General features: G+C 45.3%; 1 protein-coding gene across 4 annotated transcripts; it reads left to right on the forward strand.

Moving 5' to 3' along the window:
- Positions 1 to 16728: 16728 nt before the first annotated feature.
- Gcnt2 (glucosaminyl (N-acetyl) transferase 2 (I blood group)) lies at positions 16729 to 109665 on the forward strand. 4 transcript variants are annotated; one of them, XM_021647288.2, is made up of 4 exons: positions 16729 to 17016; positions 17155 to 17999; positions 106020 to 106112; positions 107026 to 109665. In XM_021647288.2, the coding sequence occupies exons 1-4, from the start codon at positions 16988 to 16990 to the stop codon at positions 107214 to 107216; spliced, it is 1158 nt and encodes a 385-aa protein (XP_021502963.1). In that variant the 5' UTR covers positions 16729 to 16987; the 3' UTR covers positions 107217 to 109665. The 4 variants fall into 4 exon arrangements, with proteins under 4 accessions (XP_021502963.1, XP_021502962.1, XP_060228963.1 ...); XM_021647287.2 differs by having other exon boundaries at positions 16729 to 17999; XM_060372980.1 differs by lacking the exons at positions 16729 to 17016; positions 17155 to 17999 and adding an exon at positions 51149 to 52067.
- Positions 109666 to 136584: the final 26919 nt, after the last annotated feature.

Here is a 136584-nt window from a genome sequence, read left to right on the forward strand (position 1 = left end):
CATAAACCAGGCATGGCGATGCGTGCCTGTAATTCCGGCACTCTGGAAATGGAGGCAGGCAGAAGGATGAGGAGTTCAAGGCTATCCTCAACTACAGAGTGAAGTTAAAGCCAGCCCTGGATACAAGACACCAACAAACAAAAAAAAAAAACGAAAACCCCTGACATCCGTGATTCGGGATGGAATGGGAAGGTCTCAGGCTTTGGGCATCAGTGTCAGGGATTAGAAAAGGATTTAGGATTAGATTTCCCTTTGGTGGTTCTCCATCAAAAGCTGGTCTTTCAGGACAACTAACTTGGCAGAAGTGGGAGGACATGTTAACTACGGAATGACAGACGGAAGACCCGAGATACCTAGTCAGTGCTTAGAAATAAGCCAGGGCCCTGGTCTAACTCTGGCATTTATAAGGAAAAAAAAAATCTATTCACCTGAGATAACTAAGGACGTAGAGGGCATGCATATATCAGGTGCCCTTCAAAGGGCGTCTAACTCCCGCCCGCTCTCCCAGGCTCCAGAATCAGTTTTCTGTTCCTTTGAACCTATTTTCCAAATCCTGATAAGATTAGGACCCAGTAAGGGTTATCAACTCTGCATTTCCAAGTACAAATATCACAAATATTTTACTGGTTTCTGAAAAGCACAAATATTGCCTTTTGTCTAAGGGTGGGTTGGGTGTGTGGGTACCGAGAGTGTGTGTAAGAGCAAACCTTGTGACGCTGAGATAATCACGTGCTCTGTTTAATTTGTCCTTTAGCCGAGTGTCGACTGTTGAATGTGTGACATTAGGCATGCCCATAGGATCTTGTGGAACAGATGGAAGCGACTTGTTCCATGGCTGCTCTGACTTCTGAGCATTTTCTTTCCCTATAAAATGTTGTGGCAGATGAGACAGACCTAAGTCAGCTCTCGTTTCTGTCAGCCGGCTGACCTTCTGGAGAGCATTTAGCTTCTCTGAACAACAGGAGAGTGAGAATTTAGAAGTTTGGTGTTCAAACACGAAGACAACTTAATTTTTATCCGAGTGTGTCTAGGACACTGTGTGGAGGGGTGAACATTATGCTTATTTGTTTCCTCTCTTTCTTTCTGTGGTACTGCAGCTGAAAACCAGAGCGTTAGGCCTGCTAGGCAAGAACACTGCCCTTGAGCTGTATTTCTAGCCAGGACTTTTGATGCATCTCTACACAAGCCTAACTGATGGTCCCTAGCCCCAAACGTACCATCGGTCCATCATCTCTCCTGGGTGTTCAGCCCGCCCTGCCAATACTCTGCAAAGAATCCTCACTGGCAGCCCGCACTTTAAACCTGGCTGCTTTTCTTTCTCATCCTCCTGTCACAGGTCCCATTGTTCTAGAGCTTCTATTGAGGGTCCTCAGCTTCTAATGGTTTAATAGAATATATAGAAGTTATCCTATGAGCGTGTGTTTCTTTTTCCCTTTTTTTTCCCCATTCCTTTTGTTTTGTTTGTTTATTTGCCATTTGTTTGTTTGGGGACAGAGTTTTTCTATGTTGCCTAGGTTGTCCTGGAACTTGATCTGTAGACCAGGCTGGCCTTAAAACCATAGAGATTTCCCTGCGTCTGCCTCCCAAGTGCTGAGATTAAAGAAGTGTACTACCACCACCCAGCTGCTACTATCGCTGCTTCCTCCTCCTCCTCCTCTTTTGATTGTGTTGCCGATCTTAGATAATAACTCAATTCACTATCACATGCCTTATGAAACCTCTCAGGCATCACGGTACATAGCTTTGCTGGAGGGCAGAGCTGACTGCACAGGCTCAGTGGGTACTCGGACCCTCCAAAGGTCACAGGGAGGCACCTCTTTCGGGTCTTCCGAACCTTGTTCTTCCCTTCCCACTGCTTACAGTGTGTTTGGGAACAAAATGCTAGGGCAGTATGAACAGTCACACTTTCTTCCAGGCACAAACTTTGAGCCCTCTCAAAAGAAAAGGGCGGGGGGGGTCTCGGGGAAGCGGGTGCAGAGGAGGATGGCACAGGCCTGTAATATTAACTCTGCATGAGTCTGAAGTTCAAGGCTGGTCTGAGCAAATTAGTGAATATCTCTCTCTCTTTCTCTCTCCCTCTCCCTCTCCCTCTCCCTCTCCCTCTCCCTCTCCCTCTCTCTCTCTCTCTCTCTCTCTCTCTCTCTCTCTCTCAGAGTAAAAGGGGACTGGGGCTCAGTGGTCGAATGCTTGTGGAGCACGCAAGGCCTTGGGTTTTATCTCAGTATTGCGAAGAAAGGCAGGGCCACACTGAGCTATTCTATACAGGGCCACGAGGTGACAGCACCACATCTAGACAAGGTCTGAGCCACAGCGGGGCCACCAAGATAATGTTAATTTTTTCCCAACCACTTAAAAGTATATTAAATCATTCTTAGTTTTAAAACTGTATAAGACTAGTCCGCAAGCCAGATTGGGCTCCCAGGCTTAGTTTTGTTGAGCCCTGTTGGCTTAATTAGGGTTTCTAATCCTAACTGTTGTGGGGTACCCAGTAGGGAAGGCATGGGTTTAAGCCAATAGAAAACTCTTTAACACGTGGTCTGTGACTACACTGAGTATTCGGGATCCCAGGGTAGCCCCGAGCCTTTCTCAGGGTGAGCCTTTAAACACAAAAACCATGTTTGGGGTTGACATAGTTCTGCTGTCAAGGACAATTAGCCAGAAGTGACACTACAGAAGCTGAAAGGCAAGGTAAGTACATTTCAAGACTCTCCCAGAACTATGGACTTTGACGGATTAGGCCTTTGTTTTAGTTTTGGCAAGCAGGGTTGCATACGTGTTGAACTTCATGCCCTCACTGGCCCTTCCATCATGGAGTCAGCAGTGCTAAGGTCGGGGGTCCTATTACCCGATAACCAAAAGTAACTTGGGTAGGAAAGGGTTTATTCAAGCTTACCACTCCATGGCTGAGGGAAGTCAGAACAGGAACTCAAGGCAGGAACGTGGAGGCAGGACCTGAAACAGAGGTCAGTGCTCTTCCTGGCTCGCTCATCTTACTCCGACTGTCTCCCCAGGGGTGGCATCACCCACGGCAAGCTAGGCACTCCCGCATTAGTCACTAACCAAGAAAATGCACTGCAGGCTTGCCCCCAGGTCAGTCTGGTAGAGATGTTTTTTCTCAACTGAGGTTCTCTCTTTTCAAATGATTCCAGATGTGTCAAGGTGACAAAAAACAAACAAAATAATAACTAACTAACCAGGACATCGGACACAGAGGTAAGAAAGAGACTCACGTTAACCCATTCCTTTGTGTCTCCCATGAGCAAGGTGTGAAAAATACAGTGATCAACAAACAGACACAGTGTTCCAGGAGCTTATTAAAGCAAACACACAATTATGGGGGGACAGGATCCCGTGAAGTGGAGGGGCTTCCAGCCCAGACTTTGGAAAGCAGAAAAGAATCAGCAGGGAGCCTGTATCCCAGCAGGACCTGAGAGGTAAATAGGAGTTCTTTAAGCCAAAGAAGAGACTGTTTCAACTTGGAGGCCCATGTAATCAGAACAGTCAGAATTCATTGCTGGGATAGGTGGTGTGTGTGTGTGTGTGTGTGTGTGTGTGTGTGTGTGTAGTCCCCACTACTATGGTGGATAATGGCTAGTGATTCATCCTCTCTGGGGGGCTGTTGGCCACCAGCCCATGAAGGCAGGAAGAGCACAGCTCAAAAGTCCGAGAAATGACCTCCAGGAAACCACTTCTGGGTACATACCCTTTAAGGAGTGAGTGGGGAGCTCCCAGGATAGTTATACATAATTGGTTGAAACTAGGCACTTCAAAGATGCTTGATATGCATTAAACTGCATGCTCCTACCATATGAACAGACACATAGTACCTAATTATCCTATAGGTACAGGGAGAGGAGAACTAGCAGGAAGCTGTGCCAAAGGCCATTTATCAGATGTGGTTAGAGGCATCTATGTCTAAAGACACTCTCCAGATGAGGTCAGGCAAAAACTAGGAGGCCCCACTGGGGAGAGGGGGTCCTCCATCTAGCATCTAGCTCAGAAAGGGTATCCAGTCTGGGAGGACTGCAACCCCAAACATCAGGGTCCTTCTAACAACAGATAAGACCCAGGAGTTTTAAAAAGCCTGACCAATACAGTTTGATACCATCCTAAAAGGGAAGGAAAGCACAGGACATTGTGGCCTATTTCTGTAATCTTAGCACTGGGGAAACTGAGGCAGGAGCGTCAGGAATTTAAGGCCAGCCTTAGGAATGTATTAAATTTGAGGCCAACATGTGGAAAGAAGAAATAGCTGGGGGAAGTGGCACATAGTTTTAATCCCTGCATTGGAGAAGCAGAGGCAGGAGGATTTCTGAGTTGGGGGCCAGCCTGATCTACAGAGCATGTTCCAGGATAGGGCTACACAGAGAAATCCTGCCTCAAAAAAGCAGGAGGAGGAGAGAAAAAGGAAGGAGATAAAAGAAGAAAGGAGGGATGTTGGGAGTGAGGGAGGGACAGAAGGAAGGAAGGGGCAGAAGAAATGATAGAGGAAAGGAAAATTCAAGTTTAAGACTCCACTGTGCCATCCACTCATTATTAAACAACAGGCCACTCTGCTTGTCTTAGTTTCAACTTTCCAGTTTCACTGGCTGTGGGTGAGGCCGTGGAAACAAACCTGCTATAGAATATTGGCCACCATTCACTTCCATATTTCTCCGTTTGTAAATTGAGTTGATGTGAGGAATTCTAACGTGTCCTCCAGCCTTGAAAAACAGGACTTCATGTTCTTTATTTTTTTTAGATCCAAGTATAGAGCAATTGTAGCTGAGGTATTGTCAATGGGACCAGCCTCAGGACCGCTTTGATGGCCTGACTTGAAGAAAATCAGCATCCCTTATACTAAACATTAGTATTTGTTGGTGCTTTCTATATTGGAAACATGCTCACAGAACAGCACACATTTGAGATATCAAAGAATTAAAAATTAGTGGGTATTGTTTTAAAGCACAAGCCTGAATGAAGGCCAGCCAGGTGGAGACATGTCCAGCCACCTGCAGAGAAGAACTAGCCTTAACTCCCTGAGGGGAAGAACTAGCCTTACTGCATTCTTTTCCTGCCTATCAGAGATACAGTTGCCAGGAAACCAGCCCCTCTCCTCTAGGGCAGCCAAACAAGGAAAGCCAGACTATTTATGATTTGGGGGCCTTCCTATAGCCAATCAGTTCAAAATTCAGCATCCCCTTTTGTGTTTCAACCAATAGATGCTTGCCAGGCAGGAATCCCCCTGCTTTGGGCACGCTGGGAGGGACCAGACTCTTTAAATCACCCAACTAACCTGAGCACGAGGTTCTCACCTCTCCCCACTTTGGCGGTTGAGGGTGTGTGAGCCCAAGCTGTATCTTGTAATAAAAAGATCCTCATGTATTTGCAGTGGAGTCGATTCCTGGTGGTCTTTAGGGATCTCATGAACTGGGCATAACATTATTCTCATTCCACATTATTTTCTACCCTGAACAGGCAGCTGAGCCCAATTTTCAGGGTCTTCACACAGCATTGACCAAACCGAGAAGTTAAAAGCAGATCTGTCCCCACCCTGTGTCTGTATGTAGACTTGAAGACTGGCATTGGTAGTGAAACAAAATCAGGCAAGTGACAAATCTAGATTTGAACATCATAGAAGAAAAAAAAAATATGAAGTTGTCTCTGGGAGAGGCATTCTGTTCCAGGGTGACTATCCTGAGCCCTGTATGTTTAGTGAGGAAGATGCTTGGGTTTGTCACAGGGCTGACTGCTCTGTCCACAATTCTTCCTTTATTCCTGTCTCTCAACAATTTAGTACCAAAAAAAAAAAAAAAAGTCCTGTAGACTGAGAAGCATCTCAAAGGTTTCAGTATTTGTAGAAGTCTGTGATATGATTGTGACAGAGGGGGAAAATGTCTTTGGTGAAAATAGACCCATGGCCCCAGTGAAGAATAGAACTTGCCAAGAATATCTGCATCAAAATCACCACATAATGAGTCCTCTGTCTGAAGAAGAGGCTGTGTTCCCTTTGGCTTATGTGATACTTGTTCACAAAGGCTTTGGTACATTTGAAAGACTTTTCAGGTTCATTTACACTCCCCAAGATGTCTGCTGTGTCCTTGTGGATAAGAAGGACACATCTGCCTTCACAGATTTGGTGAAAGGGCTTCTGGGCTGCTTCTCAAACATCTTTCTAGCCTCAGAGAGAGAGTCTGTGGTCTACGTAGGCCTCTGGCTCCAGGCTAAGCTGCACTGCATGGAAGACCTTGTGACCTCCAGAGTCACCTGGAAGTGTGTTCTCGACACCTGTAGGCAGGACTTCCTCCTGAGAACCAACAAGGAAATAATTCAGCACCTGGAAGGGTTTAAGGGGAAAAACATCACTCCAGGGGTGCTGCCTCCTCCTTATATCACCAGAAGTACTAATTATAAATACTTGGAAGAGAGGCATGGCGGGCTGTGTTACATTCCTGAAAAGAAAGAGGAAGAAAAATTAAAAAAAAAAAAAAGCTGCTTGCTTTAGAAGAACTACAATCAAGAGAAAGTGGCAGCTTCAAGATATATAACCTGTCTCCCAACTCCAAATTCTCAGCCCAGGATTTGCACCAAATCCTGTCAGAAATCCCAGGAGTTCCCATCCCCAGTGTGGACATACTTGAGTTGGATATCCATTAAAGGTCATTCGGGTCTGTGGTAGATCTCAAACCTGGGACAAATAGCTAACTGATGGAACTGGCTACCAAGTTCTCCCAGCATCCCTACCTGTTACAGGATATGGCTGGCATACACTACCCCCTATTCTAAATGTACCCATCCTTAGCCCTGGCCTGCCCTTCTCCCAGATGCCCTTCCCTATATAATCCAGCCATTTTGATTACCCAATCCTTTTTGTCTACCCTTTCCCCTCCTGGTTTCCTGGCTCTCCCCTCTCTCCTCTCCTCCTACTGCCTGACTCATGGTCATGTTCACTGGATACTCTTTCAGATGTCACTGCATCTGGCTATGCAATCCCTTGTATCTGCAGTAAAAATCTCTGTACTTTGGGAGTAGTCGTGTCCTCGTTTTTATTTCTTTCTTTCTTTCTTTTTTTTTTTCAGTCTGAAGCCATATAGGATACCTTACAGGAACTAAATCAAAGGGCACAACTTAAAGTATGAAGAAAAGGTCTGAACAAGGAATCCAGAATGTTGTCTCTGGAAGAGACAGGCTCTGAGTGGCAAAGGGGAAGGCTATCCCTAGGGTGAATGAGCCCTGTACCTTCGGTGAGGGTGCAGTTCCTTAGACCTTAGTAACTTCCCAGGCCTCTTCTCTTCTGGAGCTGGGAACCCTCTATGGTTGCAGAGGGAAGATCACACTGGGGCAGCCTTAGTTTGGAGAGTCGGAACCTCAGCTGGCTGTTCCCTGTGGCCAGTATTTTCAAGCCTCTGGGGTGTGACTGGAGACAAACACATCTTTCCATTTGCACATTCCAGCTTTTATTGTTCCACGTATAATCAATGCAGTGAACTGCCTTTGCCTCCCATGGCTAAGAGGATTCCCGAGCAATGCCTCTATGGAATGCTTCCAGGCAATTTTATCCCTTGGGGAGCCTGTTCTGCAGAGAAGAACTGGCTGGAAAAATACAAGAAGGAGGAAACGGAAAGGACCCGCTTTCCCACCATTACCTCTGTTTAATTTCCCTGTGGTATCTAAGACCCAGGAGGCTTAGACTCGTTTGAGCTACACTTATATTCTGTATTTCCAGAACTGCACAGCAATTGGCAGTCAGAGAAAAAAAGAAAGAAGGAAAGAAAGAAAGAAAGAAAGAAAGAAAGAAAGAAAGAAAGAGAGAGAAAGAAAGAAAAAGAAAGAGAGAGAGAGAGAGAGAAAGAAAGAAAGAAAGAAAGAAAGAAAGAAAGAAAGAAAGAAAGAAAGAAAGAAAGAAAGAAAGGAAAAGATAAATGAGTGAATGAATCCCATTTGACCATGGCACCTAAGAGTTCTGTTTCTAAAGACGTTTTTAATGAATAGCATGCTGCAGGGAGAAAGGGATGAAGATCCTGGAGATGCTGGAGGGGAAAGGGGGTACATATGTTCAAAATACATTGTATACATATATGAATAATAAAACAAAATAATAACACTGTAACAACAATAATTTGTTTCTTAAGATAGTTTTTCACTTTTACTCAGTGAATTCACATTTAGAATAAGACAAACTATCTTTATCAAATACATTTACTTAAATATGGGGAAAATGCAAAAATAAAAGCTTAAAAGTAAATGAGGACATGGGATGTGAAAAAATACTGGGTTTGTATTCATTTTTTTTTTAAAAAACAGCTTATGTGTATGAGGTTTTAAATTCTGACATATGCAAGCAGGGCATTCTTCCTTTTAAATATTCTTTCAATTTATTTATGTATATGAGTACATGCCAGAAAGGAAACCAGATCCCATTACATATGGTTGTGAGCCACCATGTGGTTGCTGGGAATTGAACTCAAGACCTCTGGAAGAGCAGCCAGGTCTCTTAACCACTGAGCCATCTCTCCAGCCCAACAGGGCACTATTTCTTATATTCTGTCTTGTTAAACCATTAGCATCCATTGATATTTTCAGTATAACATTTGACATTTTATGAAAAATAATGTTTAAACCATGTTCCACAGTCTCCTTTGTTGAAAATAAAAAAAAAAAACATTCAAGAGACTAGTAAAAAACAAAACAGTCCTTAATATAAAATTCTGTAGAAGGACACACTGGCACAAAGAAAGGCAAAAATGGCTTATCCCCTGGATGTGGCTTAAAGGGGTGGTTTTTAAAATCCTTGGACTGGGAGAAATTTCTGTCCTTTTCTCCACGGGTTGGAAAGTGCACTCCTGAACTCCAGCTTCTATCTCATTGGCAGAGGACACAAGCCTCACCCAGTGAAGAGTTTGGGGCTTGAGGCTGCCCTGTTCAATTAAAGGTTATTTCTACTCCTGCTCTAGCTTCCAAATAATAAGGCTGAGACATTTAAACTTTAAAGCACTATAGCTGGACAGATTCTCCTTTATTTTAACCCTGCTATGCTGGTCTGGACTACTGTCCAGCCACAGTCCCTGCTACCTGTCCTCTAGTCTCTCCCTGGCTTCTCCTGCTCCATCCTTGTCCCCATGGTGACTCCCTTATGGTGACCTCCTCCTCATTCTCCCTCTCTCTCTCTCTCTCTCTCTTTCTCTCTCTCCCTCTTCTTGGGACCCCTCCCCCCACCCCTGGAGGGATTTCAAGTCTGTCTTAACTCTCCTGCTCACTGTGGGTTGTTTAGCTCTTTACTGACCAATCAGAGATGATGGAGAACAATTTTGACACAACACCGAGACAGGCAATTCTTCAATCATAATGACAAGACCAGAATCTGTCAGCATTTAGCTCACTGCTGATTCAGCAATTAACAATCAAGGATACGGAGACACACACAGCTTAATACTATGTCAACAGAGATCACCTCTATACTGCCCCATCTCCACTGTGGTCTCTTAGTCTTCAGACAAGCTTTTGTTAGCTCTCATGGACTCTAAGTGCTTCTCATGTTGAGAATGGACTGCAACAGTCTGTTTCTTTCACATCCAGACAAGGGGATAAGTCACAGGACTTGGGAGACAACTGGCAGGTCTCTGGATTCTAAAATGCACATTAATAAATAAATGTACATTAATCTATTTCTCCCAGAATATTACCTGTGAAGTTTGAACTTCATAACAGGCTAAAATGAAAATGAACCCCTGAACTGGGGACTAGTGACATGGATTAGTGGGTAAAAGGGCCTACAGTTAACCCTGTAGACCTGAGTTCAATCCCCTAGGACTCATGTTGTGGAAGAAAAAAAAAATAACTTATTCTCTGCTCACCACACACACACATACTGCTATGTGAGAGTTTGCATGCACACAAAATACGCACAGGCACATAATAATAACGAGCAAATAATTTTTTTGATAAGGGAAAAAAGGAACCCTAGGCCCTGAAGATCTGCAAGTGTGTTAGGATGTTTCTTCTGATATTAAAGATCAAAAGCAAAGTTTCACCTACTTTTGAGAAAAACTCTCATTATGTAACTCATGCCAGCCTCAAGCTCCATCCTCCACTGTTGGTCTCCCAAGGGCTGAGATGACAGATATGTACCCTCACCTCTGGCCTTTGCTGAAACTTAGTGGAGCCTCTTTCCTGAGCTGGTGAGAGTAAAGCACCAACTGGTTCTTTGCAGATTGGTCTGTATGACACAGGGAGAGCGGGGTTCCCGGGCCCCGGCAGCAGGGTGGACTGTTCCCTTGAACTCTAGTCTGCTGAGCAGTCCACTGAACCTGGAAGAAGGGAGGTGATAGTCTTTCCTGGCACTCTTCTTAACCTCGTCTCAACCTAATACAGAATTCAACCCTGTTATGCCCAAGTCTCGAGGGCCCCAAAGAGCACCAATTCTGATGCAAACACAGTAGGGTCTTTATTACAAGCACGAGCTCGGGCCCACACCATCACCGACGCAGCCGTTCTTGAGTGTAGAGCTTCGAGCTCAGGGAGAGAGGGGTTTTTATTTAGGGTAACAGCACAGTTCAGGAAATTCCAGCTTAGCAGTTACAAGATTGGGTGACATTCAGCAAGGGCAAGCTTGTTACAAAGTGATTGGCTGACTAACAGAACTAACATCGACCTCAAGAATGTTAGATATTTCTGTGTCATAATATTCTACTACAAGGTCTGTGGGCTGCCCAGCACAGATGCCCCACCCTGAGATAAGACACCTTCCCACTCTTGTGGTTACCTCCATGCTATTCCTTGGGTAGGGGGATTTTATGGTCTTGTTTTTGGAATTGGTGACCTATGGCCTAGTTCCTGGGACTGGTGACTTTTGGGGGGTGAGAGGGTGAGGCCTGGTCTTCTCAAGTGCCACCATGGAAGCCATCTTTCATTTTTTTTAACTTCAAAATCAGACTGTGAACTTGATGAGGACCAGACCTGTGCCCCATAGTAATACCGGTGTATAAGCTGTATCTGACACATAAAATATATCCAGCCTTAAAACACTTTTGATTGCTAATCTTGGTCATTAACTTGAAATATATGGAACAAAAACACATCAGTTGAAGAATTGCTCCTATCAGATGGGCTGGTGGGTGTGGTTATGAGGCCTTTTCTTGATTGGTAATGATGTAAGAGGGTCCGAACTACTGTGGGGGTACTATTTCTAAGCGGGTGGTTATGAGCTATATAAGAAAGGTCACTAGGGCTGGACCTAGACTCGGTACATGTAGTAGCAGATGTGCAGCTTGGTCATCATGTGGGTCCCCTAACAATGGGAGTAAGGTCAAGCTCTGACTCTGTTGCCTGCCTTTGGATCCCTTTCCCCTGGCCAGATTGCCTTGTCTGGCCTCAGTGGGAGAGGATGTGCTTAGTCATACTGCAACTTGAGGTGCCAGGATGGACTGGTACCCTCTTGGAGGCCTCCCCTTCTCTGAGAAGAAGGAGACTGAGGAGTTGGGGGAAGAGGATGTGAGGGTGGGACTGGGAGGAGAGGAAGGAGGGGGCTGGGATCAGACTGTAAAGCAGTTAAATAAATAATTACATACATACATACTTAAATACATAATGGAGAAAAAAAGATAGGAAAAAATTTTCCTTGTGCAATATAAAAAGAAGAAAAGAAAAATGAAAGGTCACTAAACTCGGGAGCCTAGGAAGGAGCAAGGCATCAATGATCATTCCTCCATAATCTGTACTTCAGTTCCTGTCTCCAGCTTCCCTCCTGAGTTCCTGCCTTGCCTTCCTTTTCTGATAGCCTGTATGCTGTAAAATGAAATAAACCTTTTCCTCCCCAAGTTGCTTTTAATCATGGCCTTTATAAATAGCAACAGAAAGCAAGCTAGAACAGGACCCAACCTAACAATGTAAATACACTCAAGTCAAACCTGGTGATTTTCTGCAGCAACGTGGGGCTGTCAACGCTCCTGTGGCTTGGGGCTCACCACCTCCCTCAGTGCTTAGCACATGACGACGCCCGCAGTGGCTACGAACTCCCGCACCGAAGGGCTCAGAAGCTTTCAGCTCCAGCTCCAACCTTGCTTCACCTCAGCTACATTTCTTGGCTGTGCGTGACAAGACCAGGTTCACTTTCCCTTTCCTATTGCCCTGATTCCAGCCATTTTAAGTTAAACCACAGAACCTGATCATTCTCTACCCATTATCCTTTTCCTCAAGGCGGCTTGTCTTCAAGGTCTAAAATTAGCCTGGACATCACTGAGCGCCCATGAGCAGGGTAGAGCTGCATTGCCGACATGGTCTTCCCAGGAGCTGCAGGACACCATTGTTGTTGTTTTTAGAGCTAGAAAAACAAAAAACAACAAAAAACAAATTAAGATTCAAGGGTGGCCTAGCTACGAAGGGAAACCCAGATCCAGAGACTGTTTACCTGAGCCAGAGGGGTTGGGGCGGGGCTTGTCTTCTCAAATTGCGCCCGGACCGGGCCTGGAGCTTGAGAACACGTGACTGACTATTAGAGGCTCGGAGCCTGTGGAGAGCCGCCTTCCTTCACCCCGTTCAGGGAACTTTTTAACCAGGCTTCCTGGCTATTTTAAAACCCTGGTGCTTAGGGCTATTTCCTGTGGCTCCAAACATCCAGGATTGTAAGACAAGACAGGGCTCCGAATTCAACAATAGTAAAAATGTGAAAAGGAGGAGGAAGGGAAGGAAGCCAACAAGAAGCCTGGGAACTTCATTTAAAAAGAAATGAGTTTTTTATCCAGGCTCTTGTCTCTCTGAAACCTCACCAGGCTTTTCCAGATTCACAAAGTTCCCACCAACTTATTTGGTTTCTGTTTTGGGCTCAGAGATGATGTCATTATAAAATGAATTGTGGGAAATCTACCTTGGGTGTCCCGGTGAGCCTGAAGAAAACTCCTTCCCAAAGGCACTGCTTTAAATTCAGCCCTCCGTATAGCTGATGTAATAAAAACTGGTTAATGTCCTTCAGTGAGAGTTTTCCAGTATGCCCTAAGGACATAGCAACATGTTCCCCTGACCTCCGAAACAAATACACATCCTGAGATTTATTGAATGGTCAGCAGGTCTATACTGGTTCCTGGTTTCCTTATCCCACTGGATCACCTCCTGGTGGCTGCCTCTGGGGCGCTGAAGAGGTTCCAGAGATAATGAGGCTACAGAGATGGCTAAGGACACCTACTGCACCCGCAAAAGACTTGGGTGCCATGGCCAGCACCCACAGGGCAGTTCACAACTGTTTGCAACTCCAGTTTCAGGGAACCCAACAGCTTCTTCTGACTTTCTTTAGCCCCAAGCATGCACATGCATGAATTCAGATAAAACGCTTAAGCACATAAAGTAAAAATAAATTTAAAAAAAAGAGAGAGAAAATAAAAATCATGTTTGTCTCCTATTATTTTTTATGGGTGTGTGTGCACACCTGTGTATGTACCTCTGTACATGTGGAGGTCAAAGGACAACCTGTGGGAGTCTTCCCTCCTTCCTGTAGGAGTCTTCTCTCCGTCCATGACGTGGGTCTCAGATGCTCAGGCTTGTTGGCAAGGGCTGAGCCATCCCACTGGCCTGTACTCATTAAAATGACTAGTGTTATCCAAAACAATGCTGTAGATAGACACAGACATTTCGAGAGGGACCCTTTTGGCCTTTCAGATGAGGCACAATACTGTACCACAGCCAAGCACCTATGACCACATCCGTGCTTCATAACCAAAGCCTGAGGGCTGCAAAGTCCAGGAACAGCCAGCTTCCAGGTGCTTGCGCTCCCAGAGTATGGAGGGATAGAGTGAGGCCAAGACAGAGGTGGGAGCCAGAACAAAGCTGATGTCATCCAGATAAAGTAGGAGACAAGAGAGTGAGCGTGGCTGTACCGGTTGAGGCAGGCATAATTAGGTGACGATGTCTTCATTTACTCCTTCCCACAGTACAGTTCATTTGAAGTGTGCGCTGTCTACCTGGAGGGGTGTGAAAAATGAAGTACAAATTAGAGAAATTGCTTTCCTCTTAGGAAAGTTTTTTTTGTTTTGTTTTGTTTTTCTGTATTATGGAAGTGATGTGTTCCACAGGGTTCTGGATAGACGCCTTTGACAAGTCATTAAGAAATGCTATTTGGTTTGGAGTCATGCGGACGAAGCTATCTGCAGCTGAATCACACAGCACAACCAGTCCCTGGAGCAACTTGAGACTGTTAAGGGCCCTGAGGATTTGCCCCCAGGTCCTTTCTGGAGCTCTTTCCCCAAGCCTCTGATGCTTATGACCCAGAGCTGGGGAGCAGCTCTCAGCTGCTGTGGGAACCAAACCTTCGGTGACTCTGGCCTCGTCTCCTACAAGAGTGATTATGAACACAGTGACAAGAAACACGATGGAGGGCTGTGTAGTAACAGCCCTGGTTTAAACAACAGGACATAAACTTGCGTTTTCCTGTTTGTTTTGGAGTTTCCCTGGCTTTCATTTTAGTCTGATTTATTTGTTTGTGGTGTGAATGTGTGTGTGTGTGTGTGTGTGTGTGTGTGTGTGTGGTGCAAACATGCAAACATGCTGTAGCAAGTACATGCAGATGTAAGAACAACTTTCAGAAGTCTGTTTTCTCCTGCTGCCATGTAGGTCCCAGGGACCAAACCCCACCCATCAGGTTTTACAGCATGTACCTTTACCCACAGAGCTTTGGTGTTTTTTTGTTTTTAATGTTGGGAATTGAACCTGTGGCTTCTAGCATGCTAAGTCATGGTCTCCCGCTGAGCTCCACTGGGATTATTCTCCCTATGTCTTTAATCAAAACATGTATGTCTGTGAGGAGGGGTCAGATGAACATACAAAATATGAAGAGTGTCTGCTGCAATATTTGTATTGGCTCTATAATTAAGATACATTGGACAAACAGGTATGTTCAATGTGACCCATTTACAGATACAACTATCTGCCTCTTTAAATCGTCTTTGCCTGGAACCTCTCAGTAAGGTGAGCGGGGAAGCTGGGAAATAAAAGCGTAAGCATTCCGTGTCCATCGTGTTCCGAGTGCGGTGTACAAGTGATCCTGAGATGAGGACGCATGAGCACGAGTCACCAGGGACGCCCTTTCACACGGCATGCCGGCGGCTACCGGATGATACAGAACTCGTCAGCTGAGCTTGAGGAAGAGGGGTAGGGGAGGAGTAAGATCTCAAAGGAAAAGACGGTAAGGATTTCATTTTCTTGAAGTTGGGCTGTTAGGGGATCTCCCCCCTGCTCTCTGCCGTGTGTGTGTGTGTGTGTGTGTGTGTGTGGACTTCTTGTTTGTTCTGGCACTCTACCAATCCTTCTGACTCTGGTAAAGAACTTTTTATACACGATCTGAGGTTTATTCTTATGTTTGACCTATGGTGATGAAATCATTCTTATTCCTCACACATAGAGACACACCTTTTGAACTATTTACAAATCTGAACTGGATATATATATATATATATATATATATATATATATTGACCCATGCTTGTAGTCCCGGCTACTGGGGACAGAACAGGAATTAAGGCAAGCTCCATCAAGATGTGAAAAAAAGCCAGTTTTCAGAGGAAGTCCCTCCTTACTCCGGCTTCATCTTGTGAGCAGAAAGAAAACCCTCAAAATACAACTCACTGAGTCCAGGGCCTCTAAAATATTATGGGCTGCCTGGCAGGGTTTCCCTAGCTCCTTCCTCAGCTCCCTAGCCCACATCCATTCTTGGGCGCGCACTGCTCTTTCCTCTGTTCATTTCCAATTTCTAATTTAAAAGGCGAGATGACCCCCACTGTTCCTCTTGGCAGCTGCCGGGATTTTCACCTGTACAGTGTTCTTCTTCAAACACTAATGAAGTTGCCCTGCCTGGCTCTTTCTGAGTCCCCTTCTTTCTCTCTTTCTTTTTTCTTTCTTAAAGAGGAGGGGGGATTTACAAGACAGGGTTTCTCTTTGTAGCCCTGGTTTTCCTGGAACTCTACTTTCTCTCTAGGCCGGACTGGCTTTGAACTCACAGAGATCCACCTGCCTCTGCCTCCCAAGTGCTGGGACTAAAGGCGTGAACCGGGCAGCTCTGAGTCTATTTCTGAATTTTTGTATGAATGTCACTAAGAACCTCGAAGGGGAGCCTCAGTTTCCCCAGTAAAACTGAAGGGGCCAAAATGAATTGATGTCAGTTGTTAGAGGTCAACCCGGGGCAAAATGTAAGTAACTAAAGCTTCAGAATCTCCGAGTCTCTATGTCTGCAGGATTTAAAACCGATCTGGCTCCTCTTTCTTACTTCTCTGAGCACCAGGGCACCCTATCTGTGTCCTGAGTGGGGAAAACACAAAACAAACTTGACATTCAGGAACTTTAGCCTCCATGGAATTTGGGGGTAATGGGATGTTTTGGGGTGTTTTGTTTTAAACAATTAGCCTTTATTCAGATCCTCCCAGTCGCTTCAAGTGGGGAGTTCCACAGGGATGTCTGGGTAGCAGTTAATATGCCTTTTTAAGGACCTCTTCCCTAGCATCGCAGAAAATTAAGCCCTGGAAAGAATTTGGCTCAACAGTTAGTCATCCGCCTTGCCGGCGCAAAGGGGGGGGGGGGAAGCAAGGGTGGAAAAAGGCAGGGTTAAGCAATTTATTGTCAAGCACGACATTTTTTTATTGACAGCCTCTCTCCAGGCAGTGTTCACATGCTCCGAATTGAAGCTTTTAGCTGGGCAGAGCTGGTTAAGCAAACAAACCGAGTTATTTGAATGCAATGATTAACAGGAAGCCAGCCGGGTGGAGGGCTGAGCAGGCACTGTTCGCAGCCTTCCACTGGGAGAAGAGGCTTGGCTCTGAGTTCCCAGATGCCTTGCCCGGAAGGTCACTGATAGTGATTTCCCTGTGGGGACAGGTAGGGTCACTGGCTCCGGGAACCTCCCTGGGGCAGGGCTCTTTGTGAAGTAATTGGTTGTTAAGTTAGTTAGAGGCTGGGCAATGAGGCTGCTTCGGAATTAAAACTGAAAATATAAGCAATCTAGGAAGAGGGAAGGGAACCACCTCCGTGCGGGATGACGCCGGGACCTGGACAACATGTAAGGTAACGGAGGATCTGCTCCAATCCTGTCTCTAAAGACGTTTTGCTCGCTTCCTGCTTTGGGAAGATGGGCTCTTGGAAGTACTGTCTTTTTAGCCTGTCTCTTGTTGCCGCCTTGACCTTTGTATTTATTTACGACAGCAAATTGTGGGAGAACAGTCACTTCCCGAGGGCGATTCCCAACGCTTCGGTCTTAGCGGAGGTCTGTTTTCAGATGCTCAGTGGGGAGGGTTTTTACGCAGCAGACCTCGCGCTGAAAACCACCCTGGAAAACTTCACCTGCTCCGAGTACAGGGTTCAGAATCACTACATAACAGAAACTCTCTCCAAAGAAGAAGCCGGCTTCCCTTTGGCTTTCACGCTGACCATCCACAAAGATTTTGACACTTTCGAGAGACTCTTCAGGGCCATTTACATGCCCCAGAACGTCTACTGTGTGCATGTGGACAGGAGGGCGACGGAGACCTTCAAAGGGGCGGTGGAGCAGTTGGTGAGCTGTTTCCCCAATGCCTTCCTGGCCTCTAAGATGGAGCCGGTGGTCTACGGTGGCTTCTCCCGGCTCCAGGCTGACCTGAACTGCATCAAGGATCTGGTGGCCTCCGAGGTCCCCTGGAAATACGTTCTCAACACCTGCGGCCAGGACTTCCCCCTGAAAACCAACAAGGAAATAGTTCAGTACCTGAAAGGGTTTATTGGGAAGAATCTGACCCCAGGGGTGCTGCCTCCGGCTCACGCCATTGGAAGGACCAAGTATGTCCACCGGGAGCTGTTAGACCACAAAAACCCCTACGTACATAACACCGCAAAATTAAAAGCTCCCCCTCCTCACAACATGACCATTTACTTTGGCACTGCCTATGTGGCCCTCACACGTGAGTTTGCTAACTTCGTCCTCAAAGACCAGCGTTCTCTGGACTTACTCTCATGGTCCAAGGACACCTATAGTCCTGATGAGCATTTCTGGGTGACACTCAATAGGATTCCTGGTATGTATATTCCGTTTTTCTCTCTCTCACACTCTCATCTTCCTCTCAATAGCGTTATTTTTTTAAGAGACTTGATCTTGCTGTGTCCAGGGCAGGCTGTCCTGACTATCTGGGTTTACAGAGATTACAGATATGAGCCACTGAGCCTGTCTTCATTTTCTATATATTCATTAGATATATATGATGAATAGTTGAATATATATATATTCATTATATATATATATGACGAATAGGCTTCTCAAAAGATTTTTTTTTTCTTTCTGGTTTTTCAAGGTAGTTTTTCTGTGCCGCTCTGGCTGTTCCGTTCTGAAACTCACTCAGTAGACCAGGCTGGCCTCAAACTTGAAGATCCACCTGCTTCTGTCCCCTGAGCGCTGGGATTTAAAGGCATGCTCAGAGGTTAAAAAAAAAAAAAAGCATTGAGCCTAACAAATGTCTTGGCAATTTCAATTGTTAATTTTTGAGTGTGTAATATTTATTTGTTCATTTTGTTAATTAGCAAGTCGTGCTGTTATACACTGATGAGTACGAGGTGTTTTGATACGAGCAAGCGGTATGGGATGAATGACAAGCTACTTAACGTGCCTTGCTTGCCTATCGTTTTTGGGGGAGGATCTTGGAAAATGCTGTCTTAGTCGATGTACAGTCACTCTGCTGTCTGGGATGCTCCAACCCACTCCTCTGTCCGTCTGGGATTTTGGACCCTTTGGCCAGTAATTCTACTCCCTTGCCACAGCCACCTTTCTACTTTTCTACTCTCCTATCAATTCCTTTTCTTGTTGTTGCTGCTATGGTTTGGTTTGTATTTTTTTTTTTTTTAGGTTCCATGCATCTGTGAAATCATAGTGTTTTGTCTTTCATTGTGTGGCTTTGTTCAGTTTGCATAATATCTTCCTGATTCATCGATGTAGCTACAGATGACCAGATTTCCACCTATTTATAGGGCTGAGCACTATTCCATTTTGTATGTATGTATCACATTGCTGTTAAAGTAAAAAAACAAAAACAAAAAACAAAATCTTTACAGAAATCGTACTTACAGACTGGAAGATCTGACTCAAGCCTCTTTTATAGCTGATGGAAAAAAAATGGATTAGCAGAGTCAAGGTGAAAACTTGACTTTGTTTGGATCTGTAGACCCATCCTAGATTTGTGTTTTCTCTTGACACAAGGCAGGACACTGAGCAAACACTAGTTACTCAAAAGGAAAAAATATTAAGCCTAATACCTATTTTAAAGTGACACCATTATGAGTCAGGGAGAGACAAGACACATCATTAATCCCAGCATTTAAGAAACAACGGCTGCCAGAGCTCTTGAACTTCAAGGACAGCCTGGAATTATCTGGCTATCCAGGACTACATTAAGATTCTGTCACTACATACATAACACACACACACACACACACACAGAAGCCTTATGGTGCTGGAGGGATGGCTCAGCAATTAAGAGCTTATACTGCTTTGGCAAAGGACTCTGGTTCAGATCCCAGCACCCACATCAGGTGGCTCACAACTACCCATAACTGCAGCTGGGGGGTGGGGAGGAGATCTGATGCCCTTTTCTGGTACCCAAGGAAACCTCACTCACATGTGGATACCCACACACAGATAAAGCACACGTACATATAATTAAAGTTAAAAACTGAATGTTTATTGGAGAAGGGAATAAAATTAAAACTAAATGGCATAGATACAATTTGAGTGGTGACAAATATTTTTGTTCCCATCACCTCATGGCTAAATTCCCATCCTTTTAAATGAGAAGCAGGTTGGTCACCACAGCTCAAGCCTATAATCCCAGCACTGAGGAGATGGGAGAATGAGGTCTTGGTGTCATTCTGGATGATACCGAGAGTTCAAGGCCAGCCTAGGCTGTTCCTTTTTGGAGCTGAATTAGAAACACAGACAACCTCAAGAGTTTAAACAGACCAAATGTTCATCTCTCAGTAGTGAAGACAGAGTGATAAATAAGCGGGTCTTCCGAGCTTCGTCTTTTAAAGCTGATTTTCTATCTTGTATCAGCTGTTCCTGAACAAACTCTTCTTTCTTTGACACAAGTTCCAAATGATTTGAATAATCTCAATTTGTTTACAGTGAATTCAGCCAGTTGTATTTTAATTCAACACAAAGTAACAGTTGAGACGCACTTCAGGAAAAAAAAAACAAGAGCCGGGCTTGACAGTAGACACCTTTAATCCCAGCACTCAGGAAACAGAGGCAGTTGTATCTCTGAGGGTTCAAAGTCAGCCTGGTCTATATAGTAAATTATAGAGACCGGCCACAGCTATGTAGTGAGACACTTTCTCAAGGGGGAGAAAATGGAACTGCGATCAGTGTTCTAGTCAGATTAGAGTTTCTTTAGTTTGGAAATTCAACATATATGATTCATATTATCATCACCTGGCGCTCAAGGAAACTCCCGAAAGGCTGTCCCTCTGGGGCTGGAATGAGTGAGCAGCGCTCCAATGCTGGGGGGCGGGGGAAGGCTTGTTTTAGATCCTAGCACACAAAACTTCCTAGATACAGGTAGTGCTCAAAGTCTGATTTTCTCAGAACAGGAAGAGGACGATGTACTGAGTTAAAAGAAGCAGGCCTTAAAGACAGGTGGAAGACCCTAAACATGGTCCTCTGTTCCTCCTCCTCCTGTTCTGTCTCCTCTTCCTCCTTTCTCTTCCTCTTTTTTCCTCTCTTTCTATGGTTGGTTGAGACAGGGTTTTATTATACAGTCTAGGCTACCCTCAGATTTTCAGCAATAATCCTTCCTGTCTCAATGTCCTCAGTACTGGGATTACAGTTATGAACCATTGTCGCCAGCTTTCGCTACTAGCAGCGACCAAAATAGGAAAGGTGAAATCCCCACTTCTTCCTTCCATATTTCTTAGACTATGACATAGACCCAGGTCTGCCATCCAACTCTAAAGATTTGTTCCCTGAAGATCAGTCAAGATGAAAACAAACCAAAAACCAAAATAAACAAAAACCCATCTCACTTTTTTTTTTAATTTATTTATTTTAATAACTAAGCTAGGACTGGAGAGGTGGCTCAGAGGTTAAGACCACTGGCTGTTCTTCCAAAGGTGCTGAGTTCAATTCCCAGCAAGCACATGGTGGCTCATAACCATCTGTAGCGAGGTTTTGGTTTCCTTTTCTGGGCACAGGCAGAATGCTGTATAAATAAATAAATTAATAAATTAATAAATAATCAATCAAGCTAAACAAGAAGATATTCGGTCTGAAAAATTAATGAAAAACTTTGTCAATGATGAAAGAACAAACACCACAGTGGGCAAAACTGTCTGGGGTCAGCAGACAGGAGATGGCAGAAGCCGAGGCTCTGGAGACACACTGGGAAGTTGTGTGACACTAAGCAAAGCCAGCGAGGCAGAGGCTGAGGAGTGCTGTAAAGGAACCCATACGTTGGACGCATAGCTGACCCACAGTCTCTTCCCACCCTGACCAGGGCCCACAGTTGTTGCCAGTTTATTGAATAAAACTATGGACTACACCCTGCCTTCTCGCCATGATTCATTTATTGGACCTGGACTTTCATTTGTACCCTGGTGGGCAGTGGCATCAGCAAAGCACAGGAAACTAAAGGCACTGATTCATGGAGCTTGAACTCTTCCAAGAGCCAAACTCTGAAATAGCCCCTGGATTAAGCTGGTGGAGGTTCCCTCCTTGCTGCAGAATGGTGTCTTGCCAACTCTTTTCCAAGGAAGGCATGCTCATAAGCGAACCAGAGACCTAGCTGTTATTTTTAACAAAATCTCAGTCATTTGATTTTACCAATAAAGACTCGGGAGCCAGATGCTGGGGTGAAAGCCTGCTAGCTCAGAGGCAGAGAAAGCACCCAGCTGACCTTCCTGGCTGGCAACCCAAAAAGAAAAGAAAAGAAAAAAAAAGCTCCTTCCCCACGAAGTCTCAAAAAACCCTCAAACTGAATCTCCTTCCCTTCTCCCCCCGTGCATCTCTGTTATATTTTTGGTTTTGAGCCTAGCTTGTAATGACTTCGCCATCTCTCCAGCCCCGTGTGACCCTCTGTCTGTCCTGCTGACTCTTGCTCTCTTTGGTTTTTTTTCCCTATGTTCACTCCCGGTCAGCTAGTTGTTTACCCTGCCTCTTGGCCGATGGATGACTTCATTTAATCCTGTCTTGGATTAACGGTGCTTGCTAGGGCTGAGCCACAGCACACCTGGAAACGGGTTTTTCCAGTAAAGCAACACAATCTCGGGGTACACAGTGTGATCAAATATCCTGCAATACTTAGTTCTGTGTCTTGTTTGGTGGTCTGCCAGAGTGGAAACCCGTGGCACTTCTGTGGCAAAGGGCTCGTCTAGTGTGTGGGGCTTTGGGCAAGCGGATGAATTATTATGCTGGTCACAGTGATTGGAGCTTTATAAGGAAGGCTCTCCGAGATGGCAGAGGGACAGCGGGAAAGATTTTGCAACCGGAAAGGACCAAGGCAAGTGAGTCTGGAGCATAGCATCTCAGGGAAGCTAGGAGTGAGGCCCAACACATTCGTAGATGACAAGGTCATGTCATGGTATCAAAAGATTGCACATTCTTGGACAGAGTAAACAAAAGAAAATATTCAGTCTGAAAAAAAAAAAAAGGTTTGAAGAATCTTAGTTAAGAGATTTGGAAGGTGGAGACTAGAAGATCAAAAGTTCAAGGCCTGCACGAGACTCCAGTTCAGAAATAAAAATTTGGGGTCCGGGTATGGCTCAGTTTATAAAGGGCCTACCATACAAGCATGAGGACCCGAGTTCAACCCCTGTCAGCCATATGAAAGCATGGCATACGCTCCTGTATTCTCAGTGTTAGGGAGAATGATGGGATCCCCGGGGCTTGCTGGCTGGTTAGCCAACCCGCAGGAATTCCAAGTTAGTGAGAGACCCTCTCTCTCAAAAAAAAAAAAAAAAACACAGCATAATAAGGTTTAATGGGCTTTAGAGATGGCTCAGCAGTTAAGAGTATTGGATGCTCTTCCAAAGGACCCAGGTTCAATTCCCAGCACCTACTTGGCAGCTCACAACTGCCTGAAACTCCATTTCCAGGGGATCTGGATCCTCACACAGACATACATGGAGGCAAAACACCAATGCACATAAAAAATAAATAAATCTTAGGGGGGAAAAAAGGTCCAATTAGCAATTGAGGAAGACAACGTTGACTAACAGCCTCCAAATGGCATGTGCACACATGTGCATACAGGTAAACACGTATGCCTAGAAGCACAAGTTTTTTATTAAGATTAAAACAAATTAAGATTGTGTAACGAAAGAGAAATGGAACCAACCCTAATTTTGGAAGAAGAATCTAGGATAACGGGTTCTAGACTTTCACTTTCACGGAGAACCAGAACAACATTGCCCAGGGAAAATGTAATGCCGGCCACATGTCTGCTTGTAGAGTTCATAGGAGCCGCACTGAAACAAACGGTAGGAAACCGGTGAACTTAATATAGACAACATCAGAAGTGTGTTGGTAACACAAATGGGTGTGTTAGTCAAACTGTCACCTCTTCATGTGGCGGTGTGGCTGTCACACACGGAGCATGTTGAGGCAGCAGTCAGCATAACTGTCTCTGCCTGTTCGGATTCATCTGCTTCTTTTCCCTGAATTTCAGAGCTCCCACTTGTTGTGGGAGGCGGTGACCCGTGACTCGGACCTTCTTCACCTTCCCCCTAGTGTCTGAGTCTCTGTTCCGCCATCTCTAAACGTCAAAACTGCAGTGAGATGGGCATTAACCTCCATCCGTACAGATGCGGGGCATCTGCTATAACCACGTGGTCCTGTGGCTTAAAATGAAAAAGCAATGGCTTACCTACACCGACGACCTTTGAGACAGGTCTACGCAGGTTGGCAGAGAGAAGTGCTTAGCACACGGGGAGTTCAACCTGGCTTGGGGGTATTACCGGGTAAACTTCAGTCCTCATTGTGGAGTAAAAGTCCCTGAAACCCAAACAGGAGTTTGTGGTTAAGGGGCCACATTGTCATACACTGTTATTAAGTCTTCTGTTTCCTCCTGCAAACCATGGTTTGTTTGTTTTCAAACTATGCTGAACTTGTGACCCCATGACGTGTCTATCACCACCCCTTTGCCTTGCTAAACTACTGGAACTGCGATATATGATCGCCCTTTTGGGTATCTTCCCAACCCTGCTGACTCCGTTTTCACAGGACTTAGGCTTGGTCATGTCTACCCTGTAGGCAGCCTTGCGCCCTGAGTCCCCCCCCCTCCAGGTGCTAACAGCCAATTATCTAGCCAGCTGTTTTCTATCAACCCCTAACCCTTCCCCATAAAAGGAGCATCAAAAGCCAGTGAGGGGCTGCTCTCTAAAATCCCCGAGTAGGAAGAGGCAGCCCGCTGGCCTGTTCTGAATACAGCATGCTTTAAACTGACAGTTGTGGGATTGTTTTGTTTTGTTTTGTTTTGTTTTTCTCCTTAGGTCTAACACTCAGTTCTCACCTGCATTTCTTCCCATGTGACTAACTCCTATCCGGTCCTCTCTAACCCAGTCCACGACAAGATGAGAATTCACTTTTAGTCTGTCATGCTACTGGATTGTGAGTGAGTCCTTAATAGGGAAAAGAACTACTGGTAAACCAGAGTACTGAGCTCATTCACCTGCTGTTTTCCCTCTAGGCTACTGATCATGGGAGTTGGATTGATCCAGCCTTGATTAGAAAATAAGGGTGGGTTAGTTTCATTGCTCCTCTACCCCTTGCTATCATTAGCACCTTTAAAACAGACCAGTGGTTTCTACTTGTTTGCTCCAAAGTAGTATTTTAAATCAGAGCTTATTTCAAATATATATTAAACCAAGAATAAATGAGAGAAGAGCTTTTGGAGACTAACCTTTGTTAGTGGCAGGAGAAAAGGAAAGAAAGATGGCCAAACTGCTCATTTTAGTTGCCTTCCTGTTGCTGTGACAAAACATAGAACTTTATTTTCATTTATGTATTTATTTGTTTTTTTGTTTATCTTTTTTTGAGGGGGGTTCTTTATGTAGCTCTGACTGTCCTGGACTCACTTTGTAGACCAGGCTGGCCTCAAATTCACAGACATCCACTTTCCTCTGCCTTCCGGAGGGCTGGGATTACAGGCGTACACCACCTCACCCAGCTCTTTTCTTTTTATATTTACTATCTTATCATTGTTATTGTTTGGTTTGTGGGAGAGGGTCGAGCTATGCAGTGCTGAATTCAGAGCTATCCACCTGTCTCTGCTTCCCAAATGCTGGGATCAAAGAAGGGCATTACCGCGCGCAGCCAAAATAGACTTTGAAACGATGATTGTGCAGAATACTTATTCTCACGACGTCACCTTCACACGTGCATGGCTTGAACTTTGCTCACTTACCCCCATCACCCGTTCTTGTTCTATCCCCTACCTTCCCATTTGTCCTTGTTTGCCTTGTGTTGCTGGGATACAAACACTGACCAAAAACAGCCCTGGGAAGGAAAGGGTTTGTTCTGCTTTCAGATTACAGGGAATCATCAAGGGAATCAAGGCAGGAGACTGAAGGCAGAACCCAAAGCCGAGAACCCAGAAGAACCCTGCCCAGTGGCTTGCTCTCCCCAGCTTGCCACCAGCTTCCTTATACAATCTATGACCACCTGCCCCAGGGGTGGCACTGCCCCTACTGGGCTGGGCCCTCCCACATCAATCATTAATTATCAGTCAAGAAAATGCCCCGTAGACTTGTCCCTGGGCCAATCTGATAAAGACATTTTCTCAGCTGCTGTTCCCTCTTTCTTAACAATATATTTACTTATTTATTTTATATCCTGATCACAGTTACTCCTCCCTTTTCTCCTCCCAGCCCCTCCCTCTCACCTCTCCTCCCCGATATCATCCTATCCTCCCTGATATCATCCTATCCTCCCTTTCTCCTCAGAAAAAATGCTCAGAAAAGGGGGAGGCCTGCCCGGGATATCAACTCGCCTTAGCATATGAAGTTATAGTTGGACTAGGCACATCTTCTAATGCTTCTGGTTGGTGATTCAGTCTCTGGTTGGTGATTCAGTCTCTGTGAGCCCCTATGGGCCCAGGTTAGTCGATTCTGTAGGTTTTCCTGTGGTGTCGCATTTGGTGTCTTGATGACAGCCATTATGACCAGGGAGAGGTGGAACAGCCTTTGATTTTCCTTTCCCCAGGCCCATCTGTGTAAAGCAGTCAAGATTCACTTTAGCTTGCAGTTTCAGAGGTTTTAGCCCACGGTTGCTTGGCTCTGTCATTTCTAGGTCAATGTTAAGACATCGTGGTCAGAGGTGCACAGCGGAGCAGAGCTGTCTGGTTCACGGCTTCTGGGAAGCAAAGCAATAGAGAGAATGAGGCAGGGACAGAAGTACCCTTCAGTGACCTTTCTCCAGTACATTTCATCTCCTGATATTTCTACCATCTTCCAATCTCCCATTAATGTTGTAAGACCATTGATGAGGTCAGAGCGCCATGTTCTGATCGCTTCCCAAAGGCTCCACCTTACAAACACCACTGCCTCAGCGATGAAGCCTGAAACAAATGAGTTTTTGCAGAGTTGTTTCAAACTAGCACAGTGCCTAGAAGGGGAAGGAATAGAGGAAGGAACTGGAGGTGATCCTGGAAGGCAGACTCCACCTGTTTCCACATTCCATTGCTCTTGGAGCCAGACTCTGGACCAGCCTTGTCAAATCCCACAGCAAGCATCTCTTCTGGATCCTGGCAATGGCAGGCTTATTGCATTTTTCTTTTTAGTACTGTCCATGTTGTGATCAATGGAGACAGTTGGGTCTATTCCTTGAGCCCAGGTGCCAGGAGCTGAGATTTAAGTGATGGAAGCAGGAAGCACAGATCTGAACCAACGTGGTCTAGGGAATCAACTCATTCATGGTCTATCATGTGCCTGAGAGCTTATGTCCATAGGGGACTTATGCTCCCCAAACCAATCAGGCACATGAAATTTGTGACATCACTGGGTCTATGGCCAGAGCTATTTGGGGGAAAGTCAGGGCTGGAGGATAAATTTTACTATTAGTTATGCTTAAATGGTCTCCATATATCCCAGAGAAAGGAGACCAGTGAGTTAGAACACCTATGTGCTGGGGTGTTGGTTTTGTTTTATTTTGAGACAGGGTCTCAACTAGGTAGCTGGCTATTTTGGAACTCACTGTGTGAGCCAGGCTGGCCTCAAACTCACAGAGATTTGCCTACCTCTGCCTTCTGAGGGCTGGGACTAAAGGCACATGCCACGGAGTCTGGGCTTCACTTTTGAAGTTTTGTAGTTGTTTTATTTTAGGACACATAACTTCACCTGTTATGCAGGTGTGTCACCAAGGAAACAGGAGTGTCATCATTTCTTTAGGAATGTGCCTTGCCCTACTTTGTTCTCCCCTTAGGTGACCTCTGGCCTCTGGCTTGGTTCAGTGGTATTCTGGTTCTTATATCCTACAGCAAACTTCCTTCTTCCCCTTTCCTAGCTGAGGTACAGTGTTCTTTCCTGATTCTTTTCTTGCAAAAGGACAGTTTACACCTGTGTCATCTTGAAGTCAGATACTGACAGGACTCAAGGCACAGAGTTTCCTCACTATGTTTTAAGCTATGCTAATCAGGGCCTTAGCTGCAGAAAATTACAACACTATCAAAAGTGACCCAACAAGAATTGAAGACGACCAGAGATTTTGACATTTTAGTTTAGTCTTTGGAAAAAGATGTTATTTCCCTGTATCAGAAATTGATCCTGGCTGGAGGGATGGGCACAGTGACTAAGAGCACCGGAGTACCTGTTCTTGCAGAGGCAAGTTCAGTTTCCAGCAGTGCCTTTTTCTGGCCTCCACGGCACTGCATGCATGTGGTACTCAGCTATACATGTACACGAAACACTCATGCACAAAATAACAAAATTAAATTAAAAATTAAGAAAGAAATTGCCTTGGTGGTTAGTTGAATTGACTTGCATACACTACCATGGAAAATGGGCTGAGGTCAGCTCACAGACAGTCAGTAAAGTGCCAGGACCCGAGTTCGATCCTCAGAAACACGATTTTGTTTCTGTTGTTGTTTAAAGGCAATTGTGGCAGTGCCACTGGCAATCCCAGTCCTGGGAGGGAGCTCCCGGCAGATGACTGGGCAGCCCATCTGAACGCCTGGTGAATTTCAGGCCAACAAGAGACCTTGCCTTAAAAAGAAACAAGTAGCAGCGCCCGGGGAACAACACCCAGGGTTGTCTCTCGCCGCCACCGTCATGAGCACAAACACCCTCACCTACCCCCACACACATATACCCAGATGCATCTGTGTACTCTCACTCACATGGACACACAAAGAAAATGAAACAGGCTGAATAATAATGATCACCTTGCCCCTTTATCATCAAAAAGGATCAAACAGAGACATAAGCCAATTTTTATATTGGATTGTCCTTCTAAGCAGCAATTTCTTTCTTCTTTCTTTCTTTCTTTCTTTCTTTTTTAAAGGAAGCATTTCTTCCTGAGGTGACCTATCTTCATTTAATCATGAGGAGGTTAAAAGTAGATTGGAAGACCCAACAATATGATTCAGCGGGGAAAGGCACTTGCCGCCAAGCCTGCTGACCCTAGTTCAAGTCCCAGAACCCACACACAGACACATACCAAATGGATGGATTTTTTTAAAAATTTAACTTAAAAAACTCTGAGTGAAGAAAAGGAAAAAAAAAAAAACACTCAAGAGTTGGAGACAATGGGACCAGAGCCACCGCTGTCAATTGAAATGCATTTTAGCTTTGTGAAGACCATTCGATGGGTTCCACAGACAACCTCCACATCTGCTTACTCTGCAGCCAGGTGGTACTCACTGGCAGGATATCACCATCATCATCACCACCATCACCATCACCACCATCACCATTATCATCACCAGCATCACCATCATCAACACTATTGTGTTACTGAGGGTAGCACCTAGTCTGCAAACATGCTCAGGAAAATGCTCTACCATTGCTACACTATGGGAGTCAGCAGCCAGCAACCCTGGCTTAAAGCCTGGCTCTCCCACAGAGAGTCTGTTGATTTTCAGGCAAGATTCCTTATTTCTCTGAGCCTAATTTGCCTTTTAGATTCTGAGGATGAACTCTCTCTTTGTAAGGCTGATAGGAGCATTAAAAAGCATACAAACGGGACCTTGTAAGAACTTGCTTGATGCTAAAAGAGAGGGTGAAAACATGGGTTTCTTCCCTTTCACTCACTCACTCACTCATTTTTTAAAATTTTGTCTATTTATTTATTTATTTATTTATTTATTTATTTATTTTGGAGATAGGTTTCTCTGTGTAGCCCTGACTGTCCTGGAACTCGCTCTGTAGACTCTGTAGACCAGTCAGGCCTTGAACTCACAGATCTGCCTGCCTCTGCCTTCAGAGTGCTGGAATAAAAGCCATACACCGCCACCTCCAGGATGGATTTCTTCCTGTGGACTCTTGAGAAGATTTATTATTTATTATTTATTATGTATACAATGTTCTGCCTGCATGTACACCTGTGTGCCAGAAGAGGGCACCAGAGTTCACTGTAGATAGTTGTGAGCATGTGGTTTCTGGGAAATGGATACAGGACCTTTGGAAGAGCACTGGCTAGTGCTCTTAACCTCTAGCCCCATTCTAAAACTTCTTTATAAAATTAAGGAAAACAAGATAAAACAATGTCCATACACATTTAGTTTTGAAGGCATTAGGTAAAGATTGTGATTAGGATGGGGAATGTGGCTGGCCACAGGGGTTTTTCAGGTGTGTGGGTTTTGCATCACCTGGTCTGTCTGTCTGGTATTTTTTTTTTCTCCACGCGACGAACTCTGCGGGCTTTTAAAAGCTGCTCCTAGGAGCTTAGGTCACTTTACTTTGTTGCTCCCAAGACCAATGGTCTGCATGCCTTTGTTCTGTGCTCCCTTTGTTATGGAATACTCTTCACCTTTGCTGTTCATTCCAATAAGCTGACCTTGAGAGTCCATTCCTTTCTCCTCCCCCAGAACCAGACCTCACTATCTCAGCTCCTGCTAGGAGAGGTTTCTGTGTCCCCTGCCAATGGCAGATGTGAGGAAGTGAATTGAATGTCTGCAACCACCATCTATACTTCACCTAACCTCATCGACTAGAAGGTGTCAAAAGCTTGTGGAACGAGGAACATGATTAGGGTGGAAGAGATCCACCGTTCATCTGACAGGTTCTATTTGCATCCTAGGATTCAACTGATCTTAGGGGGAAAACAGGAAAAAACAGAAACGGCATACTGGCCTTTTTCTTATTATTATTATTCCCTAGAGTCTAGGCATAGACAATATGGTATAGTCATATAACCTCCTTACATGGGTTTTACACTGTGTTAGGTATTTAGCATCATCTGGAACTGGTTTAAAGTCTGCAAGTGATATGTAGGCTCTGTGCAGGTACTGTGCCACGGTACAGACGGGGCCTGAGCATTGCTGACTCTGGTATCTACAGAGGGGCCCAGAACTGAGAGCCCCACAAGCACTAGAGACGCTGTTCTGTTACTTTTGTCTTAGAAAGTATTGTCTACAAACATATTTCCCCCTTCTGTTGTTTTAAAAACAAAATCCCAGTTGTTCGATTTTACCAATAAACACTCAGGAGCCAGATGCTGGGGTGAAAACCCACTAGCTCAGAGAGGCAGAGAAAGCACCCAGCTGACTGACCTTCCTACTCAGCTCAAGTCCCAATGAAGAAAGCCAAAAGCTTGCTAGTTCAGCTGACAGCCAGGAGGAAAAAGCCAAAAGCTCTTCTTCTCCGCCCTGTCTTAAACACCCTTCAACTCAAAGTCCCTCCTTGCTGCTTAATCCCTGTCAGCTTGTTTCTTGATCCGCCTCTGGGCCTAGGGTTAACTTTATTAAATCCTGTGTACAGAAAGCTCCTGGATTAAAGGTGTGTTATTAGGGCTGAACCACACCAAACAAGAAATGGGTTTTTACAGTTCACGATCTGGATTCACAATGGGATCAAATATCCTACAACACCCTTCTCTTGCAGAAAGATAAATGATTTTTTTATTTTCAGTTCTGGCTCAAGTTTTTAATAGGGAGGAGTCTATCCTCTCATGTCCTCCCACACATCCTTTGCCACCTCTGTGACACCATTCAGAAAACACTCTGGAGACTGACTGTAGGTGACGTGTGGGACTTCTCAGACTGCTCAGTTTAAACAACCCTCTTCATGGATCTGAAGATTGAAGTTATGTGGTTTTGGTCCCCATCTAGAGAAGTAAAGAGGAAAGAAAAAAAAAAGCATTCATGGAATTTGCCTGAGTGATTTTGGCCCTGTGAGGCTTTGATTTAAAATATCCAGAAAATGTAGTCAAAGTGGGCTGTTTGGCTCTGACTTGAAATCCTGAGTAACTGCTGTTCCCAGATCGACCTCTATGCCAGCTTTACCCTTAGTCCCTCTGTGCTTAGGAAAAAACAAACAAACAAACAAACAAAAAAAAAACCAAAAAAACCCAAACCCAATTATTATTATTAATATTATTGTTATTATTATTAGAATGATTGCTAATTATTTTGCTCTGGGGCCTGAGCCCACTGAGCTCCTCCAGTGAGCCACTTCCTCCTTCCTGCCACCTCTGCACAGTCCCACTCAGGCAGCACAGCCTTGTTCCACTGCCTCTCTTCACTCTGCTCTGTCCTCCCAGCAGGGCGGTGGTTTAGGACTCTGTTAGATGGAGGGATTTTCTGTCTTTGATCTTTACGTTGCAAGAGAATCACCATGAATTCAGGGCAAGCCCTGTCTGCCTAGTGAGTTTCAAGCCAGCCAGGTCTATATAGTGTGACCCTCCCTGGGAACAAAATAACACCCCCTCCGAAGGAAACCTAGCCAGGTATGATGCTCCATGCTTGTAATGCCACCCACTGACAGCCGCTTCCCACACCGGCCCTCACACAGGATCACGTTTTCTGGGAGTTGTGTATGAATGGAAGCACACAGTTGGGGCTCCTTTTGTCGGGCATGGTTCTGAGTTCATCCGTGATGGAGCGCGACTCTGTCCCTCGCTCCTTACGTGTTCCGCAGTAGAGTTTCAAGCAGGGCTGCAGGGATGGGTGCATCCCTTAGTTTGCTGACAGATACTCGGGCTGTTCCTGTTATTGCCTCTGAAGAATGATACTGCTACGGACCGTGCGGAACATTGGTGGCACATGTTTTCACGCCTCCTTGATAGATAGACAGTAAGAAGTGGAACAGCTGACCCATATGGTGATATTCTGTTCAGCATTTTCGAAGCTTTGCAATGGAACCCAGGGCATACCTGGAATCCCAGATATTTTACAGACAGAAGCAGAAAGACAGAACTTAAGGCAAGCCTGGACAACTTGGAAAGAGGGGAGGAAGAGGGGGAGGGAGGAAGAGGAAAGAGATTAATTGTCCAACATATTAAAGGGTGGATTCAAGTTTCTGCCTAACCAGGCAATTAAATAAAAATAAATGAAATAAAAACCAAAGCAGGCTGTTTGATGCAGACAGAGCATGTGGCTACTGCAATTAGACCCCTTCTGTGGATTCATAGGAACCAAGTGGCCTGTTTCTTCTTTCCATATGAGTCTGTTTCCAGACTCCTCCTGTGTCCCTCTGTCCCAGCTCCCTGGCTTGGAGCTCTTCAGTCCTGTTCTGGGATTCTAGGCAGTGTTTGTGGCTTCTGGTATTTGCTTTCTTTCATCTCACAGCCTGTCCCCTGACTACAGTCTACTCTTTTCTGTGTGTTAATATTTGGTTTTATTGGCTGGTTAATTTTTTTGTTTTTTGAGACAGGTTCTCATATAGCCCAGGCTGGCCTCAAGCTCACTATGTAGTTAAGGTTGACCTTAATCTCCTGGTGTTTCCGGCACATGTCCTTTATGCTGGAATAACAGGTATGTGCCAACACCAGCTATTCTTTCTTATTGGTTCTTGCCGCCTCCACAATTCTTATATTACTTAGTTCATCAAATTTGGGACAATATTGATAGCTTTCCACATACAATTGCTTTATGCTGGATATTCACAAATGCATCCCTAGTTCTTCATTTCCTTCTTCTTAAAATCAACTTCAAGTTCTTGCGATGATTACAATCCTAACCTCCCTCTAGGGCTGGGAGCGGTGGCCCACACCTTTAGCTCCAGCAATCGAGAACTCGAGAGGCAGAGGCAGGCAGATCTCTGAGTTCAAGGCCAAAGTGGTGCTTTTTATTTTATTTTATATCATTATTTTTAGGCAGGGTCTCACCATTTAGCCCTGACTAGCCTGAAACTCCCTATGTAGAGATGGCTGACCTTGAACTCACAGATTGGCCTGACTTTTCCTTCCCAGTGCTGGGGTTACAGCTGAGCGCTCAGCTCTTACTGCTTTTTGTTTTTAAAGGTTATTTATTTCATGTCTATGAGTGTTTTGCCTGCATGTGTGGAGTTTTTGCATACCCTGGAATTGGGGTTTCAGATGATTTCATGCTACTATGTAGGTGCTGGAAACAGGTCCTCTACAAGAGCACTGCATTGGTTTGAATGAGAATGGCTCCCATAGGCTCAAACATTTGAATGCTTGGTCTCCAGTTAGTGGAACTGTTTGGGAAGGATTAGGAGGTGTGGCCTTGTAGAAGGAGATTGGGAAGTAATCCACTGGGAGTAGGCTTTGAGGTTTAAAAAGGCCATAGTAGGCCCAGCCTCTCTGCCTGCAGCTTATGGATCAGATGTGAACTAGAGCTGCTGCTCCAGCACCACGCTTTCCTGCCTGCTGCCATGATGTTCGTGGACTAACCTTCTGAAACTGTAAACAAGCCCCCAAATTAGTTCTTCCTTCTGTAAGTTGCCTTTGTCATGGTATCTCTCCACAGCGATAGAACAGTAACTGTCTAGGGAGCATGTGCTCTTGATCTCTGAACCACCTCTCTAGCACCTTCCTGTAAAAATAAAATTAAGGTTTTTAAAACACCCATTTTAGCTTCCAAATAATGACGTAGAGACCTATTACATTTGTCAAAAAGCTTTAAAGCACTAAGCTGGGCAGGAACTCGTTTGTTCTGACCCATCCGCGCTGATCTGTTACCCAGCCATGTGCCCCATTACCTGTCCTCTAGTTCTGCCCTGGCCACTCCTGCTCCATCTTTGTCCTCACGGTGACCTCCTATTGCCTCTTCCTACTTGGCACTTCCTAAATGAGATGGAAGTTCTGCCCTAACTCTCCTGCTCAGCTATTGGCTGATCAGCTTCTTTTTTAATCAATCAGAGATGATGGAAAACAGTTTTTACATGACAATGAGATAGGAAATGTCTTCATAGAAATGACAAGACCCACGGCCTGACTGCAGTCCTATCTCAGGCCCAGAAATCGGCATCTGAATATGCAGAGCAGGACACCATCTCCCAACACCTTCCATTGCTTCTTATCAGATAGTTGGTCACAGTAGCAAGAAGAGTAACCAGTAAGAGGAAGCTATTGCTATCTTCTGGTTGCAGATAAGGAAGCTCTGTCTGAAGTCAGGGCAGCATCGCTTAATCGAACAAGTAGCTGTCACTCAGAGTTCCCTGTAGCTCAAGCAAAGCATTCAGTGAACATACTAATATTTTGAATGGGCAGAAAGTGTCTAAAGAGTTTAATAAGTTTCAACTTTTAGTATTCAAATTTATTACACTTGAAAGAATTACACAAAGTTCTCCTAGGTGCCACCTGTAACAGCCAACCTGTCCCATCACAGTCAGCTCTCTCTCTCTCTCTCTCTCTCTCTCTCTCTCTCTCTCTCTCTCTCTCTCTCTCTGTCTCATTCTCCCTCCTGTTCCATCTCTTCCTCTCCCTCCCTTTGTCATTCTCCAGTTACATGAACATTTCCAAATCTGTCCTAGCAAGGGCTCCCCTATATAATCAATAGGTACTCATTATTTAGCCCACAAACCCAATTCCAGAACCACAGGCTGTGAACAATACCCATAATGGCCTACACATTCTGTGAGCTGATCAAGTGTCTTGAGCTGTGTGCTTAACCGTCACCTGGAACCATTGCCGTCTTTCTTTGGTGACCTTCTCACCTTTGAAGAATACAGGTCCAAGATCCTCCTACCTAAGTGGATTCTGTTTATCTTTTGGGCAGCGAGCCTAAAGAAACAATGTTGCCCAGGCCTGCGCTGTTTACTCCTCTCCATGGTGACGAGGTTACTTTTTATCGTTTTGATTTAGACAGTGCCTGCCAAGTTTTTCCTCTGTAAAGTGTTTGTAATGAGGTAGTGAAGCTGGTATTTTAGACAGATAATTCTAGACTTTTTAGATACCCTGTTTGACAAATGTTCAGTCTTGCTTCATTCTCCTGCAGATATGTTTCCAATCACTCAATCATTGCCCTTACAGCTGCTAAATCCTGTTTTTCCTTAAATTCTTCATTCTCTGTTTAGTAGCTGGCATTCAGCAGTAAGGTAGAGCCGGGCATCCCCATGTTTGTTTTGTATTCCTAAGGATTTGGATTCCTGGTTCAGTCTGTGAGTTACAATATGTTACTTATTTCTACTTACTCGGACGCTCTTATTGTCAGTGGTTGGAGCCCCTTCAGCTGGTTCTTATATCCTTTCAGCAAATTTCTGTTGCTTTTCTTGTCCTAGCACCACATATAAAGGCAGAATTCGCATGTGGCCAGTGTAGAAAAGCATTATAAGAATATTGTAATGCCCAGCATTAGTAATGCTAGAATTTTACTCATTCTCTCTCTCTCTCTCTCTCTCTCTCTGATCTTTTTTTTTTTTTTTGAGGCGTGGCTGGCCTAGAACTCACAGTGATCCACTTGCCTCTGCCTCCCACATATTGGGATTAAAGGTGTGCACCACCACTGCCTTTCCTGAGGTTCTTAAAAAAAAATAAAAGAATGCAGAAAAATAAAAATAATAATAAAAAAAGAAAACACTCTGTGAACAGAACTCTTAAGGAACAGGTTCTCTGAGACTTCAGTCAAAGATTATAGCTATGCTTAATGTGACCAGTAAAGGCTGGGCTAAAACCACTTCCTAATCCCAACACTCAAGAGTCTGAAGCAAGTGGATCCCTAAGAGTCTCTGGCCAGTCTAGTCTACATAGTGACAGGCTGACTCAAAGAGAAAAAGGAAAATCTAAAAGAAAGGAAGAGGTGAGAAGAGGAGAGTGGGGAAAGAGAGGGAGGGCGGAAGTGAAGGAAGAAAGGAGGAAGGGAGAAAAGAAGGAGGGAAGGAAGGAAGGAGAGAAGGACTTTGTTGGGCTGGACTGACAAGCAGAATGGGTGTGACAACAGGGAATCAGCTAGTGCTAGCAACAAAGCTGTTTTTCTAGCACTGGGTGCTCTTAAGACCTCCTCCTTCTCTGATGAGGAAACTGAGGCTTAAGCTCCTTTCACCTCCTCACTGGCGTACCCATCCAGAGCCAGAGCTCACCAACATTCTTTGTTTCCATCAGCCCTCTCTTAGTGTGGCTAAAAGCAGGGAGGGGACTAGAAAGGGCCCCGTGGACTCTAATCAGTGCAATGATGTAACCTGTTAAAATGGCAACTGATTCTGATGAAATTCTATTATAGCATGTCAATATGCTTCTCATCCAGGGGTCCCAAACATGCTCTTCATAAGGTTACAAACTAACACGTTTATCAGAAGTAATCCTGGAGCTGATGGGTGAGGATGATGGAGTGTAACCGGATGCATGAGGGTAGGAGCAGAGTGTCCACTGTGTCCCCGCAATGACTTTAATGTAGTGGAGCATCACCTGCAGAAAAGAAAAGAACGGTGCGTGTTGGCTGCTTTTCTTGGTTTTGTGACAGAATGTCTGGTGACAGCAGCATGAGAACGGGCAGATTTATTCTGGCTCTCAGCGTAAGGAGGTATAAATCAGTCCATCCCAGCAGGGAAGGCCTAGCAGCCGGAGAACGAGAGAGCTGGTCAGGTGCTTCCAAAGTCAAGACAGATGAATGTTGGTACTCGACTGTCTTTCTCCTTTTCCCCTTTTTTATTCAGTCTGAAACCCCAGCCCACAAGATTATGAAAATGGTCCTCTGACCTCCACACCCGTGTGTGTGTGTGTGTCTGTCTGTGTGTCTGTGTTTATGTATGTCTCTGTCAGTTTCTTTGGCTATCATGTGCCAGGTAGTCCCAATTTCAGGTGTTAGCTGGCCACAGGCAAATAGGTTCTTAATTCTTCATCTTAATTACTGATATTATCAGCTCACACATTCTATATCATTCAGTAATTATATTTACATATGTGGACACATAGAGATTACACAATGGGTAGAAGAGGGTTAAAGAGCCCTGAAGACAAGTTTAAGGGGTTGTAAGAGGCCTCCCTGGAGGCAGAGGCAGCTAACACAGGCTCAAAGGCGAGTCACTGTATGTGATCAGACAATGTGTAGATGAACCCGCCTTAACAGCTGCCAGAGTTGAACAGAGCTGAGCTGCTGGGTCAAAAGTCCAGCCATGCCTCAGGCTTGAGCTCAGCTGCAGAGGTGAGGCACAGGACTGTGGGCACCATAACTGGCTCTGGACCAGGTCCAGTTGGACAGACAGATGGATGGACAAATGGCAACTCACGTAGGCTGCATCAGTGCTGGGGACCATGCTGACCTGAAGCCACGAGGACAGTCCGGGGTTCTCTGGAGGCTCTTTGGCACACACCATGTGGCCGGATTCAGAATGACCGAAAGACAGGGATGACTGTGGGGGCCTGAGGAGGCATGCCTGAACTGCTGACAGAGTCAGGAGTCATCAGGCCAAATTTGCCCGCAAAACAGTTTGTGTTTTCCAAAAGACGCTTTATCAAGGACAGTAGCTAGCCAGGATTTAGACTCTGTTAGGGTTGTGCGCCAGTTTCACAAATCACGCCACACGACTGGTTCCACGTGGGAGGTTTATTAAGGGAAGGGGGAAGACCTCTGGGAAGGGCAGGAAAGAAGACGGGGCTTCGAGTTCTCTTATGAGGTGACCCAGAACATGTGCAGGTGGTTTCAGGAGGTCCATAGGTGGCCCCACCGACGCCCAGTAACCTGTTCGTCAGGTCCCTTGGGGCTGGCCATAGAGATGCCGGCTTACAGATCCCAACATTCCCCCCTTGTTGTTTTATTAAAAAGTGAGTAGATAGGAAGGGGTGATAGTGAGGAGGGCATAGAGGCGACCTTTGCTCTTCAAGCTACTTCCTGATGATTAGGGGTGTTATCATTCTCAGGGTATAGCTGGTCCCCACCATCAGGGTCAATTGGAGGTTCATCTGGTTTTCTGTGGCAAAGGTTCATAATCCTGTAAGAGTAACTGATTAATGGTTCAGTCAGAGAATTTTTGCATTTGTTGTTGGAGGAATGTAGAAAGGAAGTTAATTAAGCAGGGTGCAAAAAGCAAAAGCAGAAAAACAGCAGAAGAGGTGTGAGAAAGGGCAGAATCCACTTCCATATGGGGTTCTCGAAGGCCCCAGAGCAGGAGGCCTCGAGCTGTTCCCTTTGCTTTTGTAGATCTGTCTGGAGTTGTTGGATTTTATCTTTTACTATATCCGATTGGTTGACATAGAAACAGCATTCCTCCTGGAGGAAGAGGCAGAGGCCACCTTCTTCAGCTGTGAGGAGATCCAATCCACGTCGGTTTTGAAGTACTATTGCTGCCAGCGAGTCGATTTGTCCTTGGGGGTTTAGCATTGTCTGAGCCACTTGGTGGAGGTCCTGAATGAACTGGGAAGAAAACTGATAATACAAGGTTAGTGAAGTGGCTAGTCCTGCTGTCCCAGTCCTGACAGCTGCCGTGATTCCTGCAACAGCCAAGAGGGGCAAGATTTGAATTGCCATCTTATCCTGCTGGGCAGCTATCAAGTCCACGACCGGGATTGGTAGGGGCTCCTTTTCATTTGTCACCCTCACCTCCAGAAAAGAGGAGCACCTGCATGCAAACTCCTGACCAACCAGCGGGCAGATGATGGTAGACATGAGTGCCACAAAGAATCGAGGTATTATTAGCAGTAGGGCATTGGGGTTGAGATGAGGTATCAAGGATATAGTTTTATTACACTCTAAGGAACTTAGCATTCCTACAGAGTGTATCCCAGATGCCTTAAAACAGCTTGCCACACTGAAAAGGGTGATGTGAAAAAGGTAGAGGGTTGTAGCAGCATCAGAGTCAGGGCAGTTAGTGAATGGTGAAGTAAGATTACTTGACAGAGTCATTGGAGAAGCTGTCAGCGGTAGTTCTGAGTTGGTCCCAGGTGGGATACACAGCCAGAAAGTGTTAAAATGGCCCGGTTGGGTCACATTCAGGAGCTTGTAGACTGAGGTCAGAGTCTGAAGTAGGAGACAAAATGACAGGTTTGTATTATTTAGGTGGGGGGCTGTCAGAGAGGCAAAGACCTTAGATGCCAGAACCCCATTGACAGAGTCAAACAGTTCCTGAGTGGGGAGTGAGGATTGAAATAATTAAAGCAAGTCACATCAATACATGAAAGAAGTTTGTGGAACTGCCAAACTTGTTTTCTAAAACTACTTCCCTATAGCAGACAAGGTCCAAGTTCAAACAAACAAGTTTTAAGGAACTTGGCGAAACTTCCTCTTTTCTCAGTCTCAAAGTGAAGGCCAGGGTGAAAACATGTTTTTTGATAAATAACAAAGAAGCTTGACAAACAAGCAGCTTTTCACACTTACAGGAGTGTTTAATTACCTTCTTCACTTCTCTCATCCCCAGGGATTGGGTAATATACCAGGTAAGATCCTGTAGCTGAATGACCACAGGGGAATGGTACCTATTGACAGAGGGGTTTGGACCTCCCAAACACGGAGGTCCACTTGAGAGGCTGGTAAAGGAAGCGACATGTCACAACTGGTAGGTAGGGTAGCTAGGAAAAGGAGAGAGAACACTGGTGAGATTGTGGTTGGGCAAATGGGTGGAGTAAAGGAGATAGAGGCTCCTACTTTGGCTAAAAGGTCCCTTCCCAGTAAGGGAACTGGACAGGTTGGCATCACTAAAAAGGAATGAGTCAAGTGAACACCCCTGAAAATAGAATTAAGTGGTGGAATCCAGCAAGGCTGGCAAGGCTGTGCCCCTACCCCGACAATAGGGGAACTAGGAGAGGTTGGTCCCCAACACTCTGTAAGACTGAGTATGTGGCTCCGGTGTCCACAAGGAAGGAGATGGGCTGCCCCGATACCATGATAATTATCCGTGGCTCCCTGCTAGTGATGGCAGTGGTCAGGACAAGGGAACTCTGGCACCTTCAGTCATCTGTAGCCAGGCCTAGGATATTAGCCAGAGGGTAATCTGGGAGTGATACCCCCATGTCACGGGAGAAACAGTTGCAGTCAACACCCCAATGTCCCTCTTAGTAGCATTTTGGACATGGCCCCGGTGCCTTGTGGGGGTTAGGACAAAACTGGGCCCAGTGACCTTCTTGACCACATTTGAAACAGGGACCTGTCATCCTTGTTGCTGAGGCTGGTCGAATGGCCTTGGCCAGCATTTGGTATTTTTGCTTGTCAGCTTTCTCATCTCTCCCATGGTACACCACAAAAGCCAACACTAAGACTTCTGCCTGTGTAGTCAGAGGTCCTCTCTCCAAGTATTTAAGCTTAGCCCTGATGCCGGGGTAGCTCTGTGAGAAAAAGTAGGTCATCAGAAGTTGCCTACCCTCTGTACTTTCGGGGTCTAGATTAATATGTTCTAAGAGGGCCTTTGTAAGGTGCTCTAGGAATTGAGACTGGTTTTCATTCCTGTCCTGAATGACCTCCTGGAGCTTTTCATAATTAACTGGCTTAAGAGAAGCCTTGTGGAGACCAGCCAGGAGGCAGGTCATGAACTGATCTCTGGCTAAAATGCCTTCTGCAGTATTATAAGCCCATTGTGGATCCTGGTCAAGCACCGCTCCAGCCCCAACTAGGTGTACTGCAAGTTTGTTTGGTAAACCTCATCTGCATGCATTCTAGCTTGTTCTCAAACTCGCTTGTGTTCCTCAGGTAATAGGTTATTGGTAAGAATCATATATATATCATGCATGGTGAGACTATAAGATTGAGTGAGATACTGAAATTCTTTAATGAAAGTAGGTTTAGAGGTATAGGATCCTAGTCTCTTTTCTACTTGAGAAAGTTCAGTTAATGAGAAGGGAACATAGCACCCTAATTAAGCCATCTACCTCCTGCAAGAGAAGAGTTGAGGCTGGTTTATGCTGAGTAGAAGGGGGCTTTGCTATAGAGTGAGAGTGGGTAGCAGGGAGGCTAATAGCTGTTGGCGGGGTGAAAGTGTGTGCCAAAGTAGGACGACTAGGACAGCCTGTTGCTGGGGTGGGGGGTGAGGGTTCTGGAGAAGCCAAAGAGAAAGAGGAGGAAGTAGAGGAGGAGGGGCAAGATGCCAGAGGTTGGGAAGAAGCTGGGGGTTGACAATGATGAGGTGGAGGTTCATCTGCAGGGTCAAAGGTAGAGAACTCTTGAGGTTGAGACTTTATAGCTAGAAGAAGTTGGGTAGGAGAACAGGAAGAGCAGAGAGAAGGTTTAGAGCTGAGAAGAGAGAAAGCTTGAACATAAGATACCTGCTTCCATTTATCAGATCGCTGACAGTAATTAAAACAATCCCATAAAATATTGGGATTTAATGTGCCATTAATCAGCCAATTTGAACCATTATCTAAGGAATATGTAGGCCAAGTTTTATTACAGAGGTATATGAGCTAAGAGGCTTTTAACTCAGGTTTTAAAATTTTCCAGAAGACATCTCAGTGGGGATGCTGGAGGAACAGACAAATGGGTAGTTCCCATTGGGAGAGTAGGAGTCAGTGACCTGTCAAGGTGTTGCAAGAGCAAGGTTTGACCCAGTAGAAATGGTCCTACCTCATTCAACAGTTCATCAGCTGTGGCCAGTGACCAAGGGCACAGCTGCCCCTAGGAGACACAGTTTACCTAGCTAGGATTTTCATAGGTGAGCATGAGTGGGAGGAACTGTCACGTAGAGGAAAAAAAAAATCTTTCCCAAGGGAAAGAAGAAGCCCTAAATGGAAGTCAGCAAAAAGGGCCAACTGTAGCCAGTGAAGACTATGGTTGGGGGTACCTCTGCTTCAAAGGGTAGTGGGAAGTTGCCAGAGGCTTGACAGTCAATTTTCTCTTACCCAGAGAAACGTTGATGCCGACCGACGAGGAAAACTCACCAATCCAGCTGGTGTTGAATGCAGCAGATAGTTATCTAGTTGCTGGAAAGTGGGTCTTGGGTGGATTTGGATGAAATAGGTTTCCAGCAGCTTCAGTCGGGTGCCAGCAAACACCATGCGGCCTGGCCGCTGGAGGCACCTATTCCTGGCCAATGCACCAATGTTAGGATTATGCAACAGTTACACAGTGGGTTCACAAATCACACCACATGACTTGTTCCACGTGGGATGTTTATTAAGGGGAAGGGTTAAGGGAAAGGGAAAAGGAAAGGGGAAGGGGTCACAGAGACCCCGGGGCAGAGCAGGAGAGAGAGGGGGAGGGGACGACCCAGAGCATGCTCAGGTGATCTGTAGGTGGCCTCACAGATGCTCAATATCTGTTCGTCAGGTCCCTTGGGGCTGGCCGTAAAGATGCCTGCTTAGGGATCCCAACAGACTCCCCCTTATGAAGCCCACACCACAGGTGGGCATTTGTGTTCTCTCCTTCAGCATCTCTCTATTAACTTTTGTACTTAAGATCTATGTTAAAATATCATTTAATAAACTCCAACACTGTTTCATACTGACTCATCCTGGAAGTTTTTTCAGTAGTAAAACCATGAATCTTGGTTTTGCTTAGTGGAAGTCCCTAGTGGGGAAATGGGAATGCTTCAGAAGCTTTTATGGAGGAAAGTAGCTATGCCTCTGTCCCTGTCTCCCAGCAATCTGTCCATCAGTGGGAGCTGTTGCAGTCCAAGTATCAGGTGTCTTCCTCATTATGGGATCTAGGTAGGAGTGGTTACAGCCTTCTTCAAGCTAGTGTTTTGCGGAGGTTCTTAGGCCTGTCTGTCGGTATGGTTGGTTGGTTTCTATGCACCCAATGTACTTTACTAACTTAGAGTGGACCTCCAGGAGCATCATTTATTGATGGTGCCTTCGGGAGGTGCCGGGCAGGTGTGGTGTCTATGCATACAGTGAAATACAGTCATCCTAGCTCTGTGTTTGTGCTCAAAATGGAGACAAGGAATGGTGCAGAGTGATGCAGAGCCTGCAGGCTATTCCTTTCCACACCATGGAGTAACTCTGTGCAGGGCTCAACTGTTCCACAAGCTGCTGACTGTGAGCTAAGAGCCCATTCTCCATGACTGTCAGGCTTGCTAATATCAGAGTGACTTAGCTTTCCAATTTTCAGTTTTCTCATCAGGAAAGTGGGGACTATAATTGCATCTAAGGTCAGTGATCAGCTCTCATCCCTCATATTTCCTGGTTCCTGTTCCACTATCAATATGGCTGTCAGATCCCTCCTCCTCCCAGTAGAATCTAGACTCCAGCTGTCTTAAAGGGGCATTGCCTTTTTCTGTTTGAAGTCAGGGTGTCCTTTAGGATCAAGTGTTAACCTGCTGATTTCTCCTGTTTTTCTGCTTCACATTGCAGAACCTTCGGCTCCAGGGTACAGCCTTGTCATGGTGGACAGATGTCCTCGGCTGGGGTGGAGGGGTCTGTTTCTGCTATTATTCGGGGAGGGCAAGGTGACTCAGGAGGAACAGTACAGACAATGATTTACATCTTTGGCTTTCAGCCAAAGTAGAGGAGACAGACTTGGAATGAAAGCAGAGACTGTCAGGCTTTCATCCTGTGCTAAGCCTCCTGTAGGCTGGTGTTTTCAGCAAAAGCTGTTCTAAGCATCTCTTTCAGAAGGAGGATCAATCATTCATTCATGTTGGATAACCGCACGCATGTTCAGTCTGATGCGCTTTCATAGGCCACACACTCCTGTGACCGGTACGGCAATGGCTACTCTCATGTTCAGCAGCACAGGTGACACTTACCTGTTTGTGTCCCTATAGAAATAGACACATACAACATGGCAGGCACCTTGGGCTCAACATTAGGTTCAGGAAACTTCGTTTTTCTTATGACAAGCAGTTGCATTTCATTCAAGAATTCTCATGGCCAAATACAGAGACGGAGAAGGGTCTGGAGACATTCGTGCACAGCTGAATGTAGGAGGCAGAGGATGCTGCCGGAATCTAGAGAATGGAGGACAGGACTTCCCCGAGACATCCTGCATTGCACAGACAGGCCTTTAGAAGGCATTTCAAGACTTGGTATCAATAGTGCCAAGGCTGAGCAATGCACGGTGAAATAACCTTTAACAGGCAATTGTTTTTACTTTGGGTAAAGTTTATGAGTCACAAGTTTGTAGAAATTATTGAATTTTATGTCCTTTGATTCAATAAGTATCTTTCTTCTGAGCAAGTTTCTGGGAGGGAAACTGCTGGATTATTGTCAATTTTTCTAAGTTGTACTAATTACATTTCCCCAGCAGGCTCTCACTGTCTCAGATCTTCATTAATACTGGCATTTTTCTATCTTTTTCTTTGTTTTTTGTTTGTTTGTTGGTTGGTTGGTGTTTTTTTTTTTCTTCTTCTTTTTTGTTTGTTTGATTTTGTTTTTCTGAGACAGGGTTTCTCTGTGTAGCCCTGGCTCTCCTGGAACTCACTCTGTAGACCAGGCTGGCCTCAAACTCACAGAGATCCACCTGCCTCTGCCTCCCAAGCACTGAAACTAAAGGTGTAAGCCACCACCACCCAGCTGGGCTTTTTGTTTGTTTGTTTGTTTGTTTGTTTGTTTGTTTGTTTGTAAGAGCATATGTTTGTGGTGCTCAGGCGTGTATTATGCATGTTCACATGTGTGTGGGTACATGTACGGGCCAGAGGTTGACATTAAAGCTTGACATCTTTCACCCTCCACTTCATTTGCTCGGGCAGGTTCTTCCTGAACCTGTAGGTTGAAGACGCAGCCAGTCCAGTGAGCCAGTTCACTCCTAAGGTTCCTCACGCTGGCAGCAAAGACAGGCTGCCATGCCTGCCAGGTTTTTTCATGCCAGCGCTGGGGAGCGGAACCCTTGTCCTCACCCTTGTGTGGTGAGCACCGTATCCACGGAGTCACATCCTTAGGCTCTCAGGCTCTCCTAGAGGACAGCCTCAGACTTATGACCCTTTGGCCTCCGTGGCCTCAGTGCTAGGATTTGGGAAATGCATTACCAGTACTTGGTGGAGGCACAGCTGAGGATCCAACCAACCCCAGACTTCCTGCAAGTGCTCCAGCACCAATCCTCTTTCTGTTTTCATTTTTTTAAATCCTTTTCCTAGACACTTCTCCTCCCCTGCCGCCCTGGTTCAGAATGTCCAGACACTCCACACAGCGATACTTGTTACGTTATCCTTCCCAGTGGCTGGTGAAGGACGGATCACACACAAGGGTAGCCACTCATACACAGTAATCAGAGACGAGTCGGGTGGGGGTGGCTTGTGACTAGGGTTTCTCTCGTTTCACGCCATACATCCGCATCCTCAGGTTCTCATGTTCTTCTTTGTATGGTTGGTCTGTCAGTCACATCACGGCTCTGAAACCCACGGATTCAACAGACCTCAGATAGAAATGATTCTCTCAAAAGAATATTGCACCTGGCAGTTGGGTGTGCTGGTGTGCACCTGTAATCCTAGTACTTGGGAAGTGGAGGCAGGAAGACCAGGGGGATCAAGGTCAACCTCAGCTACATAGTGAGTTCGAGGGCGACCTTGTCTTAAAAGCAATTGCACCTATACTGTAATTTACAGATTTTTCTCTTGTCATTATTCATGTTCTATACATAACAAAGCATGCCAGCTCTTTGTAGGATAATTACATTGCACTAGGAATTTGAAGTCGTCTAGAGGTGATTTAAAAATATACATGAGGCTGTGCATGGGGTATTTGCAAATACTAAGTCATTTTGCACAAGTGATTTGAGCATCCAAAACTAGTGAGGAGCAGAGGATGCCCCAGAACCAGTATCTTACATCACCGGAACAACCATTCCACCCATTCACTTTCCGTAATAAACTGTGCTGTAACGAACAGGTTATCCATCATTTCAGTTCATGCTAATTTTTTTCTACGTTGTGTGTATGCTTAAATCACAAAACACCCCTCCCCCCATGATAAAGGAAATCCAGTGGAGAGAGAGGGAATCAAATAATGTTGGTCTCTGGTCCGTGCTTTCTCAGAAGTTGCTCCAGGCACCTGCACCACCTTCATGATCTAGGGCTGAAAGGCATGTCATCTGACTCCCCTGGCACCTACTGCACACCTGCAGTGAGAATCCTGATCTTGTATGTTAGCACTCCCATCCCAATGCCCGGCAGTGAGATGGTAAACTAAATTTTGGCAAACCAAAAGATTTGTTCTGTCCTTACTCAGGAGCTACAGACACACCCAACTTGGCAGCACCTTTGTTTTGGTGACATAGTTAAGGAGTCTGTTACCCTTCCATGGTTAAACAGTTACACCTCTACAAACAAATGTAAGTCACATCTTGAAATATGGTTTGAGCCACAAGCGGTTCCCGAGTCTAGCACTGAGGTCGAGGCAGGAGAATGAAATCAAGACCAGCCTGGGCTTCATTGTGAATTCCAGGTCAGCCAACTTGGACTACAGACTGAGACCCTGCCATTCTCTTAGTCCCCGAAGCCAAGATCTTCTTGTTTCTGATTGCTAAAGGCAATGCTGTCATGGCATGCACCTCATGCACCTTAACAACCGCTTTTCTGGAAGCACTGCAGCTGTGTTTTCCAAGTATTTGCATGAAACCAACCTGTAGCCAGGAAGATCTTTGTAGTCAGCCATGGCTTCAATGATAACGACATGAGGTGCAGCATCTCTAGCTCTTGTACGTTGCCATGGACTGGTGACCTATTGGGCTTATCGTCGGAGTCTTTAAAGTTCTGCATGTTAGATAAGCCCCCGCCAGCCAGGTTCACTACCGTAGGCCTGTAATCCCAGCACTCAGGGAAAAAGAGGCAGGCAGATCGCCATGAGTTCAAGGCCAGCCTGGTCTACAAAGTGAGTTCAGCCAGGGCTACACAGAGAAACCCTGACTCGAGAAACAAAACAATAACAACAACAACAAAAGATAAGCTCCCATCCACACTGAGGCAAGAATTTAAAGTAATGTTCTGGGCTCTGCAGACTAGGTAACAACTTGTTCTGTTGTTAATTAGGTAAAAGGAATAGAGAGTAAAATGATTGGCCCCCAGAGGAAGTTTTTCTCTAGAGGACCCCATTGGAAGATGTCTGAGTTGTGGGAGAATTGTTGTTTTAGCTAAAGACAAGCTTTGAAAATGTCTTCTTTTTCTCCCCCCTCCCCTGCCACCTTGCAACATGACTATCACTATTGAAACGTAAACTAAAAGCATCATTTCTGAACCATCAGTCAGTCAGCCTGGGATGAAGTCACGCAGAGAAAACGGGGATGTCAAGGTTCTATACTTTCTCCATCTAGTTCAAAGTGAAAAGCAAATCCCTAAATTAAGGAGGAATCCCTGAGTCACTTGACTTACTTCCATAACAAAACAAACTGCAGAACCAATCCTGGTGGGACATGCCTACCATCCCAGTAGCACTCAGGAGGCAAGAGTATCAAGAGTTCTAGGCTGGCCTGGGCCACTCATGAAGAAAGACGTGGCCACAAAGTGAAACCAAACCTCAAAGCAAACTATCTAAAAAAATGTCCTTGCAAAGAGAAGCCCTAGAATTCATCCAAGTTTACCTGGTTCTCTCAGCCCTTTCAGCCTGGATAACTTGACCCCCTCCTCGATGTAACGCTGTTAAGATTTCAGTCAATACTCTCCCCGCCGCGAGCTGCTGGTACCCTTTTTGCTATTACTTAACTGTGCTAATCTGATGTTTCTGTATGAACCAAGTTCTTCCCTGAGTAAAGAATAATGATTAATTGGGGATGAAAAACAAGTCCCAGAACAATTATGAAAGCATAATGAAGAGTACCTGCAGCCCAGCAGAGGGAAGGAGATATGTTGGAAGCCAGAAATCTTCCACCAGTTGCCCTGTCTTGCCTGGAGGTGCTCCTGCGCTTGATCTCTTTGTGTGCTTCTGGGTAACAGGATTAAGCCCAAACTGTTTGTTTTGCTTTTGCACAACACCCAGGTTTTCCAGGTGACTGGGTGGGGCAGGCAGCAGCTCTCCGAGTCCCGCGCTTTCTACATTGCTTCTTTTTTTTTTTTTCCTCTGGATTTTGCAGGGTCAGGTGAACTCTATCTTGTCCTTCCTCTAAGGAAAGGCCAGAGGTGCAGCTGACAGGCCTTCCTGGTCTCCGTTGAGAGACCATTTTCATTTCTTTCCTTCCTTTTTTTTTTTTTTTTTTGCAGTGCTGGGGATTGAAGTGAAGGCCTCCGAGTACAAGGCATGTGCTAGACTAATGCTCTGCCATTGAGCTGTATCTCCAACCCCAGTTTAGAAACCTTTAAACTACGTTTTATTATGCTCTAATTTTTCCAACTCTCTTTTTTTAAAGAGAGTTTATTTTTATTTCTATTTTGAGATAAGTTCTCATTAAGTCGCCCAGGCTGGCCTTGAGAACATGACATCTTCCCCGCTTTAGTCTCCAAAGTGCTGAGATAACAAGACCTTATTAGACTCTAAGTCTTCTGTTGTTTCAAATTAACAGTAATAAACAATGATCTCCATATTTGGGGGCTGTGTTCTGTGTAGTTTAATAACTGTATGTGTGTGTGTGCACGTGTGTTGTACTAAGCAGTGAACCCATGGCCTTATGAGTAGGTCTTGGCGTGCCTTTTCAACTGAGCTATATGTCCAGGCTTCATAAAGAAGCCTGAGTATTGCTCGCCACATAAGGGTGGTTCTGTATGCAGCAGAGAAAATGTCTTTAAGACAGCCCCAGGGAAGGGTAGACTTGTCTAGCCTGATTAATTGGCTAGTTCAAGAGTAATTGCTTCCAAAGTGAGGACTGAGGGCACGGTTGCTAAGGCCTCGAGTATCAACTTTGTCCTTGGCTGTAGGAAAAGGCAGGTAGGGAAGGCCGAGGCACCCAGTCTCAACAGCAGAATGTTCACAGTGCCCAGGCTGGACAGGCAGGCTAGCCTGCAGCCTGTTCAGTCGACAGAACTGGGAACAGACATCCTCTAATCTGATAGCCGGCTCTGTGAAACATTCTCCAGTAGGGACTTGTAATCTGGGACCCCAGAGCTGTTGTTTTGAATGTGTAAACAACACCCCTGGCAGAAATGGACTGAATTCAGAAGCATTATGAGAATTCTTATTTTGGTCAGTCTCTGTACTTCTTAGTACAGTAATGTCATTAATGTCTATCCCCCCAATCTGTGTAAATCTGAACCTCCACGTTACTGGCCATTTGGAAAGGCTAATGTAAACAGTTTCAGCTGTCCTAATTAAGTTATGTATCTGCATACTGAATGCATTGTCAGGCCGCAACTATTTCAGTATTCATTCTAAGCCACAAGGCTTTGCCAAAATGAAATTACTGATGCCAAAATTACTCTGTTGTTTAGACACAGCAGACGTAATAACCTAATATTTAACAGTGTTATTTTTAGAAAAAGGATGAAGCCAGAGATTGAACTGTCCTTTGCCCTACGCCAAAGAAGATACTGGGCAGAGGGTGAGCTCCCTTACAGGATGGCTGCGCTTTCTTTCACTACTGACCTAAAGACCCAGGGGAGGGTTCCTCAGAACATTGGTTTGAGGCAGGTGCAGGGAGAGTTTAGTAAGGAGGAAAGAAAAATAACGTATAAGCAGGAAAAAACAAAACATGTAAATAATAGAAGCTGGAGGAATGAAACTCCAGTTCAGGACAAGGCACGGCATTGGGCTGGAGTCTGGGTGCTTTGATCCTCAAGTTCCTTTGTAGAAAGGGTGCTAGTGTATCAGTGGAGACCTTCCAGAAGGGAGACTGAAGGACATTCTTTCTTCACAGGCTGGAATGAAAGCTCATTTCTCACTGCGAGTCAATACACAGGGTACAGACTCTCACTTGTGAAGGGCAGATTGAATAGTGAAGGAAAACGAAAAGGCAATCAGCAAACAAGAGGGTGCTTAAAGCCGCATGTAATGTAGTTTGTGGCAAGTTGGGTGTGGATATGCACATCCTCTTGGGAGGTAGAGGCAGGAGGGTCAGGAGTTCAAAGCTAGCTTCAGCTACCTAGTGAGTTCCAGGCCAGTCTGGATTGCTTGAGATCCTGTTTCATTTTGTGTTGAATATAAGGTCTTGGAAAAGTGGAAGGATGGAGATTCGGGAGCATTTGAGTGGTCTCAGGATGGTTAAGCCCTTAATGCTCTTTAGAAGCTGGTTGGAATGTCGTTTGCGGCCAGGATTCAAGCCTTTCTGTGAAGCCTCCGGTCTCATCCAAATCAGAGAATTAGAGGGTACAGCCCTCTACCTGCTGATTACATCCCAACATTCTCCAACACCAGAGCAGACGCCTCCTGAGTAAGAGGAGAGGGGTTCTTGTCAACCCCCCCCCCGCCCCCCGCCCCCCGCCGTGTCAGATCCCCTAGGACCGGAACTCCTCCCCCTGGGAGCTCTTGTTTTGGAAACTGGTGGGGTGGGGCCAGAAAACATTACAATGGAGCTGGGAAGGAGGAGGTGTGCTTTTATTTCAGATTGTGTCATCCGAGTAGAGTCGAGTAGAGTCTCCCGAAGCAGCACTTCACAGAATTGAGGCTGTTGTTAGATCCCCTGGGCTGTTGACCTGGCACGCGGGGGAGAGTAGGCTGCTGAGCAGGCGACAGACAGTAGAGGAGGGCAGGAAACGGCACGCCGAGACCGGCTCATCCCTCCAACTTTGGCTTTTGCTGTGCCGACTGTAACAGGAGGGAGAAAGAGCTAGGAGGGGAAGGGACGAAAGGAGAGGTGAGAAACTCAACTGGAAAACGGGGCTAGCAGCAGCGCGGAGTACAAAAGCCAGCAGATGCGAACCGGGAGGCCAGAGGAGGAGGAAGGAGGAAAAGGCAGGGCTTGAGCAACCTGCTGCTGGGATTTAGACAAAGGAGGTCTGAGAGGCGCGGGATCAGATTCTAATATCTGCTGCGGGAGAGAGAGAGCCTTGCTGCTGGAGGGCTCGGGGAGATGAAGCGGCCGGAACTCGCCGTGCCTGGAGCCTGTACCGCAGCGAGAGCTCCCAGGAAAAAGTGAGTGTGGGGCGCGATTTGCAGGGCTTGATGGACTCTTGATTTCTCGCCCCTCTTGGAGGCATGCCGCCGTCCGTGCGTTACCTCTTCATAGTCTCTGCGACTACTGTCATCGTTTTTATTGTGCTGTACGTGTTAAGTTTTGGGGGAGACCAAAGCTACCAGAAGCTGAACGTCTCAGACTCCGTGATGCTGACTCAGGTGTGCACGTCCTTTATCAACGGGAAAACCCCTTTCCTGTGGAGAAAAAAACTAATGATTCATGAGGAGCCTTCTTGCACAGAATATGTGACCCAAAGCCACTATATCACCGCCCCTTTATCTCAGGAAGAGGTCGAATTTCCTTTGGCGTATGTCATGGTCATCCATCATAATTTTGACACCTTCGCGAGGCTCTTCAGGGCTATCTTCATGCCCCAGAATATCTACTGTGTTCACGTGGACGAAAAGGCGACAGCTGAATTCAAAGGGGCGGTGGAGCAGTTGGTGAGCTGTTTCCCCAATGCCTTCCTGGCCTCTAAGATGGAGCCGGTGGTCTACGGTGGAATCTCCCGGCTCCAGGCTGACCTGAACTGCATCAAGGATCTGGTGGCCTCCGAGGTCCCCTGGAAATACGTTCTCAACACCTGCGGCCAGGACTTCCCCCTGAAAACCAACAAGGAGATAGTTCAGTACCTGAAAGGCCTTAAGGGGAAGAATCTGACCCCAGGGGTGCTGCCTCCGGCTCACGCCATTGGAAGGACCAAGTATGTCCACCGAGAGCACCTGAGCAAAGAGCTTTCCTACGTGATCAGAACGGCCGTGCTGAAGCCTCCCCCTCCCCACAATCTCACCATTTATTTTGGCTCTGCCTACGTGGCTCTGTCGAGAGAGTTTGCCGACTTTGTCCTTCAGGACCCGCGGGCGGTTGATTTGCTCCATTGGTCCAAAGATACTTTCAGTCCCGATGAGCATTTCTGGGTGACGCTCAATAGGATTCCAGGTATGTGAGAGTCCACGCTTTATGCAAAGGAGATGCCCGAAGGCCTCTTTACCCACAGGTGCCACATTTCAGGCCTCAACCCATTTTAGATGGAAAAATATTCACGGCGGGGGGGGGGGGGGGGAGGGGTTTAGCAACAATGTGCCTGTGTTGAGCGTGTGTAAAGTAAACGTTCTTGTTATGAATCCTTAAACAAATGCAGTTTAACAGTTATCACCGGCATGTACACTGATAATTAGATGTTACAAGTCATGCGGAGAAATACACAGGAGGGTGTGTATAGGTTATGTGAAAACGTTGCCCCCATTTGATATAAAGAAAGGACTTATTCATCTACAGGCTTTCATCACCCAAAGGGAGCCTGGAACCAATCCCCTAAGGATGCTGAAGGGACTGTGTTTAAAGGACTTGTGGAGTGTCCGTGATGCCCTTTGTGGGACCACTCCCATGCAGTGCCTTCCCATGTACCACCGGCAGCTTACGGCTGTCACAGTCATCTCTCAGAACTGGGTTTCGTTCATTCTAGAAGTTTTTCTTCCATGTAGCCCAAGGTCCTTGCCTGGGCCACCCTCCTGCCCACGCCTAGAAGCACGCAGCTTCCTTCTCACCTGCCAGACCTCAGCTCTCAGAGGAGGGCCACTCTGACGAACCCCTCTCCACTGCCTGACCCTTCCCCACCCACAGCCACGTGCCAGCACGCTGCCCCGTTTCCCGTGCAAAGAGTCACCGTGTAGAATGATCATGTGCACCGATCTGTGTGGATTTGACGTTGGTCTTTTCTGTGGGAGCGCAGAAAAGATCTACGGGAGATTTCACCGTAGACCACCGGCTCCACAGAAGTTGAGGCTGCCATATCCTCTGGATGGCCGCTACATCCTCAGTGGGCAGATAACTTACTAGATGTTCAGTAGGTTTGTGTTAGATGAAAGAGGGTGAAAGAGCAAATGAACAAATGGCCAAACATGGGGCTTTGCTATGTATGGGGCCAAACATATATCATATATATATATATATATATATATATACACACACACACACACACACACATACAAACACATATATGTATATATACATGTATATATATGTATATATGTATGTGTATACACACACATTTTAGGGCTGGAGAGGTGGCTCAGCAGTTAAGACCACATACAGCTGAGATACAGACACACACACACACACGTACACACATTTTTGGGGCTGGAGAGATGGCTCAGGGGTTAAGAGTACTGGCTGCTCTTCCAAAGGTCCTGAGTTCAATTCCCCGCAACCACATGGTGGCTCACAACCGTATATAATGAGATCTGGTACCCTCTTCTGGCATGCAGACATACATGCTAGCAAAATACTTTAAAAATCTTAAAAAATAAAACAAAAACCACACACACTGTTCTTCCAGAGGACCAGAGTTCAATTCTCAGCACCCACATAGGCTCTCTTAAACTATCTGCAACTCCGATTTCAGACTCAGACTCTGCCCTCCACAGCCTCCTGCACTCACTTGCAAAAACTTGTACAACAGACATAAGCACATACACATAATGTAAAATGCAAATTTTATAAAACACCTTTACTTCATACAAATAATGATATTCTAAGACAAATCCCTTCTTCCTCATCAAAATGTCTTTGCCTTTAAAGACTTATTTATTTATTTATTTATTATTTATACAGCATCCTGCCTGCACGTATGCCTGTAGGCCAGAAGAGAGCACCAGATCTCATTACAGATGGTTGTGAGCCACCATGTGGTTGCTGGGAATTGATCTCAGGACCTTTGGAAGAGCAGCCAGTGCTCTTAACCTCTGAGCCATCTTTCTAGTCCACGTCTTTGCCTTTAATAATGGACTAGAGGAGTTATTTTTATCATAGTTTTACTGATTTTGTGTAGGGAGATACAGAGTGTGCCATTGCAGAGATGTGGATGTCAAGACTGTCATGTCTATACCCCAGGAAACCAAGTCTGGTCACTTGTCCTCAAGCCAGCTCGCATTAACAGTTAAGGAAAAAGACTTACCCACCGTGGCCACAGTGGGAAGAGGAACCCTGGGCATCACCAGTTCTTTTTAACTTCTTAGGGTCACGTATTGTGACCAGGGTTTGGTACAGTTTTCGGAAGTTGGTTTCCTTCTTTCACCATGTGGGTTCTGGGAATCAAACTTTAGTCCGTGTTGGCATCAGGTGCCTTGACCTGCTGAGCCATCCCACTGGCCTTGAATCATGCTCCTTAAAACATACATAAAATGCGATAGCATTTCTTTGGAAGGCAGCAGCACGCTTTGGGCTCAGTGAAAAAGACAAAATGGATTGCTAATGAACTAGACAGCACTATTACAGAGAGAGAAAAGCAATCATTGTTCTGCCATTGGGGGAATGCCAAGTTGGGAATGCTGGTAAGTGCTTCGGGGCAGCAGGGCAGGGCTTGCTGGGCAGTAAACATACTCATGTTCTGGAAAATACCAGGGAGTTTGGACTCCGAATCCCCAAGGGAGCTAGCAGAGCCATCTAGCTTAAATACAGCACACCCTCTCATCTTTTCACCCCTCATTTGCTGTTTCTATTATTGACATGTGATTTGGGGACATTAAGCACTTAGAGGCTGATTTTAATATTTAAATATTTATTCTTTTTCTAGTGTTCTCTTAAAATTCATGAGAGTTGGGAGTCTGGTCATGTGCACCTTGGGTTTGGTACCGAGTGAGATAAGGTCATTATGTAACTCTGCCGAAGTATGGCTTCTGACGTGTTTGGGGTTTTTTTTTTTTTGTTGTTGTTGTTATTTTGTTTTTTGTTTTTTTTAGACATAAAGAAAGAGACAATACATGCCTGTAACCTGTAATCCCAGCATTCAGGAGATCAAGGATGTGAATCCAAGAACAGCTGGCTTAGCCGTCAGGTTCCTGCCTCATAAGCTAGGGAGGGAGAGAGAGGCAGGCAGGCAGGCAGATACAGGATTTGGTTAATAGTTCATGGTAAATATATCTGATTATCTCAGCTAGTTTCGTCCTTGTCAAACCAGTGACAAAAAAAATCAAGAACAGGAGAACCCGCTTTTCCCCTCAGCCTCCTTCCTCTTTTCTACCAGTCAACAGACAAGATGATAGATGAAGAATGGACAGTATCACCAGGATGGTGACATCATCCCAGGGCATGGATCCTAGAGCAAGAGGCAGGCTCCCTTGAGCCTAAAAATTTGAGGCTAATCTGGGCATCATAACAAGACCCCAACTTAAATAACTAACTTAGTCCAAGAAAGAAAACTTTCTTTGCCTGGGGACCTGGAGTGTGGCCTGCTAGCTTCTGTCTTCTCGAAGCAACAATGTAGCCTCCAGTAAAGTTTGGAAATCCATTCCAACTACGAAAGGAGAGGCTCAGGCAGGAGGAGTTCACTTGTTCTTACATGCGCCATTCTTTGCAGAAGACACGGTGCGCGGAGTACGGTCAAATCTCCCCCACAGCGTAGGTGGCGGTGCTCGGAGCATGGGGTCCATCCTCCCCGTTAGCTTCATTGATAGTGCCCTATCTCCCTGCAGGAGCTGAGGGAGACAGCCTCTCAGCCGAGCAGCTAGCTCCTGGTGGAGGAAGGTGAGGGCAGCCCATGCCAGTGTCTTGTCTGCTCCCGACTCCCGACTCTGCGTGAGACACACTTCAGGATAATAGGAAACTCCCTGGGTTCTGCCTTCTTCCTTTCTTGGACAGTTCGGAGCATCCTGGTTTAGAGAGAAAGGAAATCCTGTTTGCTAGGTGGAGCCTTCCCAAATTACAAGTGAACTCGAGAACAAACCACTAAAAAGCACTCTTCAGCCTTCAGATCAATTTAAAATGTAGTCATGTGCTTGGCTAACTCCAACATTTGACTACGGGGCCGTCTCTGTGGTGTAGAATTTGGGGTGTGTATCCTGATTCACTACTCCCAGATGGCTTCTAATCACACCAACAAAGTGTTCAGCACTGTCACCTTTTAAAGGGAAAAGCTCTCCAGTGCCAACACTATGTGCATGTCCAAATAGTGTTTCTTCCTTCAGAGCCACCACCTGATTGTCTGCTGAAAACTGTAAAGTGCTCCCGTTGGAGAGACAGCTGGCCACTTGTGTCCTTTCCCCAAAACATTCCCAGGAGAAATATGACTGAGAGGCTTAGTTGCAGCTGATAGTGGTGTCGGAAGAGAAAGTATGAATCATTTAAGAGGCCGAGAAGAAAAGCTCCTCGTAGAGGCAAGCCCTGTCACGTGACATTAATGCCGCTCTTTTTCTCTTTCCCCCGAGTTGTTTTTTCTATGGAGAGAATTGCATGTCTTAGCTTTTATCTCTGCAGTAGGAACGGTGTCTGGGTGGGGATGTAGCTCGGTGGCGTGGCATTTGTCTAGCGCTTGTGATACCCTGGGTTCCGTCTCTAGCACAGAAATACAAACCAGCATGAGGGGTTGCCAAAAGTTAGGCACACTGTGATCTCACCTTCTTAAGAAATTGAGGTGTTTATCTCAGCACCAAGGAGGCAGAGGCACGTGGGTCTCTGTGAGTTCGAGGTTAACCCGGTCTACAAAACTGAGTTGCAGGACAGCCAGGGCTACAAAGAGAAACTTTCTCTCGAGAAACAAAACAAAACAAAATTGAGAAACCTGGATTCATATAAAAATGAACCAGTAGAAAACATACGTAGGTTAATTCCTGTACAAAACAGCTATGAGAAAAACGAACAAACAAACAAACAAAACCCACAAGTACCAGAATAACATCTCTAAAGACAGTGACAACATCCCAGCATGGTGATGTCCTCTTTCCAATACTCTAAAAGACATTAAGAAAGGGGGCAGGAAATTGAGATGCTACTTTAAGGTAAGAGGGCTGGAAGTGTAGCTTAGTGGTGGGACACTTGCCTGGTAGGTAAAGCCTTGAGAAAAAGACAGGGGGAAGAGAAAGGAGAGAGAGGGAATGGGGTTGAGGAGGAGAGGGATGGAGAGAAGGGACAGAAGAGGAGGAAGAGAAGGAGGGGAATAGAGAGAAGGGGGAGAGGAGAGGGAGGGTAATAGAAAGGAGGGCGTAAAAGGAGGAGAGGTGAAAGTATAGGACAGGCTGGGGAGGAGAGCGTAGGAGAAGGAGGAAGAGAGGAGAGAGAAGAAAAATATAGGAAGGAAGGGAGAGAGAGAAAGAAAAGATAAAGGTGCCCAGAAAGAACACAAAGAGGTTCCGAGGGGCCCCAGTCTCAGGCCTCCTTCAGAAAGCCAGGAAGCATGGCTGCCATCCTGAGGTGGCTCCTGTGCAGGAGGGACAGCCAGCCCTCCCTTCTGGCAGCATTCTCAGAGTAGGCCCAGTGGGAGGGAGCGCAGGTTGGTGACACTAGGGAACATCAGTTGTTGAGGCTGCCTTGACGCGCACCTCTTGCTGTGTTCCCTAATTCCTGGGGTCTCACTGTTGCAGGCCACCTTGAAGAAAGAGTCTTTTTTTTTTTTTTTTTTTTTGCCAGCTCTTCCTCTTCTGTCCTCTTTTTGTTTTGCCCAAGAAAGATCTCTACAGGCCATGTAGCACTGTATGACCATGAAGTGTTGTATTGTGTGTTTTGTTATATTTTGGGGGGTAGAGTTGGGGACTAGAAATGAAACCAGTCAAGGTCTCATGCATGCTTCAAGAGATCTCTCCCATTGAAGTGTTCTCCCAGCCCTCCTGAAGGTTTCAGGCTTGTGGATGCTTCGCCATCTATGGAAGTGTCAGATTGGTCTGCATTTTTCACAGCCTGGGATAGCTAAGTTATCTTTTCTCCTTTCAGGGCAACCTGATTCTAAGAGAAGGGTGAAGTTATTTTGGCTTCTGCACGCTGCCACCCCCCAAAAATGCCGGGTTTGTTCTTTTTGTTTTGTTTTTTCCAGACAGGGTTTCTCTGTGTAGCCTTGGCTGTCCTGGACTTAGTTTGTAGACCAGGCTGGCCTGGGACTCAAAGAGATATGTCTGCCTCTGCCTCCCTGAGTGCTGGGATTACAGGCGTGCATAACTGCTCCCGGCTGGCTGCCTTGTTTGTTCTTAGGAGACTTTGCTCATTTGCAATCTGACCTTTCTCTGTATGATTGTCTCCGTCCATAACAATGTTTTCATTTGAGTCTTTTCCTTCCCCCCCATTTGTGTGTGTGTGTGTGTGTGTGTGTGTATGTATATGTATATTTCAATGCTTCTTTGTCAAACAAATGATCTCCACCTTAGAAGAGATCACATGATCCCATTTCCTCCTCGTAATTTTAATTCTAAAAATAACGTAGTTCCTACTTTGATTGATTTTGCTTTTTTAACTGAGACACATTCTTTGGGAGAGTGTGTTAACATTTCAGGTTGCAAGAGTCAGGAACTCAACTCGAGGTAGCTTAAACAAATCTCAGGGCTTACTCATGAAAAGCGCACGCCAAGGATCTGGCCTCCAAACCAAACCAAGGACTGAAACAAAGCGTTCGATTCCTTTCTTGACCAGCCCTCCGTATCTGCCCAAATCTGAGGGCCAAGCTACAGGGCCTGGCCCTTCAATGGCTAGGATCAGACATGTCCCGGGCATCCTGTCTCTGTCTTGATCTGGCCGAGCTTCCCTTGGGCAGATTCTCCACACAATGTCAGACAGGCTAGAAATAGCCCCAGCTTTACTTGGTTTGGGCGGCTGGCTTTCCTGGGAGGAAGGGAAGACGATTTCCTGTCCTAGGAGTGGGTCAAGGGAGACCTCACTGTGGTCTTGCTTTGTCCATGTTCCTGTCAGCGACAAGGCCAGGGGCTGAAGAGTGCTGACATGTCTTTCCTTGGGTCACTTTCTCACCCTGAAACCAAAGGCAAAGAGCCAGCCCTGGTTCAGGGTGGCACTGTGGCAGGGTGCAGGACAGACAGAAACACATGCCTGTGGCAGATGTCCCCTTGTACCTGCACCAGAAAGCTGTTCATACTGTCTTCACGTGGTTTTAGAGTGGGAACCACCTCCGTGGCTTTAACCACCTGAGAAATTGTAACTTGGAAGTTATCTTTGTGGAAAAGACACGACCTTGTCGCTGTATCTTTTTTTTTCAGAAAATATTTATTTCTAATATATATTACTTCAGTTATTTCTTTGAGAATTTTATACTTGCAGTTTGATCATAAGTATCCCTACTCTTCCTCCTAACTGCCCTCAGACCCATTTCTTACTTCGCTAACTGCTCCCAATTGTATGCCTTGTATGCCAAATGCTCCTGGTTCTAAGGCAATCCACTGGAACATGGTCAACCTAACAGGAAGCACATTCTTAAAGAAAATTGACGCTTCCTCTCCCAGAAGCCAACACGGGTCAATAGCTCCTCTGTGAGGGGTGGGGCCTGCTGAGGCCCTCCCCCGTCCATGCTGGATTGCTGACCGGGTTGATCTTGTGCTGGTCATGTTCAGTCAGTCACAGCCTCTGTGAGCTCATGGGTATGACTGTCGTGTCCCAGAGACACTGTGTCCTTGAAGCCCCCCTCCCCCTCCCCGTCCCCAACCTCTGACTCTTTGATAACTTTTCCACCCTTTCTTCCACAATAGTCGCCGAGAGTTGGTGAGTAGGAGAATGAGAGCAGTGTCTCATGGGTGGCTGAGCACCCCGAAGATGTTTATTCTGTGCTCTTCCACCAGTTCAAAGTTTCTGCAGTGACCACCATCTACTGCACAAAGAAACTTCTCTGATGAAGTCTGAGAGCTAAATACATCAGTAAGAAGAGAAATGCAGGTTTAGGGAGTAGTTTGATGCTGTGTCAGTTTAGCAGAGTAACAGCGGATTTATCCCATGGGCTTGTGAGGTCCTCAGCCATTGGTTCTTAGCCAGATTCACGGTCCCAGGCATGTGTTTCTTCGTGTGGAATAGGCCTTAAGTCCAATCAGAAAATGGTTGGTTTACCTCCATAACATCTGTGCCACTATTGTATCCATGGACATGTTTTGCCGTGTACGCCAGTCATTGTAGTTCATAGGGGTCGCAGCTGGGTGAGACTGATGAACCCCTCGCCCTCCCCATCTCTTCAGGAGCCTACGCAGAACCTTCTAATATTATAAAAGCTAGCCAGGAGAGCTGGAGAGATGGCTCAGAGGTTAAGAACACTGGCTGTTCTTCCAAAGGTCCTGGGTTCAATTCCCAGCAACCACATGGTACCTCATAACCTATCTATAGTGAGATCTGGTGCCCTCTTCTGGGGCGTATGCACACATGCAGGCAGAGTATAAATAATACAAAGGAAGGAAGGAAGGAAGAAAGGAAGAAAGAAAGACAGGCACTGGCTACTCTCCCAGAGGACCAGGGTTTAATTCCCAGCGCCCACATGGCAGCTTATAAATGTCTGTAAGTCCAGTTCCAGTGGATCTGACACCCTCCCACAGACACAAAATACAAATAAATAATTTTTTTTAAATACTAGCCAGAAGGAAGTTTCTTAGTCAGTATCAACATGATCTCTCCATGTCCTGTGACAAAATGTGTCTTTTGCAATAGGATCTTATCCTTAAACTCTGTAGGCAACCAAAAGCAATGACAATAACCTGTATGTTTTAAGGCTCACTAGGACATCCCTGACCAACAATCAGAGGGATGAATCCCATACACGGGGCTTCTTATTTGGCACCTTAAGTGGGAAGGGAAGTTTAAGTAGGGAGAGGGAGTTTTAAAGTTGTGGCAGAGATGAAGGAAGGAAGAGGGGTAACTAACACTGGGTGTGTTGGATAAAGCCACATGGAAACTTACTTTACAAGCTTCCTAAATATATACAATATATATGTATGCCCCTAATTGTAAAACATATATGTACATATTTGCACGCACCTATATACACATATGCAAAAGTTTAGCTGCAGTTAGCCTACACAGGGAATAATCCACTTCCCAGAAGCCATAGAAATATCATAATCACAATGTGTATGGACATAGTTAGTTTGCAAGACGATTTGTTTTACTTGGTCTCCTTCCATGCTTAGAACAATCCTGTAAGAGAGAGGGGCTGCTGTTCCCAATGTATAGATGAGGACATTTAACAGGACAGTGTATGGCTGGGGAGGAGTGGGAAAGCACCAAGTGCATGGGCCTGGGGCGAGTGACATGGTGGTGGAGGGCTTGCCTAGGATGCTCAAGGTTGTCTGTTTGATACTCAGAAACACACACACACACACACACACACACGCACACACTCACACATGATACATGCATGTGAAACATCACAGTGACACCCATTTCTTTCTTTGCTAACCAAAATTTAATTTAAAAACAAAAATAAAAAGGATGTCGTGTGCATGCCTCTAATCAGGAGGCAGAGACAGGAGGATCCCTGTGAGTTCGAGGCCACCCTGGTCTACAAAGCGAGTCCAGGACAGCCAGGGCTACAGAGAGAAACTCTGTCTTGAACATCCCCCCTCAAAACAAAACAAAGAAAATAACTTGTGTGAGGACAAATATTAAGTACACCTGGTAAGAACAGCAAACAACCATATAATAAACGGGAAGCGAAGTGACACGTTTTGTAATAACTTAAAATTGAATCTAGTTTTATTAAGCCTTCATGTAATTAATATAATAACTGCTAGAGTCCAGATACGAAAGGGCAGATGCGTATTTTATTAAGCTGTGGAATGTTTTTTCCCCTTTCCTCCTAATGGTCCATTTTCTCAGAAATCTTGGCTTTTTCATGTGAGCAGAGATACAAGACAGGGGAAGGGAATTCACATTTCCCAAACATCAGCCTATGGAACTGCATCCTTTCTGTCACAGGAGTCCTGTTGGGTGCCTGGCAAATGGGAAGATGGCATCTGGGCAGGCAGCTGAGTAACAGAGAGACTGTGCTCCAAACCCTGGAAGCCTGGAGTGCGTACACAGCAGGTGCTGGGCTCTCCACGCTCACAGCTCATAGATAAATCTGTAGGTCCCTGACTTCTACCCCCGGGATCTCTCCCACGGCCTCTCACCCTTACTGGGAGTGATTTGGCATTGTCTGGGACTCAGGATCCCAAGTCAGAGAATACCAAGTCGGAGTCCTGGGTCTCCCAGACGCAGCCACACAACATGCCATTTGTCAAGTTTGATCTCAGCGAGCGGAGTTAGCCCATGTGCTAAAAGCGTATACTCGACAGCCCAGAGTTTGAGTCTGGGTTCTACTGTGTACAAGCTGTGTGGCCTTGGATAGTTCATCCAGCTTTTGTATTTCAGTTTCTTTGTCTATAAGATGAGGAAAACGGTGTATGCCAAATACTTGGTGAGGCCTCTGTCAGTTCGACCAGGACTCTGAATAAGGGTCGATGTGATGCTGTTTGTGGCAACAGCAGTCTAGGTTGCATATCCTCCATCTGAAATGTCTGGATTCAGAACAGATATTTTTAAATCCTTGAACGTACATAATGTAAGATCGTAAAGATGGGATCCGAGTCCAAACATGAAATTCACCTATATTTCACATACCTAATTGTAAGGCAGTTTTGTATGGTATCTTTAATAATTCGGTGTACAAATTTCCATGGTGGAATTTTCCACCTGTGCTGTCATGCCAGTATGGAGAGTACTTCAGATTTCATATTTTGGGGTTAGGGATGCTTAATGGAAATTGTAGGTTCATCTGTAAAGTAGTGATTGGGTCAGTAGATATGTATAGAGCCTTTGTTACCTGACCCCAGTGAGGATGTGTAAACTGCTTTAACAATTCAGTTCACCGAATACATAGAGCAGCCAGCAGTTACCAAAGCCGGAGGGGGGGAGGATCATTGTCTTTTCCATACAATTCAGTGCATTGTCCACAATGCAATAGGCAGAATTGTTCTATAGTTGTTGCCTTTTTAACCCCGTAGAAGCTGTTTGAACTTAGGCTGGCAGACGGGATAAAAGTGCCAGGGAGAGACGGCCTAGCAGTTAAAACGCATTGGCTGCTCTTCCAGAGGACCCAGGTTCCATTTCCAGCACCTATAGGGCAGCTCAGAACTGTCTGTGACTCCAGAGGATCTAGTGGCATCTGCTTGCTTCTGTATTGCTAAGCATGTGGATGGTACACAAACACACCTGCAAGCAAAGCATCTGTAACATAAAATGAAATTTAAGAAAGAAGTAAGTAGAAAGAAATGATCAGAGAGAAAGATGGAAGCTAGCTGTCTTTGAATTACAAATTTGATGTGAAACTGAGCTCCAGCTTCAAGATCGTGACAGGCATGGCTGTCATGCTGCCAAATGTGTCAGAGTTCACAGTTTTTCTAATCCCTCCTTGGGAAATTTCCACTGAAATGGATAATTCTGTCCTTTGTGTATTGTTGGTCACCAGTTTTTGAAAGGACCCTGGGATACCAGTTGACTGTAGCCCAGCTGGTCTCGGGGAAAATGGAATGAAGGAAATTGAGGTTTGAACACATTCCTCAGTCCTGTTCTCGGTTTCCCTTTGGATCTCACTGTTCCTTAGATCTTGGTGATCTTGACACTGGCAGCACATCCCTAAAACCATGAAGAGTTCACCTGCCCCTCCCCCACATTTCTGTTTGCTTTTTGGGTCCTTGTTTTCAGTTCCCTACTGGACAGATCCTCCCATCTGCTTCCACCTCACAAACTCAATTTTTTTTTCTTTTTCTTTTTGTTTTTTGTTTTTTTGTTTGTTTGTTTTTGTTTTTGTTTGTTTGTTTTTTTGTTTTTTTTTGAGACGAGGTTTCTCTGTGTAGCCTTGGCTGTCCTGGACTTTGTAGACTAGGCTGGCCTCTAACAAACAGCGATCTGCCTGTCTCTGCCTTCCAGAGTGCTGGAGTTACAGGTGTGGACCACCAGGCCCGTCTACAAACTCATTTCTTTAGTCACCACCTTTGTTCCAACTTCTCTCTGGCCAGCACTCACTGCTCCCTTCCTGCCAGCTAACCGACACATTCTGTGCATTTGCCCCTGAGGGCTATCTAGTGAGATCTAGGTTGTTATATACTGCCCTTACCTCAGGCCCTTCAGACCTCAGAAAGCATACTGCCTTCAGACATGTGCCCCTTCAGAATAGTCTAACACCCTGGATACTCTTTCATCCGGGCACAGCCCTGAGAAACACATCTGTTGATTCTCAAAGTTTCTGTAAGCAGTCACAACTTACCGAGTCCTGTGGGTGGTCTGGGCTTGTGGAGAGAAAAGCTCTAGCACCCAAGAAACTCTGTTTATTGTATGCAGCTGAACAGGGAGGTGGGGTAATTGCACACAACCAAGAGACATGGTTATTCACTGAGATAAGCAAGGAGGTAAAGGTCATTACAGTCAGTCGAACGAGGAGGGAGGTTTAGCCACTCTTGGAAGCAGCATCACGTGAGCAGTCTCTGTACATGAGCAGCCTTGGAACCCCAAACATCTGAGGAGAGAAATGTGCGGTGGACGCTTTCTGCACACGCTGTCAACATTTTTGCTCTTGGACCTGTGGAAGGCATTGCCATCGCTCTGAGCCTCATCCGGGGAAGGCTTTGCCATTCGTGTGGAGCTGAGGCATTGGTACCTGCATGGTGGTGTCCATGTAGAACAGGACACATTCGCTCAGGACTTTCTGTACTCCACCCACCAGTTGTGATGGGAATGGACTCCTATCCCTCTGGAGTTGTGAACTCGAAATAAACTCTTCCTTATGCCTTGGTCATGGTGTTTCATCACAGCATTAGAGAAGTAGCTAATGCAGTGTGCTTATCTACTAAACTACATCGTACCCTGAAGAAGCGAACCTGAGCAGGGAACAGCAAAGCAAAGGCCAGGGCTTCCAAGAACACATCTAAGTTAGAAAGCCACTTTTTCTTTTTTTCCCATGGAGTTAAACTGTCATGAGGACGGGGCTGTGGTGGTACGCATCTATAATCCCAGCACTGGGGAAGCAGAGGCAGGTGGATCTCTGTGAGGCTAACCTGCTCTACAGAGTGATTCCAGGACAGCCAAGGTTACCAAACCAAAAAAAAAAAAAAAAACACAAAAAACCCTATCGTGAGGTGTAGGAGATGACCTTGCTGAAAGGGTTTTTCATGGAAAAAGAATTTCAGATACAGGGGTAGGAGGTGGTATTTTTTTTTTCATATAGTAGCATGTTTATTCATAGATAGAAGGACCGATTTGGTGGCTGAGAACCTGAGACAAAATAGACCATGGATCTCAGGGAAAACAAATACTACTGTTGTGCTAAAGGTATATAATATATCTTAATGACATTCTTCTAAACTCAAAAATCATCAAATATTTGCAAGAGGTGGGAAAACATACAGAGACCTGTGGATAGACAATGTGCAGGTCCCAGATAATACTGGGACCTAGGGTGCCATTAGGCAGCCATTTTGATTGGTTATCTGCCCTTGAAGCTGTCCGGCCTGCTGTGCACCATGCTGCTTGGGCCGGTGGAACCCTGCCTGGGGCCAGTGAGACAGTGAAGAAAGGACTTGTGCATAGAGCTGGGATCAGGTGTGGTTCTCTAAGCCCTGAAATGGGGTTATTAAGTTCATTAAATATGGCGGTGTGGGGGGATGGGGCACAGTCTGTCTTCACAGGAGGTCTCTGTGGGAGAACATTCTCAAGCTGTAACATCCCAGAGGAGGAAGCTGCCAGTTGATAGTCTTTGCGAACACGCTGACATACAGTTGCCCAGACTACCAAGGGAAGCTTTACCATTCCTTTTGAGCCTGGCCCATACGGGAAATGGCTTTGCCAACTTACCCACAGGCCAGTTGGTCTCGGAGTCCTCCACAGGCCAATGCTCATGTCAAAATACATGCGCACTCATGACTTCACTTACTCAGGGATTCCTCTGCCTGCTACACTGGTCTCCTGTCTGTCCCCCTTCTCCATCCAAGCAGCACTGGGAATAGATGGAGCACACACTACATCTGCTTTACACGTGGGTCCAGGAGTGGAACTGAGGTCAAAGTCAGGTCAGGCTCTTACCTGCTGAGCCATTACCCTAGCCATACAAGCTAACCTTCAATGCTATTCTCCATGACAGAACTATTCAGAGACCTCCCTTGCCTTCTGGCCCACACAGTGTGCTATTCTTTCTTAAGCTGCTTCTGGACAAAGCCATGAGTGGCAGAAAGTGGCTTCCAAACATGCTTGTCTTGTGCGTCTCTTCAGTGTCTTGGTTCTAGGAAAGAGTAGGGTGGGGTTTGCAAGAGCAGCCTGCATCCCTGAACCTTGAGCTTCCTCAGTCTCCATCCCGTGTGGTCTTTCTCTTCCACCAGATTGAAAAGATCAAAATTTAGCTGTTAGGATACAGGAGGAGACAACATGGCTCTTTCCCAAAGGAGCTGGAGGCTCAGGTCGAATTAATGGTTTTAGCTTTGTGGGAAGGGCTTCTTCCTGCTTGACCTCCTCTGTAGCCATCTCTGTTCTGTACCCCAGTTTGCATAACTCCTCCCTCATTGAGCTGTATGGCATCCAAGTCTGAATTCCATCTCTAACTTGGGGTTCTGTAGAAGGAAGAGCCCTGCCTCAAACTCCAGCTCTTCTCTGGTTTCCCATATAGAACCTGCCTTCCTCAGACCCCACAATGCCAGGAAAAGGCTAACCACTCTCTTTTTGGCTTTTCTTCTCCCAAACAGTTGGTGCCTGAGCCAGCTGCCCTGTACCCCACTTCACAGCTTTTTTTGGGGGGGTATCTTTATTTTATTATCTTACTACTTTTTGGACTTCCCCCGGCAGTCCCTCAATCTGAACCAAGCTTCCCATTACAACTTCCCTGTAAAACAGCCTCCTCTTTGTGCTGGAAGCAGGGCTACTGGTTGCATTTCAAGCCAAAGGGAGCATTTCGTTCCAAATCTAGTGCATAAATTTGCAAATTATGAGCCAGAGAGACAAAATGACCAGTTGATTGGCCTGTCCTTTAAAATGATTCTCCGGCCTCTTAGCACTTTCTGACTACCTTATAAACATTCCCATTCATAAAATCATCCCCCCTTTTAAAATTAATGCCATACAACATAAGACCTCCAACTCACATGTACTGGGGAAAAAAGGGGATGAATGTGGTTTCATTTATAATAATTGTCATCTTTTTAGGTTTCCTCATCATTTGTGACTAAAACCCCATGTCCACAAGGGGAAGAATTTGTACTTGGCTTGCTATACGTCCATCTTCTGGGTTCACTGAGGACCCATCCCATGAATATTAATCACTCTGTTCCCTCACCTCACTGGTTTGGGAAAATGTGAAGAAGGGTCATGTGGGCTTTCTGTGGGCTTCAGACTCCATGCTGGCTTGGCTCTTTTGCCAGCCTTGCCAACGACTTGAGTTTTTCTTTCCCTTTCGTGCTGATCAGTTTAGTTGCTATTCAATAATTAGTAATACCTTTCACTAATGACTCTCCATCTGGGAGTGGATGGGGCCAGTGGTACACAGAGCGACCGTTTCTTTTTGTTCAGGACTTAACAGGTTTTTGGCAGCGACCACCACAGGCTCTGGAAACTCCCTCAGTCCAGGGCAAACAGGGCTACCTGGTGACCCTGAGACTCCTTGACCTCATTTCTGCTCACTCTTCTCTTTCCAAGGCATATCAGAATCAAGAATTAGACTGAAGACACAGCTCAGCTGCTAACATGCAACTGGATTAGATCTCCAGTACTGTATCAGCCAGTATGATGGCAGACACCTGTAATCTCAGCGCTCAGCAGGTGGAGACTGGAGGATCGGAAATTCAAGGTCATCCTCTGCTACACAGTCTCAGGCCAGAATCAGCACTTTATATATCTCTGTTCTCATCAGTTGTGCCGCTTTCGATAACTGCTCAGCATTCCACTGGTTGTTCAGAAAGGATTTCTCCGGCAGCTCAGCAACTCGCATCAGTGGATAGGCAAGCCTCCAGATTCTTGCAGGACAAACTGACAGAACGAGCAAATGGTACTAGTACACAGTTTGACTGTCTTAGGCAAAGCAAGGTTACTACCTAGTTAAGTTCATTTTAAACATTAGTGATTTCAAGTGTATCAACTTTAAAACTGGAGTGGCTTTTTTTATTATTTAAGAAAAAAGGAATGTAACAACAACAACAAAGAGATTAAAATATCTCTGTTCCCAGTACCAGCACCTTGAAACTAAAGCCAGTTCCCACCAGAGGGAGAATCAAGATTACAGAACTGTGGTACTAGTGCAGGACAGATCTTGCAGGCAGGTTTGTGTCCGCTGTAATTTCCAAGGGAGCAAAAGAAACACCTGAATTTGGTGATTTGCCCCAAAGCTTCGTCCTAATGAACTATCTAAACTCAAGCAAATGACAGACTCCATTGAGAAAAAGTAGATTGGGTAAACTAAAAAAAACAAACAAACAAAACAAACAAAAAACAAAGTAAAAAGTATCATAAGGTTATCGAAATTAGAAACTGGGGCAAACGGCTGCCTTGTTTTGTGTCCATTTATTTGAAAATGTCCAGACAACGGGATCTTGGAGATACAGGCGTCTGGCAGCAGTGATGACATAAAATGTCTCTCATCTCCCCGTCTGGTTGGTGCTTGATGGAGACTACATGCTTAGCTTGTGGGAGGCAGAGATTCAGTTCCCAGCACTAGTACTGTAAGACGGACACACCCAATTAACCAAAATCCCTGTGGGTCTGAGAGCCAGTTGGTAGGAGTTGGTGTAAGAATAGACCCCAAGAACATGCAGAATTAGGCCTGCAGTAGGAAAAACATTGTCTCATTAATTTGCAACTTTTTTTTTTTCCTCCCAAAGGAGACATTGGAGACAATTGTTTCGAAAGACGAATAGTTACTTTGGCCGTTCTTTGAAATGGAACCAAGTAGCCACATATAAAATGTAGGGTTGAGGTTTCCTGTTCTCTTCTGGGCTTGCTTTTTGCTTAGGTGGAGTTACAGCTGTCAGAGTGAGCAAACACTGCTACCCCCAGGGCTACCTTACCTAAGGAAGCAGAACAGTGGGCCTGGAACAATGAGCGAGGCAGGTGGAGTTATAGAGGGAGAAGACACAGGTGGCTTTTTAGATAGATGCCATTACTGTTCTCCGAGACTTTTTCCTTTTTGAATTGGAAGACTTAGCTGAGCACAGAGGAAGACACCACTTGTAATCCCAGCCCTTGGTAGGAGGAGGGGCCAGGTGGCAAGAGGATCAGGAGTTCAAGGCCAGCCTCAACAACATAGTGAGCTGGAGTCCAGCCTCTCAAATAAATTTATTAATTTAATAACACTCCCCCAGTTAAATTTAATAATAGAGAAACCAAGACACATTGAAGGCAGCAAATGTTCTCACAGTGCACAATTGTGCCACCACACTGTAATAGGCCTATAAAAGGTTAATTGTGTTTTGTTGTTGTTCTGTTTTTTTTAATAATGCATGTATGTGTGTGTGTTTTGCTTGCATATGTGCCTCTGTACCATATACGCGTCTGGTATCTGCAGAGGCCAGAAGAGGGTGTTGGATCCCATGGTTCTGGAGTTACAAGTAATTGTGGGTTGCCATGTGGGCACTGGGAATAAAACCTGGGTCCTCTGGGAGAGCATCAAGTTCTCTTAACCATGGAGCCCCCACTCCATCCCCATGCAACTTTGCTTTTAGTATCACCATTTTATAGAAGAAGAAAGAAGGAAACAGACATGCGTGAGCATCCGCCATAACGGCAGCATCAGACTGCCCTGACATGTCTAGGGCTCGCCAAGCAAATGTATCCACCCCTGGTCCTTTTGTCACCGTCTTAGAAACTAGGAACCAGTGGCACCACAGTATGGGTGTGCAAGTCTTTTGTGTACCCTAGTGCCATGTTTAATGCCCACAACAAGTAGCTTCTGCTATCTGCATCCTACAAATGAGGAACTTGAGGTTAAAAGTGTCGGTTACTTGTCAAAACTCTATTTAAATCCAGCATTGTGACTTCTCAAACAGATAGTGTAGGTAAATGGGCTCCCTATGCTTATATGAAGATGATCGAGGTTTTCAACACTTCATGCTTCGTCCTGGAGAAAGATGCAGATGTTACAGTGGATTTCAACCACACTTAAGACGCAGCCTGGGGGAGTAGAAAAAAAAAAAAAGAAAGAAAATCTAGGGCAGTGATCAATAAGCCCAAGATAGCCTGGGGTCTTCCTGTGGCCTGTGTTGGTATTGTCGACTCTTTTCTCCTCCATTTCTGATTCCTGTTTACTTATTTGTTTATTTGTTTATTGGTTTTGTTTATTTGTTTTTTTTTTCAAGGCAACATTTCCCTATGTAGCCCTTGCTGTCCTGGAACTCACTGTGTAGACCAGGCTGACCTTAAACTCATAGAGAACTGTGTGTCTTTTCCTATCAGTGCTGGGACTAAAGGTGTGCACCACCATCCCCAGCTTCAGTTTTTTGTTTGTTTGTTTGTTTGTTTTTTCTTTCTTTCTTTAAGAAATTTTTAAAAGCTGTTTTATGTGTCTGAGTGTTTGGCCTGCATGTATGTCTGTGTACCACGCATATGCTTGATGCTTGTGGAGGCCAGAGAGGGCATTAGATCTCCCAGGACTTGGTTTGTCCATCTTACAGTACTAGTGCTGGGAACTGAATCTCTGCCTCCCACAAGCTAAGCATGTAGTCTCCACCAAGCACCAACCAGACGGGAAGATGAGAGACATTTTACGTCATCACTGCTGCCAGACGCCTGTATCTCCAAGATCCCGTTGTCTGGACATTTTCAAATAAATGGACACAAAACAAGGTTGTGAGCTGTGACATGGATGCTGTGAATAGATTCCAGATATTATACAGGAGCAGTCCATGTGCCCTTAATCACTGAGTCATCTCTCCAGCCCTGGGTTGATTTTCAGCGAGTTGAGAATAGCATCAAAAGATCAGATCTGCCTCATGACAGGAAGCGTTATGTTACTTACGGATTTCAGTGTCCACACACTCGAGCTTTGCTGCAAAACAGTCACAGGGCGATTTAGTCATGTTTGTGGTAGGACAGCGGTATGGAATGGGCAGCAAGAGAATGAGTGAATGAGCTAACCGCAAGCTTAGGATATTTACTATTGGACATATTTCTGTGGGGGCTTTGTTGTTGTTTAAAAATCAGGCTTAACTCACTTGATTTTTCTTGGGTAAAACTCTATAAGGGTGCTGGGGAAATAGCTCAGTTGGTAGATTGCTTGCCCAGGCAGGGTTGGCTCATGCCTGTAATCCTAGCCCTTAGAAGATACAGACAAATGGATCAGAAATAGAAGCTCATCCTTGGTAACATAGGGAATTCAAGGCCAGTCTGGGATACAGGAGACTCCCGTCTTGAAAAACAAAGAGCAACAAAATGTATGTGGGTCCTAAGTCCTGTGGAACATGAAATGGTCTATGAATAGAGATTTCAGAAAATGGTCTAGGACAGATTTGATGAACAGGGTAACGGTCTTTCCAGAGGTCGGTGGTCAGGTTGGGGGCTCTATGTCTTGGAGATAGCATCAAAAGTGGCCTTGGTGAAGTCCGCCAGGTGTCAGTCACCGTCTGCTGACGTGGAACAGTCCTTAAAACCAGCCATCGGCATCAGCTTCTTGGACACAGAAGGGGTGGATGGGAGTCAGCCCAGGCTTCTGTCACCTGTCATAGGATTGTGTGGGGTTTAGGACTTTGTCATCTTAGCAGCCTGCCTGCACAGGATTAGTTGATCTTGGCCACAGTAGAGTATTTAACATTCAGGCCATCTTGACCGTTTTATTCTCTGATGGTGACAAAATCTTGAACCTAGTCTGATGGCCAAAATGAGTTTGCTTCGACTCTAGCCTCATCTACAAAGCCTTATGCTTGAGGGATGCCCATAGGAAAAAAGCCAATAATCTTAAACACTTGATGGGCAGCGGGAAAAGACTGCTCTTCTCCAGGGACTTAAAAAAAAAACATTTATTTATTCATTTGTTTATTTATTTTTATGTGCATTGGTATTTTGCCTGCGAGCATGTCTGTGCGAAGGTGTCAGATCACCAAGTTACAGATGAGTGAGAGCTGCCATGAGGGTGCTGGGATTTGAACCCAGGGCCTCTGAAAGAGGACTCAGTGCGCTTAACTGCTGAGCCATCTCTCCAGCCCCAGGGACTTACTTGTTCTTTATATCCTTGACTAAGCATCCAGCTTGGCGATGGAAATCCAACCCTTGTCTTCATCCTTGCCTTCAGGATGCTGTGGCCTGGCCCCAGGCTTCTTCTACCACAGTCCCCTGAGGCCACTGCTGAAGCCTGTGTGACCTTTCAAGAGTAGGTCCCTGGAGCATCTGCCAGTTGTTGTTTTCTCAGGAAAGAACAGAGCGGTTTTCAAGCAGGACACAGAAATTATGTGTGTTAGTTTGTATTTCTATTTTAGCCTTTCTACTCTGATTATTTTCAGAGGAACATCTGCCATTGATCTAGACTCAGTGGCATTGAGCTTCACGGTTTGCGAGTCCTTTCACAGAGAGTAATTTACCTGTAAGGACTTGAGGTGTTGGTCTTAGAAAATAACAAGATGGCCACTGTAAGGAGACAAGGTACTGGCATATGATTCTAATCTCCGGTCTCAGGAGGCTGAGACGGGGATTGCTGAGACTATGAAGGCAGCCTGGTTATGTAAGTGAATTCAAACCCAGTGTTGGCTTACATAAGCAGAGCTTAAGTAAAAAGATGGATTCTGAGCTGTACTGTGATGGCTAGTTGGAATCCAAATGATCTCAAGTGAGTTTGAACTTGAACCTGCTTCATTCTTGGGCTATCGCCTGTGGCTCCCAGTAGGATGACTCTGTCTGCCAGTCACACATCCTGGCTTGGCTTTGAGAAAGTTCGTTACAGTGGTATATTAGAGTTAAGAAGGCCGGCTTCCAAAGAGACTAATGCTGCCTGAGTTTTGATGCGGAAATAGAAAGTGGTAAAAATGTCCTCTCAAGGATCAGCTACAGGTGTGTGTGTGGGGGGGTGCATGTATGAACTTTGATTTTAAGGAACATTGGAAGAGCCGGCAGCATTGGTTCCCCAGTTCAGTGCAGTGTTGGTTACTGGCACGGCAAGTGAGCTGCTTGTTTTGGGAGAGCGGGGGTACAGGTCTCCTTCCCTCTGCACCATCCCCTCCCTTTTCTGATGGCCTTGTACCTTGGCCAGGCAGTAGCCACACCCACTAGCACCGTGGGGGAGCACAGGGCTTACCCACAGTTTGTGATTACTGTTTTGGTTGCGGGGGGGGGGGGGGGAGTTTCCTGCTTACTTTTTGACTTCCTTCTTCGAAGTTGCTGGATAGACACAACTGAAGCCTTCCACACGAGAACAGGATGGAGTGGTCTCGAACAAGGGCGTGCAGGGTCCAACCTGTGGCTGGGTAGAGTCCGTCTGGGAAGCCTGCTTGTGTTGTGTGGCACAGTAGGGCAGCCATGATTGAAACCAATGAATTCTGCCTTTCCAAGTCCCCAGCACAAGGAGAGAGAGGGCTCCTAACGGAGAATTGGTGGTGATTGAGCAATGAAAATGTGAAATACACTGATATGCTATGAGAGTGTACTGAGTGACAATACTATGCTATGCGTATGCCAATATTATGTCACTTAATAAATAAATAAACAAACATCATCTCGGTTCTATAGCCAAAATCACACCCAGAGTCCCAATCCTGTTCTTTATTAAGTGGAAGTAAAAGTCAAGGTTAATGAGAAGTCCCTTTGCTCCTACCCCAGCCTCCTCTCATTGCTCGGTTCTTTGCTGGTATGTGGGCCCAACTATGTTTGCTGTTAGCCTTCTTCTGTCTCTTTGTGACCATAAAGGTTACCCCGAGCCGCCGAGAGGAAAGATCACTCGAGGACAGTTTTCAGCAGTTATATGCAACTAGAGTGAGCAGAGCAGAAATAATGTCCTTGTCAGAAGGTACTAGCTCAGCCCTCGCAATCATTTGCTGGAAGGAAAAAAAAAAAAAAACGCCTGCTCGGTTACCACAGAGACCGGGCAACACAAACCCACTGCTGAGGCCAGCCAATAAAAAGACATCACAGATTCCTCTCAGTCCATTCATCGGAGCTAGGGCGGACGTGCCAGGGCAAATTGTAGAAGTGGTTGCTGAAGTATACCATTGGTTTAAGGGAGGCCTCTACACCATGGCTTTAAACCATAAATCATGTGGCAACTCCTCAGCCTCCCACTTTACTTCCATCCCTCCTGTTCAGTCAGCTTGATGTGAATTGGTGAGTTCACTTTATTTTGGCATCCACCACAAGTACTCCCTTTGTGAGATCAGGTTGAGTCAAAGGGAAGGAGCAAAACTGAAATCTCTTAACTTCCCCTTAGCCACAGCCCAACCAAGGATATATTTTGCACAAAGGAATGAAGCTATGAGAACGGTTTATTCAAGTATTCTCTTTATATAGCTAGCTCTCTCTTTCTCCCTCTGTCTCTCTCTCTGTGTTATTTTTCTCCTGGGCCAAACTGGGGAGGTCAATGATAAAGGAAGAAAAGGGTTTTGTTTAGTTGTGTGTGTGTGTTTGCTTGCTTGCTTGCGACAAGCTTTCTCTGTGTAACCCCAACTGTCCTGGAACTTTCTTTGTAAACCAGGTTGGCCTCAAACTCACAGCGATCTTCCTGCCTCTGTAGTGCTGGGATTAAAGGTGTCTGACAGCCTGTCCTGCTTGATTGGTTTTCTAAGACAGGGTCTCATCTGTAGTCTAGACTAGCCAAGAGTTTGGAATTTGCAATTTTCCTATCTCAGCCTTGCAAGGGCTGAAGGCCACAGGCATGTACTGCCACCCTGTGTTAAGAGTAAGGTGTGAGTTTGGGGGATTAATTAGCTCACCTAGAAGCCTTAGCATGAACTGGGTGTGGTGGCGCAGGCCTTTAGTCCCAGCACTCAGGGAAGCAGAGGCAGGTGGTGAGTTCAAAGCCAGCCCAGTCTACAGAGTGGCTTCCAGGGCAGCTAACGCTAGCTACACAGAAAAATTCTATCTGGAAACAAACGAACGAACAGAAATCAAAGTATCAGTTCATTAACAGGATCAGAAATGTAGGCCGTTTTTCAGAAGAGTAACACAGGGAACACTTGTCAATCCACCCTCGGCAAAGCCAGCTTCCTTGTAAAGCCAGCTTCCTTGTAAGGCACGAGCAGAAGGGATCTCATTTAATTTCACGGACAACCTTGTGAAACAAAAGCTACAGCTAGGCATTTTTACTTGCCATTTCATAGAGGGAGGGCCCGGTGACTGAAGAGGCAGGGGACTTCTCCCTGGTCCATGTGATAACGTAGGAGTTTAGCGAGGAGGCTGGCCTCCCCATCTGGAGGTGAGCACGGTCGATGGTTCCGTGGCTGTGGGAAGACCGTTTCTATCCTCCTAGGTCTCCTCACCTGTAAATCAAAGAAATTGTGTTTGGCCATGTCAGAGGTCCCTGTTTGGCAGCTTTCCAAGTGTATGGAGACCATTCCTAATCGGTCTTGATGGCTCCTCCCTGGCTGCTGCTCCGTCAGAACAGTGAATGGTGGGAAGTGGGCAGAGTGGGACAGGGAGAGAGGGGGCAGGGTGTTCAACCTGGAAATAGCCGTAGGACCTGCCTTGGTTTCCCCCAAAGCATTCCACTTTCTCTGTAAGCTGGTGCACAGGTAAGCTAAGAGAATCCCGAGCCTGGTAACCAGACCTGCTCTTCCTGGTTTCCCTGAGTCACAGTGACAGATACTTCCAGGAATTTTACAACGGCCCAGGAACATTTGTTCTTTCTTCAGAGGCCAGGAAGTGGGAGAGCACAGTGGGTGGTGGAGGGTGGGAAAGAGACAAGAGAGAATCCCAGGAGTGTTACAGAATGACCACCAACGTGATGGCACCCTGCTGTAGAGAGACGCTTAGTAGCTAGGTCCTCGAATATTGCAAATAATACTTGTGTTGGCAGTTCTAGGCATCGGAAGCTCTGTGTGAAACAGAAACCAGTGGCTATCGCATTTCGACGTAGCACGCAGGCAAAGGTGCGTTTGCTCGGACCCTCTGCGTGTGAAGTCGGCTTTAGCGGGTGTCCCACGGCTTGATTCTTATTTCCTCTTCTCGTAAGTCTGAGTAAGCAGAACACATCGGAATGATTTAATCCTGCACACCTCACCGCAAAGTTTGTGTTCTCTCTCTCTCTGCTGATTATCTATTGAGGGTGTTGCAATGCCCTTTTTCCGTGCCTCTGTCTCTGCCCAGGGCCGGAGATAACACTGAAATGAAAAACATAAATAAACAAACAAACAAACAGCGACTAGAAAGAAGAGAAACAGAGAAACAGCGAGTTGCGGTCGCCCTACACACTCCCCAAATAGAGCTCCCTCTTCTGGAACGCGACCGAAGGGAGCCGCTCAGATGGAAGGAGGGAAGGTGGGTGGGGTTGATGCTTTGAGAAAGTCGGTTCCACAACGCCGCTGGCTGGCTCCGAGGCACCTCTTTGCTTTTCGTGTGCAAACGAGGAGATTTCCCTGGCTGGGCGGGGCTGAGCTCCTGCCAGCGGGGACTCGGCTCCGAGGGGGTTCAGGATTCGGATGCCAGCGTGCGGCGGGGAAGCCGAGCATCTCCAGCCGGTCCGGGAGGATGGAGCAGAATCGGAAGCACGGGAGACCCGCGGTTTGAGAGCTGGGCAGCGCGAGCCCGCACCTCTGCGGGAGAAGCCGGCGGATCTGGAGGAGGCTCTCGCGCCTGGGCTCGATCACTTCTCAGTCTCCGGTGAGAATTCGTCTCGCCCGGAACTGAAAATAATGAACCTACGGCTGAGTTGCGTCTTCTTCTTGACTGCGCTCAGCGTGGTGATTTTTGTGGTCTTTTATCAAAGCCAGTTGAGCCCTGCCAACCTCTACCAGCGGCTCAACAGCTCCCGCGAAAGGACGTCTGTCATCGCCTGCGATTACGGCTCGCAAAATCAGACGTTCTCCGTGTCGGGGAACACATCGCCACATCCTTTGGGAGGTATCTCTTGCCAGCGGTACCGGACCCAGAGCCACTATATCACCAGCCCCCTGTCCGAAGAGGAGGCTGCCTTCCCCCTGGCCTACGCCATGGTGATCCACAAAGACTTCGGCACGTTTGAAAGGCTCTTCAGGGCCATCTACGCGCCCCAGAATGTCTACTGCATGCACGTGGACGAAAAGGCCAGCAGGGAGTTTAAAGGGGCGGTGCGGCAGTTACTCCAGTGCTTCCCCAACGCTTTCCTGGCTTCCGAGACCGAAAGGGTGGTCTACGGTGGCTTCTCCCGGCTCCAGGCTGACCTGAACTGCATGAAAGATCTGGTGGCCTCCGAGGTCCCCTGGAAATATGTCATCAACACCTGCGGCCAGGACTTCCCTCTGAAAACCAACAAGGAAATCGTTAGCTACCTGAAGAGATTTAAGGGGAAAAACATCACCCCAGGGGTTCTGCCCCCTCAGCACGCCGTTGAGCGGACTAAGTACGTCCATCAAGAACGCACAGGCAAAGGTGGATTTTTTATGAAGAAAACAAATATTTTGAAAGCTCCCCCTCCACACCAGCTGACCATCTACTTTGGCACGGCGTATGTGGCCCTCACCAGAGACTTCGTCAACTTAATCATGAGCGACAAGAGGGCCATTGATCTCTTGGAGTGGTCTAAAGATACCTATAGCCCTGACGAACACTTTTGGGTGACACTCAATAGGATCCCAGGTCAGTGCCAAATAGTCATTGACAACTCTTTCCTAAGTTGCGTGTTTACCCTTTATTTTTAGATTGCAAATCAGGCAAGTGCCTTTATCTGCCCATCCATCTCAGTGGCCCTATTGCTACCTCTTACTGGGTTCCGAGTGGATCTCAGAGTGGATCACTCAGGGTGAAATCTCACTGAGTGGATCTCATGGGAGGCTGTGGGTGGGCCCGTTTCTAGCACCTTGGGAATCTCACTGGAAGTTCACAGATGCAGCCCTGACATTTTGTTGCCTAGAGGAGTGGGTGACTGGCACACAGGCTGTGCTCTCAGCTGGAGGCGGCCCAACAGAATCCTCAACTTTCAGTAGCTGTTGTTTTCTTAATAGCAGTTCCTGTTTACAGCCTTGTGCTTTCACCGAGGGGAAAGTCTTCTTGATGGTTTGTGTTGACTTGGAAATGAGGCCAAGGGATGGCAGCCGGCTGTAAACAGACTAACACACTTCCCCTTTGATTCAAACCTGGGCTGCTTTCCCGTAAGTTATGTGAGCCTCAGTGGGAATGTCCCCATAGCACCAGGTGGCTTGTGGGTGTTGGTTCTAGGTAAGGATGGCCCTATGTCTGCCATTCTTGGAATAGTTCCTGGCTCTTTCTGAGTGGCAGCCTTTATGCCTGGCACACTTTTGAGTGTTGTTGGAAGCTACCTTCATATCTGAAAGTGGACTCAGGGCACTTAGACATATTTAGCTCCCTGATAACTCAGCTCTCCAAAAAGCTGAACTAGGTGAATAGTCACAAATTCCAACAAGCTTGGTGGCTGGGAACAGACATGGTCTGTCTAATGAGAGTTTAATCTCAGAGATGCCAAAATTTCAGGGCACAAAGGTTCACTCACAGGAGGAGGAATGAGTGACATTCATTATGGCTCCTTAGTGACTCTGTTTTGCCCATTTAAAAAAAAATTGTTTTATTTTGTTATTGTGTGTATGCTTATGACGTATGTGTGTGGGCCCACTTGTGGAGGTCAGAGGACAGCCTTATGGAGTTTTTTTGTTCTGCTCGGATCCTTAGGGTTTGGGTCATCAGGCAGCAAGCACCTACACTTGATGAGCCGTCTTGCCAGTCTGACCAATTTCTCTTTGAAAGACATGTAAACATTCTGCCTGTGGCATCTGGTATTGTTTTTGTTGGCACGGCTTGTACCAGGTGTGAGGTTTATCTTTGTTATCTCCGTGTGCCGGTGGCTGGAGCTTTAGCTTGAAGTAGTGCTTGCTCTTGAGTCACGCAGTTGGTCCCAGGGCAAGCTGGGATCTGGCTCTAGATCCAAGTAGCCTGAAGCTTCAGTTATTCCTGTTGCACCGGGAAAAGGAGGAATAATCCTTTTTATCTTTCCTGCCAAAAGGACCTACCAGAAAGGACAAAGGATTAGGGAAAGTGAAGATTGTGGAAGTAAGCCGTCCGACCTGGAAATAGTTAGCAAGGTGTGCGTGTGTGTGTTTGTGTGTGTGTTGGAAAGCAGCAAGCACATGAGGCTGTGTTTGTGTGTGTGATGGAAGACAGCAAATATGCGAAGCTTGCCGGGGTCCCTGTTAACCAGAGGGTGATAAAGCATCCTTTCTGGAACTAAGTATCGCCACCCCCTGCAGGCTGCTGTGCCCGTTTCCCTGTGTCCCTGCTCAAAGCAGGGCTTTAGTCTGGCTCCTCTTCTCATCGCCAGCCAGTGGGCATGGGGATGGCCCATCAGTGAACGTTCTCAGGGACTGGAAGTGGGTCCAGCACCTAGCCAAGACACTGTACATGATCACTGTGACAATAAGAGAAATAAGCTCCCCTTGCCGTGCCTTCTCCCCGCCCCTCCCCCATCACTGTGGCGTGTGCTCCTGACTTCACGCCTCGCTGCATCCTTTTACTAGACTTTCAGGATCAAGAAGCAGGAACAGAGCTGACCGGGCCCTCACCTGATTCTCAGCCTCTGTCTCTCTTCCTCCCGAGAGTACACCCCTTATCGCTACCCCAGTCCCCACAGTGGATTCTGATAAAAATGTAATCAAACCGATATGATTCTGAGATACTGGGATCCAGGAAGTGGGTCTGTGAGGAATTTCACAGGTGACTAACACTCTCATTTAAGCTGTCACCGAAAAACACCAAGCTAGCAGCGTCACTGCTGTACCCACAGCGAACAGTACTTAAGGTGACGCAATTTTTTTCTATGCTCTGCATTAGTAGGTTGCTTCAGTAATAAATATGGGACTCTCTTCCTTCTTTCCTTCCTTTCCTCCTTCCTATTTGTATTTAGAGATGGTTTTATGTAGTGCAAACCTCGGCAGTTAGGTCGGCTGAGGATAACCTTGGACTTATTATTCTCCTTCCTTCACATCAGAGGCTGGGACTGCAAGCTTCAGATACTGTGCCTGATCAGGAGGTGCTGGGGATTGAGCCCAGGGCTTGGTGCATGTTTTAGGCAGGCACTCTGACCAACTGGCTGCACCCCGAACCCCAGGAAGTCTTTGTAAAGAAGAAAGAAAATGAAGTGTATTGAGGATGTCACTCTAATACAGAACGGGAAAGAAGGCTTTGCGAGTAATGAGCTATCTTCCTTTATCTTTTTTAATGTGTTCCAGCACACTTGCCACAGCGTGTCTGTAAAATGTGTGGTTTTTCTATGCTTGCCCTTGCTCTGAATAATGAATGACACAGAGACGTGTTTATTTGTAGCTTTAGGCCTTAAGCTAGGCTATGGGTCCCTGCTAGCTTACCCATTTAACTTAATCTGTAATCTGTATTTAATTTATGTTCCGCCACTGGTTCTTTACCTCTCTTCGACACATCCGCTCTTCTCAGGTGAATCCTCAGGTGGAATACCCACCTGAGACCCTCTCAGGGTCCAGAAGTCCCGCCTTCCTCCCCCCTACTGCCCCGTTACTGGCTGTTCATGTCTTTATTTAACCAATCAGAAGGTGATGGGATTACAATGTTTACGAAATACTAAGACCTGAGACGCTTCATAACAATAAGGCGGAAGCCCACTATAATCGGATCTGTATCAGCACAGGAATCAGCATTTGAATGCACAGTGCACAGAAATGTCACTCCAACGTGAGACACAGGAGGTGGGGGTGGGGCCGGGGTAGATAGGGTGTAAGCTGTCTGGCTTAGCCACAAGCGCCTTTACCCTGAGCAGTTTTGCTGGCTTAAGTCTACTGACACTACTTTCTCAGACATCTTAAGTTTCTTAGTTCTTCATCATCCCAAGTGTTCTGCGTGCTGAGGGTGCAGACAGAAGACACAACTCCATGGTGTCAAAGTTGGCAGAGTTGAATGGTTGAACATTAAGGGTCTGTGGTGGCTTTGCTTTGGAGCTAATTTTCTCCCACGTCAACCCCTCAAATTTCTTTGGGGAGAGGGCCTTGGGAGTAGTTGTTTGGGGTTTTGTTTGTTGTTATTTTCTTTAAATAGATGTGTTTATTTTTAAAGCGTTGAGCTGGAGAGATGACTCTGCAGTTGGAAGCACCAGTTGCTCTTTCAGAGGTTCTGAGTTAAATTCCCAGCATCCATGTGGTGGCTCACAACCATCTATAACTGTGGTTTCGTAGGGTCAGATGACTGACGTCTTTTGGTGTCTTTTGATGTACATGTAGACAAAACATTCATATACATAAAATAAGTAAGTCGTTAAAAAATATATTCTTACAGTTGGCTTTAAAAATTGGAGGGACCCAATGGTGAGGCTCAGGAACCTAAGGACATGCTCAGCATACACAAGGGCCTGGGTTCAATTCTCAACAACAAAAAAAATTTTGAAAGAAAAAAAAAAGCATTCAAAGGTTGAGAGTCACGAAGATGTGTTCCATCAGCTACTGAACTTATTTTTTCCGTGCATTTCCTTCCATGGGAATTTTATTTATTTATTTATTTATTTATTTTTAATAATACCACTAACAAAATACCATGTGGGAGGGGCTGGAGAGATGGCTCAGAGGTTAAGAGGACTGACTACTGTTCTTCCAAAGGTCCTGAGTTCAACTCCCAGCAACCACATGGTGGCTCACAACCATCTGTAATGATATCTGGTGTCCTCTTGTGTCATGCAGGTGTACATGTAAGCAGAACTCTGTATACATAATAAATACATACATACATACCATGTGGGAAACACTACAAGTAAATATTTTATAATCTCACTATAGATACATCCAGGTTTTTTTTTTTTTTTAAATAGGTCCTTCTCTTAGGCCTCGTGCTGTCTGATAGGAAAACAATTCTCATAAGATATTCATTATTTAAATAGGTGACAGGCAGGCGTGTGGGGAGCTATTTTTAATTCAGAAGCCAACCACTTATTTTAAATCACTTTAAAACCTAGGCCTTAAAGAGTTCTGTGAGGCTTGGTGACGGGGGGTGGGGGGGACGGTTACCCGAGTGTGCAGTGATGGTGAGTGCACAGTGTGGTTGGGTGGGCATGAGGACACCTTCCATCCCGCCTTAAGGCTTTGCAGCAGTTTCCCGTTATCTCCAGCGTCACGACCTCCTGAACCCCACCCTTCTCCCTACCTCCTCCCTTTTTATAAAATGACTCACACTTCATACTCCCACAACTACTTGACCCAACTTCTCTTCTCTGACCTTTCTGATACCCTCCTCTTTCCATATCCGGCTCTCCTTTGCGAGGGCTGCACCAACAGTTAGTCACCTGTTAGTAAACATCTCCTCAGCATTTGATCCCCTAAGAACAAGAATCATGACCTCCATCTCCGTGTTTCCTGACCCTGTTGCAACAGCGCATGCTGCTTTTTGGCATCATACCTCTGTATGATGCTGGAGTCTAGAGTTTGGGGGAGGTCAGAGAATTGCTGAACAGTTAAAGATGGGAATGGCATAAAAGCATGTCCTGTACCGGAGGTGGAGATAAGTGATGATAATGAATTGATGATAATGAGTAGGTAAAACATCGCTTGGTGATGTGTTCCAGGCCGGCAGACAAATGGCATCTATCTGTGAGGGAGGCAGATTTGGTAAACTCCAAAATTCCAGATGGAATGCAAAGGGGATCGAGTGCTTAGTTAGAAAACTTGGTTCTTGGTAGCCACCCCATGTTGTCTGATGTCAAGACAGGGCACCCGCAGGCAAGGCCTGCTGAAGCCTCTGTATTACCCACAGCTGCTTTGATTTCTCCGGTAACTGGCACTGGGTCAGCTCCGCTGTTAGCATCACCAAGCACTGCTCCATGGCTCATGCAGCAGCTGCTCTTGGCTTAATATAAAAATACTTCTTTGGCTTAGGAAAGAAACTGAGAAGATGAAAGATTAAGAAAAGACGGTGCCCAAACATAAGGAAGGTTAAAATATCCCTCCAGCAGTACAAGTTGTAGACACCAGACTGTGTTCTCAAACCAGAAGGTTACTTGGGGCCTTAAGCAGGGTGTGGCTGGATCAGTAGAAAGTCCTTTCCAGAGCATGCATTGTGTTCTGTCTGCGCCAGCCCACATGGAGAAAGCAGTCTCTAGGATAACACAGTTTGCAGTGTTCATGGCCACTGTCCTCATGGCTGAGAATTGTAACGCCCATGGTCCAGGAGAGTCAGACTTGAATCAGCAACCCCAAACACTCAGGGCTGTTTTTGTGGGTGCAAGATTATTGTTTTGTCAATATGGAAATAAAGCCAATATAGTTAAAGGAGATGGTTCGTAAAATGTGCTTCCCTGAGTTTCTATCTACTGAACACTTTCAAAATACCGGCTTTTGCGTAGCTAGATGATATCAAACTCATTCGATAAAAGGAGAACATGATTTCAAAATTCTGCATTGGTGATGAGGACCCGTTTGGCTTGCTCTTCTTCTTTGGTAAGAGGCTGTAGGCTCTTCTCTGGCCTGAAATCCAGGTAGGCTCATGAGGCTTACGGGGGAAGATTTATATCTGCAATGGTCTCAGGTCTTCAGTAATCCGGCATGAGTCTAAGGCCATTAAAATGCTGAGTACTTAGTGGAAAAGACATAGGTAGATCACAGCACCTTTGGGTAATCAAACTGTGTTGACATCAAGTCTGTTTTGAGAATAGTAATCCATCCAGCCCTGGGCTCCAGTAAAACAATGCGAGTGCCACTCTTTTAGTGGAGAGCCTGTGCCCACCCTGAAGGAAATGGCTTCTCATAGTTTTAATTTCAAATTAGTTTTAATTTCAGATCTCTAGAACATTTTACAAGATAACATTTGGAAATTGGGCATAATTCTGCATGCCTGTAATCTTAGCAGGCCATCTTGGCTTTCATAGATCTTGTCTACAAAGTGGATTAAAAAGTATATATGAATATTTAATTTGGCTATAATTGGCAAACATCTGCTAAACTGAATTTAACAGGAATTGAATCCAAGTAGAAAAGGCTGACACAGTTGCTACCTTAGAACTGGCAACATTGTTTTATTTCCAACTCAGCCAGTCATCCATCGTTCTCTAACAATTGTACAACACAGACATTTTCTGGAAGCAGAAGGGAGTTTTTTGTTTTGTTTTGTTTTCCATAATAAACAAAAACTGTAAGTACATTTCAATGGCTCCTTAGAATAATATGATTTTAATTGTGTACCAAAGCCACATATAGTTGATACAGGTACATTTCAGTGTGTGCAGATTGATATCTGAATTATCTCTGTAACAGAAATATCCACACTCTGTTTCTATAGAAACAAACTGAACATCACAGCATGTCTTTCCACTCTTCTTTGCATTCAAGTGATATTACAAAAAAAATTTTGGTGTGTTTTTCTGTCAGATGCAGAATCTATATTTAAATTTGTATGTGCGCATGTTTGTATAGATATGCATGTAGGATATTCTAAGAGGCCTAAGTGAGAGAAGAGGGGAGAGAGCATGATTAACACATCCTTAATCTTGAGATTCGGGAGGAAGAGGATCAAGAATTCAAGGTGAGTATTAACATCTGGTCTCAAACATAAATTGGAGGCAATCCATTTTGGGGAACCCCTCCCTCCTTGCCATAGGAACAATTTTCAGGAGTCGCTTCTCTCCATTGCTACTTCTTAGTAAAACCTAGCTTGCCCTTCAAAAACTGGATTAAAATATATCTATTTTATTAAGTACAGTTACATTATTATTGGACAAGAGAGGGTAATAGAGTACATGTGACATGAAAATAAGAGGAGGGACAATTTGAGGGAAGGCAAGGGACCACCAAGGGTAGAGTGAAGGGGTAGGGAGCAAAGTAAGAAAAAGCATAAAGACATTTCCATATTTATTTATTTGGCATTCTACTATTTGTCTTTATTCTGTTATCTGTTCTTTGGCATTGTAACTAAAAATAAAAATGTTAAAAATATGTAAATATATAGAAAAAACTTTGGAAGTTCTGTGGCAGATTTATAAAGATATGGGTAAAAATATATGTGTTAAATTAATAATTAAGGGTCCAGCGAGATGGTTCACAGGGTAAAGGCACTTGCTGCCAAGACTGTTGACCTGAATACCATCCCCAGGACACATGACGTGAGAACCTCAATGCCATCCTCTGTCCTCCATGTGGGAACTGTGACATGTTTGCACATGTGCGCTCATGCCCACACACACATAATAAATAAATGCAATAAAAATAGTTCGTGACCTATTAACATATGTTGTGTAACTTACCTCAGGATTTCTTTGAATTGTGACACTAGAGAAAACATTTTTTTTTTCTTCCAGCAAAGTAGGGAAAAGAGGATGTTGGAACCAGAAAAACATGTTATAAATCCTTCTTCCCAATGTTTGCTAAAAGGGTGACACCAGCCTAAGACTGTGTTGAGCCTTAGGGCCATTCCTCTGTGGTGATGGGGTCACAACCCTCAGTTACCAAGAAGTGCATACAGTCCAGTGGTTGCCAGAGCTCAGCCCGCCTCTGAACCCCCACAGAGCCAGTACAACAGATTCTGGGTTCCTGCTTCGGCAGTCTCCGGATATGTACATTTCCAGTTGAGTGCCGTGGAATTCTTCTTCTGGGACACGTTGAGAGTGGTTGGGCTAGACCATCCTTCGCAGATACTGGTACATTTAGATTTGCAGCAGATTTCATTTGCCCCCCAAGAGATTAGTCGGCTAAGGAAAAGGTAGGTAAGACTGCATGTAGCTAGTTCTGTGACAGGCATGTACAAGTGGCTGATGTCTGGAAAGTACCAATCTTGAGGAAATACCGGGGTGGTTTATGAATAGGATGGTGAGTTTTAGTCTTGCCTCCGTCAGCAGCGGGACCTTGCCTGACTTCCTGAGTTCGATCCTGGGAGCCACACCGTTAAGGAGAGAACCAGCTCCTGAAAACTGTCGTCTGACTGCCTATGCCCTCAATAGCCAGAGAGCAGCAACCACACACATACCCACTCGCAACAGAAATAAATGAGTGTCTTAAAAAAAACCTTTTTAAAGAACTACCAGTGGGCGTAAAGTATCTACTGAGTAGCATGAAGATAAAGAAAGCCTGAAAATGGTCTTAGATCCCTATATTGTGAAGACCCTGAAGATGTTTTTTTTTTTTTAAAAAAAATCATCAATTTTAGTCTGTTTTCACTACCAAAGGATGTATATTCCATGGCTGGCTTACCCATGTAAAACTAGCTGTAGTTATCTCCAAAGAGAAACAGACCAAAGATTCAAGCAAATTCTTTCGATTGTTTTGACTTCCTTGAATGTTACTGATGTGAACTTCTAAGACTCCTGAAAGCCCTGCTGAGTCCAAACCACACAGCCTCTGTTAAGTCACCAGAACAGTGTGTCCACAACAGCACAAAGATCGGCAACAGTATCTTGGGGTCCCTTCAGCGATGGTACCAGCTAAAAGGAGCAGGAACTGGGGTTAACTGGTGGCTTTATTTTCTTTTGTCTCAGCGAGAACTTGTTTGCTTAGAGCGTGACAGTTACGTGCAGGAGGGCACAGCCTGGTCTTGGAAGCATCCCCGAGCCCATTTCGGCTCACAGTTGGAGGCTCTGGTCCTCCACGGTGGGAAAACCACAGTAGTGGAAACAGGCAGGCAGCTGACATTGCTCCACAGTCAGGGAGCAGAGAGCAAAGGAAGGCTTCTGCTCAGCTCACCTTGCGTTTATTTACTTTGAGTTTTGAGGCTGTAATATAACAACATTTCTTCTTTCTGTTTCCCTTCTCTGCGTCCCTCCCTGTATTCCTACTGTCAAATTCATGGCCTCTTTTTTTCACTGTTATTTCTTGGGCATTTGTATGTGTGTGCATGCGTGTGCACATGCGTGTGCACCCATATATAGTCCGTGTAATGTTATGGGTGTGTTTTCAGGGCTGACCTTTGGCACTGAGCAATCAGTTGGTGTGCTCTTTCCTGGAGAGGACCACCTCTTCAGCTCTCAGCTTTACTCAGTTGCCTGTAGTCCTTTGTGTATGGTTAAGTCCTCAGGGGCTCCCCACCTCCATGCAGTTTGGCATGTCCATTCGTATCACCCTTGTTTGGGTAGTCATGCTGGGGAGACTTCACGCGTGTAGGAGACATAATCTCAAAGCAAACTTTCTGATCCTCTGACTCATACAGTCTTTGTTCCCTCATTCACAGCGCCCCATCCCCACCCCCACCCCCCCAAGCCTTTGGCAAGTATTATAGGTGTATGCATTGGGACTGGGGTCCCAACTCTGTACTTTGATTGGTTGTGGGTTTCTGTATTGTTTTTTTTTGTTTGTTTGTTTGCTTGTTTTCTGTAGTTTTCTGTCTGTTGCACGCACACACAAAAAAAATGTTTCCTTGTTGAGGCTTGGAGAATGCACTTTTCTGTGTGTGTAAGGACAAATGTTTATAGATTGCTGTGAGGGATTATTCTGGATTAATAGATTAGTGAAGGCTGTAGATTCTTCTCCTCTAACACTGAGTAGTTGGCTGGGATCCCGGGTGCTAGGCCTGGCTTCTTCCTTTTGTTGACTAGGTCTTAAGTCCAATTAGAGAGCTGCTGGTTTCCGCCAAGTCCTTCTGCACTCTTTGGCTCATCTTGTCACGCTAGTCATTGATGAGCCTCAGAGGTGTGAGAGCTGAGCAGAACTCTTGGTTGCCTCCTTCCTTTGAAGGTTTGCTCTGTGCCTTCTGGAGACCGTGAAAGCTAGTCCTCAGGGAAGAGGCATTCAGGTCAGTTCAAGCTCTGGGGCCTTCGGGCTCTGCATCGGAAGTGCACAGTGTCTTCAGCAGTAGGGTCTTATCTTCCACCTCAAGGCAGCAGCAATAGGGCCTATGTTTGGGGAGTCTCTTGCCCAGCCCTGGTCAACAGCTCAAAAGAGAGAGCCTCTTGTCTTGTATTGGATTTTTTTTGTCTGTGGTCTTTGTCTTTTGGAGGGAACACTTTGGTTTGTTTGGGGTTGGTTGGTTTGTTTGTTTTTGTTATTGCTATTTGTAAATAATTAATAGTGTGATTCCCTTGTGGTCCTTCCGGATATCCTTATTTTTATTACCTCCCTCCCTCCTTGTCTCCTAAAGAGACCTCCTATTTTCCCCATCAGATCACTTGTATCCCGAGATTGCCCTTTACCCTCGTCCCACCTTCTTCTGTGTTTATCTCCCTCCTTCTCCCTAAGGAACCTTCCTTTTCCACTTCCCTGATCAGGCTGCTTGTACCCTGCTGTCCCCCTCTCTCTTGTTCCCCAATTCCCCTACCCCAGCAGTGTTCTACCTTTTACTTTCCACAGGCCACGTGTACTCACACCTGAAGATTTGAAGCTAAGAGCTTCTGGGGAGAGAGAACTTTCAATATTTGTCTTTCTGGGTCACTCAATATGTTGTCACTTTCTCCTTTTTATATAGTTCAGGATCCCAGCCCAGTGGGGCCGTCTCCCAGGTCATTATAGATCCCATTAAGTGGACAGCTGAGGAGCAGTGATTCTGTGTGTGTTTCATGGCTGTAAGCTTACCAGTTATATTTTTTAGTAGAAGTACAATATTCAATATAAAGAAGCGTAAAACATGCCCCTACACACCACGATGGCCTTTAGCCCCACCCTTTTTCCAAACACCAGGATAAGAAGGTAGCTGCCGAGAGACTGGGAATCTTAATCAGAATTCTGGTACTCCTGATTCATAAAAAGCTGTGCCTGCAGATTCAAATTTAAAAAAAGAAAAAAGACAAGATTCAGTCTGATCGATATATTCCCTAAATATTTAAGTTGGCGAAAATATTTGTACTTTTTGACCAGTTGTTATGATGGAATTAAAAAAAAAAAAAACCTGTGGAATACTTCCTTAAAAAGAGAATGTTACTCATTTGTGAAAATCATAGTCAACTCACAGATTCGTCATATATGTTACGTTTTCTTATAAATTGTCGCATGTACTATGACACGCATATATTTTCACAATAAGGTCAGGTGACGTTCATGTTAATTTTGGGGACTCAGAACACTCAAAATGGGCAGGATGTGGCTGGCACAAACCCGTATGGAATGATTATGGAAAGTGTTCTGTGAGTGAGAGGCCCTGTTACCAAGATTCAGTGTTTTTCGTGAGGTCTCTCAGTCCTCCAGTGGGTGTGGAGGAAAGAATACGGACTTTGGAGTAGGGAAAGCCTTTGGAGTCCCAGCCTTGCCACTTCAAACAGCTTGCCTGACACTGGACAAATTATGCAACTGGTGCAGACATAAGAAACAGTTTGGAACCAGGAATGGTGCCCGAGGCTACCATCTCAACGCTCAGGAGGCCAGAAGAGGCTCGTGAGCTAAAGACCACCCTGGGGTGGAGGAGGAAGGAAAAGGAAGCTTAGAGGGTATTTTAGATTTTGTTAAAGGATGGGAATTGTTTGAATCCATCTTCACCTCTATAAAGTGTATCTGGGATGCTGAGAAAGCACCGGAGGTGTGTAGTCCTATATCTTTTTACAGATACTTGTAGAAAGACTGGGAGGATTGCCAGCTGGCTGTAAGAGACCCCCAAAGAAAGTCAGGATTGGAGCAGCAGCTTGACCGACCCACCTTCCCTCTCTACCCCGCAACCCATGTCTCTGTCTCTCTCTGTGTCTCACCCTCCCTCCCTTCGTTCCTTTTCTTTGTCTGTTTTTCTTATTTTGCAGGGCTGGCAGTTGAACCACCAGCCTGTGCATGTGATCACTCAGCTACATCTCTTACCCAGCATGTCTTTGACGTGTGTGGATATGTGCGTGCACATGTTTCTCTGTGTGCACTGGTGTGGTTCCACATGTGTGTACGTATGTGTGAAAACCATGTCGATATTGAGTGTCTGGTGCCTTACTCTGTCTCTTTCACTGTACTTTTAAAAATAATATTTTTATTTATTCTTTGCAAATTTCATTCAGGTATATACAATATACTTTGATCTAATGCACTACACTTCCTCCTTCCAACTCAGTATCACTCTCCACTTCAGGTCCTTTTCATCATCACCATTAGCATCATCATCACTGTCATCTTCTGTCTTAGTGTTTCTATTGCTGTGATGAAACACCATGACCAAAAGCGACTTGAGGAGGAAAGCGTTTGCTTGGCAGGTTTTGGTGCATCGGCAGGGGAAGCCAAACCAGGAACATGGAGGCAGAAGATCAAGCAGAGATCGTGAAGGAATGGTTCTTACTGGCTTGCTCCCCACGGCTTGCTCAGCCCTCTTTCTTCGGCACCCCAGGACTACCTGCCCAGGAGTAGCATTACCCCTGGTGAGCTGGGCCCTCCCACATCAATCATTAATCAAGAAAATGCCCTACAGACTGTCCTACAGGTACCCTGACAGAGGAGGCGTTTTCTCTATTGAGGTTCCTCTTCATGGACAACAGTAGCTTGTATGAAGTTGATCAAAAAAAGAAAAAACAGCTAGTGTACCCACTGAGTCCAGTTAGTGCTGAACACATGTGAATGGGTATGAGGGCGTCCACTGGAGCATGGGAAACCCAGCAGAGAAAACTGACTTTCTCTCAGCAGCCAGCAATTGCAAACAGCTGGAGGCGTGGGACCTGGGGAGTCCTACCCTCAGCCATGTTGGAATTTTGACTGGTTTGATCTGTGCAGGCGACCACAGGTACTCTTGAGTTGATATTCCACCTTTAAGTTTTGTTTTGTTTTTTTCCAGACAAGGTTTTTCTGTGTAGCCTTGGCTGTCCAGTACTCACTCTGTAGACCAAGGTGGCCTCGAACTAACAGAGATCCACCTCCCTCTGCCTCCCAACTGCTGGGGCTAAAGGTGTGCGCCACCACTCCTGGCTCCACCTTGTTTTTTCAGGCAGGGATTTCCACGGAACCTGGAGCTAACCAAGACTAAGTGGCCCGGGAGCTCCAGGGATCCTCCGAGCTTCTTGTCAGCATAAGGCAACCATCATTGTAGGCAACCGCCATTGCAGGCGGCCGCCATGGTGCCCGAGTTTTTGCATGGATGCCGGGGACCTGAATGTTGCTTCTGCAGTGAGCAACCAACTCAGCCAGCCCTGTAGCCTCCATCTTTGACCGCTTATAAACCATGAGTGTTGCGACTTAAAAAATATGTTTACATGAATTGAATTTTAAAAAACATATGTTTTCAAAGGCCAGACACTATACGGTGAAAAAGGAGCTAATGAGAGCTGGGGATGTTGTTCTCATGGTAGAGTTCTTGTCAGGCATGCTCAAGGCCCAGGGCTCCGTCCCCAGCACCATAAAAAGTAGAGGCAGGTCAGTAACCTCGTTACTCATGCTATAAATTTATGGTTCAAGACCTAACCTCTTTGCTTACTGTTTGCTCCTGGGTATTTCACGGAACCTTCTTGGGATTCAGTTTCCTGCTTTATAAAGGAACAGATTGGACTGGGTGATCTCAAAAGAGGTTCAGGCCTAACAATTAACCCATCCCACGTGGCCTTCTGTTTACTCATACAGTACTGATTTCCTAAGACTGTTGGAAGTTCCAGGGCAGTGGGAACCTGACTCGAGCTGTCATTAAGGCTTTTATCATCTCAGACCTTCCCAGCTGCCCCTTTTTTTTTTATTTTTTGTAAGAGTTATGTTTATTAAATTATACGCGCATATAGATATGTGCACACGTACAGGCACCCTCGGAGACTAGACTGCTTGGATCCCTTAGATCCCTTGAACACTGTGAGCTTCAGATATGGGTGCCGGGAACCAAATCAGGTCCTGTGGAAGATACAGCAATGGTTTTACCCTTTCCGGAATGTTGTAGAACAGGAAATCAAAGAGGTCGGTCTTGCGGTTACACATCTGTACTTCTTGCGCTTGCCACGCAGAAACAGGAAGTTTGTGGACTCCTTCAAGGCCAGCCACGTAGTGAGACATTGTCTCAAGGAAACAAACAGCGGTAACAACCACAGGAAATGTAGCCAACCTGGAAAAACAGCTTCTTACTCATCACTTTTCGGTTTTTGTTTCATTTCCTTTAGTTTTGTTTCATTTTGTTTATTTGATTGTCTTGAGACCAGGTTTTTTTCTGTGTAGCCCTTGCTGTCCTGGAGCTCATTCTGTAGATCAGGCTGACCTTAACTCCAGGATCTGCCTGTCTCTGCCTCCCTAGTGCTGGGATTGAAGACGTGTGCCATCACCGCTAGGCTCACTTCTCCTTGAAAAGAAAAAAAAAAGTTCCCTTTGAATATTTGTTGGCGAGTATGATTTCCAGCAGCCTCTCTGGCAGCTTTAATATCTGCTAAGTATTTGTTTCATTTGGGCTACTTCCTCCATGTCTTCTCTATAAATGATGGAGCGGTTTGGTATCTCGTTTGAAAATGTGAAGGCTGAGGATGTAGCCCAGTGGTGGAATGCCTGCAGGCCGTGGAAGACCTTGGTTTAACCATTTAGGGTAATTAGGTAAAACAGTTTATCCAGTTGTTAAGGCTGGTGTGCTTTTTTTTTTTTTTTTTTAGTGCCGGCACTTCATAATCAATAGGAAGCCCGTGAAATTAAGGAAGAATAACAAAAATTGTGTCCTACACTGATTCCAGACACATGGCTATTCTAAAATCCCCCATCGTGCAATTTTTTCAACCAACCAGACCACTCAAGATACACCGGTATGGTAATCAGCACCTCAGTATGGATTCTTATCAAAACTTAGAGGTGGCTTTGAGTTTTGTTATTGTTGTTCTTTTCCTATAAGTTGAATGTCTTAGTGGTTGCTCTTGAGTTGGCGATAGCTGTTGCTCAGAGCTGGAGTAACTGCAGCCCAAACCTCCAGCATGATAAGTATGATGTAAGGCCGCATAAGGCCCTGGCCAGTAGAGAAGGGAGCAAAGAGAAGGACCAAGTGAACATTTCTGTGAAGGCTCACAGTTTATTTTATAAACTTATATAATGACGGTTAGATTCCTGACCCTCAGCAGCTTCTTACTGTAGTGTTGTTGTGGTGTATCCACCACAGAAGACTGCTCAGTGAGTTCAAGCGCAATGACAGTCTTTATTAGCCTGTGAAAGACCAGTTAACCAGAAGCAGAACTACAGGAGCCAAAGCAAGGTTAGTACCTTAGGGACTTTCCCAGAACTGTGGTCTTCAATGGATTAGGTCTTTGGTTTTGTTTGGGCAGGTGAGGCTGTCTACATGCTGACTTTTATGGCCTGAATGGTACTTCCATCATGGAGTCAGTTGTGCTAAGGCCTGGGGTCCTGTTAAAGTCTTACATGTAGAAGCTGTACACATCAGAGTTGAACAGATCGCTACATTTTCTGTTTCTGGGTTTGAGGCTGCGTCTCACAGCTCTGGCTGGTTGGGTAGCCAAGGATAGTCTTGAACTACAGAGCCACCTACCACAGAAGTGCTGGACAGGCATGACTGCTGAACTGCCTGCCACACCCGCTTTAATGCAATGCTGGGGGCAGCACCTAGGGCTTCATGCACACTAAGCTTGCAAGCTCTCAACTGAGCTACACCCCCAACCTCAGCTCACTGAGGTTTCACGCTGCTCCTTATCTGTGTAGCCCACACGCCCGAGCACATTCTCAGTACTTCCGGTGCCCTTGAGGGTTCCCTTCCAGTCGCTCCCCACTGTAATGACTTTCGGACCCCAAATATTACATGTCTGGTCTTAGGTTGCTGTATGACTTCTCTTAAAATTCACTCATTTTTGTTTTGTGTAAGATTTCTTTGTACCATGGTGCAGAGCCCTCAGAGGCTAGAGTTGGGCTTGGGGTCCCCCAGGGCTGGAGTCACAGGTGATTGTAAGTCATCGTGTGGGTGCTGGGAACTGAACCCTGCTCTTTGAACTGCTGAGCCATCTCTCCGGCCTCCTTGTTGTATAGCTTCTAATTGAAGCCTAGTGCTTTCCATCCAAATGTTTGGGCTGAATGGATGTTGGGGGGCGGGGGAGCTACCGGCATACATTTCTTCATTGCTGCATGCTTCCTGCAGACTGGACATAGGGAAGGACACCCACATAGCCAGGCCTGGGGCAAGACCTCGATCTCATGTTTCTTCTCTTTTTAAGTTAGTGCAGAGAACACTACAAATAGAACTGTACTGCTGTTTTGCAGAAAAGGCTAGGCTTGTTATAGACGGAGATTTAGTTCCCAGAACTAAAGATCTATATATAAATCCCAGTTTGTGCAGCAACAAACGAAGTTCGCCGCTGACCTTCAACAACTTTTGACCGGGGCTGGACCGAAAATCAGGGTTAAAATTAGACGGCCCTCCTGTGTGTGCGAGTTCTTGTTTGACTGTCTGTACATGGATTCAGGGGCAGTGGTTGTAAGTCGTAGCTGAATTCTTGAATGGCAGCCAACCAAGTGTTGCCTGGTGTCTTGCTTTGAAGGTGAAAATGGCACTGTGTGTAGAGCAAAATAAAAATCTGCTAACAGGCATGGGGCCGGCGGCGGGGGGAGAGGGGTTGCTGGAGAGATGGCCCAGCGGGCAAGAACACTCTCTGCTCTTCCAGAGGATCCGGGTTCAGTTCCCAGCACCCACATGGCAGGTCATAAACTGTCTGCAGCTCCAGTTCCGGAGGACCCAACACCCTCACAACAGACAGACATGCAGACAAAACACCAGTGCAAATGAAATTTAAAAAAAAAAAAATTTTTTTTTTTAAGTTAAAGAAAATCTGGCAATGTCACTAAGAGCTTTACCCCAGGCAGTGACACAAACAGCGCCAGGCAGGCTGTCCTGGTGACTTCAGGAAAGCAGAACCCTGCTGAATGAGGTAAATCAACACTGCGCTTTTAAAACCGACTAACTACCACAGGGACTGAAAAACACCAGACCCAAGCTCTATATAAACACTCAAACTGTAGCCAAAGACAAGAGCTGCAGGCTGGAGAGATGGCTCAGAGGTTAAGAGCTTGAGGGGTAAATTTCTATTCTGGTCACCCAGTCTGTGGAACTTGTCATAGGGGCTGAAGACTAAGACGGGAGACGATGACTTCCCGAAAGTGCCTGTTGATTTTCCAGGAAAGAAACTTGGACTCAGGACTCAGAATTCCCCAGGAAGTGTCCCACCTTTCATTTTAAGTTTTGACCCTATTTCTAGCAGTAGTAATTTTCCTTCCTACCTAAATATTTGTATTGATTCTCACTTATGCATATTTTGTCTGTTGTTGTTTTTTTTATTTTTTAATTATTTAAAATAAAAATTAACTATAGATATATTTTGATCATATTCTTTCTCTTCCCCAAGTTCTTCCACATCCTCTCTCTTCCCTAACCCACCCAACTTTAACTTTTTCTCAAAAAAGAAAAACTCAATACAACAAGAAGAGCCCCCCAAACCAAGAAAACAAAATAAAACAACTTTTCCTCCCCCCCCCAAACTGCCAAGCTGTAACCAAATAAAAGCATATTAAAAAAAAAAAAAACCTGTAAAGTCTATTACATATTGATCAGCTACTCATGAACCTGAGGCCTGTCCTCATATTGATGTAACCAGTGTCATTCATTGGATAAAACTGGTTTTCCTTCTCCCAGCAGTCTAGGTGACAATTCAGTTGTTAGCCTTTACTCTAGTGGCTAGGTTTTCATTCATTCATTTTTTTTAAAAATATAATAAGATAAAAAAAAAAGATCACATAGAAGTTGGACAAGACAAACCAATGGAAGAAAAAGAGCCCAAGAAAATCAGAGACACAAGAATCAGAGACCCACTCATTCAGCCACTCAGAAATCCCATGAAAACACTAAACTGGGAGGCATAGCATATGTCCAGAGGACCTGGTGTAGACCAGTGCAGGCACTGTGCTAGCTTCTGCAGTCTCTGTGAGTCCATACGAACTTTGCTCATGCTGATTTAGAAGACCTTGTTTTCTTGGGTTCGCCGTCCCCTTTGGCTCTTACACTCTTCTCACTTCTGTAGGATTTCTGAGCTCTAAGGGGAGGGATTTGACGGAGACGTCCAGTTTAGGGCCCAGTGTTCCACGGACTCTCATTTTCTCCGTAGTGTCTGGCTGTGGGTCTCTGTATTTACTCCCGTCTGCTGCAGAAAGAAGCTTCTCTGATGAGGACTGAATACACAGATCTATGAGAATAACAGAATGTCATTGGAGGTCATTTTATCACTACATTTTCTTTTTTTAAACCAATATTATTTTTGTTTCACCTTAGGTCCCTGGGGTAACCAGTCTCAGGTTCTTCGTTACATAAGAAGTATTCCATCTCATGGAACAAGTCTTAAGTGAAATCAAGTATTTTTTGGTTGCTCCCACAAGCTTTGCCACCATTGCCTTACCATATCTGGCAGGCAGAACACCATTGTAGAAGGTTTTGTGCTTGGCTTGGTGTTTACATTTCTCTTTTGGTGGCATGCAGAGCATCTTCCTGTACCAAGACCCCGAAACATAGAGGTAAAGGCTCTATGTAGGCACTGGCTCAACATCTCCGTCTTCAAAGCAGTTGAGCCTTGCTGCCAGTTTGTGGAGAGGAACCAGTAGTCTTGGCAACACCCTGGGTTGTTTGGAGAGTTCCATGGGACAGCTTTACACAGCAACTCAACTGAAACCCAGTCTCAGTACTAGAAGCTTTATTTGTTGACAAGAGATGGCCAGTTGGGACTCTGTCTCACCCTTTATTTGGCTATTTCATTTAAACCACCTTATGTACATCATATATATTAGGAGGTTTCTACCAGATTAGGTTTCCCATATTACCTCTCAAATGTTCTTTAATTTTGGGTCTTTCTCCATATTCCTGCCAGCATCCCCCTCTCCCCTCCTGATTCCCATTTGATCCTCCCATTCCATATCTAGTCTATTTCCCTTTCCTAAGGAGATCTGTCTGTTCCCTCTAGTCCTTTACTCTAAACCTACCCTCTGTGGCTTTACTGATTGTAGTTTAGTTATCACTGACTTAATAGATAATATCCACATATAAATGTATAGATATCATATTTCTCTTTCTGAGGGTGGGATATTTTCTGAGGATGGGATACCTCTAGCCTGTGGAGGGACATCAAGGTTGTTTCCAATTTCAAGCTATTATGAGTAGAGCAACAATGAACATGGTTGAGCAAGTGTCTCTCTGATAGAATGAAGCATCCTTTGGTTTTATGCCCAAATCGGGTAAAGCAGGGTTTTGTAGATCAATTCCCAACTTTCTGAGGAACCGCCACACTGATTTCCATAGTGGCTGTACAAGTTTGCACTCCCACCAGCAATGGAGGAGTGTTCCCCTTGCTCCACATCCTCACCAGCATGAGCTGTCACTTGTGTTTTTTATTTTAGCCATTCTAGCAGGTCTAAGAAGAAATCTCAGAGTCATTTTGATTTGCATTTCCCTGATGGCTAAGGATGTTAAACATTTCAAGTGTGTGTTTCTCAGCCATTTGATTTTTCTCACTTGAGAATTCTGTTTGGATCTGTATCCCATTTTTAATTGGGTTTTTTCTAGATACCTACTTTCTTGAGTTCTTGGATTTGGATATTAGCCCTCTATCAAATGCTGGTCAGACTCTTGTCCCATTCTGTAGGCTGCCACATTGTCAGAATGACAGTGTTCTTTGCCATGCAGAAGCTCTTTAGTTTCACGAAGTCCCATTATTAATTGTTGCTCTTAGTGTCTGTGCTAATATTGTTCAGAAAATCTCTTCCTGTGCCAGTGAGTTCAAAGCCATTCCTCACTTTCTCTATCAGGTTTAGTGTATCTGGTTTTATGTTGACGTCTTTGATTCATTTGGGGTTGAGTTTTGTGCAGGGTGGTAAGTATGGATCTGTTTGCATTCTTCTCTATATAGACTTCCTATATGACCAGCACAGTTTGTTGGAGATGCTGTCTTTTTTGCCACTGTGTATTTCTGGCTTCTTTATCAAAGATCAGGAGTCTAAAGGTGTCTAGATTGACATCTGGGTCTTCAATTTTATTCTGCTAATGAACATGTCTGTTTTTCTACCAAGACAATGCTGTTGTTATTACTATAGCTTTGTAGTACAACTTGAAATTGGGGATGGTGATACCTCCAGCAGTTCTGATTGTTTGAGCTGTCCTGTGTTTTTTGTGCTTCCGTATTAGCTGAAAATTGTCCTTTCAAGGTTGTGAAGAATTGTGTTGGAATTTTGATAAAGATTGCATTGACTTGTATGGATTGCTTTTGGTACAATGGTCATTTTTACTCTGTTAATCTATGAGCATGGGGGATCTTTGTATCTTCTATTATCTTATTCCAGTTTCTGTTGGTGACTTGAAGGGCTTTTTTTGTTTGTTTGTTTGTTTGCTTGCTTGTTGGGGGGGGGGGGTTGGTTTAAGATGCCTGGACTTACTTTGTACACCAGGCTGACCTGGAACTGACAAAGATCCGCCTGCCTCTGCCTCCCTGAGTGCTGGGATTACAGGAATGTGCCCCTACTACTGATGACTTGAAATTTTTATCATTCAAGTCTTTTACTTGCTTAGTTAAAGTTACTCCAAGATAGATTATTTGAGGATGATGTGAAAGGTGTTGTTTCTGATTTATCTCAGTCTGTTTGTCACTTGTACATAGGAGGGTTACTGATTTTTACGAGTTAATTTTGTATCCAGCTACTTTGCTCAATGTGCATATCAGCTGTAAGGGTTTCCCAGTGGAATTTTCAGGGTCGCTTATGTACAATTTCATATCATCTGCAAAAAAAAAAGATACTTTGGCTTTTTTCCTTTACAATTTGTATCCCCCTGATCTCCTTCAGTTGTCTTAATGCTCTGGCTAAAAACGGTATTGACGAGATATGGAGTACTTATAATGTTGAGGTATGTACTTGTACCTCTAATCTCTCCAGGACCTTTATCACAAAGGGGTACTGGATGTTGTCAAGGGCCTTTCCTGCATCTAATGAGATGATCATGTGTTTTGTTTTTTTTTTTTTTTTTTCAGTTTGGTAATATGGTGGATTATATTTATCAATTTATTACTTATAGGCTATTAGGTTTTGCAGTGTGTGTGTGTATTTTCATCCTGATCTGTTTAAACTTTTATGCATTATTTAAATCCACCCTTGATATCAGAGTTCTATTTTTCACAAGCCATGGAATAATCACTTTAAGAGGAAAAAAAAGATTCACAAAGCAAATGTGAAAGTTAGGGGTAGCAAATGGATGTAAACTGAAAAACAGCTGCTTTTTGAACTTTACTTTTTAAATCCCTAAAGATTTATTTATTTGAAAATAAATCTAAAGTTTGATTAAAAATGAAAATGCTCAGTGTGGTGTCGCACACCTTTAATCCCAGCACTCAGGGAGGCAGAGGCAGGCAAATCTCTGTGAGTGCGAGGCCAGCCTGGTCTACAAAGTGAGTCTAGAACAGCCAAGGCTACACAGAGAAACCCTGTCTCGGAAACACCAAACCGTAACTAAACAGAACAAAAATGTCTCTTCCCTCTGAGGCTGGGTGCTTGGTGCTGTGGAGGACTGAGCAGATGATACTGCAGGGTGTCTATCTGTCCTGTGAAGGCAGGGTACGAGGGTCATGAAGAACTCGCAGTCGGTCAGGTGACATGGCAAATGCCTGTGATCCCAGGGCTCGGAAGGCTGGAGCAAGAGTGTCCTTCCAATGTTGAGGCCAGATTGGTTTTCATGGTGAGACTTGGATCAGTGATTAGACGGGGTTTGACCCTGTGTAATCACATCCCCTCTCAAAAAATAAAACAAACAAACAAAGCACCCTGGGGATGTGGCTGGAGATACTAGCAAGTGGAAGGTCTGAGTTGATTCTCCAGCACCTCAGGGGGAAACCACATAGCAGAGCTCTGTGCAGGCTACACCTTCTGACCATTTTGGCATTTAGAAAAGAGGGGTAGAGGAGGGATGGGAAGGGATGGCTCAGCGGGCAAAGTGCAAGGAGGCCCTGACCTTATTCCTTAGAACTGACATTAAAAACAAAAACAAAACAAAACAAAATCCAACATGGGAGCCACACCTTGGTATATTGGCAGACACCCTCAATCCCAGCACTCGGGAGGCAGAGGCAAGGGGATCTCTGAGTTTGACATAGTAAATTCCAAGACAACCCAGGCCACACAGACCCTGTCTTTTAAAACAAAAAACAAACAAACAAATCTATCACTTCATCCAAAGTGGGACCTGCTTTTAATCTCAGCACTGGGGTGGCAGAGACCAGAGGACACTGGTCTCTCCAGCCAGGCAGACTTCCTCATATATCTGGTGAGCCCTAGACCTATGGGAGACCTTATTTGAGAGGAAGTGGTGATAGTCCTGAGGGTGGTACATCAGGATGTCCACTGGCTGCCATGGGCACACACGCACACAAATAAAACAACTAAAAAATAGTAGTGACTGAATGAAGAAGGAAGGAAAAGGAAACTTAAGCACTCCTAGGAATAGTGGAAGAGAAGATTTATTATCACTATGTGGAAGAGGATGGCCGGTTTCGGATCTCTAGGAGTTCGAGAACAGCCTGTTTTACAGAGTGAGTTCCAGGACAGCCAGGGCTGCATAGTGAGACCCTGCCTGAAAAAACAAAACAAACAAACAAGCAAAAAGACAAACCTGACTGCCCTCCTTCTTCGGAGGCCAGTTTTATGGGAAGATCCTACACCATTTTCTTTTGGACTTTAGTATCCAAACAAGTAGGGGGGAGATAGATCCCCAGGTAGAGATGGTTGCGCTGACAAAATCCTGCCAGGATTTGTTACACCTTGCCTTCGAGGGAGCAGCTAATTGTTTAAAATCACACAACGATTAATAGCAGACGGACTTGAAGCCCTGACTTCAGAATTGTGTGACAGCCAGTATGCGTGACAATGTCACAGTCAGCAGCTTCATATATATATACATCTGTATCTTTCAAAAATTATTTTCTTGTCTTATTTTGAAGGAATTTGTTTGAATGGCCAAAAGCAGGGGTATCCACGGTAGCTTTTCCTACTTTGCTAGCTGATCTCATTCTAGGACCTCTTATTGTCCAGCACCATCATTAAACTGTGAGGAATCTCTTTCAATATTTGAGGTTTAAATTTCCTGTGTGTCTGATAAGTGAGTGAAAGAGGGTGTATCTGAGCTTGAATCCAGCAGCTCCAGATGAAGAGACTGGGGAGATAATGAGGAATGAAGTTCATATAAGTAGAGCTTGCATTTCCAAGAACCCTATTCATTTATTTAAAAAACACAGCTATTTGATCGGGAAAGGCCGGGACCCAAGAACAGCATTCCAGGTTAGCCTACAAACTTTATCTCAAATGTTCTGTTTGCAGAAGCCTATGAAGAGCAGATGAGGGAATTGGATTTTTGGTGAAAATGTTTTCTCTGATAACACTGACAATCTTCTTTTTGCCTTATCCTGGAAATGATGAGAAAAGTGAGCCTTTGTTGAGATTCCCTTTGAGTGGAAGATAAACTCGCACCCAAAGGCACTGTGACTGCCCTCCTAGCCCCCGACCAATGAGCACAGTAATGATCACAGTGGTAGCAACTACAGACAGAACTGAAGCTATTTTAAAAGTAGCAGTTATTTCCCATTGGAGTATTCAGAAGATACTTTAGTAATTTCTATTTTCATTTATTTGTTTGTTTTTAAGGAAACTAGGTGGCAGTGTAAACAAATGTCACGCGTGCAAGAAGCCCGAGTATTGTTATATGAAACTTCTGTTTGTATTATATGAATGTGAGCGGGAGACAGATGATGTAAATCCTCTCCCCTCCCCCCACCGTGGGCAGCTTACAGTCTAAACTAAGAAGCCACTGATTTCATTTACTCACTTCATTGGTGAGGAAACTCTCCGTCACTAAAAAATGCCTGATAGTAGCAAGCAGAGGGCTTGGGTTTGGTTCCTGTCTCTATGTGGCAGCTAACAACTCCAGGAGCTCCAGTAGGGGTTCCAATGTCCTCTTCCAGCTTCTAGGACACCAAACACACATACACATAAAACGAAAATTTAAAGATTTAAAAACGTGTGGTCTCGGTGGCGCATTCCTGTAATTCCGGCAGAGGCGGGTGGAGCTCTGTGAGTTTGAGGCCAGCCTGGTCTTCAAGAGCGAGTCCAGGACAGCCAAGGCTACACAGAGAAACCCTGTCTCGAAAAATCAACCAAAAATTTAAAAGCAAACAGATATGTCCCAGCAACGGAGACACATTAATTAAACCAAACAAAGGATATCAGAGGAGCAGTTTGACCGTTGGAACAAAATTGAGTGAGATAGGATAGGAAGAACAGGAGTGAGCATGCAGAGAGATAAGGAAGTATTTCACAGGGCGGTGTGCTCTTGTGGCCTCCTGACAGTGCCTCTCAGCTTTTCTCACACTTACTTGATCTTGCAGAGGATCCTGTGATCCTCGGGAGGTGCTGGTCCTGTTTCAGGAAGTCTGGGTGGGGCCCAAGAGTCTACAGTCTCCAGGTTGTGCCAATGTTCCAGTCCAAGAACCACATTGGAACGTCTAGTAATAGGCTAGGAGCTGTGCGCATTTTTCCCAGACCTCTCTGTGCCCCAGGAGTCTATGGGAGACCCTTGTTAATGTCATATTTTATGCACAGATATGAACCATAGATAATGTTTAAGCAAACATGTTTGAGGCCTGTCTTCAGACAGGAAGTATAGGAGTTTGGAATCCATTAGCCAGAGATTAATGGGTGTGTGTATCTATTCAAAAGGTAGGGACTCATTAATTGTAAATGTGCTAATCTTATCTCTGGAATGTGTTTCTCAGTTTTGTGTAATCAATATTGATGAGCAGGAAAGAAAAATGTCTTCTCAGAAATGTACTTGCTTAAAGGTTAAGAGCTGTATTGTCAGGAAGATGTTTAATTCAGTTGTCTGGTGTAGTTATTCAAACTAAATAGACTCATAAACATCACACACAGATTAGCTTGACAGGGTACAATAAATTGAATCCCCTCCCTGCTGGCTTTTCACACTCCCCAGGCAAGGTTTATTATAAATTATTTTCCTTTTTAATCCAAGTTATTTAAGAGTACATGTCAAGAGCAAAACAAGGACGCTTCTTTTTGGGTAGGCAAACACTCTAATAAATAACCTTCACAGTATTTAAACACAAAGCAGTGGGAGATGGAACCACTGAAGTTTTTTCTGTTGGGAGACAGAAAAGAAAGAAAGAGACATAGAGAAAGAAAGAAAGGAGGGAGGGAGGAAAGGAAGGTTGGTTTTCACATGTTACAGCCCCAAGGGATGAAGATCCAGCTATTTATAGGAAAGGTTGTGCCAACATTTTATTTTAGTTGGAAGATTTGTTACAATTCTAGGTTTAAATTGGCTCATAATTATGTGGCTACAGGTCAAAAGAACAAGACTGTTTTCTTCTGAAATATACACTTTTATTAATCGTTTTTTTTTAATGTGTTTTGTTTTACGATGAGATAAATTAGTTTTAAATGCTCAATCCTATTACATTTCTTTCAAAGTTTGTGTCCAGAGTTTCACCTTCCACCCTTATTGGTACATGCCATCTTCTTCAGTAGTCAGTTTTCCATTGGAGGTTATAATAAATTACATTCTGACTGTCCTGGCAGGGAAAAGACCCTCACTTCAGCCACCAGACTGTAAATCAGTGATTTCCACAGAATTAAAAATCCCCCAGGACATCCCCGAAGATGAAGGCGAAGGCTGAGGATCTGGTACCGTGGAGGAGGGTATTGCCTCCCAGAAAGGGATTTCCCACAGTTCTGATCACCACACAGAACAGGGCAGGAAGCCAGTGGTAGGTGGGACCACACCATAACCAAGGCTGATGGATTATGTACATCTCTTGCCTTCTGTTCAAAACTAAACCTCACATCAGGACCCTGAAGATGGGCTTGGAGGTTGGGTCGGGGACCCCATGATTTGTTCTTCCCAAGGTTGGCCACCCTGAATAAGTGCTTTCCATTACTGCTTTTGCCCAGCCATTGGTTGGCATACTTGGGACAGGTAGACAGGCCTAGCTTGTTGGAGCTGCCAGAGCCCAAGCCTTTGCCCGGAAACATCCAGTAAGATTACCACAGAACCAAGAGTATAAACAACATAGAGACTGTCTTATTGCTCTGAGTGTGGAAGTAACGCTAGAATCAAGGCACCGTGTAGCGAGAATTTTGGTTTCTATAGGAAAGAAACACAGCAATATGGTAATAATATGTTTTCAAGTTTAATCCCAGGTGTAGGGGGACTACACCATAGCAACTGACTATGGTTTAACTCGTGCTCTAACAGAGGCATGATTTTGCCAGTTAAAGGTAGTTTCTGTGATCGTATGATGTTTGGAAATCTGGGGACTTTTCAGAAGATATATAAATGCAATAGGGTGTTTGCTGGTTGGTGTTTAGCTGCTGTTGGTCATGGTTTGTTAAGCAGTCGTGCACAAAGAAACTAGAAGTAATTAGATATTCTGATGGTGAAGATCAAACTTGACACCCTTAATCAGCAAGGTCTAACGATAACATCGCCCCTCCCCCATCCTTTTTTTTTTCTCCTGTCTAGTATTAGAGGGTTGGAAGGGTGGAAGAAAGGGATGGAGAAGGGTGGAAGAGAAAAGAACTCTCAGAGGAGCACATGCTGGCTACAGCACTGTCTGGGCCACGTTCCCATCTGCTTCTAAGCACCCTTCATTTTCTTGCCTTTGCACCTGAATTCCTCCCTGGGGTTCCTTCCCCTACCTTCAAACTGCTATGGCTAATCAACTTTTTTGCCTCCTCATTCCACTGTTACTGTACACTGGTTTGCTGAGAATCCCTGACTCCCCTCACAGGGTAACTAAGTAACTAAGTAGGCTTGCTTCTTTGTCCGCCTTCATTTTTCATCTGCCTCTTCAACTTTGCTTACTACTGCACTTAAGGAGGGTGTTTAAATTCCAAGGATACTAAAACTATCTCACCGGAGGCTGAAAGGCCTAAAGAGAAAAGTAAAAGGCACCTCGTTGTCAGCTTTTACAGCATCTGCTCCAGGGCCCCGCCCCATTCCCCCACCCAAAGTGGCTGGAAGTCTGTAGCGACTGTCCAGAATCTGCACTGAGTTCTAGGAACAGCAGAGATCTGTTCATCACGTGGTTGAAATCACACCCAAGCAGAAGCAATCATTTCTTTCAGCCACCTTGCACAACGAAAAGAGAGATAATGATCAACCAAAGCAGGCTTTGGCAAAGACTAGCTTAATCTGTATGGCTCTCACCAACATCCCATTCTAGTTCTCCCTCTTTTGAAACTTAAAGCTCGTGTCGGTACTCCAAAGGTTCTTGGCCCCATTTCTCTGTACTTTCCAATACATAGGAACTCTGTGTTCTCTGCCGTTGACCACTAATCGTACCTTTATTTGGTACACTAGAGTGAAAGGCTGAGTCTAGTCTATCCAGGACTCCCGCTGCTGGGCCCTTGGTCCTCAAGCTGGTAACATTACTGCCTCCTATGAGTAGATTGTGCCAATGAAAATAATTCAGGATAACCTGTTTGAAGCCCAGCTGAAGTTGCTACTGCCGTTCTTCTTTGACATGCAACATGGCATATCCACATGTTCCAGGGTTTAGAATGTAGAGGAGCGTGTCTGTGTGTGTGTCTGTGTTTGTGTGTGTAAAAGGACCATTATCCTTCTTATCAAAGTATGTTTTATCATCTTGCAATTTCCTAAAAGAGGGCTGTTACATTTTGGGTGCAGGTATTTGCATAACATCATTTCCTCTCAGTTACATTCTATATAAATTAAATTATAGATTGTACTTGTCATGGCAAAAAAAAAATACTACCGTTCTCACAAAGCTGAGTATGGCTCTTTCATATTTGTATTGATTCCTACATATTCTCTCTCTCTCTCTTTGAAATGTCTTGGAGGTTTTGATTGTAAAACCCACCACCGTTTCCAGTCATGAGTTTTGTATTATTTGAAGGTATAACTGCCCAGTAGAGCTAAGTGGGCGCTTTCGTGATGTAAGTTACTGAGGTGAATGAAGGCTGTTGACTTGGCTTGCCACCATGTTCCTCAAATAGGCCAGTGCTGCTTCCCCATAGGACATGAGGCAATGTCTGCAGGCATGTCTCTCGGTTGTCACATTTGGGAGGAGAATGCTGTTGCTGTCGGGGGGAACAACTGTCCTGTGGTATACAACAGCCTGAAGAACAAAGGAGAGACGGGGAGACAGAGCGGTGGGTTGAGCTTGCGGTTCTTACTGCCATTTTATCATCGTTGCAGGAGTCCCTGGCGCCATGCCAAATGCATCCTGGATGGGTAACCTCAGGGCTGTGAAGTGGATGGATATGAAAGACAAGCACGGAGGATGCCATGGTAAGGTGTCCCCGCTCTGAGGCCACACTGCCCAATGCTGTTGGCATGAGGACCGTTAAAATCTTAGTAAAGTGGGTTCTTGTGCAGAGAAAACAGGAGTAGCCAGACTGATCTGCTCCTTATTAGAGAAGCCTGAAGCTACATACAGAAGCTCGGTCTGAGTCATGGTGACATATCACATATCACATTAGTGAGGCTTAGTGAGTGACACATCAAAGATGGAGGTCATGCACACATGGACTTCTGCAAGAAATCAGAGAAGAGGCAACACAAAATGGAAGGACCTCTCACCCCTGCGCTTCCAGAACTTATCTATAACTCTCATCTGCTCGGGCATGGATGGCTTCAGGGCACCGTTTTCTTTTGTTGTTGTTGCTGTTTGTTTCTTGGTTTATTTTAGATTTATTTATTTATTATTACTTACACTGCCTGCATGTATGCGTACACATCGGAAGAGGGCAACAGATTTTATTATAGATGGTTATGAGCCACCATGTGGTTGCTGGGAATTGAACTCAGGACCTTTGGAAGAGCGGATGGCGCTCTTAACCTCTGAGCCATCTCTTCAGCCCATTCCTTTTTGTGCTTTTTTGTTTGCAAGACAGGGTTTCTTGGCTGTCCTGGACTCACTTTGTAGACCAGGCTGGCCTTGAACTCATAGGGATCAGCCTGCCTCTGCCTCCCAGAGTGCTGGGATCACAGGTGTGTGCCACCGAGCCCGGCTGTGGCACTGTTTTCCTGTGTTGTTAATGCTCCTCCTTTTCAAGTGCATGTTTGTCCTAAACAGTTTAAGCCTCTGTGAGACTAGGGAAGCCCAGTCATGTTTCACTGGTGTCTCATCACACTTGGCTTGGCTTCCTTGTCTCCTGTTCACCACGCCTGACGTTCTGTTCCTCTGCCCTCTCCCCGACAGGTCACTATGTCCATGGCATCTGCATCTATGGAAACGGAGACTTAAAGTGGCTGATTAACTCGCAAAGCCTATTTGCTAACAAATTTGAACTCAACACATACCCTCTGACTGTGGAATGCCTGGAGCTGAGGCATCGAGAAAGAACACTCAATCAGAGCGAAACTGCCATACAGCCCAGCTGGTATTTTTGATCCGAAGCAGCACTGGCCTGAAGGGAAATTGAAGGCATTAAGAAGAGCCTTCTTCTCCAAGGACTCTTGCCTTAGCCATGCTAAAGGCTTCAAAAAACTGGTTTTAGGATGTGGCTACCCAGCTATGCTTAAAATATGGCTGGGTACAGCTGTCCTGGCATTTTACATTTTAGCCAGTCCGGCCATTTCTTTTGAATGTCGTTTCTTTTCGTCTCCCTCCCCTCTTTTCCTCTTCTTCTCTCTCTCTCTCTCTCTCTCTCTCTCTCTCTCTCTCTCTCTCTCTAAGGTAGGTAGGGTCTTGCTATGTATATCTGACCTGGTTCTTCTCAGGTGGCCCAGGATGGCCTTGAACTCTCATTACTTTGACCACCCCCCCCCGAGTACTGTTATTACAAGTGTGTACGGCCACACCTGGCTCCGATGCCTGGCAGCCACTCGATGCTCATCTTCTTCCTAGTCCACTCCAGTGGTTAATTACACAGTTAAATGCACCTGTTAGGAGAAGGTGGGAAACACCATTTAAGAAAATCAGAACTTGGTTTATTTGAGAAGGAAGCTTTCATGCCATCTCCCTAGCAACTATGTACTCAGCCACACACGGGCATAGAGACAGACTTCTAGGAACTCACCAATCTATTTAATCACGAACTGACCTTGGAGAGCTGAGGAACTGTATAGTTAGGTCATTGTCCGTGCATTTGACTGACATTTGTGCAGACTTGGTCTCCATCTCCAGCATCATAAACGGGTCTTGTGAACACTGACATTTTCAGTTTACTCGTGTCTGAAGCGCTGCGCACGGTACAGAGCCAGTAACCAGAGATCGACAGCGTGCGCCCTAAGACAGGAAGTGGCTGCAGGAAGAGGACCTCAGGGATGCCAGGCATTTCCGTGTCCTGTTGCAGAACGTTCTCGCTCCCACCGAGAACGCTGAAACGTCCTTACAGGAATGAAGGAATTCTTTCTTTCCCACGGGAAAGGTGCTATTGTGTGGGTCTGGAACCTGCGAATGACTCGCTTCTGGGGTTCCGTTTCCATAGGAGAGATGGGGACCCACTTCTGTTGCACATGGCTTCAAGCACACCGGGACGCAGCGATCGGTGCCCACGAGAGCCCCGAGTGGTAGGTGGACACCCGTGTCCCTTTCCACTCGTTCTCTCGGTCATTCGTTCAGCCTGCATTCAGCAAAGGCCTCTGGGATGTCTGTGATCCTCCAGACACATGCTCACCGGCACACAAGGGCAACAAGACAGATGCTTTCTCCACGGTGGAACTCTTGGGGAGTGGAATCAGCTTTTGAAATCCTGCTCTGGGGTCTTACAGAATGGCTACACCTCACACATACCCCAGCCTGGCTATATATTACATCAGGCCATAGTGATCAGTAATTTATTAATAGATTCATCCGGGGACGGGGGGGTGGGGGACACGACAAAAAGCTAAAGCCTGCTGTGCCCCCTCCAGCTCCTCCTTATCTCATTTTATTCAGAACTTGGTTCCCACTCCCCCTTTTCCCACCCCTGGTTACTTCATCACTCAGATGATGTAACAAGCCTTAGGACGGTTCATGATTGCTAGGAAGCAAATTCTATGGATTTGGGTTGCCTTTCAGCTCCTTTCAGCTCATTTCCTTAGAGTTGTGGAGAGAAGGTGGAGTTTAAGAATGGTCTTAGTGTTAATATTGAGAAAAAGTTCTGTCAGGATTCATGGGGGGGGGTCCATGCTTCCAAGCCTGACAACTGGGTTCAATTCCTGGGACCCACATGATGGAGGGAGAGAGCCCACTCCCAAAAGTGACTCGCCAACCTCCACACGTGTCGCATTGGTCACCCCACCACCAAACACACACACAAAGATGGATAAGTGCAATTTAATAAATGTCATTATCTTTACTAGCCCCGTTGTGTTTATAAATCTTTATTTGTTCTAATGGAAAAAAAAAACACACACACACTTGCTTTAAATGATGTCACTTACCACAATTTCATTCGTGTGCTGTAATTGTACCTGCTGAATGTTAATCATCTTTAAAGGGAATCACTTTCATGTAAAGCTGTTTTTTTGTTTGTTTGTTTTTTGTTTTTTATCCTACTGAAAGATAAAATGGGGTCAAATCGGGTAGCAAAGGGTTGAACGGTGGGATGCACCAGGTGAAGGCAAAGTCTAAGCCGGGTCTCTCTTCAATTGTTGTATGATGATAGCACCTGAAGAGAAATGTTTTACACTGGATCTCTCATGGAAAGTGAGAACTTATTCTGGAGTAGAAGTTTACATGCCCATTGCTGGTGGCCTCTTTATTATAAATAACTTTAATATTGGAAATGTATAGCAGTTTAGCTAGTGAGCTAGCTCAGAAGGTACCCTCACCTACTGTATCTGTTTTTGGTTTCGATGATGTTTTCTGTTTTTGTGTATTTGGAAATAAATTAATATATTGTTTTCCACCTTTTGGGATAGTGTGCGTGTTTGTTTGATACCTGGTTAATATGCACTAAAGAACATGTTCAATGGGGCAGTCCCCCCCCAGCTTTAAAAAGGACAAAAGAAACATTTACACATGTGTAGTTGTCTAAAATTATCTATTCACTAAAAAAAATAACTGACCTATCCCTTTCTCAGGTAAGGAGAGAGCAATTGAGAACAACCGGATAAATAGAAAATTCGTTTTCTTTATGCATTTGTGTATGTGCTGATTGTATGTATGTTTGTACGTATGTATGTATGTAAATGTCTTCCGTGGAACTTTGAGGTTGCCATTTGGGCTAAACTGGTTGGCTGGTGAGCCCCAGGATTCACCTGTCTCCACTTCTCCCTGGCGTTACAGGCATGGGCCCCTCCCATCCCTCGCTTTGACATGGATGCTGGAATCCAAAACTCAGGTTACTCGGGTTTGCCGAGCAAGCTTTTTACCAGGCATGAGTTATCTTAGAGTTTTCTGCTGCGTTAGTCTGGCTTCCTGCCAGTCACTCTGATCAAATGCTCAAGGAGAGCAGCTTAGTGGCAGAAGGATATGTTTAGGGTCATGGTTTTCAGGGGTGTCGGTTTAGCATGGTGGGCGAGGCACGGCAGAGCATCTGGGAAACAGAAAAGGGGTTCGGGGGGAGGCTAGAACAAGAACTCACTCCCAACCCACCTCCTGTTCATAAAGCTTGGCATCTTTTCCAGCTACTTGCAAAGACCACTGCTTCTTGCCTGCAGTGGTATGTTTGCTGCAGACAGACAGACAGACAAAATCCTGCTTCATCCAACCCATCACAAGTGAACGGTTCCCCAGGAGCAGTTTGCATCAGGTTGTCTAGCAACACAGGATGCAAGTGATTCCAAGTCATCCAATGCCTTTGGTATTTGTCACATGTCAAATGTGATACTTGAATCAAGTCAAATGGGATCTCTCCTCGTCACTGCTAAGTTTTTAAAAATGCCAGGTCCTTTCTATCCTAGTTGGAGAGAGGAAGCAAAAATTCTGACGGCAGTGCTACAAAGCCGCAAGAACAGTGTGGTGGCATGGGAGTCACAGCTGTGGGGTGGGGGGCTTTGTGCCTGGTGGGATGTTTTGCACTGCAGACTCCTTGGAGCATAGCCGGTTTCAGAGCTTGAGCAGGGAAGGCCTCAGATGATCCTGGGACATGCTGTTGCAGCACGTGGTACTAGAGTCCTAAAAGGGTGACAGACACGCATCACAGGTTCAGGAGTCACCTTGAACCCTCCTACTACATCACAATTACGATAGTACTTTTGTAACCCAATAACTAAATCAGAATCCAAGCATGCATAATGCATGCACATGTATGTACATATATGTAAATGCAAATATAAAGTACACACGTGTTATTAAAAAGTATAAGAGATTATTGGCTTGAAGGGGGTTCCTGCTCTTGCTTGGCTCCTACAGTCAGCTGACAAAGTCATGGTTCTCTCACCCAAGGCTGAGCACATGGACTCCCTGATGGGCTAGAGAATAAATATTTGGGTCTCTGTGAGTCACGTGGCTTCTGTTGGGATTATTCACTTCTGCTGTTGGACCCATAGACAACGTATAAGCATGGGCTGAGTGCTAATAAAGCTGTCTCTGTGGGTTGGCTGCAGACTGAGTTCTTGCTCCACATACTCCCTCTGCAATGTCTGTCAAGCCCGAAGAGGGTGAAAGAGAAACCCCTTAGGTGTGAATTGCCTGCTGATGGGGATGCTTTAGTGCCAACCTACCCGCAGTCCCCAGCCAGGAGGAGAGAGTGAGAAACAAACAGAGAAGGAAGACGGGCAGCTATACTTTGGTTGTCTCTACGGCATGAATAAGCAGGTGTGCGCTTTATCCAAATGAGCAAGGAGAGCTAGGTAAAGCTGGCAGGGTAAGAGAGGTTGTGGAGTGTGCTGGAGCTGCTGCTGGGAAATCTCCCAGAGAAAAGGTGGGAGGTTCAATAGAAAACATCTGGGGACCAAGACTGCAGGGCAGGGACAACTTTAGCATTTAAATGTCTTGTGTTGAAGCTGTTGGGAAACTGAGTACAGGTTGTAACAGCTCACCGGTCTGAGAGCCGTTTACTGAGCGCTTTTGGCTATACAGGCAGAGTCAATGAATTATACACAATCAGCCAGGCATGGAGGTACACTCTGAAATTCCAGAACGCACACAGTATGAAGGCTGTGAACTTGAGGCTTGTCTAGGCTACAGACTAAGACTCTGTCAGAAAAAAATAATAAAGAGGGAGGGGAAAGCATGGAAGTTGGGGCTGCGGTGGGGTGTGGATGGCTGAGAACATGTCTCAGCCAGTAAAGGGCTTGTGATGCAGGCCTCAGGACGTAAGTTTGGGCCAGAACTTGCTACAGATGACAGAGATAACAAGAGTAAACTAGATAGCCAAATGTCCAAAAGATGACTAAGTTAGTGTTCCTTCCGTAAGCCAGACATCCAGAGCCACTTGTTCTCACAGCAGCTCATTAAGGGACACAGGAAAGACTGAGAAAGGCTACGGACGAAGGGGAACTCGCCCCCACAGAAGTGCATTTCAGCTCTCCAGAGATTGGGATGAGGACACCTAATCTACCCAAAAAGATTTTGGAAATGAACACCCAACATTCTTAACATGTGAGGAACCCATCATGTCAGCCCTCCAGAATCTACAAAAAGGCATCTTCTAAATCTACAGCAGGTGATGGGGAACTGTGCTAGGAACCTGTGGAAAAGAAGTGGAACGAGGAAAATGAGTAATGCCATCCAATTATTCATGACAAGAATGTGCTAAGGCTAAAATGCCAGGGTTTATTCTGGGGTCTTTGGTAACAGCCCCCACCCCAAGACAAAGGCTGGCCTGATAAAACAAAAGATAACAGAAGCTGGAAGGACCCTCACACTTAAAGTGTTGGGGTCAAGCCAGACCGGAAATGGCAGGAATTTATCCAGGCAGGCTGACAGAGTGAAACGTTTGCCCAGAAAGAAGGGGAAGCCACGGAGAAATAGGTTTCGATGATGACTAACAACAGAAAGTGGAAATGAGAGCTAACTGGGGACCCATCACCCTCCCCTTTCATCAGCAGACAGACAGGTGTGGGGCGGGGCCAGTGACCAGCCTCAGTAACAGCCTGCATGAGGATGGGCTGACCAAAAGAGATGCTGAACGAGAAATTAACAGTATCACAGAACAGTGGGATAGCCTGGGATCTAAGTACAGGAATGGCCAGGTCGCAAAAGTGAGTGTGACTCAGAGAGCAACAAAATCTGGAGGCTTCTAAAGTGGTATGTTTTAGGGATTTTACTTTTTAAACTTTTTTTTTTTCAGTCTTACTTTAGGGACGGTTTAGCAGTTAACAGCACTGGCTGCTCTTCCAATCCCTGGCTCAATTCCCAGCACCCATTGGGTGGCTGACACTCAACTCTAAGCCCAGTTCCAGACTGAATCCAGTGCTCTCCTCTGGCCTCTGTGGGATGGCACGCTCATGGTGGATACTCACACAAGCAGCCAAAACACCTAAACAATATTTAAAAAAAAAAAATTAAAATTTATTCTTGTGTGTGTATGTGCACACATGGAGGTTGGAGGACAACTTGGTGGATTTTATTCTCTCTTTCCAGATTTACATGGGTTCCACAGATAAAATTCAGATCTCTAGGCTTGCACGGTAAGCGCCTTTACCCAGTGAGGCCATCTGACTAGCCCAGGAATGTTAACTCTCCAAGGATCCCACCCCGCGCTTTTCCTGCCTTAATTTAGTTGCTACTTGTGTGTTCTAATCCTCTCGTTGACCTGTTGCTGTGCTCTGCCTGATGAAGCAAGACCTGCTTTGATCTTCTTCTTCCCTTTAAGTTTTGTCCTCTGAGGGTCGTGGGAGCTGCCCACCCTGCCCTCCCTGTGTTTCACTACGCCTTGTCTTCAGCAGCATTCTTTGACACCAGTGTCATTTGACATTATTTGACATCCATTTGGATTTACCTGAGATCTCCCTCTTCAGTCATTTGCAATTAACATGTAGTAAGGAAACAGAGCCTCACCCATAGTTTGAACAGAAAATTTTAATCATGTATGTTTTGTTTTTGTTGTTGTTGTTGTTGTTTTGTTGAGACAGGGGTGTTCTGGGGTTTCATTGCTGTGAAGAAACCACACAACCATGACACCTCTTGAAAAGAAAAATAGTTAATTGAAGCTGGCTTACAGTTTCAGAGGTTTAGTCCGTTACTGTCATGGGGAGAAGCATGGCAGCATGCAGGCAGCCATGGTATTGGAGACAGAGCTGGCAGTTCTACATCTCGATCCACAGGGAGCAGAAAGAACTGCCACACTGGGCCTAGCTGAAGCATGTGAGATCTCAAAACCCACCTGCAAAGTTTGCTGGGAAGGCATCTGCAAGGCTCCCCACGTGAAATGACGGCAAACCCTTCAGCCGGGTGACAGGAACCCTTCTGTGACGATCACTTTCTCTCAGAAGGTACTTTCTGGGATGCCCACTCAATTTGCCAAAGTCAAGCGGTATTGGGTGCCCTTCAGGCTCACTTGAGTGTCTAAGGGACACTTCACAGAAGCCACCTGCAGGACATCACTGAAAATCACTGGCCGTCTGCCCTCCTGCACACCGTCAAGTTTAGCTGAGAAGAACATCAGCTCTCCGCCACAAGACTCAGAAAGCAAATGCCTACGATGACCAAGAAGGAAGCCACTTCCTCTTGCAGGAGCCCTTGTCTCCCTTTGCTGATGAAATTCTCTGTGAGCTGGCAAAGGAGAAGTGTTTCAAGGGCTCAGCTCCGTAGCGGAAGGAGATGCGCGTTAGAGCTGAAAGGGAAGAAACTTCCTGGCACTGTCCACCCCCGTGCTCCTGTGTTTCCACTACTGTCTGCATTCCTGTCAGCTTCCCCAGAACATCGAAGCACTCTTTCCACCCACCATGCCCCCTAAAGTAAAGGCAGTCTCTCCAGACTGGAAGATGGGTTGCCCTAGAGTCAGCAGATGACCCCTCATTGCGCAGCAAGCCCTTTGTGCTCAAACATCCTTGGAGAGAGAAGGGATGCTCACAGGACTCGGGGGTCTATAGAAAATTAGCATCCCCGGGTGCAGTAGGTCACAAGACCCAGGTCCCTCTTCACATCCAGATGGGCTGCAAGCATTTGCTGCAGAAAACGACACTCTTCCATGAGGCTACCTGCAAGTTGAACAGGCAACTCCAGGGTTGTAAATAACCTAAATACCATTGGCTCACCAGGCTAGAAGCGTGGAATGGTTTCTTTGGTGTGTCGTCAGTGCCCTATCTTGGGGGAATGCGTGTTGGTTCATGCCTCCCCAGGGGTTCATGCAATATCCCTACCACATAATCACAACCCAGTGGAATGTTCTGTTATCTTACAGAACAAACCTATAGTTAATCTCCTGTAACTGACAGAGAAAGTCACAATGAGGAGAGAGATTAGAAACGGTTACCATGTGCACAGAAACACACACAAAGAAATAGGAAGCATGCAGAACTACTAAATCCTCACCTTTGTGATCCATCAGAAGGCTGTAGGCTACCTCTGTGAAATTTCTTCTACCACAAACTATTCCTGCTTGTTCGGCTTGCCTTCAGGCCGGCCTCAGGCAACTAAGTTTCTTTCCCTGGGGGAGTGGCTGAAGTGTATGACCCTCAGTAGTTTTGCCTCCTTTGGGCTGCTATAGTTTTCAATTTCAGTCCTTTGTGACTGGACCTGGAAGCACTAAGAAGAGCACTCTACCTGAGTTCCAGTGTTTGATTTGCCCCTCTCCCCGTCTCTCCCGGGTGTATAATTTTAGTCTTGAAGAATTGGATCAGTCATGTTCGCCAACAGTTTTGGTTAAGTGGCATTAGCAACTCAGAGCGACCAAGCAGTGACCTTGTCTTTGGAAGCCAGGGGTCTGTCTGTTCTGTGCCTGATGGCCACACTGAAGAACCAGCCTGCCCTCTGGCTTAGGTTTAAAAGCCATCTTACAGTAAAGACAAACTCGGTTCGTTCCTCTTTCTCAAGGATTGGACTGTACCCCACTGTAACCTTAACTATAAATGGCTCTGCACTGCCTGTTCCAGGAATGTCTTTGTTTCAAAAAGTTGTTTATAACCATCTTGTAACCCTACCTTTGTTTCAAAAGGTTATATGACCATGTATGACTGTCTCATTATGACTATGACTGCCTTGTTATTTTGCCTGCCAAATCCCACGTTTGGAACCCCTACCCCTGAGCTATAAAAGCCTTGTCTTCTTCAGGTCCAATGCTCATCTCTTGAACCTTGTCTTAGAAGGAGGCTATCCATGGACATAATTTTTTTTTAAAAGCTTCCTTTAATTAATTTGGCTATAATGATTTAGGTTGATCTTTCTCCTCCCATCTCTGGGATTTACACACATCTCCCCTGCTGAATTCCAAGGTCTACTGATTAGCTAAATGCCAGGGTGAAAGTAGTGAGGGTGAATTAGTAAATACAATAATGGAGCTATTCCCATTTCAGGTTTTGATTCTCTGACCTATGTGCTGTGGCTTCGGAGAACATGGTAGACAGTGTATATTCTTCACCCCAGGAGAGCAGCAAAGGGAAGTTCTCCAGCAGCCAATGTGCTGACCAGTCATGATGGTTGATCTCAGCTGTCAATTTGAGAGCTACAGTTGCCTGGGAGTGGTCCTCTGGGTGTGTCCTGAGGGATTATCTTGATTCCGTTGAGTTAGGAAGACCTCCACCACCACTGTATGTAATACCCTGGCCTGTACAGAAAAGGGAGCATGAGCTAGGCATAAGCATTTATCGGTCTCTTCTTTCTGCCTGCAGATGTAGTGGGATGGGCTACCTCAGCCTCCTGCCACCATGACTGTCCTATCGTGCTTAACTACACCTTACTGTATGACGCTATATCTGGGGAGACATGAAGAGATTCCTCCTGACCCCAAATAGGGAACTGACCACAGGCCAACGTAGTAATTCCAACAAAGTCCAACTTGGTGAAGCAATGAGTTTATTGGGGTCACTTAGGAGCAGAAATATATTGCTTACAGCAGCAGCCAAGGCAGCTTCACAGTTGAAAGCCCACACAAGGCTGGGTGATAACTCACAAAACTTGGACTTCTAGAGTGCTCTCTGCATCTTTTTTTTTTTTTTTCTTTCCTTTGAGACACAGTTTCTGTGTGTAGCCTTGGCTATCCTGGATTTGATTTGTTGACCAGGCTGGCCTTGAACTCACAGAGATCCACCTGCCTCTGCCTCCTTGAGTGCTGGGATCAAAGGCATGCACCACCATGCCTGGGCAGCTCTCCAAGTGGGAAAGTCTCCTCTCAGCTGTCTTTACTGGTGTCCACCGTTAGGAGAGAGGGACCTCACAACCTTGCTTGCAGGGACTTCCTGAGACCTTTGAGCTGCTGACTTTCCAGAGTCTTAATGAGCTTCCCTCAGAGATGAGATATTTTAATTCAGAGGAAATTGCTCCACAAGAACCGTTGATCTGTGCGCCCGCCCTATTAAACCCTTTTGTAAGTTGCTGTCATCAGAGGATTTTATTATAGATGTGGGAAAAGAAACCAGGACAGGACTGTGCTTTGGGGGAAAGCGGAGGGACATCTGGATAGGTTCATTATGTAGTCATACTGCAAGAGCGACAGCAGCAGGGTCTTGATACCTGGTGGTCATAGCTCAGCTTTGCCCTCCAGCAACCCCAGCAGAGCACATAACACTCAGAAACTGTCCTCTGGTGTAGTCTCTCAAGTCTGCATTTCCATCACTGTCCACACTTTCTCTCCTCAGGTCCTTGCTATGCGTTTGTTCAGACGTAGCCTACTTTTAATGTTTTAATGCAAAGCTTACCAGCATCCTTTTAAATAGAATGCAGTGAACTCTCATAACTCTGGCTGTCAATCAACTTCACAATTGTCTGTAGGATACTCCACCTCCACCGTATTGTCCCCTTCCACCTAAAAACAACAACAACAACAACAAAAATGGGATACTTTAAAACTTATCTAGGACATGATGTAATTTTATCCTCAAAACACTTCATTGTGCATCTTACAGGAAAAGAAAAAAATAAATAAAACCAGGACATTTTTCACCCAACATAATGTCATCATTACCTGGATATGAGAAATTCCTTTAATTAATTGAAGCCCCATTTCAAAGTTCTCTAGATATTAAAGATAAAGAGTTGGGACTGGAGAGCTAGCTCAGAGATTAAGAGCATTGGCTGCTCTCCCAGTGGACCCAAGTTTAACACCCCACAGCTCACAATTGTAACTCCAGAACCTGACACCCTCACTCAGGCAAAACTCTGATTAATGCATAAATAAAATAAAATAATTTAAAATAAAAATAAATTATTTTTTAAATCTGTAGAATTGACTCAAGGAAATAAGGACCTGCAGGAACAAGTTTCTCTCCTTGAATTTGTTTATACCCTCTTTGAAATTAATTTTCTTTAACTCTTAGGTTGTAGACTATCCCACCCTCAAGAATGGGCAATTCCCTTCTTATTTTATAAAATTGATATTGCTGTCTTGTTTTATTCTATGAATTGACAGTCGCCTTCTCATCTTATTTTGGTTTTTGACTTGTTATGCCATCCCTTCCTGCAGACTGAGAATTTGGACGGCAATTCACGGTGGTGTTAGGGTTTGATTGGCAGAGAGGGCAAGGCACTCTCGAGGTCCAGCTGAAGACTCCATGTGCATTCTGAGCCCACGTCTGTAGTGCCTAGTTGTCCCATTTTATTATATGCTGTGATCGGTGAATGATTTCAGACATGCGCTTCTGGCAAACACCCACTGAATGTATCCCTGGGAGAATCTATCCACTCCCTTCCTCCCTCTTCTTTCTGCATTTACCCGTCTTCCTTCCAGGCAGCGTCTTCTGAGACCTCCTACATAGTTCTGCTGGGTTGGCTCCCACATCCCAGCATCCTTTTCGTCTTAGCTCCTTCTTCTTCAGTCACACTACACTTCTTTAAGCAGAGCAGGCTCTACAGAGAAGACATTTAAATAAGCCAAAAATGAACAGAACTGCTTGCAGACAGGTTCGTTTCTTTGATTGTCCCAGGCAGAATAACCAACCCCTTCTCTCCCGTGCTATCCACTTTGGTTATGGCTCTAAGATTGGATTTATCACGTTACAGGTAGAGTGTATTTTTCTTCATATCTAGATTGAGAACCTTTTAGAAGACAGGAAGTCTTACTCAGTTCCTTAATCTTCTAACACACACCTTCAACCCCAGCACTAGGGAGACAGAGACAGGTGGATCTCTGTGATTTCAAGTCCAGCCTGGTCTACAAAGTGAGTCTGGGACAACCAGGGCTACACAGAAAAACCCTATCTTGAAAAAACAAAATTTCCTTAACACATACGTTAAATGAAATGTTTACTCCTGCTGGCTGTAGTGGTACACACCTTTAATCCCAGCAGTGGAGAGGAAAAGGCAGGCAGAATTCTGTGAGTTTGAGGCCAGTGTGTGGTCTACAAGGCAAGGACAACCAGGGCTGTTACACAGAGAAACTCTATTTCCCCACTCTCTGCTACCCCCAAAAAACAAAATAAAACAGTGTTTATTATTGAATGAAGATACTTCCTTACAGGTAATAATATACTTTTGAATAATTTCAATAAAAGATATTTTCTTTTCCATCATGTCTTTACTGTACTTAAGTTAGACATTAAGTTAGATATTTAAGACATTAATTCAGTTTTGTACTGATAATTCTATATAGCTATAAGATAAATTTTACAGGAGCTAGAGAGATGGTGGCTCTTCAGTTAAGATCACTTGCTGCTCTTGCAAAGGACTTGGGTTCAGTTCCCAACACCAACATGGACGCTCACAACCATCCATAACTTGAGTTCCAGGAGATCCGATGGCCTCTCCTGGTCTTTTTGGACACTAAGCAGAACAGGGTGCACATACATACATAGATGCAAAGCACTTATACATAAATAAAAATAATTAATCTTTTTTAAAAGAAAAAGAGAAAGGAAGGAAAAATTATAATCCATTTCAGACTGGATGATGCTCAGGGCCCTTTGGCAGGACATGTTTACAGTGGCTTTTAACAACGAGGTCCATATGACTGCCGTAGAATTGATGTTGATGTCCAGAGAGCGATGGGGGATACTGGAGATCATCAATGTGCAAGAGTTACGTATGATGCTCCAAATCACTTACATAGGTGAGGGTTCTCTAGAGGAACAGCACTGACAGAATAGGTACATGTATGGCTGACAGACTGTGGTCCAGCTAGTCGAACAATAGCTGTCTCCTGGCAGAAAAGCCAGCCATCCAGTAGTTTTCCAGTCCGAGAGGCTGGGTGTCTCAGCTTGTCCTCAGTGTACATTGGAACCCTGAAGCAGATTCTAATACCATTGAAGAAATGCCTTGGCAGCAGGAGAGTCGGAATTGCTGGTAACAGTGAGGCAAAAAAGCGAAAAAAGCTTCCTTTTCTATGTCCTCTTACGTGGGATGTCACCAGAAGGTGTGGCCCAGCTTCCGTGAGACTCTTACCTCAAGTGATCCAGTCCAGGAAATCCTTTACAGCTGTGTCCAGCTGCTTGGGCTTTACTTGATTCCAGATGTATTCAGGTTGACAACCAAGATTAGCTGTCACACGCAGTTAAAGGGACCTGTTTGGACCCATGAAACAACATTCACCACTACCTTAATGTTGTGTGTGTGCCAGGTTTACCACTAAAGACAGTGGTTCTCAACCTGTGGGTCGCAGGTCAGATAGGCTACAAAGCAGTTATTTACGTTATGATTCATAACGGCAGCAAAACTAGTTACTAAATAGCGACGAGATGATTTTATGGTTGGGGGTCACCACAACGTGAGAAGCTGTCAGAAGGTTGAGAACCACTGCACAGGAGCTTTTGGGGATCTGTCTCAGTTTATCACGAGAGTCCCTCAATACAAGCCCTGTTAGGATTTTCCCTTTGCAGGGGCAGACATTGCCACGTAACTAACAAGTTGTAAATAGATGACTCAGGGCGGGCTATTTGAAGTGTAGCCATTTCTTCAGGCCCCATCGCACGATCCCATAATAAAATTCTCTAGTTGGAAGACGGTTTGACGTTTCTGCAATGGGGATGTTATGATAAAGAAAATACCTGCAACCACACCCTCCTCTGTTGCACCCATTACCCCAGGAAATCACATCCAATCCAGCTGTTTCTTTATCTCCCGGCAGCTGGCCTAACGGCAGCTGCTGCCCAATTTACACATTTTTACCCCCTATTTCTCTTTTTTTCCTCCATCTTTTCCTGGTTTCATTTTTCTCACCATGTACTCGAAAAGGAGAAATACATTTTTGTGGTTTTGGTGGTGGTGCTTTGTGTGTGTGTGTGTGTGTGTGTGTGTGTGTGTGTGTGTGTGTGTTTAGTCAAGGTTTCTCTGTGTAGCCTTGGCTTTCCTGAACTCACTTTGTAGACTGGGCTGGCCTTGAACTCACAGAGATCTGCCTGCCTCTGCCAGGAAGAGTGCTGGAATTACAAGCATGTGCCATCACGCCCAGCTCGAAATATATTTTTGTTTTTCAACTCTTGGGAGTCTGTGGTAGATAGAGGTTCCAGTTAACAAAAGACAGATTAACCAAGAGGCGAGGGGAAAAAAAAAACAAACAAACCCACATTGATTGCATCATCGTCACACGGCATCCATCCTCTGTGAGAAAAAGGCCCTCCAAGAAAGTAGCCCTTTAAGCGGTATTTTAACACAGATCAGTAAATCTTAGGGTGGTGACTAGACAAAGGGTCGGGTGGCTTCAGAACCCCGAGCGGGAGAACTCTGGAAAGGCAACTGTTTCCAGAGATTCCTGTTGGCACCAAGCTGCTAGCAGCCCAGCCCCACAGCCAGCAAAGATAGAACGTGCATCTCATCTCAGGCAGGGACTGAAGAGGGGAGAGGAAAAGATCCTCTGCTTCTCTGTTTGCGTGTTTGGCCATCATGCAAACAGAGGGCAAGGCAGACACCTGCTTCTTTAAAACTGCCTCCCACTCCTCGATGCTCAGTACTCGGGGGAAATGGCTCAGTTAGTTCCCTTCTGATAATCTCACAGTCAACCGCTCTTTGACCAACCTTCTCAACTTCCCTGCAGCCTTTTACCTACTGGTTACATGTATCTGGACATGAGAAATCTCCGGATGGACTCAGGCACCCAGTAGCTCCATTCCTGCCCTGAGTGCTGAGGGAGCAGGATGAACAGGATCACCGGCTGCTGCCTCACTCAGCCTCACCAGGTCCCAGGCTCTAACAAGGAGGCTTCATTGTTGGAACATCTCCACTGCCTGAGAGACTACTTCAGATTTTCTCCACTCCCAAACTGCCAGCCTCCTCTGCCAACCTCTCTCCCTGAAGATCTCTTCCTTCCCAAATCAGAGTAACAGAAGCAAGCATATAGGACTATCTTTCCTTTCTTGCTTGTAATTATTCATATGTTTTGTCCTATAAGCCTCCCAGTTTAAAACCCATATCATGACACAGCTATACCACCCTTGCTATAGCACTACCCAAAGGACTGATATCCTATTGCAGGGATAACTTCCCATTCGAAGTTGAGATGCAGCCACATCTGGGGTAATGATACTACCATTAAAAAGGGACCACAGGGAGTTTCAACGGCAGCTCACAGTGGTCCAGGCATGCAAGAGGCTGAGATAAGCGGGGTGGTGACGGCACACACCCTTAGTGCCAGCACTTGGGAGGCAGAGGCAGGCAGATCTCTCTGAGTTCGAGGCCAGCCTGGGCTACAGAGTTGGACTTTACCATGAAACAACAGTGGGCTGAACACAGTGACTCTAGGTTAAAACGGAGTCAAAAAGTTCTTACTGCTTAATGACATCCTAGCATTTCCGATTTGGGCATTACAGCCTGTGCCTCAACCCAGGTTCAGCCACCCATCATTAATAAGCCAATTAAAAGAGTCCAGTTGTAATGCCGGGTTCACGGGAGCCTCAGAGACCACCAGGAGACGATTCGGTGCAATTGCAAGAGAGCTTTATTATGAGAGCGATCGGACTCGGGACCCAAGTCTCTCTGACACAGCAGTAGAGAAGTGGGACCCAGAGCTCTGAGTGAACAGGATTTTTAAAGGGAAAGTCTGTGAGCAGGGGGTTTCCATGGCAGCAAGCAGGGGGGCACAAGCCTTGGCATTACAGAACTGGGTAAAGTTTAGCAGGGCGGGGTGACCTTTTCTGAGGCACACAATCACAGTGGCTAAGGCATATAATCACAATGGCTATTTTTCTAAACCACATCTGAAATATTGGGGAGAATTTTCCCACCCGATTCCCAACCAATTCTCATTGATTATTGCCAAGGAGTTTGTCTCTATTTTCTATAAAGCATTTATTCTGTTATATTTCCTGGAGGCTGTTGCCAGGAGAGTTAACTTTGTTTTCTGCCAGGTGTACATTCTGTGATATTAACTGGCACCTGAATTCAGTTCCCAGTCAAGATCTTTATTTCAAAATGGAGTTATATTCAGGCTAACTTAAACTCTTCACAGCTGGTAGTGTGAAATGGCAGAAGGAGATTTACTCAATGTGGCCACATTGGAAAGGAGAAAGTAAGCCAGTAAATGCTTCGGCTCAAGTCTATCCTTGGGGTCCTGGAGTGAGATTAAAGTTTAAATAGAGAACTAAGAATAGGCACATCTAAGCAGCCCCACCAAGCTGTGGCCCGTCACTGTATGGGCTTCAGTTTCACCCTATGGTGGGCTGAAAAATTGTTAGAACTCTGTGAAATCTCTTTCTGGGAGACAAGTTTCGCTCTGGCTGGTACCTTCCCTTTTCCCCAGAGTGAGAGGCAGATGGAGAGGAATTCTCATGTGGGGGGGGGGGGGAATTCTAAGGTTTGAATAGTCTGACAGTTAGATTGAGAGACACAGTGTCTCTTTAGAATGTCTTCATTTTTGCCAGGTCTGTTACATCAGCCCAAAGCATTCCTCCTGTGCTGTGGCATTGAGGCGCAAACACACCTCCTATTTTGTAGAGAAACACAAGGATGGGCATACACAATAAGCTGCCACTTGTTTGTGCATTTACTTTGCCATTTTGTGTGTGTGTGTTGTTACTTTAACAGGTAAATCTTCTAGCTTGCAAAACAAACAAGCAACAACAAACCAGAACAGGCTATACTGTGTGTGCAGTAGCCTTGAACATCTCCTGTTTACTCTATCTTGATGGTATCAAGAGGCCAGAGGTAGTGACTGACCTAAGCCATCCCTCTGGGTCAGTCTGTGGTGTTTGCACAAAGATGAAAGTACTTGCTGACACATTCCTTACAACATCCCTAGATGATAAGAGACACATGATTGTATTTCTATCTGTGCTCTAGATCTCATTCAGTCACTCATCCAAGGTTGGTTTAGAGTGAATGGGTTAGGGTGAGAGCCAAGATGAAAGAGAAATGACCCTAAAACGAACATAAGGGCAAGTGGGAGGCTGAGCCAGATAAAGCAAGAGGCAGAGTGTTCTAAAACACATTTAAAACAGACACCTGAAGGATTCTATGTCCTACTGCATACCATGTTAATTATTTACTTTATTCACAATAGCCAGCAAATTGGACCGAACCAGATGCTCATCGGGAGATGAATGGCTAAGGAAATGTGGTACAAATACAAAATGGAATTTGTTTAAGTCATAAGGAAAATGAAATTTGCAGGAAAAAAAAATCAATGGTTCTGGACATTGATCTTAAGTGATACAGAAAGATAAATGCCACGTGGTATCTCTCATATGTGGATCCTGGCTTCTAGTTTACGTATATATATATAAATATATATGTAAGAGTGTGAGCCAACATAGATGGCATATATTCAGAAATGGGACCACAGTGGGGAAAAATCGAGGTTTTTGACTCAGGGAAGGGGGCACAATACAACACCTGTGTCCTGAAAGCTGAGAAGGGGTAGAAGGGTGCAAGGCAGGGAGAGGGGTGTGATGGAGAAGAGGGGTGCCCTAGTTTGCTCTCTGTTGCGGTGGTAAAACCATGGCCAAAAGCAACTCTCAGAGGAGAGAAGGGTTTCTTTCAGCCTACAGTATGTATCATGTATGTCAGGGCAGGAGTTCAAGGCAGGATTCTGAAGGGGGGTGCTCAGGCAGAGCACACAGGAACAGTGGTTTCTTCTCCTGACTTGCTCAGCTTGCTTTCTTACACAATCCGGAGTTTCTTACCCACGGGTGGTCCCGCCCACAGTGACCCAGGCCCTCCCTCATTAATCATCAATCAAGAAAATACCCCCTCAGACATGTCCACAGGCCAATTGACCGAGGCACTCCCTCGAATGAGCACTCCTCAGGTGACTCTAGTGATGTCAAGGTGACAAAAACAGGCTCAAGAGGAAAAAGGAGAATGCACAAAATCAAAGTATGAGGAGGCCACAGTGGGGCTAGTGAGATGGCTCAGAGCACGGGGACTCTTGTGCCTTTTCCTGCTCACTATAGCATGTGTACCTAACTGTGTAAAAAAAAAAAAATAAATAAATAAAAAGTTTCTTTAATTAAAGAAAATGCCATAGTAAAATTTATTACTTTGTATGCTAATTGGAAAATAAACAATAGCAAACTGTATGCTTTCTGGGACATAGAGGTGCCAACTGTGATTCCAGCATGCAGAAGCATAGACTGGTCCGGAGGTGGAGAGAGGGAGATCAGAAGTTCAAGGTATAGAGGGGTTTGGGAGGGAATGAGGGAGCAGGATACAGCTGGGATAAAGAGTTAATAAATTAGTAACTAATAATAAAAAAATAAAAATAAATTAAAAAAAAGGAAAAAAAAAAGAAGTTCAGGTAACCCTAAGCTTACATGAGATCCTCCCCATCTCTCTCTCTTGCTCTCTCTGTCATACACACACATGCACACACCCATGCCCATGCACACACACACACACACACACACACACCACTTGAAAGTATTTTCTCAACCATCAAAACATGTGAAAAGGATTGTGTGGTGGTTTATTTGAATGCTTGGTCCTCCTTTTGCTTGTTTGTTTGTTTGTTTGTTTCTCTTTCTTTCATGGTCAGACCAGGGCCTCAAAAATGATAGGCAAGCACTTTTCCACTGAACTAGATGCCCAAGACAAATGATTGCTCTTATAAAGGGGTCTGGCCAGCGGTGTTCCAATCAACAATGAGCAATGGCTGATACAGGTCACAGTTAGGTTGTAGGTGTAATGCCAGGTTCATGGGATCCTCAGAGACCACCAGGAGGCGACTTGATGCAATAGCAAGAGAGCTTTATTACAGAATGATCGAATTTGGGACCCAAGTTTCACTGACACAGCAGTAGAGACGTGGGTCCCAAAGCTCTGAGTGAACAGGATTTTTAAAAGGAAAGTCTGTGAGCAGGGTTTCCATGGCAGCAAGCAGGGGGGCACAAGCCTTGGCATTACAGAACTGGGTGAAGTTTAGCAGGGCGAGGTGACCTTTTCTGAGGCACACAATCACAATGGCTAAGGCATATAATCACAATGGCTATTTTTCTAAACCATATCTGAAACGTTGGGGAGAATTTTCCCACCCGATTCTCAACCAATTCCCATTGATTATTACCAGGGAGATTGTCTCTATTTTCTATAAGGCATTTATTATGTATTATTTCCTGGAGGCTGTTGCTAGGAGAGTTAACTTTGTTCTCTGCCAGGTGTACATTCTGTGATATTTCCTGGTGCCTGAATTCAGCTCCCAATCAAGATGGCTCTTTACTCAGGGTAACTATACCCAGGCTAATTTAAATTCTTCATAGGCGCTATTAGAAAATATTCCCAGTCCCTAGGCCAAAGTTTCTACCTGACTTCCTCACAGTGGCAACCCATACGCAGCAATGACCTACATTTTTTTGAAAAATATTTTAAAATTATTTACTGTGTGCTTGGTGCACATGCATGCCACGGTATGGAGGTCAAAGGACAGATTGTGAGAGTCGGTTCTCTTCTTGCTACACACAGGCTCCAGGACTCAAACTCAGGTTGTCATGTGGGCATGTGGGCTCTAGGGATAGAACTCAGGTGCTCAAGCTCCACAGCAAACACAGTGACCCGCCAAGCCATCTCCTCAACACAGCGATGCACAAATTTAAACCTGCCAGCGAGTTTCAGCCTTCCAGCATGTGTTTAACTTGTTCTGCATCTCTCCGTGGAAGAACTAGGCGTGGGTGAGCAGGCCTTTTGTCCCAGAGGAGACAAGTAGATCTTTGTGAGTTCAAGGCCAACCTGGCCTACAGGGCTTACACAGTGAGACTTTGTGTCAACAAACAAACACAAACCAGCTCCTCACGTATGTCTCACTGGGACCTTAAAGTCACCATGGACCCACGGTAACTCCCTCACTCCACAAAGCAGGCCATGCTGGTTCTGCTTCCTGTTTTTTTCGTGGCTCCACTCTTTTCCCACCACTGTGCAATCATCCTTTGGCCTCCTGCAGCCATTTTCTAAATGGGCTCCTAAGACCTGCTTTTGTCCTCTGCTACCCGTTTTGCAACCAGTGTGATGTTGAAAAGCCACAAAACTGATAAGATATTTTCCAGCCTCAAGAACCTTTGTCTTTTTACCTAAAAGTAAGGAACTCAGATTAGAGCCTGTAGCGTGGGCAGGCTTTTCAGCCCTCTTCTCTTCCTCCACACGCCTGTCTCTGACTCCCTCTCTTTCTCCAGCAGTGTTGGTGCCATATTGGTGTGTATACATATTTTAATCTAAAAAAAAAAAGTGTAAAGATATTCATTAGACAGTATGTGGACATCTTGTTCCACACAGGAATGGAAAGGTATTACAGGTTCTCTAAGTAGTGGAAGATATGAAAAAAATTATGAAAAAAGTAGGGAGGGGGAGAAAAACAAAACAAAACAGTTGTTTCCTTCCTTTGTGAGTTTCTGATTCAGTTTCTAAGGGATGGTTTTTGCAGGAGTCCATCTCTCTAAATGCAATACCATTCTCTCACTACGCTCAAAGTGTTCTTGGCTAGTTGGAGATCTTTTTCAAATTGCAAATGAGTACTAAGATCATGAGAAGTCATCAGAAACAGTGACTACCATCAGCTGGGAGGTAATGGCACCCGCCCTTAATCCAAGCACTTGGGAGGCAGAGGCAGGCAGATCTCTGTGAGTTCAAGCCCAGCCTGTTCTACAGAGTGAGATCCAGGACAGCCAGCACTACACAGAGAAACCCCGTCTCCAAAAACCAAACCAAACCAACCAACCAAACAACAACAACAACAAAAATAGTTGAGAATCCTCTTTCATGGATAATCTCCAAAGCCACAGAAAAATGGGAACTAGAAACTGTTATGTTCACAAAATGAAAAGTTGAAACACGGCTGGAGAGATTCCTCAGAGATTTAAAGCACTGGCTGCTCTTCCAAAGGTCCTGAGTTTAATTCCCAGCAACTACATGGTGGCTCACAACCATCATATAATGAGATCTCATGCCCTCTTCTGGGATGCAGGCATATATGCAGGCAGAACATTGTATACATAATAAATCTTAAAAAAGAAAACTGAAAGATGAACACAAAAACTATTCAGGAAAGTTTGCAAATATGCACGGATATGCCCTGGGAAGGGAGCAAGGAGGTGTTAGGAGGCATTGCTTTCTATACACATCAGGAAGATGTCTCTAAGGTGAAGGGACATGCCAGATGTATCAAAACTCCACACCCCTCCCCTATGACATCAGCAAGATCAGGCTGTCTGAAATGCCATGAATTTTGTCTGGTTCCAAAGAAGCACAGGAATGAGATTATTTATGAGACAATTCACACAAAAGTCAGTTATAACCACCAGCCAGAACTCTACCATGAACACGTCTTAGAAGGAGATGATAAGGATATCCATTATCAGTCTTAGAGCTTTAGAGGCTAGCTTGATAGATAAAGAATTGGTGAAGGAGTTAGAAGAGAGGGGCTGAAGAGATGGCTCATGGCTAAGAGTGTTTGCTGTGCCCTCATGAGGACAGGCGTTCAGATTGTCAACACCCCCATAACTGGCTGGGCATCCAGTGCTCGGCTGTAACCCCACTTCCAGGGAAGGTAAAGACAAGAGAATCTCTGGAGCTTGTTGCTTTCCAGCCTAGCTGTTGCCCACGTTCAGGGAGAGACTCTCCAGGCAAAGGAACAAGTGGAAAGTGACAGAGGAGGGCCCCTGCGGCTTTCTTCTGGTCTTTATGAATGGGCTGAGATGTTTGTACACATGCACACACATGTATACACACAGACATTATTATGTACACATGTACATTTATTATGTACACATGTAGATAATAAAAAAAAAACCCCAAATCTTCAAAAGAATTAGAAAAAAGGGATCTTTTCTCTCATATGTATTTTTTTAAAGATTCTTTTTAATTTTATGTTTATGGGTGTTTTGCCCGAATGCGTGGCTGTGCACATGGCATGCATGCCTGGAGCTCACGGAGGCCAGAGGGAGATGTCAGATCCCCTGGAACTGAAATTACAGGAAGTTATGAGTCACCATGTCAGTGCTGGGAACTGAATCTGGGTCCTCTGGAAGAGCAGCCAGTGCTTTTAACTGCTGAGCGGTCACTCCAGCCCCTCATATGTAGGATTTAAGGAAAAAAGAGAAGCTTTGCCAAATTTAGCAGGTCTGTGCCTGGACTTTTAGGGACATCTTTTTCATTATTACCAGAAGCTTCAGAACAATGCCATCCATTAGTGCTGCTCAGGCTTATCTATGAGTTTACATTATTTATTTGTTGTAATTTTTCTTGTATTCCATTTATCATTTTCTTGAATTAATATTTTATATGGTTGGAGTACATCTTTGAGAAATCACTTAATAAATGCCCTGAAAGTGATGCAAACTGCTTGTGGTTTTCATTTTCATCCTTGAATTATAGATAAACATGGATTTAAAGCACCGTCTGTTGCAACTTTGCTTTGGTTACTGTATCAAGCATCCCTAATGAGGAACCTGGCATCAGTGAGATTTTTTTTTCTCTCTTTTCCAAGTAGCATAATCTATTCTCTCTCTTTGGGAACTTTTGCAGTCTCCTCCTCGCCTTTGAAAGCATGGGATTTCATTAGGAAGAGTATAATGGACAGATTTTTTTAAAGAATTAATATGCTTGACACTCAATGTGCACTTCTGTCGCAAAGATGCAATTTGTCCTCAGTTCTTGAACATGACTTTCTAAATTCCTTTGGAAGTTCTTATCATTCAGATTGACCCCAGGGTCTTTCCTTCTGGGAATGGACGTTCCGGAGCCATGGGGCCAGGGACCAGAGCCTGATCAGTTGCTCCAGGCACACGCCTTTCTTCCAGCTTCTCGGCCCTGTCTGGGTCTCAGAGAGCGGCAACATCAAATTCCAGTTCTCTGCACACGGCCTTGAGCATCCTGATGCAGCTCTGTTGGTAACATCCACAGCACCATACCTGGCCCGGCAGGCCCTAAGTTTCTTCCCATCCGCTTGAAATCAGTTTGTCTTACTCATCAGGATGCAAGGGTTCAGGCGTAATTATCTGAACCTTCTGGCCATAATGCCAGTACCCTCCCCCTCTACCCCCACCGCCACCCCACCTCAGCCCCTAAAGCTAAAATAGTATGAGAAAAACGTACTGAAAATGTCCTTTTGTGTTAGATGTATAGTAGCTCCTTGTCATTTAGTTTCTTGTTGTTTTTGTTTGTTTACATTTTAACAAACTATTCAAATCACAAACGCATCATCTCGCAGTTCAACAGCCCAGCATCAGGACTGTCTCACAGAGCCAAAATCATGATGCTGGTCTGGCTGCGTTGCTAACTGGAGGGTCCTCCGCTGTCCTGTACTACAGCCTGAATAGCTTGGTCCTGAAAACCCAACCAGGGATATCAATGGAATAAAGAAAACAAACAAACAAACAAACAAAATAGATGCACAGTACAGTGAAACTAGGATCACGTGGTCTATGCTTGTTGGGATGGCGAGCATCTCCTACTCAATGCCTCAGAACCTCGATGTTTATTATTTTCAGCACAGGGGGAGGAGTCAACTACACTGGATGGGAGTCTGAGAGCCAGTGGTCTCAGGCTGTAAGTATCTTGGGGCAGGAGGCGGCAGTTGCTGGTTTTTGCCCACACTGGTCAATCCTTGATAAATACTGGTTCTTGCTCGCAAACTGCCGACATTTGCACTCAGACCAGAGGAAGTGTTTGCCAGTTCCAAGCCTGGTCCGTATGGAAGGCTTTGCCATCCTGTAACTAAATATGGAAGGGCTCTGGTATGGTCTTCCTTTGACTCTTCAACACTAGTAAACATGGAAATCCACAAGAATTTCCTTTTCTGATGCTGGTGCCTGAAGCTGAACACGAGGCCTTACGTGCTCTAGAATCACCCAGCTGATTCCCTAACCAGAATACTTGGATGTAAACTACCCCTTCTCCAATGTCTTTCTTTTCTACAAAGTCCATTGAATAGTCTTTCTTTTTCAAAGCCAGATAACTGACCAAATGGCTGTGTCTCAAAGCTGAGTAGAAACAACTGGACACTCCCTAACATAGCTGGAACTCAAGAAATTATTAGTTTCTTTTCCTTCTGATGTGAATCCTAAAAGGCTAGACATGAGTACATCTAACCAGGCTAACTTAATCACTTTAGAAATAACCAGAGAGTTTATGAAGTTGGTCAAATAAAAAGTAAACTGTAAGAAAATTTCCTACTTTCTCTCCCTTCCTCTCTCTCCCTCTCTCTCCTTCTTCCTCTCTTTCTTTCTCCTTTTTTTAAGACAAGGTTTCTCTGTGTAACTGTCTTAGCTGTCCTGGAACTCACAGAGACAAGGCTGGCCTTGAACTCACAGAGATCTGCCTGCCTCTGCTTCCTGAATCCTGGGATTAAAAGTTCTTTTTCTGATGCCAGCTGGGGAAGCAAGATACTGCTGCCAATAAGGGAGTCATAGCTCCCCACCCTACCCCAACACATATGTGTAAACGAGCATCAGAAAGGATGGTTACCACAAGACTCTAAGTCATCAGAATGCTGGTAGGGATGTAAACAGATTTGTAACAGTGATTCCATTGAAGCAATGCTAACACCTGCCCAGTGCCTGGGCCAGGGCGGTCCCTCTAGCTTAGTCCACCTCTATAAACCATTCAGCCATGCAACATACATGGCTGTCAGCGAGAGGCATTTCTTGTTTCTTGGCAGCTCCCACGGTGTCCAAAATGATTCCGGAACTTGTCGTAAATGTAAATTCTGAGGCTTTGTCCAAGAACTGCAGAATCAGAACCCTTGGGGGTGGAGAGGCAAGAAAGACCCCCATGTTCCTCCAGATGGGGAGGTGATTCTGACGTGTCCTCACCTTCCGTAACCCCAGTTAACAGGAGGAAATGCCCCAGTTTGAAATTAAATTATTAATCTATTTTCAGAAATATAGACAAGTAGTTTGTTTGAGACCTTATAAATATTAAATGAGCAGGGCCTAGAGGCACAGGCTTGTGATCTCAGGTATTTCGGAGACTGAGACAGTTCAAGGGCTACACAGTGAGTTCAAGAGTGAACTGTTCAATTGAATAAGACCCTGACTCAAAATTCTTTTTTAAAAAAATTTTTAAAGGCCTCTGAATTCATGTCAGTGGTAGAGTGCTTTTCCATTTATAGACAGACCATCAGTACAATCTCCAGCACTCAAGAAAGGAAATGCAACAAATACCAGCACTGACAATGCCTTAGATCTGTGACTTCCACAGTGTAGAGTCAGCCAGGGACAGACAGGAAACATTCAAGAAAAAAACCAAAGCAAAACATTTTGTTTGTACTGAACGGGTGCAGACTTCTGGCCATTGTTCCCTGCGCTAGACAGGGTGGCGGCGATTTCCACGGCGTTTGCTTGGGGTTAGGCATTATGAATGACTCCACAATGATTTACAGTGTACAGGGTGACAGTGCTTGTGGGCAGAAGCAGAAGGATCCTAGGGTGGAGGCTAGCCTGGGCTACCGAGCAAGCCTGTCTCCACACAGAAGAGAACATGTAGGCCAACACTGCAACTGTGTCAGCCCACTGATAGGCCTAAAAGTCCCATTTGTGACTCAGATGAGCAATCGTCTTGTTCTGAGACTTTCAGAGAGCAGTGTGTTGGGTACACACACAGGAACACAGCTTGGTCGGTCGGTGAGGCGTGCCACCCTAAGATGACATTCTTACAGGCTGTATTCACGGGTTTTCTCGCTGCTGTGAGCAAATGCCAGGCAAGAGTCCATTTAAATGAGGAAGGGTTTCTTCTGTCTTAGTGTCTAAGGAGACACAGTCTGTCACAGGAGGGAAGATACTGCAGCAGGATCGTGAGGCAGCTGGTCACTTTGGCTCTTCAGTCCGGGAGCAGAAAGGCTACAAAACCTCAAGCCCACCCCCAGTGACCCACTCTTCTAGCAAGGATTGACTTCATAAAGGTTCTAGAACCTTCCCAAATCATGCCACCAACTGAACTGGGATGAAATGCTTAAACACATGAGCTGGTGGGAGCTATTTGACATTCAAACTACCATGTAAAACTCTTGGTAGAATGAGGCAAGGTTTTCACAGAATGTTATTTCTGAAGTGTAGAGGGCTTATACTGTTAGAAAATGGAGCCTTTCTTTCCTCCTGCCTTGGTTCTGGGCATTGTACAACTTTCTCTACCCTGTGGGGTCTTGGGGATCACCTAAGGTTGTCAGGCTTAGTAGCAAGTACATTTACCTGCTGAGGCGTCTTACCAACTCCATACATTCTTTTAAAATATGTTATTTACTTGATACTGGCGACTGGACCCAGGGCCTTGATGATATTCTAAGTACCCAAGCTACTGCCCGCTGAGGTACACTGTAGGTTATCAGGGTATGGGAGGCAGAGAGAGAGTGAGAATGAGGAGCTATTATCCAGTGGATAGGGAGGTTCACTGTGGGGAGAGAAAGAATTCTGGATATGGATGGTGGTGATAATTATGCGATAACCTCCTATTCTCCTCTTCTTCACCGGGGAGACAATGTGACAGACTAGCTCATGCTCCTGCCACACCTCTCACACCGTGATGAATTATACTCTCAAGAAGCATAAGCTAAAATCATGGTCAGAGCCATGGCAAAAAGTAACTAATGCAGCCTCAAAGCATCTAGTCGCACGGGTGATGCGGCAGTCACGCTGAGATGACAGGGTGGTTGGCTCTCAGCAGTCTTTTTCTTATCATGTTATGATTTAAATGAACTGTGACACTTGGTACCCAGATAGTACCGTGCTGTTTGACGTGGTTCTGGAGACTTTAGGAGACAGCCCTGGAGAAGTATGTCACTGTGGGCTCTGAAGGGCTTCAGCGGTCCCTTCCTCGTTCTCTGCTTCCAGCCTGGCCCGTGTGTAGAACCCCCTCTGTCACGTGTTTTGATCACTGTGATCTGCTGTAGCACGTAGAGCCAGCCAGGTGTGGTCTAAACCCCCTGAAACTGTGAGCCAAGACAAGCCCCTGTCTTAAAGTTGTTTTCTCGGGCATTTTGCTCAAAGCCACATTAAAAAGTAGCTCTGGTTCCTTGAATGGAGTAAGCAAAAATCTATTTACTACCGGTTCACACCTTCCTAAATTTGCCTCGTCAGATAATCAGGGTTCCGTTCTATTGTCTCAGTGATTTCCTCTTCCTTAATAAAGCAAAACAAAATGTAGCACACTGAAAAAAAATAGCAGTTTTCCAGGCTTTGGTCATCAGCCATGTTGGGTATGACAGTGTCCGCTTTCTCTCTCCCCACTCACACAAAAACAGTGTCTTCCCTTGATGTCATAGATGAGATCATTACAGACAGGACAATGAGAGCCACAGCTGGTAATCTATGACCTGTCCTGCTTCCAAGGTAGGAATTTGTCACCATCAATTAGGTAGGTGGGTGTCCCTGTTAACTTGCAATAGGAAGAGTTGGTCAGTCTAACAATCGATGACTCACAATGTGGTCAGTCAGTTCCCAGAGTCCTCTCCTCTCTCCACATCAGAGCCATTCATGATATCAGTTGCTCCTGTCTGGTCGCTGCCTTCAGAGGGAGCCTCTGCACCCACTGAGGCTTTCTGGCTTGTGAGCTAAATCGGACCTGCTTATGCAAGTGAGGTTTTACTAGAACACAGCTTGGCTTCGGGTCCTCAGTCACGTGTTCTTCAAGAGCAAAGCTGAATCCCAGGTAGACAGACAGGACGGCCTGCAGAATAAAGAGTATCTATCTGGACCCAGGTGTGGGGCTTCTCACTCATAATCTCAGCACTTAGGAGGCCGAGGGATGAGGATGGCTTCAGCTCCAGGCCAGCCTGAGCTACATAGTGAGTAGTTCTAGGGCAGCTTGAGCTACAGTGTAAGACTAAAGAAAAAAAAAAAAGGAAAAAAAAAAAAAAAAAAAAGGAAAACAAACAAAAATCAGACTATCTTTTGTTCTAGCTTCATTTAGCCACACTTTAAAAGGTTCTATTTTCCAAGTACTTGGGAGGCCAAGGCAAAAAGATCAAGAGATTAAGCACACCTTGGGCTATATAGTGAGACCATGTCTCAAAACCCCAAACCAACCTAAACAGCAGCAACCAAAAGAGTCTGTTTGCCTCATTTCCTCTCCATCTCCAGTGCTGGGACCTGGTTTACGGAGTTCAGAGGATCAAGCCCTGCTTCATGTGTGCTAGGCAAGCACTTTGCTAACTGAGCTACATCTCCAGCCTTCCTTTTTACGTTGATACGAGATTGATGTAAATGAGATTAAATTGGTTGTTCCTTTAAAACAAATATGCAAACAGTATGGATTTGTGGTCATTTCTCTAACAAAGAATTACTTGACTGAATTTAAATTTTTTGCCCTGCTGATTTGTGTCTGTGTATTTTTCATTTCACTGCCAAATCCTAGAGCAAGCTTTTGGATTTGGTCTAAACATACCTTCCTGGAGCCTGATAGTCCTTGTTCTACTCTAGTCATCTTAAGCGAGGACACAATTTCACCCCTGGGGGATATTTGGCTCTGTCTGGGAACATTTTAGTCACACCACAGCACAACAGTGCTAAGGGCATCTTAAGGCAGAGGTTAGGAAAATGCTCAAGATAATCCTGGGGAGAAAAGTTTGGGCTCCAATGGCAAATGGGAAGCCCTGTCCCTGCCTTGGTTTGCAGCAGCTGGCGCCCACCAGGTTTCCTGTGGGTCTTTCCAAGGCCTGTGCATGTGAGGTTTAGCTAAGTACCTTTGGAAAGGAGGCAACGTCCAATCCCTTTGCTTATGATCTGACCAAATCTTCTAAACATACCCTTTTAGCCTAGAAGTCCATGACCTCAGCCCAGGGGGTCTCGCTTAAGGGTCTGTTTGGGGCAAAACAATAAACAAAGCACAACAACAAAAACATCTACTTAAGTTTTTATACTTTGTTATTTGATGTATGTGTATGTTTTCCTGCATGTATGCTTATGCGCCACATATATGCCTAGCACCTATAGAAGCCAAGGCATCAGATTCCCCTGGAACTGGAGTTACAGATGGCTGTGAGTTGTCATGTGGGTGCTGAGACTTGAACCCAGGTCCTCTAGGAAGAACAGCCAGTGCTCTTAACCACCAGGCCATCTCTCCAACTACCTCACTACTCACTTCATAAGCACGACTGCCTTGCATAAAGTCCCAATTTCTTGATCTTAAAACAAAACAAAAACAAAAACAAAACAAAGAGTCAGATTGAGTAGATGAGATGAACTTTGTAGATTCTTAGGAATCTTTTTGTCCAACTGAATGGCTCTCTGCTATCTTCTGCTGTTAAACCAGTTTTAAACAGAGCCTAAGGGTCAGTGGAGACTGAGCAACCAGTTCTAATTGACATTTGCCAGACAAGATGCCAGTGAGGGATTTTGCATCCGGTGTGCATCTGGTTCTCTCTCCATGAAGGTTTACTGTTACAGGAAGTGGGGAAAACACAGCAGCTACGGCCACCCACCAACCCTAGAGCTCAAACCCACCTCT

This window comes from Meriones unguiculatus, chromosome 19 (assembly GCF_030254825.1).
Source record: "Meriones unguiculatus strain TT.TT164.6M chromosome 19, Bangor_MerUng_6.1, whole genome shotgun sequence".
Lineage (NCBI taxonomy): Eukaryota > Metazoa > Chordata > Mammalia > Rodentia > Muridae > Meriones > Meriones unguiculatus.

What these genes read in the sequence shown, in the direction of transcription:
- Gcnt2 (XM_021647286.2), top strand. Translation starts at nt 76,436, where the DNA reads ATGCCAGCGTGCGGCGGGGAAGCCGAGCATCTCCAGCCGGTCCGGGAG. An exon ending in GACACTCAATAGGATCCCAG is followed by an intron (nt 77,571 to 106,019) that starts GTCAGTGCCAAA and finishes TCATCGTTGCAG; the next exon opens with GAGTCCCTGGCGCCATGCCA. An exon ending in CAAGCACGGAGGATGCCATG is followed by an intron (nt 106,113 to 107,025) that starts GTAAGGTGTCCC and finishes TCTCCCCGACAG; the next exon opens with GTCACTATGTCCATGGCATC.